The sequence below is a fragment of the Fistularia commersonii genome, chromosome 31, assembly GCF_037954325.1.
Source record: "Fistularia commersonii isolate RoL2024-O1a breed Wild chromosome 31, RoL_Fcom_v1.0, whole genome shotgun sequence".
Classification (NCBI taxonomy): Eukaryota; Metazoa; Chordata; class Actinopteri; order Syngnathiformes; family Fistulariidae; genus Fistularia; species Fistularia commersonii.
The window spans coordinates 3,852,546-3,985,000 of record NC_141314.1 but is presented as its reverse complement, the minus strand read 5'-3'; the positions used below and the strand labels follow the sequence as shown (position 1 = coordinate 3,985,000).

Genomic DNA, 132,455 nt, shown 5'->3' with positions numbered 1-132,455 from the left:
AGCTGTCCCTGGACAACCAGCCAATCACAGGGCCACATATAGAAATGTCCAACCATTCACCCTCTCATTGCACGTCATATAGAGCAGCGGTCAGGAAGCTATGGCTCGCGAGTCATATATGGCTCTTCTGGTGACGGGATATGGCTCACAGACAATTCTGAGTTGGAAAAAAAAATCAGTTTGGAACTGATTTTAAAATACTTGTGATATTTCTTAATAATACTGTGTCACTTTAAAGTAAACAGAAATTAGTTTTGCAGATGAATTTCACGGGTCGCCCGTCTTTCTTGTCAGGAACCGATGGCTTCCGAGCACGTCTGGGTCATTGTAACCTTAAAGAAATTAATTTCATCAGTTATCCAACCAGTTTATCCACGTCAACCCTTGTAACGGAAAAGATGGCAAAAAGAAAAAAAGACGATTATTACCGTGCATGGACAGAGAAATATGCATTTGGGTCTGCGCTATGTCTAATATGCAGTCGTAAAATTGCATCAATGAAACAGTCAATTATAAAGCGGCTCTTCGAACAAATTCATACAGCACCAGAGGTTGCATTAAAAGTAAGACATATTCAATTCATTATACATTATATGGCTCTCAATGAAATATATTCAGAAATATTTGGCTTTTATGGCTCTCCCAGTCAAAAAGATTATAGAGATATAAAGACTCTCTTTCATTTCTACATCATTTATGAACAAACATACAGTCTCTTAGTTCACTACTCAAACAGTTGATTGACAGGTGGCGGTCGACAGGTGATTTGGATCCACCCACTTACCTCGGGGTGTGTGTGTGTGTGTGTGTGGGGGTCAGTGGCTCAACCCCCCCCAGGAGGGCAGTCACATGACCACGCCAATGACCTTGACATTTGACGGGCGGCGCTGTAAATAGACTCTCAAAACCTCCAGGGGCTTTCACGTTGTGACGGGGGGAGGGTAGCGGTCCCTGGTGTATGTGTGTGTACAATGTATGCGTGCACAAACACACACACATTGTACACCAGCTCTTTGTTTGTGGCAAGCAGGGACCGAAATCGCCGCGCGCGGCGCCGTGACCCCGCGCTGCTCTTTTATTCCAACGCCCCCCCCGGCCGGCCTGCTCGCCGTTCTCCGCCTGACGATCTCTTTGAACGGATCAGAAGCTCCGGCGGATAAGACGAACATAGAAAAAGAAAGAAAAGAAGAAAAAAGAAAAAGCACGCGTTTGGGTTGGTGGGAGGGAAGTGGCGAGGGGGCGGGGTTTGTGTTTCCTGGCCACTCTCCTTGCCGCCTGGTTTTGGTTTACCGGGTGGGGGGAAACGTTAAGAAAATCCCAGAGAAATCGTATTTAGCGAGGGATTTACGGCGGGTTCTCTGGAATGAGGGAGGCGGAGGAGTTGAAGACGAGTGTTGAAGCGACAACACTTTTCTCTTCTACCGTCCCACCTGGAAACGATGGAAAAAAACAATCGAACCATGCTGGATTTGAGTCGTTTGGTCTTTTTGGTGAAATATCTAGAGGAGAACCTTGGGATTCACTCCAAGAACGGTTCTTGGTTCTGATCCAGGGTTCTACCGGGTTCTCCCTTTTGTGTGCTCCGGTCCGGTTCTCAGTAATCCTCCCGCAGTTCAAAAATAAATGTTAGCGCCTTGAGCCAACGGTACCAAAGTGTCAGGGTCCTGATCTGATGTTCTGTTCCGGGTTCTCTCTTTATTAGTTCTTCATGTTCTCCTGTATTCGTTTGTTCTGTGCGGGTTCTCCATGTTTACCTGGCTGGGTTCTCTCCTGGTTCTCCGTCTACCTCACACCGTTCAAAACTAATGGTTAGCAGTCTTGGCTAATGGTGAGAAAGTGTTGCGTTGTGCTCCAGGGTTCCACTGGATTCTTCATGTTCTCCTTCCTGGGGTTGTTCTGTATTGTCTCTCCATGTTCTCCTGCATGGGTTCTCTCCAGGTTCCCCATGTTCTCCCCTGGGTATGCTTGGGTTCTCCCACAGTCCAAAAATAATGCAGAGCAGCCTCAGCTTCCAGTAAGAAAGTATCAGGGTCTGATCTGATGTTCAATGAGGTAGTCTCTGTGTGGGTTCTTCATGTTCTCCTGCCTGGGTTCTCTCAAGGTTCTCCGTCTACCTCACACCATTCAAAAGTAATGGTTAGCATCCTTGGCTAATGCTGAAAAAGTGTTGGGTTGTGCTCCTGGGCTCCACTGGACTCTTCATGTCCTTCCTCCTAGGGTTGTTCTGTATGGCCTCTTCATGTTCTCCTGCCTTGGTTCTCTCAAGGTTCTCAAAGTTCCTCCCACAGTCCAAAAAGCGGGGGTTAGCACTCTAGGCTACATCTGAGGTCTTCATTGCCTGGGGTTGAAAATGGCAGTTAGCTTCATGTTGCCAGTTAGCTTCATGTTGCCAGGGTTGTGAAACGTCCACTAGAGGACACCCATTAAACACATGGCTACTGGCGCCATATTGTCTTCTTCTCTGTTGCCTTCATCTGTCGAACTTAAGCATACCGCTCAATCCCAAGAGGATTTCCAATGGCACCACTCCGTTTTCTGCCGTTTGCAGGTTGTCCACAAGGTCCGCGAGAACGTACAAGGTCACACAGGAAATGAATGGAAAGCTCCGCCCATTTTGCCATTTACTCTCCGCTGCCAGAATGTAAACTCCATGTTTTTTTACATCGCGGCGGATGACAACGGAGAAAACGGCGAGGACCCTCGGGGAGCGGCACCCCGCCGCGTCTCTTGGTAAATCTGACTCATCAAGACGTCCCAATCAGACGGCGAGGAAGACGAGGGAGACGTTCTAAATACAGGAATCCGACTTGCCCACCTACACGGCGCAGATGGTGTTTGGCGAAGACGCTCGAGCCGCCAAGATATTTTGCGCTGCGGTCTCGGAGGGAAGCAAAACAACCCTCCTGATGAAGACTTGGGTCGGTTTCTTCGTCCTTTCCACACGTCCAGTCTTTTTTTTTTTTTTTTTCAACTTTTTTTTTTTTTTTTGGAAGAAGTCAGGATGAAGTTCAGCTGCGGGAGCGAAGAAAAGTGGAAGTCTCCTCTTACCGGCAGTCAATCACGTATGAAACCCTGGCCTTCGTCAAACTGCGATGCCCCCCCCCCCTCCTTTTCCCCCCTCCGACGCTCCACGGAGAGAATGATTGCCCCCTAAGTACGAAAATATTTGTGTAACCGTGGGGAGAGCGAGGAAGATGAAATGGCGAGGGGTGTAACCGTAGACGCTTTGAAATAATGAGGTTGGGACGGGGGGGTTGATGGGGTGGGTTGGCGGCGAGACGTCGAGCTGTAACCTCACTAACCCCGCTAACTCCGCTATCGCAGGGGCGACTTTTCCTTCCCCGGTCGGTGCTAACTAAATGGATTTTTGGGATTATACTCGATTGACAGACGGGCTGTTCGCGCGGTCGCCATGGTGATAGACTGAGATGCTTACCCCCCTACCCCCCCCGCACTCCGAGGGCCCACGTTATAAACCAAAGGGATGGCGGTGGATTAATGCGCCTATTAGCTGTCTGGAAGCTAAACAGACGGCCTGTTTGGAGTTCGCTACTAATGCTGTGGCAAAGCTACCGCTATCTTTAGCTACGTCAGCTTCGGTTGGAGGTGAGCCATGTTTTTGGCACTTTACCGTTACTAGCTATGACACTTGACCTCATCCTGACGTCAGTGGCAAAGTCGGCTAAAGTGATTGTAAGCCACGTACAGACAAGAGCAGAGAGCTGGCAGTTTTGGTTGTCAGTTTTGTATTTGCAAGTTCATGTTATCTGTCCATTTTCCTTGCTGGATTCTGGATAACAACTTGTATGTTAGCATGCTTCTGCATTTTGACCGCTAATGTTAGCTTAGAGAATGCAGGATGTGCTAATGGACTTCGCTCCAGTCGGGGCTCTGCACTTGAACTGAGTCAAGTTCTTGCTAACTATTAGAAGCAAAGACCCTTGGTTTTAAACATGAGCGCATGTTAGCATTTCATGATAATCTAGGTGACTATTGCCCTCATCAGCAGTCAACGCAAGTTGCTAAATCCCTTGCCTTCCCCTCGATGGTTCGCCATCGTTATCTGATTTGGAGGTTGGTGGTTCAAGTCCTGCTTCCTTCTGACCATATGATGAAACATCCCTGGGTAAGACACGATGCACTCTGCCTTCCAGGTGGTCCTGCTAGCACCTTGCATGGCAGCTAGCTAGTGGATCTATTAAGTTTAGCTTTTTGGAATCACAAGGTAATTAATGCGCTTTGTAATTCGAAACATTTGTTGTTAGAACTGTTGCTAGAGGTGAGCCAACACACCTAGTTCATTTTTGCTCGATGCCAACAGGCTGCATAACAAGTTTAGCAAACATTCAGTGCCTTAAAAGTGTGTTAGCATGATGGTCTAGCTAAAGATGACTTGTACAAGCCCGGACGCTTTTAGCCAAAGCAGCGCTTCGAACGCGGGGAGCGTAGCGGCGGTGGCGGCGAAGAGCCTGGCTCTGCAGAATCCGAAACGAACAGGAGGGCAGCGGCGGCCGCTCCCTGACGGCGCCGCGCCACGTTGGTTTTTCTAAAGCTGGGAGGGTTGGGGGGGGTGAAGCACGCGTCCGGCAGCTGGAAATGGACGGAAAGAAAAAAAATTGCTGATTCACGCCGCTGTGGTCGCTGACATCATGGCCCGGGAGTTGTTCCTCGCCCTAAACGTACCAGGTACGCCGTTCCCCGGCAGGAAACGTGCGTAACATGAAACCTGTGCAATCCCGCGGCGGATTCACGCGCAGCATCCTCGGTAATTACATGTAATAACAGTGTTGTGTGCGTTGGACAACGAGCAAGCGTATATATATAAAAAAAAAAAAAAAGAACGACGCTCCTAAAGGGCCCACTTTTCATGAGAAAGTAAGAAAGCGTGAGATGTTAAGGTCTCTGAAAAAGCCACAGTTCAACGGGAGTAAAGTCTGAGTGTTATTACAGCGTGTTATTACAGTGTAATAAGGTGTTATTACAGGTAGAAGCCGCTCAATCAGATCCGAGCGTGTTCAGATCGCGTCTTCGTTCACGACTCCGGCGTGTTCTTCGCGGCCTACGCCCTGACCTCTGGCACCCCACACCCCCAGTTGGGGTGCCAGAGATTCAAGCCAAATTGATTGGCCAGCGAGCCGACCAATGGCGGCGGAAGTGAAGCGAAGGAATGCCATTTTTCTTTTGGAAATTCCTTGATAGCGGCGGTGCCACGTGGCGTCCCTCGAGACGCCAGATCCGAACCTTGGCCTGGGAGCAGGTGTCGCATTCCCTAAGGTCGGAAAAAATAAAAAGCTTCCAGACGTTCCGCCGCCTGCTAGAACACGAGATGAACGGAGGAGGAGGACGAGAGAGACAGAGGGAGAGGTGGAGGAAAGGGGGGAGAGAAGAAGAGAGGTGGAGGTGGACCAATGGCTGACCCAATCAAAATAAAGGCTTTGCGTGCTGCAGGGGTTTATCTCTTTATTTGACTTTTTTTGAGGAGGCCGGGTTTCAAACAATAAGTCTTTTTGGGGGGCATGATGGGATATTACTAAATTTCTTTTGATTATTAATTATCTTGTTGCATCCCGTCATCACTTCCTGTTTTATTTTGAAATCCTCTGGAGGCGTGGATGACAGGGTGGATGGTGGGCCTTTGATTGACAGGTGAGCCTTTGATTGACAGGTGAGCCTTTGATTGACGGGTGAGCTTTTGATTGACAGGTGAGCCATTGTTTAGCATGTAAAGGGTTAAATCCAGCCTCATTTGCTGATGTCAGCTGTGATTGGCTGCAGCCCCGAAGGAGCCTATACGTGTGTGTGCGTGTTTGTGTGAGTGCGCGCATGCCTGTGTGAGAGCGCACGAAACTCTCATATTTGTTTTTTTCTTGACATTAACTTGCTTTGGCATAAAAACATAAACAGGAGGTGAAACAGGAAGTTGTTCTTTTCTCATTCACATCTCCCACTTTTGCTTTGAAATCCTTGATTTTACAGTGAAGCCCAATATAAATAGATTTTTTTAATTATTTCTTTTTTATTCATAATATTATTAAAAAAAAAACAGGATTCCGGTATCGGTAACTTACATCCTGTCCTGTCCATTGTCCTGATCACTGCTGATTGATTGTCTGCTTTTATTTTGAAAACAAAACAGAACCCCGATATTTAACAACTTCAAAAATTTTTTGAGCTGGTCCGTATTTCCGATCAGATATCGATCGATCGTTTTGCTTGAATGATAGTTTTGTGTAAAAGGTGCGCCAGCTGCCCTACCGTCTATATCCACTAGGAGACCTTGTACAACACGTCCGTGCACAGGAACCATCCAGCACCCCCTCCAATGTGATGCTAAGCTAGGCTAAGCTGCAACACTTCAGACGGGTTAGAATAAAACCCGGCATCAACGAGAGGGTGACCGTCTCTATATCTGGACCCCAGTGATTGACAGCTGACCCCGTGATTGACAGCAGGCCTGTCCAGGTTAAGCCCCGCCCCCAGCCCCGCCTCCTCCCTCCAGACGTCTGTGACGTTTGTTTCCCCTTAACGCCAAAGGGGTCACAGACATATTTTTTTCGGACCCCTCGGCCCTGCGGTGAGGAGGTTATTGCGCCCTCTAGTGGCGGCAGATGAAAATGACACCGTACTCTGCAGCGTTTTTGCAGAGAATAAACATCTGAGAGAAGAAGCGCAGATGGAAGTACTTTGTAGTATTTTATTAATATGTATCACAGAAGGGAAAACTAATACATCTAAGAAGAGACCATGTTTTTCTGTAAAATAATTTCATTTTTTTGCTGTTCCATTAAAAGCCAAAGATTTAAAAGATAAGATAAGATATGGTTTATTGATCAACATAGGGGAAATTCTTTTGTCACAGCAGTGCAACACTGACAGTATCAATAAATAAGGGTATAAAAAGAGACAATTAAAAGATAGAAGAAAAAATCCACAAATAGACAGCAGAGTGAGCAGCAACAAGGATAAGAATAGACAACAGAATGGGGAAAAAAAAAAAAAGACGGCAAGGTTGAGGATAGACAACCAAAATGACAACAGCAAGGATATGAACAGAAATAGACCACAATAAACCCGATGCAAGTGGGGTGAAACCGAGATGGATAAAAATTAACTAAAAAACACAGACAACGGTGTCAGGGCATTACACACACAGAGTGAGGTCGTGGAAGCAAAGGTGTGCCCAGGCCGGTCAGAGTTGTGTGCCGTCCAGACTGCTGTTGTACAGTCTGATGGTCGTGGGCACAAAGGAGCGTCTGAAGCGTTGGGTTCTGCACCAGGGTGGGATGAACCGTCGGAAGGAGACGCACATCAGCAACAACTTTGAGCGGAAAGGATCGTCCAGGATAGCTCCCGGTTTGTCCTTCACCCTGCCACCGATTGAAGACAGTCCTGGTTCAGTCCCACCACCGAGCGGGCTTTCCTCACTATTATTGAGCCTGTTGACCGCATGGGTCCTGGAAGGTCTTGAGGAGCTACAGATGCTGGACGACCTCAGTCTCCTCAGGAAGAACATCTTGCTCTGACCCTTCCTGTAGAAAGCATCACCTTTGTGTGACCAGTCCAGTTTGTTGTTGTTGTGGAGCCCGAGATACTTGTAGGAGTCCACTATCTTCACCTTGGATGGTGATTGGCACCCGTCTCCTCCGGATCTTCCGGAAATCCACAACCACCTCCTTGGGCTTGGAGATATTGAGTATGAGGTGGTTCTGGTTGCTCCACTCGACAAAAGTCGCGATCAAACCTCTGTACTCGTCGGCATCCTCGATGCAGCCAATGTTGGAAGAGTCATCGGAGAACTTCTGGAGGTGGCAGGTGCTGCAGTTGTACTGGAAGTTGGAGGTGAAGAGGGTGAAGAGGAATGGAGATAGGATGGTACCTTGGGCCACTCCTGTGCTGCACGCCACGGCCTCGGAAACACAATGTCCACCCTGACATGCTGCGCCCGTCCTGTCAGGTTATTTGAGGAAAATGTGTTTTTTATTCACTATTAATTTCTTAACTTCAAAGTGTCAGTAAGTATTTCTTCAGAAATATTTTTTTTTTAAGTTTTAAAAAAATGTTTTTTTTCTTTTCAATTATACGCACCCAATTTTATTGAAATCCTTATTCGTGGGATCTTTTATTTTTAACATGACAGATTATATAATTGTATTGATCAGAATATTGATTATTCTATTGCAAAATTCATGAAACCGATTTACCTAATTATATTGAAAAGAAAATGTATTTATTTAGAATTTTATAGTATTTTTTGTTATTTACTTATTCTATTCTGAAATTGAAGCCGCAGGTTTCTCCTTGACTCCAAATATCAAAACATTAAAATAAAATAAAATAAAATAACACAATATAAAATAAAATAAAATAAAATAGAATGAAAAAAGGAAATAATAAATAGATAAATAAATAAAAATAAAATGAAATAAAGTATGGCAAAATAATATAAAATAAAACCAGTCCCAGTGAACTTGGTTCGATGCTGGTAAATCGTTTATTTTTAGAAACAGGAGCAGCGAAACTGAGCGTCTGGGCCTCGCCCGGTTCAAAATCCACTTAACCTGGGATTCGGACCTCTCCCCTCCTCCTCTTCTTCCTCCCTCCACGGACTGATCAAATCAACCCTCTTTTTTCTCCTTTTTGAGAAGCTTTTAAACGTCTGATGAGGGTCATCGGGCCAAGAAGCGACGTCTGGTCTGGAGCCAGAGACGAAGACTCTTTTACCGCGCTTCTTTGTCTTCTCTCTCTTTCTTCTTCCATCTCGCTCAAATGCTCCTGAAAGGGATATAAATATTTAACAAGACATAATTTATAGATCGGAATATTGACTGATGCACTGTAATTTTACCTATCACACATGTATTACACAGTAATTATAATCCTTAAAAATAGTCAAAATAAAACATTTTTTAGAAAAAATTTTATCACACTGATTTTTTAGGAAATCAGTGTGATATTATTTTGAAAAAAAAATGATGTGATAAAATCAATCTTCTAAAAATTACAAACATGAAATTAAATTAAATTTAATATAATGATAACATTACTTTTGAGAAAAGAGCACGTATGAAATCGAAAGGAGGGATAAGAAGTAAAAGACTGAAAGTTTCCCCCCACGTCAGTGGGAAAAACTTTAATAAAATTATTCAAAAGTCGGTGAGGTGAAAAAAAAAACAACAAAAAAATAATCATCCCCCTCTGAAAAAATTAAAGAAAAAAAAAATTTAAAGAAAAATAAAACTCATCAGAATATTAGCATAATATTGAATAAAAAAAAAAAAACATCGTTAGAAATCCATCGGAGCGGTTTGTGGTCTGAGACCGGGGGCTGACTGGAAACTGACTGTCATGTGTTTTTATCATGGTGTGAGTGTGTATGTGTGTGTGTGTGTGTGTGTGACAGGGGTGGTCGCATCTCATGGCGGGTTCCACGCGGTGTGTGTTGACATTGGTCTGGGTTTTTGCTGTGGGATCCAGAGAACCGCCTCGGAGGAAATTAAAATCCCTCACAGGAAAAGACACACCGGTGGGGGGTCCAAAGTCTCCAGGTGATTTTTTTTTTTTTTTTTCCCCGAAATATCAAATCAATTCCAATATGACGATGACTGGAAATAACGTATTTCCAGTCGCGTTACTTTTTTTTTTTTCTTACTTTTTTTACACTGTGCTCTGGAAAATCAAGAAATAGATTAACAAAACATCGAATGAAATTAATACTCATAAAAAAAATTGGGGGAAAATTTTAATATAAAATGAATGGAAAATGAGGAAAAACAGCCTTTCAAACCATTACCAACTGTGAGAAAAATGCAATAATAAGAAAATGGAAAGTAATCAACAAAAACAAATAAATACAATTACATTAAAAAAAAAAAATGAAAATGTATATAAATTGAGATTTAGAATAAATGTCGTATTGAGAAAATAATGGTCTTTTAACAATCGACTTGTTTTCACAATAAAGGCACAACAATTAAAGTGGTAGAAAAATAACGGTAGTCTAAAGTTACCTGGCCTGGGGCTCGGCTGGGAATCAGCTGAACAGCAACCGCAAATGAAAAAATCATAACAAATTAACTAAATAAAACAAACAAAGCGGTTTGAATCGGGGCGAGAGGGTGCTCAACGGGATCGTTTAATTTTACATTCCTTATTTTATTCCTCCTCGTTCATTTGCGCTTTTTAAATTATTTCCTTTCTTTAACCTCAGTAGCTATTTTATTTTTAGCCCATCTTATTGCATTATATTCAAACAAATTATGTCCAATACAAGTTATTTTTGTAACTTTTTATTTATTTTTATTTTCATTGAACCTCATCATATTTGAGTCATTTTTTGTTTTATTTTCGTTTTGGTTTCATTTTTCAGGCTGTTTCAGCTAAGTTTTTCCCATATTTATATATATATCACATATCACAGTAGATTTAATTTTTCACTGCAATTTTTTTAATTTTTATTTTTTTCATTTTTCAGAAGACCTTTAGTTTTTCTTCTGCAGTCTCTCTTTCTTCCTTTTTTTTTTTTTTTTCCTTTTTCCCCCCTTTGCTTCCCTTCTTTGGCCTCGGCCTCTCGGGCCACTAGCAGGTGCAGGAAAGGAAGAGTTTGGGAGTTTGACCTCAGGAGGAAGGAGGGAGGAAAAAAAAAGAGGAAGATGGATAGAGAGAATGCTGAGGAAGATGGATTGAGGGAGAAACACGCAAGAGAGGTATAGATGGAGGGAAGAGGGGGATGGATGGAGGGATGCTGAGGAAGGTAAGGTGTGGAGTTATAGAGAGAGCGAAGGAAGGAAGGAAGGAAGGAAGGAGAGATGGGCAGGGGGGAGTAAAGAGGATGAGAATGGAGAGAAGCATTGGAGAGAAAGAGGGAATGGAAAGAGAGAGAGAGAGAAGGAGAGAGAGAGAGAAGGAGAGGGAGAGAAAGGGCGGGCGCGGGAGTCCCGGTCCCGGTGCTGGAGTTCCTCAGAGGAGGTTTCTTCTCTCCGGCACCTCTCCTCCTCCTCTTCTTCTTGCCCTTTTCTGCGTGCACGGCAGCTCCCTCCCGGAGGAGCGGGTCTCCTCCTCCTCCTCCTCCTCCTCCTCCTCTCCTCTTTTCCTCCCTCCCTCTCTCTCCTCTCCCTCCGCGCACTCCTGGACGAGGCGCCGCCGAAACGGAGGCGCGTCGATCCGGTCACCCTGTGATCCGGTCACCCGCCGGTGGAGCCCCGCGGACCGGGCGGGGATGTGACGCCTCCTCTCAATTCTACTTTCTATTTCTTTAATTTAATTTTTATTTTATCTTTTTTTTTTTTTTTTTCATTTTGATCTCATTTTCCATCTCGCCGGGATTAAGTCGCCTCGACGCCGCCGCCGACCGGCGCCACCGCCGCGGGAATGGTGAGTGAGACCCACATGCCGGGATCGATATCCTTAATCCCGTAACTCCGCCGGATTAACCCCCCGCTCTCCCCTTCTAACCCCGCATCCCGCAGCCACCCCGCAAAACCCCGCAACCCCCCGCCGGTCCGCAGCGCTCACCCGGTGGAGGGGAGGTAGAGGAGGAGGGTGTCCGTGAACGCAACGCGGACCCGCAGGGCGAGGGAATCCCGCGATAACGCGCGATATTGTTTCGAAAACTTTAAAAATAATAATAATAACAACAATTATAATAATGATAATGTTAATAATAATAATAATAATATCTTTTTATTTATTTTTATTTTCTTTTTAACCGGACACATACGGAAGTCTCGGTCCTTTGACCTGTTCCGGTGCTCGCGTGCGTGAACGTGCCCCTATTGGTAATCTATCAATACCCCCCCCCCCCCCCCCCCACCCTCCCGTCAGATCATTTATCGATCCGGTGCTGATTGACGAGGGGTCGTGACGTCAGGTTTGAAAAGTAAAATGACAATCCCCAATCCCGACGGATTGGGATTATCCCGCGCGCGCGTTTCTGTAATTTCCGTTTATTGATGAGATCGTTCCCGTCCATTGGCGTCTTAGAAAGAATTGATCACTTTTTTTTTTTTTTTTTACTCTGTAATTAATTCATTAATTTCTCCTCTAATCCGCGTGAATTGGTGCAGGTGTTTTTAAAACTCCACTTCCGGCCCCCGCACGTGAGGCTCAAAACTTTATTTAGAAAACAGAAACAAACAAACGTTGGTGATTTTTTTTTTTTTTAAGGAAAAGACTGACTGGTTATGGAAGGTGTGAAGTGATTATCTTTTTAATGAAAGAATGAAGCTGTTACTTTTTCGGAATTCAGATTCAGAAATCGTTATTCGCCAATTACTAGTGTACAGCAGGACAGAAGCGATTACTTTTTAAATGAATGAATAAAGTAATGATATTTTAGGACAGGGACTTTTTGAGACAGGGACAAGGGTGACTTTTTGTGGAAGCGATGAAATGGTGACGTTTTATGGAAAAAATGACGTGGTGACTTTTTATTGATGGACTAAAGTTGTTACGTTTTTATTGCAATGAATGAAGTGGCTATTTTTTTCAGAAAGGAATAAAGTGGTGACTTAATGGAAGGAATGCAGCAGTGATTTTTTTTATTGAAGGGATGAATGAGTGAAATTGAAAAATAAAAATAACATTGTAACTTTTTGTGGAGTGACTGAAGTGGTGACTTATTTATGAAAAGAATACATTGGTGATTTTTTATGACGGGATTGAAGCGATTTTATCATTTTTTATAATTTTTTTTTGAATGGACTGAAGTGCCTTATTTCGCAAAGAGGAATAAAAAAGTGTCTTTATTATGAGAGGAATTAATCAATGTCATAATTGAAGGAATGAGGTGGTGACTTTTTATGGCTGTAAGTGGTTTTGCTTTACAACGATAAGACCTTTAGGACGTTGTGTTTCAGGGTCAAAGCTGCCAGCTTGTATTTTCACAGCGGATTAGATGAAAAAAAACAGTGTATACACACACACACACACACACGCGCGCAAGCAGCAGCCAAAAAACTGTTTTTGTGTTTTGGCCTCCGTTCAGGTCCTAAAAATAAAGCCTTTATTAAACGGGCTTCATGTTATCTTCACAAAACAAAAGAGACACCGGACAGAGGCCGGTGCGGTTCATCTAAGGTGTTCGTGCACAGTTGCGTAACATTTATGGAGCACGCCACCGCCGCATTCTTCTCGGAGGTGCGAGCGGTTGGGTGGGGGGATCGCCGGGTCGTCCACAGTCCAGGTCTCTGCCATCTTGACCCGAGAGACCTGCGAGACAAAGAAGCGCACGGGGGGATGCATGTGTGCACCCACGCATGTGCACGTGATTTTTGATTTTCATGAATCCGACAGCCCTTGTCCTCGTACAAGGACATCAGGGTTTCATTCTACATCTATATACACCTTCATACATACATATGAAATGTATAGTTTTATCCAGATATCCTTGTCTGAGGACAGTCGGACTGTTCCAAATGGCCACCTATGAGCCTTTGTGGGGGATTGGCTGCTTCATTGTGGCTGTCAGGCCGTGATGGATGGCCCTCCATACCTGTATAGGGACACACTTTTTACTCCAAAGATATTTCATTTGTTGATGAAGTAGCATTAGTACCAGTTAAGAGTCGTCTCCCTCACGTCAAGCATGGGAATTCATGATTTTTCTTTTTTTTTTTTTTTTTTTTTTTTTAGACATATTTTTTTCCTTTGTGACATTCCTGGGGTTATTTAGTAGAAGTTTATAAAAAGTTTGCATTTTTTTACACAATGATTCTAGTAATCCAGTTATTCAGTAATTGCTAATTTACAGGCGAGTAAAGTCTTTGTATTTTAATCAATAATGATTTTTTTTTTTTTGGAGGGGGGGTAATTCAAACACAATTACAGTATTTTTCATTTTTTTCGAATTGATTTCTGTCATTTTATCGGTAATTTCTTCCATTTTTTTGCATTTTTTTTTCATCCTCATTAACATGTCTGAGAGAAAAACAATCATTCACCCTGTCACTCCAGTGAACCCCCTCATGTTGTTGGCCTGCGGGACGACGAAGCTCCTTGGGGAGTTCACAATCAGGCGCTCCAGAGGGAAGAGACCCCAGGGAAGGTGGACGTAGACCGGAGCGTCCCGTTTCCCACTGCGCTGTAAATGCCACGCCATCCCCCAGTAAATAGATGAGGAGGACGATGTCTCTTTGCCCCTTGATTGTATTCTTGCCCCGGGGTCGGGATCGGCGGGAGAAAAGCTCATCAAACATGTCAGCGGCGATGAGTTCGTTTATTTCTCATGACCCGAAAAGTTGTTGAAAAACAGAATTTCGATAAGCGGAATTGGAATGAAAAATAAGCATTTATCAGTCATATCGAAATCTTCTTGTTGTGTACAGGAAGATTTTGACAAAAAGTCACAAAACCTCCACACACACGCATTTATTAGAATTTTATCATAAATTTATTTATATATTTTTCACTCATTTTTTTCATATATATTTATATATATATTATTTTTTTATATTTTTATCCATTTCGATATATTTCATTTTTATCTTCATCCTCACCTCAAGTGATTTTTTGTCAAAGTTGTTGATTTTTACTTGATATCAGTATAATATTTTGTTTGTAGAGATAGCCTGAGAATATAAGTGCTTACTGGTATTTGTGTATTTATTCTGCGATTTGTTTTTTTTTTTTGCGGCGTCTGGCGAAATACTTTGAAAGGTGCCGAGGTGTTTTTCTCACGCTTTAGTTTCTTTGCCAGTTCTGAGACAGAACCAACGTCAAGTTTCTTTATCTACTTTTCAAGTCATTTAAAATCAATCAATTGGTCGACTCTGATATCAAATTGAGGATCCCTAATTTAAATTTGATCCCTAATTTTAGGTTGAATGTAGTCCAAGTCAGAAATCTCAGCATGAAGGTTCCCCATGTTTCTTCAGGTTCTTCTGCCTGGGTTCTCCCCGTGTTCTCCCGTTATACTCCTCATGTTCTCGCATCCAGGTTCTGTCCAAGTTCTCCTGCCTGGTTTCTCTCCATGTTCTCCGTCTTCCTCCCATCATCCGTAAAAAGTCAGCGGGTTCTCTGAGGTCTCTGAATTGTCTGTAGATGTGAAGAGAGGGCTCTATGATTGACAGCTGCTTGGGTACTCCATCCCCATTGGTTCGTCAAGATGATTTCTCCCCGTAGGAAGTTTTTATTGGTCCTTCATTCTTGTTTGTGGATGAGTAACACAAATACAATGTGTGTCTGCCGGTGATCAATAACTCCCCCCACCCTAGCTGGCAGTCAATAACCCCCCGATCATGGCTGAGATCAGTACACCTGTCTGTTGCGACGGGGCGATCATTAGTCCGTAATTACTCTACTGGGTCCATCGTGTCATTTGCAATTAGACAATGTTTGTTGTAAGGAGACGGTCGCCGAGACGCCGTCTGGCGCCGCCACTCGGGGGGAAGGAGGGTCGGTACGGCGTCCTGCAGCTGCCAATCAAGCGGTTGCGTCACGGCGCCGATCAGCTGTACCCGCGGTGACGAGTAGGGAGCAGTGCGGTTGGAAACAGTTAGGTTGCGGCGCCCCAAATGTAACTATCACTCCCCGGGGTTTTTATATCGGCCCTGGCAGCATCTTATTTCAGAAGGGGAAACCCCTCGGACCTTCCCCACCACCACACGAGGTTGGAGGTGAACAAGGAGGTCTTCTTCTCACGACTCCCGCTGTGGACCTCTATCGGTTCCCCTTATTCAGATGTTCATTGCTTCGTCAGGAATCTGATTTGTTTTCATAATTCAAATTTTTTTTTTCTATAAATCTCATTAAATTCCGCTGTATTTGTACCTTATTCAGAATGTCCTTCTCCTTTAACAACATTTTTCCTAACGTAATTTTATTTTTCCTGGATTTTCTAAAGAGTGCATTGCCAGGGGGCACAGCTACAATCAATTCCATAGATACAATCAAAATAGATAAATAAATTCATATATAACGTCGCTAAAAATGAACTCGACCGCCGTTCCACAGAAGGAAAAAGCAACATATTATTTTTCTTTCTTAATTCTGATAGTAAGTCTCACACACACACACACACACACAGAATATGCGGTGGCACTGTGTTTCCATAGTTGAATGACAATGAAGGTTTTATCAGCCAAATAAAAAACGGCAAAAATGAAATGTCGTGTGTGTGTGTGTGTGTGTGTGTGTGTGTGTGTTTCATACCCAGGCAAGGATCTCTTCAATCCACTGATTGAAATTTCCCGGAGTCTCACACATTCGCCTGTTGGATTCAACGCCAGGTGGATACTGAACCCACACACGCACACACACACACACACACACACACACACACACACACACACACACACACACACACACACACACACACACACTATGTTTCAGATGATTCCGGGGGTGGCCTGTTTGGGACGGGCAGAAAGAAAAAAAAATAGTGTTTTGTGAAGCAAGAAGAAGTCGTATTTGTGTGTGTGTGTGTGTGTGTGTGTTTGTGTTGCATGAAGAGTAGCGTCTCACTGCCTGCGACGGCAAGTGTCCCAATCTGTTTCGCCAATTCCATTTCCTGACAATCTGGTCAGTTGAAGTTGCTACAGCGACTGGAAACTACCGGCATACGATGGTTGTAATAACGGATTTATTGGCTCTGTGTTTTAAAGTTGTGCACTGATCTACTTATCAATCGGTAAAGTGTCAACCATTAAGCCTGATATTCTTCTTGCTGGACTCATTATCGTCCCGTCTGTCTCGGCTGCTGCCCCCTGTCGCCATCTTTGTTTGGGTCAAACGTCTGAGAGACACCAGTGTTGACGCTCTGGAGGCGTTGGTACCGTTGGAGTCCGATATCTGTGCTAGCAGTTTGGATCGATGCTGACATGGCGTTATGCTAACAGCATGGACTTCTAGTGTTCGACTTCTTTGTCAGAGTTGACGCTGGCTCTGTGGCATTAGCTGTTTGTGCTAGTAGCATGGAGGACCTGTCACTCAGCCTTGATGCTGGCGCCATTGACATTGATGATGCTAGCGGTGCAGGCATTGGCGCTAGTGGCATGGGATGCCTCGCTAGTACTGGGGCATAAATGCTAGCATAAATGCTACCAGCATTGATGTCTGTGCTAATGGGATGGTGGGTGGTGCTGGCGCCATCGGGTGTTGCAGCTGATGGCGTAGCCATTTATGCTAGCGGCACGGACATCTGTGCGAGCAGCGTGGAGGACCATGCTGGTGCTTTGGCATCCGTGCTAACACCATGGGTGTGGATGCTTGTGCCACTGACGTCTGCGCTAGCGGCATGGAGCACCTGGTGCTTTGGTGTCGGTGCTACCCGTGTGACTGTTGATGCTAGCAGCATGGATGTCTATGCAAGGAGCATGGAGAACCTCAATGGCTGCTCGGGCATTGGTGCTAACAGCTTCGACATAGATGCTAGCAGCATGGAAGACCCTTCTTGTGCAGGTGGTGTGGACGTAGATACTAGCAGCATGGATGTCTGTGTTAGTGACCTGAAGTACGGTAGTGGCTCTATTGGGCGTCAGTGCTGGCGCTATGGGCATCGATGTTAGCAACATGGACGTCTGTGCTAGCTCTATGGAGGATCTCACTGCCACTTGGGCATTGGCATGGACGTAGATGGTAGCAGCATGGGCATCTGCGTGAGCGGCATGGATGACGGCACTGGTGCCAATGACTGTCGCTAGGACGGGGGTCTTGGTGCCATTGGGCTTTGGTGCTCGTAGCGTGGAAGTAGGTACTGGCGATGTGGGGGTCGGACCCCACCCTTCCTTCTTGCTCCCCTCCGCTTTCAAAATGTCTGCTAGACTTCTTTTCTAAAAATCCATCAGAATCGGAATTCGAGCTGTCCGATTTCATGGATTTCCCAGTCGCACTCTGTCTCTGCTGGTTGTCCTACAGAAAACCGGGTTTTTATGCCTAAAGTTTATTCTGATTTTGTGACATCATTTCTGTAAGCAAACAGAAGTATGGTATGTTATTATTATTATTATTATTATTATTGTAAAACTTTTTTAATTAAAACAATAAAAGTATAAATGATTGGGAAATCAAAGTGAAATTGGCTTTGTAAATGAATGAATGAATACATATATGAATAAGTAAAAAAGGCCGGACTGGGTATTTGGTCTAAAGAAAATTAAAATGATGCAATTATCAACAAATCAATCCATTATTTTGATGATATTTTCAATGTTGCAGGCTATGAAGGGGCCTCTTGAATTATATTGAAATATGAATATTAATTCATTCATTTGAAATGCTTTTTGAACTTTTCTAATTTTTTTTTTGTTTTCTATGTGGCAGAAAATGTCAGAGGTTGTGGTATAGTCACCAATACATACATTTCAAAAAAGACAATTTAATCAAATTTTTCAAGCGTCTGAACCTAGAATATTTATATTTTTTATAAATTGTATGTTTTTATTTTGCATTACACATCAGTTGTTTTTCATTTATTATTTTGTTAAAAATTTGGCAGATTTTTTTCTATTTGACTATCTATTATTTGTTTGTTTGTTTAGTAATAGATGTATCTATTTTTTTTTTTTGACATTTAAAAACCTTTGCTTGTGCGGACTTTATTATTTCTATTTTTTGATCATTTTGATACAGTTTGTTCCCGTACAACAACCACCCCCTCACGCCCTTATTTAGTTTTGTACTCCCGTCCAGGCTGAGACACGGTGGGGTCCCATCAACGTTCCCCGGTCGCCGATCCATCAGAACGTGGCGAGTCGATTCGGTGATTTAGGATGGAATATCTACGGCTGGGGAGACGCAGGGGTCGTAAATATCCAAAAGGAGGGAACTGTCTGTGTTGGTTGGATCTCGAGGATTGTTTTCCTTGTAGATTTAAACTTTATTATTAGAGACGGGGCCACGGCAGATAAGTGGATTTATTAGGGTTTAGTTGCTGTGTAGCGAAGGAGATGGTGGGAGATGTTGTGGTTGGAAAAAATAAAATAAAATAAATATATGTCCAGATGAACAAGCTCAGGCTTTTGATTTAACCGAGACGACTGTTTTTTTTTTATTTCTATAAAAGTTTTATTTTCAGTCCAAAGAATTTTGATAAAATTGTTACCTTTCAGTGTAAGTATGATAAGAGGTGGAAAAAAATCACAAAACATCCCTAAAAATAAAAAATTAGATACATTCAGGGGGAATTTCTAATCACTTTAGTTTCTAATTTTTTAAGGTTATCTTCAGATGTAGACATATTCATGATATCATAATTCTGTGATATAGTAGTTTTTATAGTTTAGTTTTTAAAGTTTTTATATTATATTTGATCTTATTTTATCTTATCTCATCTGATCTGATCATATCATAATTTATCAATTGCTTGATGAGCCATCAAGACCAAAAATTTTACTTTTAAGTAATGAAAAATATTCAAATACAATCATTTTATCTTTTGGAATTTGGAATTCAAAATTCATTTAATGTGCTATTAATTAATATTAGATGCCCATCAATGGTTTAAAATAAAAAGTAATGCATTTTTGCCCTATTTTCTTTCCTGTTCCTATTTTCTTATCAAAGACATTCCCTACCTTATTTATATATATATATGTTTGTACATATACACACACACACACACACACACACACACACATAAATATGTAAACATATTTTTTGTATTTCAAAATAATTCTATTTTCCGACCTATTTTAAATTGTTATTTCAGATTAAGCAGATGTGTTGATCTTTTGTTGGCTGGTAGTTTTCTTTTTGTTGTTGGCTAACGCTAACATTAGCTCGGCGTGTCATTGGCTAGTGAGGCTCCTCATATTAGTGTTCTAGTCCTCATAGTGGTGGCTCTTGTCCTGTTGACACCCCCTAGTAACTTCCTAAAAAATCAAAAGGTTCCCAAATATCCGCCTTCAAATTGTGGGGATTTTTTATTGTGCTTCGGTCGCTGCTGCTTTGTTCCTCTGCCATGTTGCACCTTGGGGTTTTTTGTTTATTTGGTTGTTTTTTTTTTCCAGATATGGGAAATGCAATCATCAGACTTCTTTTATTTTGAATTTTAAAAAACTGATTGTTTGACTTCGATTCAAATCCTCCGATTAAGCGTCTCGATATATCTTTGAACGATGATTTCCTTCATCTCTTGTTATAATTGGCGTTCAAGTGTCAAGTGTTACCATCGGCAACGGTGCCTGTCGACATCGGAGATGCTCGCCGTCGTGAACAGGACTTCCTGTTTTGAGCACCCATTGCTCCTCCTCCTTTTCTTCCCCTCGTCTTCTTCCCTTAATTTCTCCTCCACCTCTTCCTTGGCTCGGTTTTAAAAACGAGGACGGGCCCGGAGCCGGAGGAGCATGGATTTATGGGTGTTTGGAGGAGAACGTCCCTCCGTCTGTCTCAGATATAAACAACATCTGGATTCACTCCTGAGCACCGAGGCACGCCATTGGTCCTCGAGGGGGAGTGGGGGGGTTACCAGGATGGACCAGGAACTTCCCGCAGGGACGTCGGCGAGCATCCCGAATGTCTCCTGGACTTCCTGGTTCTGACCCAGATCTGTCTGTGTAGAGTCTCCATGTTCTCCTGCCTGGGTCGTCTCCACGTTCTCCTGGATCCTGGCTAGGTTCTGTTCATGTTCTCTTAGTTCCTACTTTGGTATCTCCATGCTCTTCTGGTTCCTGCCTGGGTTTTCACCAAGTTCTCTTGTCTAGATTCCCTGTGTGGAGTCTCCATGTTCTCCTGGATCTTGCCTGGGTTCTCTCCATGTTCTCCGTCTTCCTGCCAAAGTCCAAAACTGGTCAGCAGGTTCATTGAAGACTGAATTGGATGTGTGTTTGTGAACCCTGTGATTGACAGCTGATCTGTCCAGCTTAAACCCCGCCTCCTCCCTAGTAATAAAAGCCAGTGGAATATTTACATAAATCAATATAGCATAAAATCAATAGACAGATAAATGGTGAACTTGCTAATTTTCAGATCCCCTCCTCTTTGGCATTTTTTTTAGCTTTTTTTTTTTTTTTTTTTTATAGAACTATTTCGTTCCCACATTTACTTGCAATATAACAGGAAGTCGATGCGCGCCTGTCCTGGAATAGATGTGGGGTTTTGTAATGACCGTGCCTGTGGCTGATGCAAAATATCCCACGAATCCTCTTCCATTGGGAACTTTCAACGTGGTTTTATTTTATTAGCATTTTTCTCATTTTGTCGCCATGGCAACTTAAAAAAAAGTCACTCCACCCTTGTTCTGGTCCAAACCCATGTTAATATTTATAGATGGCCCTGGTTGGCGCTAAGATGCGGGAATGAGTTCAAATCGTCTTCTCGCTCGTGATTATGGGATTGCTCTTTTTTGCCCCCCCCCCAAACCCCCACCCCCCCATGGGTCGCGCCAATTTTCGTTGCTATGGTGACTTGAAAACTGAAGTCACGCTAAGGAAATGTCAAGGCACGTACATTGCTGTTGGGGTTTCAGTAAAGCTGCGTGACGAGTACCCACTAAATACATTTCATGATACTGTACTATGGGTTGGATGGCAGTGGCTTTGTTGCCATGGTGACATTGAACACCACCAGAAGTCATCGTATATATATGTTCTGTTATGCCTATATATGTAAATATTGCCTTGAAGCTATGGGAGCAGCACAAATCCTCTTGCAGTATATCATGGGATATTTTTTGCGGGAGTTGGCCCTTGTGATTGTTGTCGCCATGGTTGCAGGAAACATTGCACATTATTTGATCTGTGCCAGTCTCGATCGGGAGCCGTGTTTTTCAACATGGCTGACTTCGGGGAAATACTGTGGCAGGAGCAGGCCGCTGATGTTCGGACGGTCACTCTGTTGCTGTGGTTACGTTCATCGCAAAAAACTGCAGCGGGTCCGAAAACTGTTGACTGCCGCTAGTGCAAATGTGAAATATAGATATTTACAGAGATTCATCATGGTATCTGCTTTTATTTTGAAGGGCAAGATTGTTGCATTATAAAGTAATGACACTTGGTTTTTATCTCGCCTCATGTTGAATCCACATTAGCATGCTAATGATGCATGGGAATGAATGCCGGTGTCCGATAAATGAGCGTCGTCTGGTCAAAGTTTGGATACAGTCGATCATTAACCCACCACATTCCGTCCTGAGGAGCTCCTTCCCGACATGAAGAAGGCGGAGAACTTTTTATTTGTTTATTTTTTATGATTTTATTGCTCTGAAATTGTGGCTCAGCGGATTTGTCCAGTGTGAGCAGATAGCACGGGAGCTGTTAACGCCCTCTGGACCCTCAGGTCTTCAGCACGCGGCGTGGCACAAATTTGAACCATGACACAACAGCAAAGAGGTCTAAACATGCACATGTGAATACACACTCAGATCTGTGTTTGATCACGCCACAATAGTTAGCTTACACTTATTGACTGAAGAATTACCGAGAACTATAGCGCTGACTTTGCCTTAAGGGCTACGGCTTCTTATTTAACCCCTTCATGTCCGATTGTTGTGTTGTCTGGGTGACGCTCAAGTTTGCAGACAGGTTATTTCAACTAGAAATTAGCTATTACTTAGTCATTACACTTCCTGAAGAACATAATATAGCTTTGTTTATAAAGCCAACAGCATCAACCGTTTACTGAAGCTAACAACATCAGCCGTGTTGTTAACAACAGCAACCGTGTTACTGAAGCTAACAACCGTGTTTCTAACTCTTACATGGGCCATGTTACTAAAGGTAACATCAACTGTTTCTTCAAAGATAACCACTGTGCCCTGTTTCAGAAGTTAACCGCTTTATTTTTCTCCATGGCTAACCATGTCATCATGTTACTAAAGCTAATCTTACTAACATTGTTTCGAAACCTAACTCAGTTGTTGTTTCGAAAGCTAACCGCGTCACCATATCTCTGAAGCTAACGGTTTCTGAAGATAAATGTCTCTGTTTCTAAAGCTAACCACTTCACCATCTCTTTAAAGCTAACTGCAATACCAGTGTTTCTAAAGCTAACTGCATCATAATTTCTGAAGCTAACACTGTAACCCAGTTCCGAAAGGTAACCACTTTGTTGTGTTTGCGAAGCTAACCACATCAACCATGTTGGGAGCCAACCCCTGTGCTGTGTTTCTAAAGTTAACGTATTTTTTCTTCTGTCGCTAACCATGTCAACATGCTACCGAAGCTAACCATGCTGACAGTATATAGGAGGTGAACTGTATAGTAGGTTCTAAAGCTAATCACGTCTCAGTATATCTGAAGCTAACCGTGTTGTTGTCGATAGTCTCTGTGGCTAACTGCGACAGCATGTTTCAGCAGCTAACTAACCACGACACCATGCTACTGAAGCTAACCATGTTGTGAACTTGTGGTGAAGTTATTTATTTGAGGCACAAATTTCCTGCGGTTCAGAAACCCTGGGGAATATAGTAAATTTTGTACAATGTACTTTTTTTTCCTCAGTAGTACTTGATACTATTAATTTACACCTGTCAAGTCTTTATGGTATTTCATAACAAGGCAGTAAACGGAAGGAGGAGGGAGAAGACGGCGGTGGTATCATAACCAGCTGGTGGCGACGCCACAGCCTTGGACTTTGCTCCGACTTACCAGAAGCGGTGGAGCTGGAACCTGGGTTGGACAATGAGGGAGAACAGGGGGTTCTTTGTCACGGGGAAGTTAAGAACGTTACATAACCACCGTTCCAAACTGTCCAACGGGTTCAGATAAGTTGGAGGTTCCACTAGATGGCGCCACTTCTGTTGAAAGCACAGACTTGATGGGGGTCAAAGTTCAGGCTAGGAACGTCTGCTATTACTATCAATGGCAGCTGTTGTTGTGTATTTCTACAAATTTGAAAAATTAAAATGGATTAAAATCAAAGGAGGAGAAGACAAATTAAATCCCATTTTCAAAATCGTGTGTTAGATAAGCTTGCGAGAGATAATCATTAAATCATTTTTAGGCCTGTCAAAAATGTAAGTTTTATCATGTGACATTAGCATTTTTATTAGTAGTGGTAGTATTATCATCATTATTATCACTCTGAATTTGTCACATCAATCAACATTTATTTCAAATAATTTTTTGCTTCATAATTTTCAGGGAATCATTTTCAGCTCAACAAACTGAAAGAATACATAAATTGATCAATTGATGAATTTATTAATTCAACAGTTTACATGTTCTATTGTGTTTAATCCTATGAGACTCTTGTAAAGTTGACATTTGGGCCTTTAAAAATAATAATAACATAGGGACAGTTTTTGACTCATTCCTATACCTCCCCACCCCAGTGGAAACAGGCTTGCAGTTTGATTGCCGCCATGGGCTCGATGCCGTCGGGCCGGGAAACTTAATTACGTCTGTCAAACATGGCAGACGAACTCGGAGGGAAACCGGAGACGGGGGTCCCTCCAGATGTTTCCCCCTTCGGATGGGGCGGGGAACAAAATGATGAAGGTGGGGGTTAGAAGGCGAGGGTCGCCACTCACTTACCTAAACAAAGTGTTTTGACAGAAAAACGAAACTTTCATACAAGTAATATAGTTTAATGATAATCAATAATTAATATTCGATTTGGATATAGTGTTTTTCTGAGTTCTGCATCCCTGCAGATTCCTGTATTTCTTTGTCTTCTGAGGCTACTTCCTGTTTCCTGACTCCTCTTTTTCACTGGCTGTTGTCGATGTTGATTGACAGCAATCCACTCATACATTGGCAGGTTTGTGTGCCAACCAGTCACGCCCCATAACACAAACTAGTCACGCCTACTGTCCTCAACTAGCCACGCCCAATGACCTCAACTAGCAGAGATAACTTTCCCCAGCTAGCTACAACCACTGGCTCAAGCTAGACTCGCCCATTAAGCCCAACTGGCCTCGCCCAATGACCCCTACGTGCCACCCCAATGACCCGTACTAGCACATTTCCTGATTCCAACTAGCCAGGCCAATGAGCAGAGCTGGCCATGACAACCCAAGTAGTCCCCATGTAGCCACACGCGCTGACCTCTACTAGCCATGACAACTGACTCGAGCAAACCATGCCCACTGTGCCTGACTAGCAACGATGTTAGCAACTCTTTGGCAAATCAGGTCAAACATCCTGTCAGGCCGTGTCCAATTTTTGTAACTCGCCAAGACGACTTTCTCCAAATAGCCCCTCCCATTGCCCCCAACTAGCCAAACTCACTGGCCCCCACCAGCCTCACCCAATGACCTGTACTATTCGCACCTATGTCTCCAGCTAGCCATCACGACTTACCATCACTAGCCATGCCCACTGTGCCCGACTAGCACTGATCGCTGACAACTCTTGGGGAAAACAGAATTTCAATACATCCTCCACTTCCTGGTTCTAGTGTACCCGGGGGCGGTCCTGTTCCCTCATTGGTTGATTGGTCAAGACGAGTCTGGGTTCGGATTCAGAGCAGGAAGACGTCTCCCTCTGGTTTTGATTTTAGAAAGCGCAGAGCCGAGCAATATTCTTGTTAAATGACATGACGCTGGAGTTTGTCCCCGAACTGTTGTTATCCTCCCCCGGACACACACAGACACACACAGACACACACACACACGGCCCACCCACTCTTTGTTCACTGGCAGAGCGAGGTCAAAACATCTCTTTAATTGCTGCAGATCTTTTTTAAAATTATTTCAAAGTCTGTAAACTTTCAGCAGATCTTTGACCTTCTACTCCGATGGGAAGTTTCTTGTGGCTTCTAATTGGCCGAGGCAAAGTGTCACTAGAACACAGTTTGAAACATGGTTATAACACGCCTGTAACAACCCTCCACTTTGAGACTCTACCTCTGTTTTCAGGTCCAGTTACTTTTTTTCTTTATTACAATTAGTAAGGAAATTCTTTTTTAATCAATCATACACAATTTTTTAAATCAAATAAGTAGATATTAAAGATTTATTTATCAGAATAAAACATTTTAGATGTTTATAATTTTTTTTTACATATTTTACAATATAAGATAGATGGTTTATAAATAAACCCGGACTTTGCTTCAACACATTTCTTTTGATATTTAATATTTCACAAAATCCTTCAGATATTGATCTTCAAACAAAAGATATGAGCTTAATTCAATTTGATTAATTTGATAAATTCATAAAATACTTTTGTTTTATTGTATCACGAGAACCGTCAACATACATTTAATTTTATTTTTTCTAAAATGAAAATTCAACTTCCTTCTCAGTGAATATCATATATGACACTATCAAGTGTAATTAATGGTAATTAAGTGGTAATTGCAACATCCCGCTTCATAACCTTTAAGCTATTTTTCTCTTTCTTTATTAAATCTGAGGGGGGCCGGAAATCAGCTTAAAACCAAGGGGACCCTTGAAAAAAATTCAGGGAAATATGTAATTACATCTCAAGTTTCATTTTCTTATTTATGTATTCATTATTTCCAGCACTAGATATGAAATCAGGAGACATAGTTAACATTAACAACAAAAAATAGATATGATATATTATAGCAGCACTTCTCTCCTAAAATATTGGTTTATTTTTTTGACAATATTATTTTTTAAATTTTATTTATGAGTGAAAACCAATGAAGCGACTTCTTGATTATGGTTGTCGAGCTTATTTATGTATTATTATTCCTTTTTTTTCCAGCATTGAATGTAAAATCAGGTAAAACAATTAATATTCTCATTTTCTGAAAAAAATATAGCATCACCTCCCTCCTAAAATATGATTTCATACTTCTGATAATATTTTATTTTATTTATGATTTATGAAAACCAATGGAACAACTTCATGAATGTTTACTGGAAGCTGAGCGTCTTAAATTTTTATTTATTTTTTTCTTAATTGAGGAAGAATGATTTTTTTTTTTTTTAAATAAATGAACTTAAATCAGAATGAATCGTCTGGGATCTTGTGATTTTGTTTGTTTTCCGAACCTGATCCACGCAGAAGTTTAGATTGAAACCTTTTTCCCACCGAGGGGAACCAGCATGGAACTCTGTGTGAACCAGTGCAATACACACACACACACACACACACACACACACACACACACACACACACACACACACACTAAGCTCCTTGTCTTCCTATTAGCTCGTTCAGTAAAAAGATCCGCCTGAAAATGAAGTTGCAATTATGAATCCTGCTTTTTATTTATATGGGCTTGTCGCCAAGTGGAACGTGTGCGTGCGTGCATGCATGCGTGCACGCACATGTGTGTGTGTCGGTGTGTGTGGTCTGTTAATTACTTCCAGTCCTTGAGTCTTAAGTGTGTGTTTGCATGTAGATTCAGTCTAAAACTTCAGGTCACTGAGTGTATTGCACACTCCATATATATATATATTTTTTTTTTCATTATTAAAATTTGTGAATTTCTCTTTAGTTAGCACTAGTTAGTAACATTGTTACAAGCAAGTATCAACTCGTAACATTATATTTTGTAAATTTTTATCCTGTCCTTGCAAGAGTTCTTGCCATAATCAGTTCTCTTGATTAATTACCCAGTAATAATCAGGCTGTTAAAATGAGAAAAAAAATTGAACAACTAATTACAATTTTTTTTAGTCTTAATGATGTGATTTGTAGAGCGATGCATATAAGCCACCCCTGCCTGTGTCTCGTTCTCCTACGGTTTAATGAAGGTGTGTCACCCACCCTGTGGCGTAACCGTGGTAACGCCGGCATGAAAAGACCCCGACACGGACTGGGATCGGCGCCGTCATCCGCCGGTTGTAGTTTGGCCCAATTAACATAGAGATGGAGCGCGGAGAAAGAACCCAGGCAGAACAACCTGGAGAACCCAGAGTGGGATTAGAACCCTCACCTCCACCTCTGCCTCTGACGTGGTGATGAACCTCCTCCCTCCCCTGTGTTTTTAGCGCCGTGGTCTCAGTGGGAACGCCGCGCGTCGCCTGGCAACCACTCGGGCTGGGTTTTCTCCAGCCGTCAAACACCCGACGACAGAATCCCTGCTTTCGGCCACTTCCGCCGGATTTCACGACCGTGTAAGAGTCCATACGTGGGATGGCGGTGGCGTTTTGAGTAACCACGGCAGCAGATACAGCACAAACACATGCCAGAATGCAAATGAATGAATGAGTTAATGAAGGAGTGAATTTCAGCAAACTCCAATCCCTGTGATTTATACCTCATCGGGGGGCACATCCGATGATGCTCTTGGTAACCATGGTAACCACCCCCCCTTCCCATAACAAGAGTGCTAGAAAAGAACAAGTAATGGGTGGGTACTGATCTACTTTCGTGTTCACCTTGAATGCAGATCTACCTTCCCACCCTGACCTTTGGCCACGAGCTGTGGGTAGTGACCGAAAAAACAAGATCGCGGATACAAGCAGCCGAAATGAGGTCGAATTCTCCTTTAGATAGGGTGAGAAGTTTGGCCGTCCGGGATGAGCTCGGAGTAGAGCCGCCGCTCCTCCACATAGAGAGGAGCCAGATGAGGTGGCTCGGGCATCTGGGCAGGATGCCTCCTGAACGCCTCCCGGGGGAGGGATTCCGGGCATGTCCATCTGGGAGGAGACCACAGAGAAGACCCAGGACACGTTGGAGAGACTATGTCTCAAGGCTAGCCTGGGATCACCTTGGGGTCCCCCCAGAAGAGCTAGACCATGTGGCGGAGGAGAGGGAGATCAGGGGCTCTCTGCTCCGGCTGCTGCACCCCTGATCAGACTTCAGATAAGCGGCGAAAGATTGATAGATGGATGGATGGCTATTTTCATTTTACATTGTTGTTGTTGTTGTTAAAAAGCTTCTCCCATTGTTCCCTGAGTTTACACTTGATGTTCATTGTGTGTGAACGTGGAACACCTTACACACAAATGTGCGTGCACACACACACACACACACATGTGAACAGACATGCATTTACCAATGTATGCACGCACCAATACACCTCAGCAGACAGTGACGCACTTGCGTGTGACACACACAAACACTGACTCACACACAGAAGTGCATGCACACACAAGCACAGAAAAGCATATATCAACACATGCATGATCACACACCAACACACACTCAACAGCCAACAGTGACACACATGCCTGTCATACAGACAGACATGTGCACACACACACACACACAAACATACATCAATGCATGCTGCCACACATGCGTCCTTGCATGTACACACATGCACAGAAATGCATATATCAACACATGCTGTTACGTGTGTGCATGCATGCATGATCACACACCAACACACACACACAACAGTGACGTACATGCCTGTGATAAACACAGACATGCACGCACACACAAACAAACATATATCAATGCATGCTGCCACACATGCGTCCGTGCATGGACACACACTTATACACATAAACACCAGACAACAGAGTGATGCACGTGCATGTGACACACATCCGCACACACACACACACACATACACAAGCCTATACCAACGCATGCCGCTGCACATGCGTGCATGCATGCATGAGCACACACCAACACACACACTAGCAGACAGACAAACTCACATGCAGGTGACATACACATGCTCTTAGACGTGCCCGTGTGGCCACACATGCATGCAAGAACACGAACAGATAGAGACACACACACACACACACACACCTGCATGCACACATGCTTGCACGCACATAGAGTGAGCCTCAACGTTTCCAACAGTTCCATTGACCTTTGACCCAGACTAACCTCTTACTCACATTGTCATCAAACTGTAGACCACCTGCTTCCACACACACACACACACACGCACACACAATATATTAATTTTCTCTTTGGATCAGGTCATTAATCCGTTTCTTAATTATCTCCAAAACGACTCAGAGACGCCTAGAAACACAAACAAAACCGCAATGAGGGGGAAAATCGACCTACATCTCCAGAAATTAGCCGCGTCCCTTCCTGCTTGTCTTCTACGATACAAATTCATGCGTCTTTATCTTTGCTAAGGATTTCCAGCCCGGCAACCTCCGGAATCTTGGCATCAAATGAAAAAAAAATTATGTTTTTAACTTTTTTTTTAAAGGACATAAGGGAAATATAAGTGTATCTGTGGTAACGATAGCGTTGCTTGGAGATTAACTTTCATTTTAAAACAGTAAATTATGTTGGCGCCCCGACATCACTCCTGAAATTCTACATCTTCCATCCCATAATCATGTGATGAAGATAGGTATTCCTGTAACGTCATTGTTCTAATAGCATGATTGGCTATATATATTGTACTTGTATATATTGTATAACGGTGCAGCCTTATCAATGCAATGGCCTTTAATCCCATACTCTTGGATTTGTATTCTCAGCCTGTTTGCCAAAATAATTTAGAGTCTGGGAGGAGTGTTAGAAAAAAAAAGGATGACTTTTTATTTTTCCGCCTGGGCCCTGAATGCCTCATTTGAACAAAATGCACGTAATAATAATCTGAGGTTAATTGGAGGGTATCTTATTTCTCTCGAATAAGATGAACTGATGCAAAGAATCACGAGGAAGCCCTTCAGACGGAGTCACGGCGTGTGTGTCTGAGTGTGTGTTTGTGTATGTGTGCCTCTGTGTGAGTGTGTGTATGTGTGAGTATGCGTGCACATGTGTGTGAGATCAAATGCCATCTGCCGGATTGCAAATCCAGTTAGCAGTGATGTAATGTAACTCAATGTTTACATGGTGCCGTGTTTGATTTAGATTTGTGTGTGTGTGTGTGTGTGTGTGTGTGTGTGTGTGTGTGTGTGTGTGTGTGTGTGTGTGTGTGTGTGTGTGTGTGTGTGTGTGTGAGAGAGCGAGAGTGTGTGTGTGCGTGTGTGTGTGTGACAGAATGCATTCAGTATAAGAAGATTACATGTAGCTTTTTTTTTGTTTTTTTTACACAATGTGGGAACTTGATTCTGTTTTTCCCGCGGCACTTCAAGTGAAAAAAAAAACCAAAACACACAGTTGGCAGCCGCCAACGTCCGGACGACGCCCACGGAATCCGTCAGGAAATGCCGAAAAGAATTTCTGGGTTTCCAACAAAAATGCAAGTTTGTTCTACTTACAGTATCTCTGTTACACGAGTGCTTTGGTTGTGATGTGATAATTGCACCAAAACGGCTAATGATGCTAATTTCATTCGAATGTTAGCTAATCATCGTCATCTATGGGCTCAAGTGTCAAAAAATACTTTTTTTTTGTTGCTCTGATAAATATATTCATTAATTAATATTTAGACTTTGTATCACATATAATTTTACCATAAATTCATAAGTAAACAACTTCTGTTTAGCATGTTTAGACCTTCTATCTCGTGTCATTTTAGTGTAGCTACGCCAATGGATATTTTTAGTATTTTTAGCATTTTGTGTATCTCATCCGACTTTACTGTAAATTTGCTAATGGATGATTTGTTTTTAGCATGTTTGGAAATTTTATATCTTCCTGCTTTACTGTAAATACAAAAAAAGATAATTTGTTTTTAGCATGAGTAGACATTGTTTCTCATCTCATTTTACCATCAATACCCTAAACTGGTATTAGCATGTTTGTACATTGTACTGTATCTCGTCTCATTCTACCATAAATTTACTGATAGATGATTCGTTTTTAGCATGTTTGGACACTGATATTGTCTCATATTACTGTAAATACGCTGGATTATTTGTTTTTAGCACTTTTGGACATCGTATCTGGTCTCATTTTACCATAAGCATGCAAATAAATGTTTTGTTTTTAGCACGTTTAGACTTTGTTTCGTTGTTTGTCAGAAGGCTAAAAGATTATTTGTTTTTAGCATGTTTGGAAGTTTCATTGCACTGTAACTTTGCTAACAGATTATTTGTTTTTAGCAGTTTTGGACATTGTATCCATTCAACCTTTATTCTAAATACACCAATAGACAATTTGTTTTTAGCATTCTGAACGTGTATTTTGTTTCATTTACCGTAAATATACCAATAGATGTTTGGTTCTCGGCATGATTAGACTTTTTATCTCCTCTCATTTTATCATAAATAAGCTAATAGATTTTTTTATTTTTAGCATTTTTGGACATTGTAGTGTGTCTCATTTCACCACAAATTTACTAATAGATTACTTGATATTTAACATATTTGGACATTTAATCTTGTCTGATTGCACCTTAACTTTTGGACAGATCAGATATCCCATCTCAGTCCAACCGACTTTGGAAGCTTCCGAATCGATTTTTACATTCTGTTTCCTTTTACTTACCATCTGACATGAGTAATGCGACACACACATTCATACACATCACTTCCTGGTTCAAATGGCGTCCGCTCATGTCACATCCATGGCAAAGGGACATGACTGGAGTGCGATCGTCGCGCCTCGGCGGTCCCACGTCTGTTAGCGCCGAACAGCCGGACGTGCCGTCAAAGGGTTAACGGTTCCCTGCCGCGAAATCGCACGATTCATCACATGACGTCCGTAGGGCTGAATTAAAGGGTTTCCTCCGCCGCCATTCTTGCTCCAAATATTACATGGAATACGGTATATTCAGAACCCACATGACGGAGCAGCTGGCGGTGGAGCGCCCCCTCCTCGCCGTCTGGCTTCCTTCCGTCTGACCCCGGGGAAACTGGCGGTCCGTCAGTTCAGCAGACGGGTCTTGTGAGGATTTGTAATCACTGCGCCTTCAAGCGGTCCGAGTGGATACTGCGATCCAATTGGTTGAGGGGAGGGGGAAGCGGCGGGTGTATAATCCTTCTCGCTCGTGTGGAAGAACTGCGGCGTGAAAAAAATATGGTGTAGAAGTTCAGTCGGCGGAAGGTACTTTGCGTATCCTTCAACAGTTCGACGACAGTCAGCGGTTGTTTGCGGACTCTAAATCACCCTCGGGTGTGAATGAAAGGGTGAATGCTTGGATGTCTCGATCTGGAAAACCCTGTGGTTGACAGGTTAAACCTCAGGAAGATCGGCTCACACCACGATGACGCCTTTCAGTGTGGGTGTTTCCACGTTCTCCCCGTGTCTGCGTGGGGTTCCTCGGGGTTCTCCGGGTTCGCAGCCCGAAACATGCAAGAGGTTCATTGGACGATCTTAATTGTCCAGATTTGTGAATTGTTGTATCTCAATATATGACTTGCGAATGAATGAGTGAGTGGTTGTATGTCTCAATATGTCCTAAATGACACAATGAATTGTTGCATGCTTGTAAATGGCATGAATGAACAAGTGAATTATTGTATTTCACTGTATAACTTGAGAATGAATGAGTGAATAGTTATACTATATGTCTATAGATTACTTGTAAATGAGAGGGTGAATTGTATGTCTAAATGACTTGTGAATAAATGATTGAATGGCTGTACAACCTTATATGAGTTGAGAATGAAAGGGTGAATAGTTGTATATTACTATATGGCATGAGAATGAATAAGTAAATGGTTGTACTATATTTCAACATATAACTTGTGAAAGAGAGGGTGAATGTTTGTTCATCACTACATGGCCGATGGTATAGATAATTAATGAATGAATAATTATAACAATAATAATGCTACACAGACATACACACACATATACATGAGTATATAGGTATATATATGGGTATATATATGTGTATAATATTCTGTTTAATCCCAGATTAGGATCAGACGGGTCGTCCTACTGTAAATGTCAGAGGGAAATTGTCACATTAGCATGAACCCCAGTTCCTCCTCTTCGTCCTTATGCTAATGCCGTGTGCTGAGCCTTGATTGCCCCCCATCTCAGTTAAATGAACAGCTAATGATAATGCGTATGATTGATTAATGGGATAGTTTTTAATTTGTTAATGTTATGTGCCCCCCCCCCCCGCAGGGACGTCGCGCATTGATGGTCACATGAACGCCAGCGCCGCAGGCCAGATGCCGGCGACGGAGGAGCTCTCTGGCGGGAGGTGAGAGACTATTCGCCGAGTCACCGTTCGCGTGGAGCGGCGAGGTCGGGATTGGGGGAATAAAACAAAAATGAGAAAAACTTCAGTTTTAACCCACCAGCTACGCTCCGGACGGCTCAGTCCAACCAGGAGAAATCGCATCAAGCGTAAAAATGTCGGATGTTTGAGTCTGGATATCCCGATATTGGGCCTCGATATTGATTTGATCCGATCACCCGATAATTGCGCATTCCAATCTTGCAATATTTTTAATGACAGGACTTTGAACCAAGAACCTGCTAACTTAGTGGTCAGGGTTTGACATGACAACCTGGACCCGATTTTCTTGGTCTTCTGTCCCAACAAACACCACCGCCATTAGCATAAAAAACCCCTCGTACGTAACAAGCCACCATAACCGAGACCTGCTCAAAACCCTGGCAGTTATATTCAGAAACTTCCCACAGGAACTGAAGAAGTCTCTCGAAAGAGGGCTGAAACGTCTTCAAGTGAAGAAATTCCATTGTAGTTGCCTAGACAAGACGATTTCAACAAGAATTCACCATGACCTGGATGACTGAGAACCTCCACAGACATGCTGCCAATGAAAACCGTCTCGTCCTCGTACAAGGACGATGTATAGAAGTTCTGCTCCCCAGTGCTACAGCTGGGCCCAAAGGGGCATCTGGCTCAGTTGTTACAGTGGTGTTCCTCCAATTGGGTGGTTGGTTGTTCAATTCTTGGCTCCTCCAATCTGTATATAGAAGTGACATCCCTGGGCTGAACTGCTGCAGTTGCTCACAGCCGGAAATGCGGTTCTCACATCTTCAGTCACTTCAGTCCAGTCCAGATCTTTGGATCTGAATACTGAAACAAAGCAAACAAAGCAATATAAAGCAATATAAGAGTTCATATGAGGGCAGCGGGTTAGCGTTAGCACTAGCGCACATGAAGGCTCGGGGTCACTGAAGGTGCAAAGAAACCAAAGAAGAGAATTAAAATGTATGGGGGTCGGGCAGCGGCAGTCGCTGCTGCATTGTTTTATTAACTCCATCTAAATCCCTCCCGGGGGCTGGAGGGTTCGGGTGGAGGTTTAGAACCCGCTGCCCCGTTTCTCCTCACAGGGCGCCAAGCGTCCCAGAAGCAGCAGACAGGAAGTGGGTCCTCCTCCCTGCCCTCAGGCCTGAAGCCGCTGTAGGATCCCTGGCTGTAGTTTTCATTTATTTGTTTTCCAAAATGAAGACGCCTCCTGCAGCCCTAGTCCTCTGGGGGACGTGGTCTTCCTTGTCCTCAGATGAGTGATGTCTTCCTTGTCTTCTTGGACGCTTCATTGCTCCCCTCTTGGTGGCATGGTCTACTTCGTTGCCTCAAGGACATGGGCTCCTCCGTCCTTCCGGGGGCATGGTCTTTCTTGTCACCTTGGGGGCGTCATCATCTTTGTCCTATGGAGGGGTTGGTCTTAATCGACCTTCTGGGGGTTTGGTCTACATTGTCCTCTTTTGGGCGTGGTCTTCCTTGCCCTCTTGGAGTTGTCACGTCTCTCCTTCTCTTGGAGGCGTGGTCAAATTTGTCCTCTGACATGGCGTGGCCCTCTTCTGGTGGTCATCCCTTTCCTTCTATTGGGACCTCCTGAGTCCTCCAGGGGGCATGGCCTCCTTCGTCCTTTGGTAGGTGTGTCCTCCCTCGTCCTCTCACAACCATCCATTCAAACAAGCGGTGTAGTCAGGGGACTCGGGTCAGAGCAGCCGGTGACCCAGTTCCAGGCTATGCTTCTTACACCTCCGTCGACCTCCTGTCAGAAGCCTTCATCCAGCAGATGATTTACAATGCGGCGTTGACGCGGTGCCCTACTTTCTTTCCCTGCTCCCACTCCCGGCATTGATGTTTGATTTTTGGCCTCAGACAGGTGACAGGCATTCACCTCAGAAACTAGCAGTCATGTGTGGCGTTGGTTAGGGACGCCTCAAGAGATGTCTGATAATCAAATTCCGATGATTTCACCGATTTACTCCACTAATCATGTTACGTCTGTTCCAAATTGCAGTGTAGTGCATCATGAGCTTGGGTCCCAAAAAAAAGAACGTTCCCAAAACATCCCAAAATTCAAAAAACAGTGGTTCAACAACAAGCTAGAAGCATGTTTGACCTAGCATCGGGTCATAGCTAACCCGTATTTAGCCTGCTCGGTTTACGTTTGACATGCAGAAATGACGATATGCACCTCAGTGCCTGGAAAGGCTCAGAAATAAGTCATGTAGCTGATAGCCACAAGCTAATTTTTTGTGTACAGGGTAGCCTCTAGCATTAGTATAGATGTCATGTTGCAGTGCACCATGTTCATCAAGCACCTAGGACTTTTGGGACATTTATAGATGAACATGAGGTTTAATATTTTTTTCCAAACACTGAAGCATGGGGCGTGAAAAAACTAGCATCGGGAGCCAAGTCTTGTTTTCCCCACTGATGTAAAAAAAACAACTCTTTTTACAAGGATGAATCCAGTGCTGTTTTTTTCCCCAACTTGATGGTGAAGTCGTTGTGTGCAAGCGCGTCCGCCGGCTGAGTTTCCCACGGCGCCGCCCCTCCCACCCCAGTTGTTTGCTCACCGGTCCTGGCGTTTACTCAGCTCTTTCGCGCCTATTTGCCGTTTGTGACGAACAAACAAGGCCAGCGATGGATGATCAATGGCAGGGGAGGAGGAGGAGAACTCCACGCTAGGGTTGGTGTTTGTGTTCTCAAGACTCCTCCCAGGTCGCACTTCCAAGACGCAGAAGAAACTCAACAGCATCCAATCGGACTTCAGGAAAGAACAACCGCACAATTAGCGTAAACCGCCTAGCAACAAATGATGAATCGCCCGATATTGTTCGGACCTCCTCATGGAGTTCATCCGTTTATCGTGGATACCTGATCCGAAGCCAATCCCAGCTGACGATGGGCGAAAGAGGCGGGGTTTAGCCTTGTCAGCTGCCAATCACAAGGCCTCGTGTAGCCGTTGGCTCGCTCATCAGCACCAACGGACACTTCAGTCATCGATAATTCTACTTGATGTTTCTGGACTGTGGGAGGAAGATGGAGAACCTGGGGAGGATCCAGGCAGAAGAACATTGAGAACCCTGTGTAATACTTCTCAGAGGAAGTATTGTCCTCAAAGGTCCCCTTTTTTTTTTTTCCATCGCTGGCACGAAAAAAAACACAGCTGCCGCACGCACTTGACGCCGAGGCTTCCGTTTCGCCCGGTGGGTTTTTTGATTGACGGGCCGAAGTGAAGACCAACAAGGCTACGTGAAGTATGCCAAACATGATAATCAGTAAGATGAATAAAGCTCTAACTCGGCTCTTGAATTATGAGAAGGAACGACCAAGACATTGGTGATATAAATCAAGGAAAAAATAGATAGATAAATGTAGAATAGTAATTTAATAGATAAATAGAAAATAAATAAACTCAAATAAAGCAACATTGTTTAAAAAATCCAGAAACCTTTGAGCAAAATAATATTACAAAAAAAAAAAGAAATAGCAAAAGTCACCTAATTCATGAAATTGGCACAAATTCATAAAACCCAGTCCAAACTTTCAATTTCTTTTTACAGATTTCCAACAAATATCATAATAAATTCTCTTGAATGAAAAAATAGATAAATAAAAGTTAGTAGAAAAACATACAAGATCTGGAAAATTGAGAAAAATTAAGGGAAAAACTGTTAAAAAAAAAGTATTACAAAAAATAGAAATTTGGAAAAGTTTAAATACAGCACTATAGTTCCTTATTAAGAAAAAAAAAAAAAAAAACTGGAAAAATCCAGGGGAAAAGTATCCAAAAATAGCAAACTTCACCAAATTAATTGAATTTTATGAAATCAATGGGCAAATATGGCAGCATTTCACAAAAATCCAAAACTGTGATTCTAATTTTTTTTTGTTCAAATTTCTAACGAATTTCATCCAAAATTCTCTTGAATTAATAGAGAATAATATATATAAAGAAATAAATATCTTCAAAATTAGCAAAAAAAAAAACCCTGTTAATGACCCAGATCAAAAACGAAAAAAAGTGAGATGGCTAACGTCCTTCCTCGTCGGCTGGAGATCGTCCTCTTCTTCCTCAGCCTCGCCATGTTTCTCTCTGGTGCTGAATTATTCATTCATAAACTGCTTATGTAATCCCTGAAAGACGGATCCCATTCATACTGGAGGAAAGGATGAGGAAGGAAGGAAGGAAGGAAGGAAGGAAGGAAGGAAGGAAGAGGATCTGCTGACGAGGCGAGAGGAGGAGGAAAAAAAAAACAAAACAGGAGAAGCTGCAATCTCAGCTGTCAATCAAAGCTGTCGCAACCCAGGGCGATGCAATGTCTGTCTGTGTGTGTGTGTGTGTGTGTGAGTGTGTGGAGTTAGAACTTTGGCTTCATCACTACAGGGTTCCACAGTCTTTCTTGTCCACCTTTGGGTTCTCCGTTGGTCTCTGTGTTCTCCTACCTGGGCTCTAACTAGGTTCTCCTGTCTGGGTTCTTGGTGATGTCTCCATATATGACCATGTGATTGACAGCTCACCTGTCCAGCTTAAGCCCCGCCTCCCCTCCTAGAGCTTCACCCATCTCTCGCCTGTCAATCTCGCTTTTTAAATTTAACTTTTTCATATTCACACGTCCACCGAGGGCAGGGGAGAATGTAGAATGAAACATTTCTCCTCTTCCTCCTCCTCCACGTCCCCCTTCTGCGCTCCGAGGAGACCCGTGGCCGTCCGTCGTCGGGGCGCCGCTCCAGAACAATTAGCTGATTTGTGCCGACAAGTGGTTTCTGAGCAAAAGTCTGCGGTGTGTTTTCACACAGAGCCCCTCTCTTTGATTCAGGGGGACGAGCCAGGGTGTTCATGAGCTAAGTGACACACACACACACACACACACACCTCCCTTACAGGACGGCAAATCCATAAATCCTGTTTTCACTCAAACATACAGCCCTGCGGTCGCAGCAGAGTGTGTGTTTTAATGATGTAGACACTTTGGCTTGGTGTGTGGGCGTGTGCATGGATGTGTGTGTGTGTGTGTGTGTGTGTGTGTCTCCTCGCTGCTGATTAAAACGGCGGGCAGATGCTCGACGGTTTGGAAGGGATTAAACGGGGACGGGGAAACAGAGGCGTGTGAACAAGCGGCGGCTGCAGGAAACGAACGAGCGATAACGGCGACCGTCGTGTTTGAAAAAAAAAAATCAAATAGATAAATTAAAATAAAATTAAATAAAATTATCTCAAAGAAAAGAAAAAAATAAATGAGATTAAATAAGACCTCTGTGTTGAAATTAACTTAATTAGCGGCTATCCAGGCCGCATGCAGGCTTCCAAAAATGGCGGCCGCCGCCCTTGAAAGATGAATGAAGGGAGGAAAAAAAGTGAAGTGGGTGACGCAATGGTCCAAGTTCCCCCCCCGCCAGACAGGAAGTGAATGAATAAATAAATAAACAACGACGGTAACAGCTTTATCCCAGACCGCGAACCCCCCCCCCCGCCGGAGAAAAAGACAGATTCCATATTCACACTGAAATATTTAATAGAAATGTCCTCAGAACGGGCACATTAACAAATTAAAAATCTTGCCGCAGGAAGAAGGCTTTACAAATATGTCACTTCCTGATTTAACAAGTCAAAAATGAAAATCAACTCAAAGTGTTGATTTTTTTTTCTTTTCATTATTCTTTAACAAATCAGGCACATGGATTTAAAGAATTACAAAATAATGGTTCTATTTTGTTATAATATATTTCAATTTTTTCCGCTTAATAGGTCTTTCATTCATTTATTGTATGATAAGGCCTGCTACTGTATAATATTCTAGTTATTACCCTTTTTTAAACCAACATTATTGTTGTTAATCACTATTATTTTGTTTTTATTTCCCAGAAGCATCAACGTACTGCAAACGATGGCAGCGCAAATGGAAAGTATCAGCTGGAAAAAGCGCCTCCACTGGCTGACCATTCAAAATATATATTTTTTTTTGTTCTGTTTTGAAATAGCTTGTTAATTTGGTTTTATTTCAAAACCCCAGATTGCTCTGCAATCGCTATCGCTAGGCTAGTCGGGAAGTTCAGTGCTGTGGATGTTTGATAGCTGGCCGGTCTGGGATAAGCCCCGCCCCTTTCTGCCTGCCCCCCCAATAATAAAAATACGTTTTATTTTAAGGCACCTTACTCTACAGTCCACCCCAAAGACATGAACACAAAAATCTTGTTTCAAAGTAACAACATAAATAAAAACAATAAAAGTGACACCGTGGTAAAAAAATAAAAATAATTAAGGTAAAAGAACACAATGACATTTAATGAAACCCACTTCTCCGGCGGCTGTCTGGTTTTAAATAAAAAACTCTGTTATTAAGCTTTTATTACACATTTATTACATTTTTATCAGCGAGAGTATATATTTCTCACTTTTTAGGGAAAAACTGGACGTGAAATAAAAAGCCCCTTCAGCTGGAAGAGCTCCAATTAGGGATCTGGATTAGCGCCTCATTCTCGTCGCCGCTCTTCTCGTCTCTTTTTAAAGAGTGAAAAATCCGAACCCGGCTGCTTATTGGCCCCGAAAATGAGCTCTCGTTTTCCAAATCCCTTTAATCATGGCTGCAGCGGGAGGGGAGGTGGGGAGGACCACCGGGACGCATGGGGGAGGGTTAGCGTCGCGTATTAGTGACCGTTTATCACGGAGGCTGGATATCTCCGTCTCGTTTTGCGGACAATCAGGAGCCGGCGGGGAAGAAATGGAGTTTGGAACCGAGCAGGGTCTCGGGTGCAGAGCCGACCGCTCCAACTTGGGTTGGTTTTTGAGAGGATGTTGTCAGAGCCTGATGTTCTTTAGGATCAGGGGTTGGTGAGTCTGGTGCAGATGGAGAAAGGAGCTGTGCTTCATGGAGCCACTTGTGTCCTTCTCCTGGTTTGGTCTGAGAACAACCCTGGGATGGATGGATGGATGGATCAATGATGGATGGATGAATGGATCAATGATGGATGGATGTGTGGATAGTTACGTGGATGGATGGATGGATCGATGATGGATGGATGGATCGATCGATCAATGATGGATAGAGGGATCGATCAATGGTAGATGGATGGATTGATTGATCAATGATGGATGGACGGATTGATGGATGGATCAATGATGGATGGATGATGGATGGATCAATGATGGATGGATGGATGGATTTGATCAATGATGGATGCATCAATAATGGATGGATGGTTGGATCAATGATGGATGGATGTGTGGATAGATATGTGGATGGATGGATGGATGGATGGATGGATGGATGGATGGATGGATCAATGCTGGATAGATAGATGGATGGATGGATGGATTTGATCAATGATGGATGCATCAATAATGGATGGATGGATCAATGATGGATGGATGGATGGATGATGGATGGATGGATTGATCAATGATGGATGGATGGATGAATGCGATCAATGATGGATGCATCAATGATGGATGGATGGATGGATCGATCGATCGATGGATCGATCGATTTGATAAATGATGAATGCATCAATAATGGATTGATGGATCAATGATGTATAGATGGATGGATGGACGGATGGATGGATCCTTTTAGCTCTTGCCTGGGTTCTCTCCACGTTCACCTGGATCCTGTGCTGGTTCTCTTCCTGTCCTCCCTCCTGGGTTCCCCCATCTTCTCCTGGTTCTTGCCTGGCTTCTATCCCCAGTCTCCTGTATACATTTTTTTCAGCTTCTCCTGCCTGGACTCCCTCTGGTTTCTCCTGGTTCCTGTCTATGTTTTTCTCCATGTTCTCCTGCCTGCGAGGTGCCGCCTTTCCAGTTTCTCCTCAGTTGGTTTATTTCCAACCCTAAACTTGCAGAATATTTGTGCATCTCTATAGTTGGCCGTGGGTGAAGAGTCTGTTTTACCCCTCCAACGGTGTGGATTGGCTCAGCTCGCTCAGGATAAGACGCTGGATTGTGGATGGAGGGATGAATGTCGCAGCCAATCAGCTGGGTTCATCAGCCAATCATTTCCGCCCCTTTTGAAGGGGGCGGGGCTTAGCTTTGGACATCGGAAATTTGACGATCCCATCCGGCGTCTTTTTTCCTATGTCAAATGGAAGTTTGTTGCGCGCACACACACACAAACACACACACATGGCCGGCACTCAAACATCGGTTTGGGGTTGCCTAGCAACAGGCCAGTTGGACAATGCGTGAACGGCTTGGCGGGGCCCGCGTGAGTCACGCGCCAAATGTGGTGGCGTGTTTTGCGTTCGCGGCTCTAATTACCCGGCGAGCCGAAGCTTTCACACGGAAACAATTACGGGCGGGTGTCGTCGGTTAATTAATAATCTGTTAATTACTGAGATGGATGTAAACAAGACAGGGACTCTGAAACTTGCCGGGTAGAGGTGGAGGCGTATGATTGGCTTATTCTTTTCTAAATCCAATTTTTGTTTTTTTTTCCATTTACACAAAAAAATATATTATTTAATATATTGATATTTTTATATCTACAATCTTTTTTTTAGTTTATGTTTTCAAATTTAATTTATTTTATAAGGAGTCCCCTTTGAACACCATGGGTTATACACATTATAGTGATTATTGAAAAATGTATCTTCTGTATCATAGTGTGTGTGTGTTTGCGTGTGTGTACGTGCGCGCGCACATGGAGGAGATATTTAACCTTCTACTGCTGCCGAAGCCCATGTGTTGAGGGGGATGATGAAGATGATCAGGAGGAGTGTAGGTTTCACACTCATCGTGCCCAGCACTGTCTTCCCACACACACTTTCTTGTTGATTTTTTAATACTGTTTTAATTCACCTTTTCTTTCTTTTTATTACCCTTCTCCTCCTGCTCCTTCAGGGTAATTGTAGCCAGGAGGACAAATTGATGTGACCTTGAGAATCCATACACCGTATGTAATAACAGTTTGGTAACAGTGTAATAACAGAGGAATAAAAGTGTAATAAAGTAGGCGAAGAGTCCACTGCGCTTTATCTCCCCGCATTTCCAGCTTAAAAAAAGGTCCGATGAAGACTGCCTTGTGTTGGGCTTTGGAGGTCAGTGGGTGAGGCTAGTTGTGGGCAGTGGCCCAGGCTGATAGGGTCAGGGGCTATGGCTAATTGTGGTCAAAAGTCATGTTTCGTTTGGATCAGATCAGGCTAGTTGGTCACAGTAGGCGTGGCTAGTGTAGGAGATTGGCGTGACTAGTTGGGGTCAGTGGGCCTGGCGAGTTTGGGACAGTGAGCGTGGCTCGTAGAGCACATTAGTCACGGCTAGCTGCAGACACTGAGTGAGGGATAGTGGACGTGGCTAGCGGGATATCAGGCATGGCTAGTCGGCACTGAAACCAACTAGCGGGAACTAGTGGGATATCAAAACAGATGTGGCGAGCCGCGCAGGAGAGAGAGGTGCCGATAAGGCCCGGCTGGACTGCAATAATGGAGGACAGAGCAGATAGCATTGCAAACAACTGCGACAGCCGGTTTGTTTACATCTTCACTGCGGCTGTTGTAGACATGGGAACTCTCATGATGCGCTCAGGTGTCTTCAGTTGGTTCGACCAATAATGTCACCTGACCCCTGGTTGTGTGTGTGTGTGTGTGTGTGTGTGTGTGTGTTTGAGGCTCTCTACCTGCAGTCACCTCAGTCAGACGGAACTCCCCCGGCTTCTCAGTGTCAGATTTCCCTTGCCGACGCCGGGCGGACCCAATAACCGGTTGGTAATTAGAGGCAGAACCGTGTGAAGCAATTGGACGAGCCGATATGAGAGGGGGTCATTATGAAGATAATTAGCTGGAAATTACTTTCAGAAAAACTTGAGTTTGGAAAGTAACACATACTGAGGGTCAGACCACTTCCTGAAAACAAATTTTATTTCATTTAACCTTCTTTTATTTATATTTATATTAATATTTGTATTTCTAAGGGGTTAACCCTCATATTATGTTAAGGGTCAATTTGACCCATTTCACCCATTGACCCAATGAGTCAAATTGACCCTCAACATAATATGAGGGTAAAGCAATATATATATATATATATATATATATATATATATATATGAAGGACTGTCTCAGAAAATTAGAATATTGTGATAAAGTTCTTTATCTTCTGTAACGCAATTACAAAAACAAAAATGTCATACATTCTGGATTCATTACAAATCAACTGAAATATTGCAAGCCTTTTATTATTTTAATACTGCTGATTATGGCTTACATCTTAAGAAAACTCAAAAATCCTATCTCAAAATATTAGAACAATATTAGAATATCATAATATCAATATTTTTGTTTTTTTAATTGCATTAGAGAAGAAAAACTTTATCACAATATTCTAATTTTCTGTCATATATACAGTCCTGTATATATATGTATGTAAGAATGAGATATTTTTATTATGACAATAAATGACAAGAGCCTTCATAACAACTCTAGAACCTAAAAATGAATTCTTTCATTTGTCTATGTGTTAATTTAGATTTATGAAAATCGGACAATGAGCTGGAATCCAATTCATTAATCTGTATAAAAAATGACATGCTTGATCGCTGTCTAAGGGTGCTTTTTTTTTTTTTTCCTGTCAATCAACTACCAGTTTGCAGAGATTGGTGTAATTACAGGTTAATTAATTGTGACGAGTTCCTTCCCCCTCACTGAAGTCCTGGTCGGAATGTGGAACCTGATCTGACATTTAACTTCAGTTGCCGTATCGCTCAGGATCCATTATTATCCTGGGTAATAAGGGTAATTATCACCTTAGATATGCAATTAGATTTAATCCGTTTCACGTAAAGCGTATTCCCTGAACCCGGTTGCAGATTCTAAGGATATTGTTGTATTTTGCACATTTTGCATTTTGCATTTTGTATCCTGTGACTTAATATATGCCTATTACTTGGTTAATTTATGATTATTACATATTTACTACACAACGTGGAATTTATCAGCGTACGATCAATACATGACCAAAGAAGAATTGAATACACATTTACACCGGACAGTGAGAGGTCGGCGTGCTCCTCCAAAAAAATTGCCTTTTTTTGGTTTAATGTGTGTGATTTGTCCAAGTCAGAATTAGCAGGTTCCACATGAACTCACACACCTTCTATTCTAAACCATATCCCATGGATACGGTTTGAGGGCAGGTTGTGGGCCCACACACACACACACACACACACACACACACACACTGCACTTGTCTTGCTCCATTAACTGTTCCACCTTGGAGGAGAACCTCCTGAGTTTCTGCACCTTGAAACTGTTTCAGTCTTTAACGCTGCGTTCAAGCGGCACGCGGAAAGACAGCGAACCGTTCTATGTCATTATTGACCGTAAATCGATTCAGTTCACACATGGTTGACTTGAAATATTACTCGCTGTAACAGTTCCAACGTGATATGATCGCTACGTTGCTCTGTCTTTCTGCGATATGCTTAAAATTCCACTTTTTGGCTACTTGGGGAATCTGCAGTAAAAAAAGAAAACGTCCCTATATGAGGACCCGGGGGCATAAAAGACAAGAAAAAAAAATTACGAAGCCAGCTGTGAACGGTAACATAGTGTTAACACACACACACACAAACGCACACACACACACACACACACAGTCTGTATTTTCACCCAAGAGGTTTATTAGCAAGTAGAAGCTGCAGACACAATGAGCTAAATAGGCTGAAATAGGGGTGTCAAACTCAAATATACAGTGGGCCAAAATTCAAAACTAGGACAAAATTGTGGGCAAACATTGATATTTATTGAAGAACATCTTCCTCCAGATATAACAATGAACCTTTTTACATGGACCCAAACAGGTTTTGCTTAATATATACTCAATATATTGCTCATTATATAGTTTTGCTTAATATAAACTCAATATATTGCACACATGCAAAATCCTGTTTTCTGCCTAAGTAGCAGGGTGCCAGTATCAGCACAAAGTTGCTATGACTACTGTACGCAGAGAGGGTGTTTATAGGTCCTGTTGTGATTTTCGTGCCAAAACACCAGCAGAAAATTCTGAGATTTATAGAATTAGCAATACATGTACTGAAAACTACACAGGCGGCCCAGCTTTAATAGTTTTGTGGGCCAAATATAATTACAGTGCAGGCCAAATTTGGCCCGCCGGCAAGAGTTGTTTTTTTTTGTCACTTTGTGAGATTGTCATGAAACATCGCACTCGGTGTGCTTTTATTTCTTAGCATGATTGCTAATGAATTCCAATTAAATGTTTGGATGGATTGGCTGTTGGGATCCCTAATATGACTGCTGAAGGGAAAAGAAAAACAGGACGATGAAGCTAATACATTAGCATGATCGGTTTTGACTTTATTTTGCCAGGTGGCACGGTTACTGTGGCAACGCGGTCTTTGCTTGATTCACATCATTGTTTTTTAATCGTTCGTTCAAACTTGTTGCATCCTGTCGTGTCCATCGCGCGCAGGTTTGTGATTGGTGGAGAGGAGGGAGAAGTCCCGCCCCTTTTTTAAAATCTTTTTGGTGATGCTTGGGTTAGCTAAGCTAATAGCGTGCATTCAGTGAAGGCTACCAATCGCTAGTTTTATCTGTCGATACAGAATGATTGAAACTTACTAAACTTGCAGCTGCCTTTTTAATTCCAGGCCTTGAAGGAAGCTTCGAAAGCACCTGAAGGCATCGCGGCAGAGAAAATAAACTCGCTCTGCCTGCTAATCGGCAAAGCGGGGCGAGGGTGTGGGCAGAGGGGGAGGGCGGAGAGGTGGAAGGATCAAACGCCATGCCAAAAAGCCTTTTGATTGACAGTTTCTCATTCTTTCTATTCTAAATGTTTACCTGGAAGAAGATGGCGAGCAGGTGGCGTTCCCCGTCAGCTCGGAGGAAACACAGATGTTGCAAAGCCGCTGGAGATGCTCGCTTTCCGGCGCCGCCTTCGTACTCCTAATTCAATTTCATTCATTTCGAAAGCTAAGGTGTTTTTTTTTTTGTCTTGGTGGTTTCAGGGGCAGTTGGAAAATCTGTCCGCGCTATTTTTTTATGCTAAATCGACATTTTTCCGACAATGATGGGGTTGAGGTTTCATTTTTTTGCCTTCAAAGTCTGGGATCTCCGTCAAAGAGAGGCACTCACACACACAGACACACATTCACACACACACACACACACGGGTACACACATGAGCACACAGGTATGAACACACACACATACAGTACATATAGAACACACATATGCACTCATATATATATATAGCCAGATCAACAAATGTAGTCACACACACACACAAAAATACAGGTAAGCATACACAAACACATATACAGTCACACATACAAACAGATGCCAAAATGAAAACACACACACACACAGACACACACACACACACACACATACAGTCACATATAAAAACAGACCCACAAATGTAACCACACAGAGAACCACATAGGTAGACACACACACAGATGTACACACACACACACACAAGAAAATCTGTTCGCTCTCACATGTACATAAACACACACTTACACCACTCACACGTGCACACACATACACACAACTACATACACACTAAAGCCATAGAAACACACCAAAGAAATCAATGCAAGTATACATGCACGCAAAGAGATATATGCACACACAGGTATACACACACTAAAGATATACACACCAGCAGACACAGAGCAAAACACAGATTTGCTGTTAAAACACACAGACACACACACCCATACACACACACACACACACACAGATGCTCATACACACACGCTTTTTTTTCACGACTTTAAATCAGTGTCTCTGTGAAAGTCAACTTCCTGGACCCCCACCATGGTCCTGCCTATTTAAAATAATGATATGAAATAAAATGTTTTCCTGCTAGAAATTAAAAAAAAAAAAAAAATTAATTCTTAATTAAGGGGTTTAAATGATCGGTTCCAGTAACCAAGGCCTTTAGCCGTAGGCGCTAGCTGGTTAGTGCAGGTAAACAGTCTCAGTGGGGAAACCTCCAGCATGCCCTCATTAAGAAAAGTAAAACATACACGCACACACTCATACTCACACACACACACACACACACACGGGACATGGATGCGTCCTCCCAGCAGGTGAGAAAAGGCCCGCTGGAGCGTGGATGAAATGGGGCATGGAGCAAGGGTAGAGGACCACACAGGTGTGTGTGTGTCTGTGTGTCTGTGTGTGTGTGTGTGTGTGTGTGTGTGTGTGTGTGTGTGTGTGTGTGTGTGCGATAATGATGTCGAGCCTCTGGGCCAAGGCCAGGCAGTGCCAGCAGGTGTTTGCTTCAACAGAATTTCACAATTTCATCCACCTATATTATTAATCTGCACGAAGGGGCACTCTGGAGGGGATGCGGTTAGCGGGTAGTGGTCAGGGGTTAGCAATTAGCTTAGCTCTGTTGCTACGTTGAATATGGTGACCGGCTGCGATCCACTGCTGGGTTCTCTACATGTTCTTCTGCTTGGGTTCCCTTGAGGTTCTCCGTCCAAAAACAGTCAGTGGGTCCATGAAGACTCTATATTGTCTCTATGGGGCTGTGTGATTGACAGCTGACCCTGTGATTGACAGCCAGGTTTAGCCCCGCCCCCACCTCACTGGCAGCTGTGATTGGCTCCAGCTTTTGTTGTGTTTTTATTTGTCAGACTGACGTGCTGTTCTTGTTGTTGTCGTCTGGTTTCCATAGCGATAGCACACCCAAGCGGATGGCCCTGATCTGCTTCTTGTCCCTGGTGATGCTGATGAGCGTCCTGGGCAACCTGCTGGTGATGGTGGCCGTGTGTAAGGACCGCCAGCTCAGGTACACACACACACACACACACACACACACACACACACACACACAGGAATGCATGTGCAAGTACACACACACAGACACACAGGTATGCATACATAGGTATAAACACATAGGAATACACAGACAAGTATATATACACACACACACAAGCACAGAGCCCTACAGGTATACATGCATAAAAAGAGGTACACACACACACAAGGGTGCGCACACACAGATACACAGGTGCCCACATGCACAAGCATGTACATACATACACATGTACATGCACCTCTTTGGAGTGACACAGCCATGCAAAACCACATAGGTATATATAAACACTCACACATTGGCATGCACACACAGGAAAACATACTCATGCACACACACACACACATATACACACACACATACACACACCGACTTCAGGCCCCACTCCTCCTCCTCTTTGTCTGTTCAGGACACAAAGGTGTGTGAAACTCAACTAAGACATGAAGCGGAATGTGTGTGTGTGTGTGTGTGTGTGTGTGTGTGTGTGTGTGTGCGTGTTTGTGTTGTGTGATTGAAGGCCACAAAGTCACCGCTGCCGTGTCTCAAATCCCCAAGGAGTGAAAGAATGACATGACATTTTTGTTTTTCTTCTCGCCACACACACACACACACACACACACACACACACACACACACACACACACTCACACACACACAAACAGGCATCCCTGGTTTACAACTTTCATCTCGTGTTTTCATCCATGAAATCAGAAATCCTTTATAATCTTTTTTTGTTTGTAGTTTCCAAGTAAAAGTGATTTAGCTATATTTTTTAATTTAGAATTTCATTGATTTTTTTTGTTCCAGTTCCTCTTTTTAAAGTAATTCTGTAATATTTTTTTGTATTTATTTTGTGTGTTCATTTTATTTAGTGAGTAATTTGTAGGTGGTAACTGGCTTATTTCAGGTTGTTACTAATGAGTAATAACAATAGATATTTTCTAATTGTACTTGGGGATTTTCAAACAAATATATGTAAATAAATACATATAAATTAAAAAAAATTACACATATATCTATATATCAATAAAATTTAGACTTGTTTTGATTCTTTTAGAAAATAAATATATTTCTTGTTAATTTGACACCAATTTCATGAAGTTAATTTGTGTATGTTGGAATAATAAGCCATGATATCTTTAAGTGTGTGTGTGTTAGTGTGTGTTTGTGTGTGTGTGTGTGTGTGTGTGTGTGTGTGTGTGTGTGTGTGTGTGTGTGTGTAAGACAGTGACAAAGTCACCACTTTCACATCTCATCTCCCCGAGGAGTAAATCATGACACGCCATTTTGTTTCTTCCCGCCTCATTGTCAGCCTTTACCTTCGGGATACACACACACACACACACACACACACACACACACACACACACACACACACACACACACACGTGGGTGTGCACAAGACAGACTCACGGAAGGAAAAAAAAAACAAAAAAAAGCAATGTAAGTTTGCAAAATGTCATCTGATCCTGGACATGTACCTGTTCTCAGGCACAAGCGGCTTAAAGTTCTCTACGGAACGCAGAGGTCCAGTCTTTCCAGTAGCCGATTGATAGATATCAATCAATCTATAGATAGATAGATAGATATTCCTAATATTCAGGCAGAAGGATGGATATATAGATCAATAGATGTCTCGATGGTTGGAAAGATGGATAGATGAATCGATGGGTGACGGATAGATGGACGAATGAATGGATGGACAGACAGACAAATTAAAGATTAATATTATGGTTAACCTTTATTATTGTTATTGTGTTTGTAGGTAATCAAAGAAAAATATAATAATTATAATTATTTTTATAACAACAATATAAATAATCATGAATATAATGTTAATAATAATAATAATAGGAGAGTTATAGAGATTAGAGAGGCATTTCAGACACATACGCATAAAAACACACTTGCGCACATGCACACACACACACTAATATTTTCACATATAAAAGAATACCTGTGAATATAATATTAAAGTATTAATAGTGTGATAAATTATGCACAAAAAAGACAACAACATTTTATTAATATTTATTTTAATATTTTTACTACTAATATTATTACTATTATTAGTAGTAGTACTAATTATAACAATAACAATTATTATTATGATTTTTTTATTTGTTATTTGCTGTTAAATTGACAATAACTAAATATGCACAATATTGGCTGGAGAGAACTAGCTGGTCCTGCTTGGAAAAAGGAAAGAGCTGCCAGACAAGATTAGAGGTATTTGAGACACACACACGCACGCTCGCACACACACACACACACACACACACACACACACACATACACACACACACCTCTGCAGCGGGAGGTGACTCACTGGCTGCCGACCCTTCGTCAGTAATCGTGGCACAAGCACAAGCTTCCAGACGGCCTTCGCTGCTGTCAGCGTGTCAGGAGGAGTGTGTGTGAAGAGCAACCGCACACACACACACACACACACACACACACACACACACAGTTGTGTGTTGGTTGACGTTGTTCCTTTGTTCTAACCCACGTTTGCTGACGATACTCTTAAATATCTCCCTAATCTCCTCCGTGATTTTCACCCCCGATCCAGGAAAATCAAGACCAACTACTTCATCGTGTCACTTGCGTTCGCCGACCTGCTGGTCTCGGTGCTGGTGATGCCCTTCGGCGCCATCGAGTTGGTCCACCAGCATTGGATCTATGGCCAGACCTTCTGTCTGGTCCGGACCTCGCTGGACGTCCTCCTGACCACGGCCTCCATTCTACACCTGTGCTGCATCGCCCTGGACAGGTGTGTGTGTGTGTGTTGCCTGACAGGGATTTACCCAAAAAAATTCAAAATCATGATAGGTAGATTTTTATTCGATTGACAGTATGTCTCCATGGCAACAACCCCGCAGGAGTGTTTATCACACATTTTTTGGTGACGGTTGCCTCTTTGGTCTGGGTGGATGTGATTTTCGTTGCCATGGCTATGCCGAACTTTTCCGCGGAGACATCATCCTCATTTCCAAAAGCGGTACTACGCCTGTCCAAAAACGGGGATTGCTTTTTTGTTTTTGAACACAATCCAACATTCCTACTGGACCTTTGTTTTTTTTTGTTGTGGGGAGGGGGTTAAATCCAGGGTTGCTATGGTAACCAGAAGCACTGTACAATGTCGGTCCCCTCGTCCCTTACGAGGTCGCCATCATCGGGGTGAGGAGCCTCTGCTGCCCGGCTGGCAGGCCCTCTGTTATAGAAACGGTCATCTAAAAAACTGGGGAAGATATGGGATGAGTCAGTGGTTGCCAGGGCAACGGCGAGACAGCGATGACGAAAGGCAACCTCTCTAGGCGGTGATCGCTAATCCGTTAACCCTCCCAGGGTAGTTCAAAGATACCACATCCATCGGTTGAATCTTCACAATGGCGGATTTTTATTCTCAAATCATCCTTTAAGTTACTTATCTTATAATAAATGTATGTTCATCATCACAATGAACATAATGAATGGATGAATATAAAAATTTAAAATATAAATCAAAAAATAAATGATGGATAAACAAGCAAATAATTCCATCACACAAATATGTTCGATAAATACAAATCAACACATAAATAAAATAAATCTAAACAAATAAAGGAAATCATAAACAAACAAGCAAAAAAGCACAAAAATCTATAAATGAATGATTGAAGAAATTAATTAATAGATAATCCACCAAGCAAAGAAATACTAGGATATATAAAATAAATGTATAACAAAAGACATAACTCGTACATACAAATAAACTGTCAAATTCATCCATAAACAGACTAACAACTACAGCACAAATAAAATCAATAGATAAATAAATATCTTTAAAATATAAGATTTTAAATAATACTAATAAATTATTGAATAGCAAGATTGCGTAAATAATCATGCAAAAAAGAAACAAACACAAAAATATTTGGATAATATATTATATTATATGGAAAAAAAAGGCATCTGTGTGCCTCTGCTTCTATTCTATGCCGCTAAAACTTGAGGACAGGAAAAAGTGGAGGAAGGGGGGTTAAGAAAACAGAGAGAGGAAAAGAAAGGAGAACAAGAGAGAAGATCGTAGAAGATAGAAGAAGAGAACATCTGCCGGAGAGAAGCGTGCCATTCAGTTCCTGCCTGAAAGGAAAACCAGGAAGTGAATTCACGACAGAAGCACAAAGAGGAGGCGAAGGGGAAGCAGCCGCACAAAGAGCCGCTGCCACCAAGAGTTGCATGGAGGAGGCACTTTAGGGGGTGGGAGGGGTCAGCCATTCGATTACCCGATCACTCGTCAATTCTTGAATACATCGGTTTTATTTATAAATAATTACGTATTCATTTTCATTATAGTCAAATACGTTTATTTTTATTTATTTATTTATTTATTTTTCTTATAAATGATTTTTTTATTTAGTTTATTGTGTTCATTTATTTATTTCTAGTGACATTATCATTATGATAAATAAACAAATTATTATTATTGCTATTGTTATTATTATTGTTTATTTAATTATGTGTATTTACTTGTCTATTTATCTTTCTTTGTTTACTATATGATATGATATAATATGATATATTATTTTGAGTATGTAGGTGCTTCCTAATATTATTATTTTATTATGTTTATTATTTTATCTATATTTTTTATTTAAAGTTTATATTATTATCATTATAACTATATAAATCATTATTATTATTGTTTTTGGTTAATTATGTTTGTTTATTCATTTTTTCTTACCAATTTTAGTTTTATTATTGATAATCATCATAATTGTTATTAATTTTATTTAGTTTATTATCTTTATTTATATTTAGTTTTAATATTACTACTATATTTAGTAGTAATACAAGTAACAACAGTAGTAGTAAGAGTATTAGTAATAGAAATTGCTCATTATGATTTAACATCATGTTATCCTCTCCATCACACGTTCCCTTGGAAACCAAGATTCCAGCTTATAGAAAGTGGGTTGCGGCTCTGTTTGAACTTTGACCTTTGGCGTGACATTGTTCTACTAAAACAAGGCACTTGGAAGTTTTGATATGTTGGAGTTGGAAAGTAACAAGGGTGTCTGTGTGTGTGCAGGGATGGCGTGCACACTTGAGCCATATGCACCGACACACACACACACACACACACACACTCTTTCAGGTCCACACTTTAAGAATCAATCAGTAGCCTTTCAAAACTGCTATTTTGGGAATTCAAATAGAAAATGGGTCTCTTGACCTTTCTGAATGCCACAATGCTCACAGAACAAGCGCACACACACAAACACACACACACACACACACACACACACACACACACACACACACACACACACACACTTATGAACACATATATACACACTCTTGTTTCTTGTGCTGTTAAATGCCAGGTCCTGTTAATGTGTAATGAGACTGGATCGCGGTAGTGGCGACCACTATCGAGCGGATAAACTGGATTATGATCAAAATGTTGCCACAAAGACGATCAGGATGGTGGTGTGTGTGTGTGTGCGATGGGGCGATAGTTTTGAATTTGCCCGCCATGTGTGATCGCCAACGGCAGTCCGGAACGATTCCCAGACGATGTGCACCAATCGGTCTCAAGTCAACGCAAAGAAAGGTCATGTTGTCAAAGATGGACGCCTGGGTCTCGGCACAGGTCAGGTGGAAAACTCAGCGGTCGTAGATCAGAAGGGCAAATCCAGAAAAATCAGGGCAGACAATGGTAGGATCCAAAAGGTCAAAGGTCAAATACAAGATTCTTGGAATTGGAAGAGCGTGAGAGGTCCTGAGGGTATACGAACAGCATGTGCTGCTGGGCGGCGTTTGTGATTGGCCAATTAGGAAGGCAGTAAGAAAGCACTCTCATAAGGACGCCTCGAATGATGCTCAAAGGTTCATAGTGCACATGTTCTTGTGCACGTGCGATGATTCCATTTCTGATTCCAGACATGTTTCCATGTGTACAGCATCACATGTTGGCCAACCCCCACCAACCCTTCCTGCACTGGTCACTGTACTTTGTGACCCTGCCAAAGAGTACAAACCAATACGGCCGACAGGTTGGCAACAGGGGTAAACAAATGATTAATACCTTTAATTTCAAAATAAAAACTGGAGTCCTTGTCAAAGGTCATAGTGTCATCAAAACCTTTGACCCCACCCACAATGAGAAAAACCTTTTTAAATAAATGATCTTTCTAAATGTCATATTGGCACCTGAAAGCATCACAGCTCTTTGGACCAACAAGTCTTTTTTTTTTTTTTATCTTTTTTATAAAGGTGTCCCGCCTTCCTATCTCCATGAAAATGCCAACGAGATGCGGCAGGGCAACCAGATAAACCCCATTCCCTCCAACGAGGCAATGGCGAGCAGTGATTGGCTGCCGACCCAAGGGAGTGGAGGTGGGGATGGGTGGGGGGCGGCGGCGGTGCTTTAAGAGTAATCCCCAAAAAGGTGACGGGTTTCAGAAAGTAATAAACAGGTGCAAATTAAAGAGGGAGTTGTCCGGGGGGATTATGGACAAGAACGGGAATTAGGGTCATCTTGAAAACAGCATCAGAGGAAGGGCCGGAGTGTTGGGTGGGAGGGAGATGGAGGTCAGTGAGGCTTGAGGACGGAGTAGGAGAAAGAATTTTAATTGTTCGACTGTTTCTTTATGGACAGCTTTATGGAGGAGCTAGTCTACCATGTAAAGAAGCCCAATTAGAGTCTCCGGTATTCTTGGAAAAACCAACAAAACACGTTAAATGTACTTCAAATATGAACGGAAAGTCTTTTCTGAACTTCTGTCCCCATGTGAGGACATGACAAAGTTGTTTTGGAGTAGAGGGGGGGGGCTACGATACACTGTATCCGTTCCTCAGGAAAATCAGCCCTTGGTTTTACACCAAGTCCTACGCCTACAAAGTGTCCTTTTTGGATCATCAAGGTAACATATTTGTAGCCAAGACGATGTTGTACCCCAAACGACCGCGATTGTTTGCCAAACGTGTATTCGGAGAAATGGTGGTATCACAGCTCTACGTGGAACAATCTCGCGGTGATACCGGTACCGCCGGCGGTATTCAGTGATTGGCTGACGGCGCTCTCATCCCACAGGTACTATGCCATCTGCTGCCAGCCACTGGTCTACAGGAACAAGATGACGCCGATGCGTGTGGCCCTGATGATTGGCGGGTGTTGGGTCATCCCCACCTTCATTTCCTTCCTGCCCATCATGCAGGGGTGGAACAGCATCGGCATCGATGACGTGGTGAGTACGGCGGTGGTTAGGAGAAGGGGCGGAGCTACAAGGTAAGGGTTTTAGAGAGTCCAATGTGGTCGGGGGAGGGGGGGCAAGCCAAGCAAGATCTTTGTGAGCAACAGATTCAAATCCTGGAGGAGCTTGTTTACATGATGGGAATGTCGTCAACGAGGCCGCAAACAAGGTCAAATTTTTCGTTTATTTTTTTCCGTGAGTCTCCTTGTGGATGCAGAGTGATAAAACAAGGGAAGGAGCTTTGGCGGTCATGATCTTAAAATGTAAATAAAGATTGCTCAGGGTGGGAGGGTTGGCATCCAGGAGAATCAGGACGATTGCATTTGTAAGAAATAGAAAAAAAATGTATGTATTTACTCTGAGACCGCCAGGTTTCACAGTACAACCAACACTTTAAGCCATCCGGGTCAAATGTACCAGCCACGAGAATGCAATGGAGTCCATCTGTCTGTATCATTTTGAGGAGACTTTGAGGAGGCTCTAGATCTCCTCCAGATGGTTCATAACGTGAATCACGCCAGGAGACGTCGACAAGTCCGGAGAGCGTCCATCGTTCCGCCTCCATCGGGCTCTCCTTGGTTCATTCAGTGGAATTAGCGAATGCCTGACTTTCATTGCCAGCATCGCCTCCTTCGCAGTGGAGCTTATGATTTATGGAGCAGCTCTTTCACCAATAGTAGTAGAAAAAAACAAAAATGTGCTGCTCTGGCAACAGACAGTGTTTCAATCTGTAATCTTGAAACTACCGTATTTTCACGACCATAAGGCGCACCGTATTAAAAGGCGCAGTCTCAGTTATGTGTGCCATTACTGTATATAACACACACATAAGGCGCACCTGATTATAGGGCACGCGTTTTATATACAATCCACACCCACACTTCCCTCTTTAACGTTCTCATGGTGTCCTCTACTACGTCCACCTTACACAAGAACACACACACACAAACATACAAGTGTGTGTAATTAAAGATAGAGCAGGAGCTAAACTGAGTTTGGTATTCACATTTTTTCACCGGTAATCATCATCAATTAAACCTATGGAAGTCCTCATCCTCCGTTTCTGATTTTATCAGCTGCGCTTAATCTCCATCCAACATGCCAGGTTCACTTTCTTTACTGTTAGTCACTTTCCGTGCCGCGCGGCTCCTCGGAAAGGATGCCGGCTTTTGCGAAAGCTCCAACAACAGTGCCGGCAGACACGTTAGCCAAGCATCTACAATCCATTCGCAAATTGTGGCGTAACTCGCCCAGCGTTGCCTTCCACTCTTAGAGAAACTGTGGTCTCCTAGAGGACTTCTCGTACCCTGTTGTGCGTATCAGTACCGTGCTGGTCCCCTTCTTCTCCACAGTGTGGGATGTCCAAAGTGAGCGGCACCTCGTCCGTGTTGGTGATGTGGCTGGGCTGGTTGTGTCTGACAGCCATGTTGTCAGTGTTGTTGAAACAACGATGTTCTGCATAACGCACATACCCGTTCTTTTATAAACAATCAACGCCGACACTTCCCCCTTTAGCGCTCTAATGGTGTTCTCTACTACGTTCGTCTTATAACAACAACACACACACAGGGGGCACTGCGCTATAGGGCGCACTGCACACTTTGAAGAAAAGCTAAGACTTTTATGTGCGCCTTATAGTCGTGAAATTTCGGTAATTGTCCAAAAGTTACTATTTATCTCTATGCGGGTATATTGTACCTTCTGGTGCTTTTAGGTAAAAAATATCCTTCTCCTCATGGGCTTTATCTCCAATTGGGCGGCTTCCCTTATTCAAAGAGGCTATGGATCTCCTTGAGATGTGACAGAATGTCAATCACCCGGAGATGTTTTGTGCAAAAGGAGCTTGTTGTGCTCCACGTCTTATGCTAGTGCTAATATATGCTAGTGTTAAATGTGGCCTTTTTCTTCTCTGAAGATGGTGAGAATAAGCCTTAATATGTTCCTTAAGGTAATTGTAATTTAACGATGTTAATAGTTAGAAACATCTATTTAATTGTAACGATTCATTCAAACATTACTTTTAACTTTTTTTTTTTTTTTATTGAGTCTTTTTTTCCAAGATCATACAGCCTAAACAAGGCTTGATTTTTTTTTCCCACTGAACTCTTGTATTTGAAAAAATTGATAAGTAGAGAAATTGCAGTGTACATGTCTTTGGTTTGACCTGCATCAGAGACAAGGCTGTAAGTTAGATTTATGATATGGTTTTCTTTTTTTTTTTTTTTTTTTTTTTTAAGGTTACAGCCCGGGAGGGTTGAGAACACAAATGGACTCTAATTCCGTCAGATTCTGCTGAAGCGGCGTCTCGTTATCCACACCGATGGGAAGGTTTAACTATTATTGATCACCCTGCAATATCAAACCATGTTATAAATATTTATTACATTTTTGGGTGCGGGAAATTAGCCATTTTCCACTAAATACATTTAAAAACATCAAATAAGTAACAAATAAACAGATAGATCATTAAAAAATAAACAAATAAGCGTGAACAATTCATGATAACTAATGTGCCGTACCTTGGACGAAAAGCAACTTCTCTGATTGGAGGATTTCAAACTCGCCCGCAAGGGTCAGCCTATCGTCTGGGCTACTAGCAAACAAAAGGGCTGTACAATTGGACACTCTTTGAACACTTTTTGTCTGGTTGGTCTTATTTTTATGTTTGTTTTTTTTAACCTGAAAGGACATTAGAAAAATCAAATCTGGAAAAAAAAAAAAAAGAAGGTGGAAGAGAAGGCGGGGGGAAGGGCAAGTTTGACAGCAGGGTAAAGGAGGAGAGAGAGAGAGAGAGACTCCTCAGTCATCACGAACCTCACTCGCCCCTGTCTGCCTTTGTCTGAACGCCAAGTTACCTTTGAACCAGCTGTCAACATCAGGACCAAGTGGCTCATTTTTGGCAACACACACACACACCAACCCACAGGTTTCCAGCAGTGTGAGGTGGCAGCTCCTCTCTGCGGGTCCAATTAGCGCTCTTGAATATTCCCAACACCTCATCGTCATTTCTGGCCTCCAAAAAAAAAAAACTGCTGGCAAAACTTTCTGCACGAACACGGCCGCGCCAGCAGCAGGTACAACACCTCTTAACGTTCCCCAACTGCAACCTAGAGTTTCGTTGGACTGGGTGGATTTTTCGTTGACATCACTAGCAGACAGTTCAGTTCACTGCAGAACATTAACACCTAATAATTTCGAGATTCACCAGCCGTCCTCACTTGCTAAGATGCCAATGCAGTGGATGCTAGCCAGCTATCAATCACAGAAAATGGCTTGCTTTCCATGTTAGCATCAAATGGCTTGCTTGGTCTTGTGTGCTGGACCTGATAGCATCATAGATACCGGCCAATGAAGTACATTTGTTTTCTATGACATTTGATGCTAAGCTAGTTCGCCAGAATGACTTTTTATTCTGAAAACCAATTAACGAAAAAGACTGTTCAGCACGCCCCTAGTGGTCACATCCCAACGGTACACTATTACAGTTCCAAAAAAATCGAGGCCCCCCCATATACAGTTTTTATTGGAAACATATGTTTGTATTCATAGTTTTATTCACCGGATCCTGAATAGATGTAATATAAACGACAAAGAACCTACTTTCCGAAAGCATCCCCTCCTGCTCAGTAGTACATATGAAAGTATAAGTTAATGTTCTGTGAGATCTCCCAGTACTTTGATTTCTGGATTGAGTTCAACATTCCCACGGCTTCTCCGTTGACTCTCCAATTATACTTGTTGCGTAAATGTTTTTCAGTTTATTTCCCCAACAAAACAAGAACGGCATCCCTTCCCGGTTCCTCAAGTGCGGAAAATCTCGTCAGTGGTGGAGAATCATTAAAACAACCCATCGGGTTTTAAAGATTTTAAAATTTCTCATTACCCCATCAGTGGGTCAGACATTCCCACTGTTAAGACAACCGGCCCAGAAAAAAAAAAGGGAATTCGCCCTCCGGGCCAAGACCTCTTCACAATCCTGGCGTAAACCCCAACCTGATGTGCTTGCATTCCTGTTTGCGAGCGGGTTCTAAACAAAGCGCGTGACGATAAGTCACAATCCGAAGTGCTCGCAGGCAAATATTTCAAAGTTTAGAGGGGCGGCAAGCGGAGCGGGGGTTTAGCGCCTCGGCCGCTCTTCCTCATCTAAACAGTTTGATAGTTGTCTCTTGCTCCTTGGGTTGGGTGCAGAACGTAAGGGACAAATCGTTGCTCTTCGTTGGAAACTGGCAGGAACCCAGATGAGTTCCCTTAAACTGGAGATGAGCCACTTGGGCTTCTTCCTGGAGATTTGTTTGCTTTTCACTGTGTTTGAATCACGGTAGTTTTGGTAAACCGCAGCTTTGCACGAGGCCAATCGAAATCTGGGATCTTTTTGGTCAATTTTTTTGCCCAATGCCTTAAAATCAGGAAGAATACTGCATAGCATTGGTGCAGGTCACCTTTGGTTCACAAATTCCTGGACAATTCTCTGCGGTGGGTAAGGAACCAATTAAAGTATTGAAGTTTGCACGGGTGCCGCACAACCGCTAGGAAAAGAGCCAGGCGACAAAACGCTTTCTTTTGTCTTTTGCAGTGAATGAAACCTCCAGGGTTTGCAGTAGCATTGGCCAGTCTTGTAGCGTAATTAGTGCCAGGTTGGCTTGTGACACTGAATTCGACCGGATGTTTTCGGACAGATTGAGGGGAACCGGTTCATGTGGTTGCCATGCAACATGATTGTAGTCAATATCAGGGCTTAAGCAGGTGGATAAAAGTAGCTCTGTTTGTTTACCAGATCGAGGCGAGACGCTACAACGAAGGCAGCAACTCCACTTCCTGCGTCTTCATGGTCAATAAACCCTATGCCCTCACCTGCTCGGTGGTGGCCTTCTACATCCCCCTGGTCCTCATGGTGCTGGCCTACCAGAGGATCTACATCACGGCCCGGGCGCACGCCCTGCAGATCAGCATGCTGCAGCGGGCGGGCGGGGCCACCTCCGGGGTCGGCGCCGGCGCCCCTGCGGACTCCGCCGACCACCAGCGGAATCACCGCATGCGGACGGAAACGAAGGCGGCGAAGACACTGTGCATCATTATGGGGTGCTTCTGCCTCTGCTGGGCGCCGTTCTTCATCACCAATGTGGTGGACCCGTTCATAGACTACTCAGTGCCAGAAGAGCTGTGGGCCGCCTGCCTGTGGCTCGGCTACATCAACTCCATGCTCAACCCCATCCTCTACGCCTTCCTCAACAAGTCCTTCCGCCGTGCCTTCCTCATCATCCTGTGCTGCGGGAGGAGGAGGTACCGCCGGCCGTCCATCCTGGGCTCCGGCGCCCCCTGCACGGCCACGCAGATCAACGGCTCCACGCACGTGCTCAAGTAAGTGCTCGCTGTCATTCGACTCTTGGGTTGAGCCAAAGTCGACGCTCTGAGGGGATGTCATTGGGGATTGGGTTGACGGTGTAGTACCGTTCTAGTACCGTTCCAGTTCTAGTCTAGTTCTAGAACTTCACACACGACCATCGACAAGAATCTCACCTACAATTTTCCAGTCTGGTTTATCCAACCACAATGTCCATTTTGATTTCTTGGGAAAAAATTCAAGCTTTGCTTGGTCGCGTCCACACTAGCGCTGTTTGGTCACCTTGAATGGAACTCCACTTCTTTCTGTGATGGTACAATCCAGCGGGGTTGGTAGTTAGCACTCGGACAGATAAAGATTGATCTTGGTTGGCTTCCTATCGAACTCTGGTGCGGTTGGTTTGAGGGCAGAAGGTGCCAAAGAGTGGGTTCTAATGGCATGGTTGACGCGTTCACTCTTTGAATACGCTGGGGAGTGGTTTTCACTTCCTGGTTGTGGCCAACAGACCAATGGTTCTCTTCCTCATTATCTTCTTCTCTGGTGTTTATTGACGGGAGGTGATCCAACCAGAGGTGCATTCTCAGCCTTACAGGCCAGCGATTGGCCCAAAGGAGAGTCCAACAATCTTGCCCCACCCACCTACACCTACCAGTTCCATGGACTATGAGTCATGGAAACAGCTTCTGCACGGCTCAAAGGACTTCAGCTTTTGGGTCCAAACTCGAGTTCTCCAACGCAACAGAACGCGCAAAACCCTTCATCATCACCACCATGCTATCGTGTTTTGACGACTCCAGTTTGAACACCAGGTCGGGTTCAGGAATGCTAGCGCCACCCTGTGGAGTTAATCAATGACTAATTGCAGTCTTTTATTTAAATGCTAAGGTGGGGTCTGAACCACCAACCAAACCATCTGGAAACTCTTGTAACTTCAATAAAAAGGGGTCCAAATGCGACATCATGAATCTTTACCCATAAAGTGACGGTTCCCTTTTGCTTTCTTTGCCACATGACCCAAACCACCTTCCCTCGCCTCGTCACAGCACTCATCTCCCCCAACTCTTAGCCCCGACGCCCAGTTCCCCGCCGAATCATCACCGTAGGCACTCGGCGAACAATGAAATAAGAAGAGCAGACAAGAAGCGGGGTCTCAACGTCGCAGCTCGATAAGGGTGATTTATTTCCAAGCGAGCTGGAGATTATTCCCCCTCCTCAGAACCCCGCCCATTCACAACCCCGCCCGTCGCTCTCGGCTCGGAGGCTGCGGTTTATTCCTCTCCTGACCCCGCCATGTTTCTAAACATAGAACACGTGTTTGTCGCTGATAAGAGCACGACATTGCTGAACGTGAATGTTTATCCTCAGCCCCTCTTACTTCACCCGCTCCTTCGCGCGTCTTCCGACCCCCACCCGGACCGGCGCGCCGTTATCTGTGGCGGAGATGAACGATGGAAAAGCGGTTCATTTTTCCGTGAGCCTTTGTCACGGCGGAGAAGGTCGAGGTCGCCCTCCATAAGCCGCGGGAGCCGGAGACGAAGGGGGTTAGCGGTTGGAATCCATTATAATCGAAGCCTTCCGCTGCGTGTGTGTGTGTGTGTGTTGGGTGGGGGGGGGGGGGGGGGGGGGGGGGGTAGCTCAAGCGCTAAATTGTCTCACAGTTCAAAACTTTGGAATATTGCAACGGGCCTGAGAAACATGAAGCGAACTGCGTTAATGTGTTGTCAATGTGTTTCCGTGGCAACCGTGTTTCTTTGCCGTGGAGCAAACGTCGGTCTAGAAAAGGGTCACGAAAACAACGGGACGGGACGACATCGTCCAACAAGCTAGCTTCCGAGGAGGCGGGTCCAGTTTTATCCCTTCTTTGATTGGCAGCTGTGAAGTGCTGCACTTCCACAGTTTGACCTCCGGGCAAAACTATAAGAATAAATAAATAAATGAAATAAATGAAAGAAAACTTCAGAAGTACCATCCCCCTACTCAGGTCCCTGAGCCGGAGCCCAGGTGGCGAGCGAAGGCGTGCAAAAAAACCCAGGATTCCCCCCTGTTTGTTTTGCTCTCCGTTTCTTTATTTGGACATCGAACCCGCGGCGAAAAACAACGCCGACTCCCTCCAAGTAGGTCAGAGCGCCACTTCCAGCATCGGACGCTCCTGTCGCCGCGCGGTGGGGGAGTGACGGGGGCTGAAGGCGGCGGGAGCTGAAGGCATCCGTGGCAAAATGTATTTATTCATTTCAAAGTTAAATAAATCCACCTACATTATGAAAAATAGGCATTGGTCCAAATGGCATGCTCTTATTTTAAAGTAATAGTTTAAATAGAAGGTATCTATAATCAGTAATCTACAGGGCTGTCTCAGAAAATTTGAATATTGTGATAAAGTTCTTCATCTTCTGTAATGCAATTACAAAAACAAAAATGTCACCTACATTATGAAAAATAGGCATTGGTCCAAATGGCATGCTCTTATTTTAAAGTAATAGTTTAAATAGAAGGTATCTATAATCAGTAATCTACAGGGCTGTCTCAGAAAATTTGAATATTGTGATAAAGTTCTTCATCTTCTGTAATGCAATTACAAAAACAAAAATGTCATATATTCTGGATTCATTACAGATCAACTGAAATATTGCAAGCCTTTTAATATTTTAATATTGCTGATTATGACTTACATCTTAAGAAAACTCAAAAATCCTATCTCAAAATATGAGAATATCATGAAAAAGTAATTTTTGTGTTATTAATTGCATTACAGAGGATAAAGAACTTTATCACAATATTCAAATTTTCTGAGACAGTCCTGTATAATCAGCCAAAAATAAAAATAAATACAAAACGTATTCATTCATTTCAAAGTGAAATAAATGTGCAGATATTATGAAACATACAGTAGTTTTTGGTCCAAATGACATGCTCTTATTTTGAAGTAACAGTTAAAATAGAAGCATTTGATTTACATCTATAATCAATAATAATAATAATAAAGAGGGAATCAGCCAAAAATAAAAATGAGTGCAAAAATATGCATTAATTCACTTAAAAAGGGACATAAACATACAGACGTTACGAAATGTTGCTTTTTGGACGGAAATGATTGTTCTTATTTTGAAGTAACAATTAGTAGATACAATTGATTGACATTTATGATCAATAATGATAGTGATCATGAAGAAATCACGCAAAAAACAATATAGAAAACATATTGATCCATCTCAAAGTTAAATAAAAGTAAATATTTTGAAAAGAAGGTTTTTGGTCCAAATGGTAGGCTTATATTTTACATTAACATCAATAATCAATAATGAGTATAATCATGAGGGAAATCAGCTATAAATACAAAATGTATTGATTCATTTCTGGGTTAAATAAACGTACTGATGTCATGGAATGTTACTTTTTGGCTGGAATCTCATTCTTTTATTTTGAAGTAACAGTTAAAATAGCTACTTTTGATTGATAAAATCAATAATGATAGTGATTGTGGAGGCAAAATTAGCAAAATATTGCGAGAAATTATTCAAAATTGCCACCATAAAAGTCATCATTAAAAAAGGTACATTCAAGCTGCCCCTCCCCCCCATACACACACACACACACACACACACACACACACTCAGGCACCCGATTGCATTTCATGACCCCTAACCCCTCCTCCGGGTTGTTGGAGAAAACACAAACAAAGCCAGGTTTAATCCGATAATGTTGTGTTTTCATCGGATTCTTCCTCCTCATCCTCGCAGCGGCGGGGATGATTTAAGTCGGAGCCCCTTCGGCAGTCAAACTTTGGAAAAACACAAGGTGTTCATTCAGGTTCATCCATTTGACTTTCAAAGCATTATTTTTTTTTCTGAATCTCACATTGATTTTGTAATTTAAGATTGCATTTTTGTTTTTTAACATTCGGTCCATTTTTGATCACCCAGATATTAAGTGAATTCCTGCCGTCTAATGTTTGATTAAGTTAGTTTTCATTCATTCATCCAATCATTCTCTACAATGCTCATTTTGCAGTAAGGTTAGCAGCCAATCACGGGGCCTCATATAGACATACAACCAGATTTGTTTAATTTTTTTTTGTTTGTGTGTATTATTTAGTTTTCTTTTTAAAATTTCAGTCAGTAGGGCAATTTTCCTCACACTGTTTTAAAAAACAAAAATTATAAAAATTGTGTATACATATTATTTACGGTTGTTTTTTTTCTTGTATTCATTAATGTGGGAATCTTTTTTATGATACATTTTTCACATTTTCAGACAATTTCTCACCCCCTCCCATGGGAGCTGGAGGTGAGGCAGGCCGATGATGAGGGGGAACAAACCAATTCCCGCGTGGCGGGGTGTGTGTGTGTGTGTGTGTGTGTGTGTGTGTGTGTGTGTCTGTGTGTGTGTGTGTGTGTGTGTGTGTGTGTGTGTGTGTGTGTGGAAATGTTGCCACTCCCAGCGGGTCCAGGACAGAGGCTCTCCAGCTGACAATATTAGCTTTGACTGAAAACATTCACATACATAAACACACACACACACATATACACACACACTCTCAGGAGGACGCCGTCGCAGAGGTGATAATGGCTTCACCTCTGGGGCTAATAAGCCAAACAGAAGTCTGAATGACTAAACACACACACACACACGCACAAACACACACACACACACACGTTTCAGAATTCCTGTCTTGTCTGAAGGCATACTAACATTCTTTTCCCTTTTTCTCCTCCTTCCTTCCCTCCCTTCCTTCCTTTCTTGGCCTTATCTCCTCCTCCCTTTCCTTCATTCACCTTCCCTCTTTTCCCATACTCCTCCTTCCTTCCTTCCTCGCCTCCTTCCCTCCTTTCCTCTCCTCCTCCTCATTGTCTCCCGCATCGTTCCTCCACTTCTGCTCTATTTGTTTTTTATCGCCTCTTCGATTTTCTTCCTCCCGCCTCATTTCACTCTTCCTCGTCTCTCATCTCTTTTCTTCTTCTTCTACATCCCTTTCTTTTTTTCCATTCCGTCACCGTCGACCTCTCCTTCCTCCCCGTGTTTTTTCCCCTCCTCCTCCTCCTCCTCCTCTTCCCTCCGTCCCTCCAGCGGCTGCTCCTCTGCCTCCAAGCTGCTGCTTTGGTTCTGCAACACCAGGCCAGTGCCTGTCTGAGTGCAGGCTCCTGCAAGTGAGTCTGCAGGATGGTGCGCACACACACACACACACACACACACACACACACACACGCATAGGCGTGCATGTGCGCAAACATACAGGTACCTAGAAGAAAACACAAACACACACTGATGGAAAGATGTGTAAGTACAGATTCAGAAATACATGCACACATAGAGAAGGAAACACAACCACACTGCTGGACACACAAACACATGCAAACACACACTCACACTGACGAACATGTACACGCATACTCTCACACACACACGCGCAATCATATGCACACACACACACATATGAGGACAAATATCTACACGCATACTCGCACACACACAGATGCGCACACACACTCACACTGACGAACATGAACACACATACTCTTTCACTCACACACACACACACACACACACACACACACAGGCATGCATGCACGCGAACATGCAGGTACCCAGAAGAAAACACAAACACACACTGATGGAAAGATGTGTCAGTACAGATTCAGAAATACACTCACGCAGAGATAGAAACACAACCACACTGCTGGACACACAAACACATGCAAACACACACTCACACTGACGAACATGTACAAGCATACTCTCTCTCACACACACACGCACAAACATACACCCACACACACATAGTGACAAATATGTACATGCAAACTTGCACACACACAGACAGACACACTCGCAATTACATACATGCACACACACAAAAGGTAACACAAACTAACTGCTGGACACACAAACACATGCGCACACACATACTGACAAACATGTACACACGTACTCCCGCACACACTGACAGAAACACACACAGGTATATACATACACACACACTCACAACCACGCACATGCGCACGCATACTCGCACACACACAAACACATACACACGGGTACACACATACCGACAAATATGTCCACACACACACACACACACACACACACAGAAGGAAACACAAACATACTGTTGGACACACAATCAGGTGCACACACACACATACACACACATGCTGATGAACAAGTGCACGCATACTCACACACACATAGACACACATGCAGGTACACACAGAAGAAAACACAAACACACACATGCAGTTGCACACACACATTTATGCAGACACACTCACACTTATAGACACACTCAGAAGACGACACAAACACACACTGACAAACACACGTGCACAAACACATGCACAGAGGTACATGTGCATGTATCCTCACACACACATATAGACATGCACACACAGAGGAAAACACTAAAACACACACACATACAGTAACATACACACACACACACAGAAGAAAACAAATGCACAATGATGGACACACATACACACTCACAAAAATGCACACACATCCAGACAGACACACACACACGCAGACCAACACACACACAGACGCACACAAAGTGACACTGACAGATACATACATATCCTCACACACCCAACCATATACACACACAAACATGCATGCGTGTACACACACTCACAGAACACTCACATGCATACAGACACACATGCAAATACATGCATGCAGAACAAATACACACATACACAGACTCATAATGACACTCATGCAGACACACACACACACAGACATTCAGATCGAAACACACACACACACACACAAGCAGACAGGTGGATTTATATTCACACAACCACAGACATGAGCATACAAACAATAGTACTCACGCATAAACACAAACATACAGACACATAAATGGTACACACACGCACACACACATGCAGGTTCACGCATATAGGTACTCCCATGTACACACAAACCCACACATATGCAGGTGCAGATACACTCACACACACATTGAGAATGTGTGGACACAAATAGGTACACACTCACACAGATGAACACACACTCATCAAGACACACAAACACAGAGAGACACACATATATGCACGAGGACAGGCACACACACACTGACTCTAACACACACAGAACACATTCAGAGACACACACTCACGCAACCACGTGAACATACAAACAAAAACACACAAACACATTTAAATATAGACACATACATACACACACAGATGGACACACACGCTCATGTTTATGGTGAAAAGCCCAGCAGAGGACAGGCGGGGCGGAGGTCAAAGGTCAACGGCATTAAGCTTAAGCTAGGGGGACCTTAAAAACAATAAAATACAAAAAAAGCATCGAGCGATGTATCTTACAGCTCCATGTGGGGCAGTATATCCCGACACGTGCGTGTGTGTGTGTGTGTGTGTGCGTGCATTGTGCTCGTGTGTGTGTGTGTGTGTGTGTGTGGTGTGTGCGTCTGAAGGACACTCATGCTCTTTTAATCAATCAGGCCGCTGATGAGGAACGTCAGAAGGAAATCTGAGATGATGATACCCCTGAAGCAGCAGTGTGTGTGTGAGTGTGTGTGTGTGTCTGTGTGTGTGCACATGTGCACAAGTGCGTATGTGAGTGTACTTGCTCCTTACAAGTGTTGCTACTATATCTTTCCTGTTTACTTGTTTTCCTAATTCATCATTCTGTCAGTGTTCAGGCGCTCTCATGCATGCATGCGTGCGTATGTGTGCATGCATGCGTGAGTGTGTGTGTGTGTGTGTGTGTGTGTGTGTGTGTGTGTTTGTGTATGTGCGTGTATAAAACAAAGCATTGTTTTTTTTTCTTCAGTTCAGTCTTTTTGTTCATCGAAACTTGCTGGTCAGAGATATTACATACACACACGTAAGTTATTTCATTAATTATAATAATGGATAATTTATTTAATATTTTTTATGGCTGTTATATAAAGTACGTCAAATTATATAGTACGTTATATAAAATACGTCAAATTACTAAGTCAATGAAATTATCATCATAAGTAAATATGCCTATTTAAAAATACTTGAGTAAGAAAATGAATTTGATATTACCTGTGATAATACTTGCACTTTTTGATCATTTCTTATATTTAATTTTTTTCCCTATTTTTCCAGGATAGGTGTCACATATAGCGATTTTTATGGAAAATGCTTATAGTTTGCCTGCTAAGTTTTAGCTTGCTTAGCAATAGCTCCAGGCTGTTCAACAACGTAGCAGCCATTTTAACCCATCTTCAACCCCCCCCAAAAGCGACTGCTTGCAACATTTGTGTTTTGAATGACATAATCATTTGCTAATTGTCGCAAAATTTGCTTCTGCTAATTCACTGCTCTGTTGATTGCCCGAACGGGACGTCAGGTGTTGATTATCTTCAGGGTTGATGCTAAGCTAACAGTTTGCCAGCTAGGGTTGTCGTTGCTCAGCTGTCACTACATGAGTGATGCCATTGCATAACTGAGTCTCCAGTGAGCTTTCATCGGGTTGTTCTTTCAATCTTCACAATAACGGTCTCAACGGTGAGTCTCTAAGCTTCTACTTAGCCTTTTTCACACCTCTCTGTTATCTGGGGTTCTACCACAAATGTTCTACCTCCTCTGCTTGCTGATAGAACGTTCCACGTCAGAGAACCTGACGGGAACCTGGTACGTCAACCTGAGAACCGACCGCCGCATGGAATAACCTTCACCCGGTCCGACCCAAACGCTGAGAGCAAAGTTGGTCGAAGTCCCAAAGTGCTCTTGACAGAAAAATGTAGCGCACACACACGTACGCATGCCTACACACACACACGGTCTTTAAAACGAGACTGTAAAACAACCAATAAAAAAGCCTGGGCTTTTAGTTTCTTCACTCGAGTCAGTAAAACCAGGATTTATATACACACACACATTTTATAGAAATATATATATATATATATATATATATATATATATACATATATACATATATACACACACATACACACACACACACATCATATACGTATAAATATATATATTTACTCTGCCAATTTCACGCAGGTTGCTTTAACATTCATTCATTCATTCATTTATTCATTCATTCATTCCTTCATTGGAAGGACAGGGTTTTAACTCTGGACCGTTTATCATTCAATCACATTTATTCCATACATTTAGTAATTTTGTAGAGACTTAAAGCCATTCACTCATTCATTCACCTGCCATATAGGACTCACAACTATTCACTATCTCATTTACACAACATGTAGACATATAATCATTCACTCTCTCATTAACTCCATTAACCATTCACTCATTCATTCACTGATAATATCGCGATAAACAGACATATGACCTTTCATCCTCTCACTCACATATCATACGGAGACATACAACCATTCACACTTTATATAAAGAAATATAATCATTCACTTATTCGTTCAAAGGCCACAAAGAGGTATGTAGCCATTCACATGGAGACATACAAGCATTCACTCATTCATTCATTATATGCGATATAGAGACATACGGTCATTAGGAGGTTCTGGTTCTGATAGGAAGTTGACTTCCTGAACAGAACTGTGCACGGCATAAATGTTTGCAAATCTGTCGTCTGCGGTAATTTTGTCAGATGTTTGTTTTGTTTGTTTTTCAACCCCCCCACCGAGCTCTGGACTTGGTTTCTTCCAGACCTGGATCCAAGCCTTTCTTACAGGACCTCCACGAAGGTGACAGACCGTGCGTGTGCGTGTGTGAGTGTGTGTGTATGAATGAGTACATGCGTGTACTTGTGCACATGCACGTGCACGGATCCCTCCAGCCGGCCGACCCCTTGCTGCAGGACGCAGCGCCATTTTCAGAGCTATAAGTGATTTAATGGCATCATAGCTCTTTAAATGGTACTGCCGCCTGCTGACAGTTGACCACCGCACAGGAAGCCGTTTTCCACGGCCGCCGCTCATCTTCTGACTCAGCAGTCATGATTGCATGTGTGTGTGTGTGCGTGTGTGTGTGTGTTTGTGTGCACGCGGTCCTCTTCTTCGTTTTGACCTCCTCAGTCGATGGTTGCTGATCTGAGGAAGAGATTGTTTTTCGACGTGCAAAATCTAAAATCTCAAAAAAAAAAATCATTCATTCATTGGATTACTAATCCGTAACGTGGTGTGGAGCCAATCCCAGCTGTCAATCAAAGGGCTATATAAAGAGATACCAAACTGTTTGGCTCTCGTTCGCGTCTGCCAAAAATCTGGAGTCTTCGATGAATCCGCTGAACGAAACCAGGCAGGAGAACGTTAGGAACATGACGGTTCCACCCAGAACTTGCTTAGAGTCTGGAACCTTCTCGTGAGGTGACGATATTTCACAGTTCTACCACAGATCCGACCTGCAACCCCCCCCCACACGCTTACACACACACACACACACACACATACACACACACACACACACATGACCGGCCTCTTTGTGCTCCATTTACTTCCTGTTTCCACCTGCTGCATGGAACCACAACAAACAAACGAGCGGCGGGAGGGATCCACTCTCTGTGTGGGCCGCCGCCGCCGCCGTCGCCATCGCCATTGTTGCCCCCCCATCTGTGACAGGGTGAGTCGGCCGGCCCGGATGAAACGCGGCGGTCAGCGTAAACATGGCGGGACGCATGTGGCGAACATCTGCACACATGAAACATGGCCGATCTCAACGTAAACAAAGCCAGCGTCTCACAGCTGCTGCCGAAATCTGGAAGACGTCTTGGTGGAGCTAATCTCTTGATTCCCAGGCAAACAAGTGTGTGTGTGTGTGTGTGTGGGGGGGGGGGTTTGTGGCCTTAAACAGAATCTATTTTTATCCTCTGCGTTCAGCAAAATCCCTTTTATCCTTTTAAAGTCCAACCCTTTTTTAACGGTTCCTCGGATACATTGTTTTGTTATTTCGTGGCCTTTGTTTCACTGCGACCTTCCGCATCGTCATGACGATGGCAATCACGTTTTCCCGCCGATCCATCTATCGCACACCTTCTGCAAGGGTACAAGGTGATGTCTTTGACACGCAAAAACAAAACAAAAAAACACAAACCGAGAAGTTCGTTCGCCGGTGAATGACTTCCAACGTACCCGTCGTCGGGGTTACGTAATCGGGGTCATGTGACTGAGGTCACGTGACCTATCAGCTGGTTCTGCATTTTCCCCATGCAGGTGGAAATGCGATATTCACCGTTCAGGAACCTGCAGCAGCAATGGGAGAATCGCCTCTTGTCGGAAAACACAACATTTGAGAGAAAGAAAATATCAACCGGTTACTCTGAGCTCCCTGTTTGATCAGACGCTGACCTCTGACTCTGTTGTCATGGCAACCCTCCTCGTGTCACACGGAGTTTGTCAAGTTTAATTTGGTTTTCACGGGGCAGCGGCAGTGCGGAGCGGTATTGTGGGAATGTGCGTGGTGGCTCCGTCCAGGTGACTTGTGAAGTTGAAACCGAGCGATGTGTGTGTTGCCGGGGGAGACACCGGCGGCGTGCTGGGCGGGCGCGAAGCGGCAGATAACGAGTGTCACGTCGGGTCGTGTCAAAGTAGTTTGACATTTTTTTTTTGTGCTTTCTGAACATGGGCTAGATCTCACACACACACACACACACATACTGTTCATGAGCTGATAATTCCTCTGCTTTCTAGGTGAAAATATCAGGAAGGGAAAGGAAGAGATAGTGTGAAGGGAGTGATGGAGGAGGAAGAGAGAGGGGGAGGGAGAGAGTGAGAGATGGTGAGAAGGAGGAAAAGGGAGAGAGAGAGAACGAGAGAACGAGATAGAGGACGGGGGAAGAGGGGGAGGAAAGGAAAGAGAGGAAAAAGAGGAGGAGATGGAGGAAGAAGAGAGAGAGTGAATGAATTGCAGGCTCCCTGCTGGGATGGAGGGATATTTGTAACTCTTATCTGGTGTGTTTAGATGTTTGAATGTGTGTGTGTGTGTGTGTGTGTATGTGTGTGTGTGTGTGTGTGTGTGTGTGTGTGTGTGTGTGTGTGTGTTCAGGAGAATAATCTTGCTATCAATACAAAACAAACACATCTAAAGAGGTCGCTGCCTCTGAATGGAGTCGCTCATTTCTGCTAACGCGGCTAATCCAGAGTCCAATCCTGGATTAGATCGCTGGTGATATAATCCCTGGCACCGGGGTTGGGTTGCTGACTGGTTGATGACGGCCAGAAATAAATTACAAATTACAGATTCTGAGCAGGTGTGGCCAGAGGAGGCAAGTAATCTGAATACCCAAACACTCGCAGGTGATTGACAGTTGACCCTTTGATTGACAGGTGCCCCATCCAGTCTAAGCCCCGCCTCCAGCTGCTGGAATTGTCCCCAATGACATTTTTTTCTTCCCTCGCCTGGATGATAGGAAGTGCATATTTTCAAAATAAAAGTCTGACTCAGATATATAGTAGCCAGATTTAAAAAGAAAAAAAAAAAGATAAAAATCCAGATATTTGTGTTAAAAAGTCCACATGGAAACAGATACTTACAGTGCTTGTTTGAGGTATTGCAATGCAGTATCTTCACCGTGCTTGTCCATCAAGAAGATCTCATTCATCCCGAACGGCAGCTTTGTGAAAAAAACGAGGTTCTACTCCCTTTTTTTCCATTTTTGGGGGAAAATGTGTTTCCACCCGGGGGGGAAAAACACTGTTTCGGACACAAACAACTTTTGCGCATTAGGTCGTTTACTCTTTCATTCCTCCAAAACACGTTTCTCATCGCTTCATAACCTAATAATTTCCCTCTGCGTGTATTTTTAGTGACTTCTGAAGCTCTTTGGCTCTTTTATTTTCTCTCTGCGTACACGCCGGGCGCAGCTTTATGCACGAGACGGGAAACCATTATCGACGTGTAGCAGCCGGTCGACCCCCCCTGCCCCCCGTCCCTCGACCCCCCCGGCAGCCTTTCACAACTCCATTGTATTTCATTTTTAAAGAATGAGCAATTCCGGGGATTTGCCGTTCACATCAGTTCCTTCTTGGACTCCTTTCAGGTCCGGACTGCCAAAATCAAAGCTCCGGACACACATCACCTCCCATATCCTCCCAGCAATTTCTTTTATAATCATATCCGAATTCTGTTTATAATGTCAAATATAATGCGATGCTGTCTGCTCTTATTTATTTGTAATTTATTTATTCATTATTAATTATTATTGTTATAGTTTCTGGTTCTTTCATCACGTTTACTATTACGCTTTACAGCTCCAACACCATTTGTGGAATTGATAGATGTCAATCGACTCTAATATAGCTCAATGTAATCTAATTTTTTCTGATCTGTTCTAATCCCAATCCCAAGAATTTAATTGAAATGTATTTAATCCAATCCAATCTAATCTAATATAATATAATCTAATATAATATAATGTAATATATTGTGTAATAATGTCATCTTATGCAATAATTATCTACTTTAATCTAATGTAAACTAACCCAGTCTAATCTAATTTTTGATTTTATCTGATCTAATCTAATCATATTTTACTCTAATCTAATTTTATCTGATTTTTTTCTCATCCTAATCTAATCCATTCTAATGTAATTTAATGTAATCTAATGTAATTCGATCCAGTCTAATCTGATATGATCTAATTTTATCTGATCTAATATAATCCAGTCAAATCCAATCAGATTTGATCTAATCTAATCTTATTGATTCTAACCTAATGTAATCTAATTCACAGATAATGTTATTAAAAGAATATAAGTTTTCCAGGCTATACTAGGCATAGAGCGACTACAAATAGATAAATACAGCTTTTATTTTTGAAGCACCAGAACAGATTAATCCATTTCACGTTACTTTTTTGGAGGGAAACGTCTTGTTCACCAACATTTATCGTCACCAACATCGACATTTTGGCGCATATTATTTTCGTAAGGGCATGACCACTATAATTTAATCCTGCAAATTGTACGGTTTCCTTGCCATCTTTATCCATTATCTCCTTGTGTTTATCTTATTACATTTTTTTTTGTTTCATTACATTTAATTTTCTTTTTTCAATTTTATTCCACTTTATTTCATTTTACTGTGTTTGTTCCACTTTCATCCAATTAATTGAATTTAATCGAATTAGATTGAATTTAATCGAATTTAATCAAATGTAATTGAATTTTAAAACCTTGTGTACAATGCTAATGTCATTATGCACCTTCAAATAACCCAACCTGTGTTATCTTGCTAAATATTTTTCACAAATATTTGAAGTAGATCGTCGATTCAAAGTACTTCTGTGCGACCAGACTTAACAGGAAGCAGTAAATGCAGTAAAACCGATGGAGTACCACAAAATGATACCAAGACTTTGAACCGGAAACGGGGAGCGGACGGACTTCCCCGGGGTCCTCGGGGTCGCTGTCCCTAAAAGGAACACGTAGGCGTAAACACATACACACACACACACACACACACGTGCGCGCGCCATTGGGATTTCCAGTCATGAAAGCAATTAGGCGAGGAGTGATGGGCGCCAGTCAGCCAGAAATAATCAGCCCTCTGATCTGCGGCGACTCCTTCCCCGAGAACTTCACTCAGTCGGGCCCGACACTCTCCTCAGAAGGTCGACCACTCAAATTGGTCCTGAAAGTCAGACGCACATACGCACGAGCGCGCGTGTACACGTACAAGCGCACACAAGGAGAGGATTTCTACCCATTCCGGTCATGAAAGCAATTAGGTGAGGAATGGTGCGTTGCGGGCCTCAGTCATCCAGAAATAATCAAACCTCTGATCTACTGAGATGCAGTTGTATGCTGATCTCGACTCACACACACACACACACACACACACACACACACACACACACACACAAACACCTGAATTTACAGTCCATTCCACGACTATCTTTAGGAGCGTGTCGCCTGCCTGCTTCCTTGTCCTATGCAGTGTACACACACAAACACACACACTCATGTACACACACACACACCTGAAAGTATCCACACTCGGTTTTCATAGTTGTATCTTCAGATCTCTTCCTGATAGATAGGTGTGTTCTCAGTACGATATAATATATTATTCGCAAACACACACACATGCATAAATAAATAAATGCCAAGCCCACTCTATGTGAGTCATCAACTCACCCATGGTACCATGTTCCATGTTTGTGAAATGTGTCTGACACACACACACACATACACACACACACACACACAACGTCAAGGTGTGGACAGCTTTCATTCAGTAAAGACATGGGTGTAGGTGTGCGTAGCTGCAACGTCTTTCCCAGTTGAGCGAAGACACCCAAGCCCAAATGATGTCATAAGCGTTTCCATGGTAACGTTGCACTTTTTTTATCCGAAGCCCCGTTGTCTTCTCGAAAAATGTTCCATAGGTGCAAATAGTGGCCCCTTGATTGACAGGTGTCCCCCCCAGTGATTGACAAGTGACCCATCTGGGTGAAGCCCCGCCTCCCCGCCCCCGTCAGCCGATCCGACCCGCGCCAGTTGCGTCATCGTCGCGTCCATTCGACGTTAATTTTAACGGGAAGTCTGAGCTTTCGGAACTTTTGGAGCTTCTGTTGCCATGGTTACCGCAAAACTCTGCCAAAAAAATTAAATAAACCGCGGGGTTCATACAATTTTATAGTTCCTGAAAGGCCTCTTATTCACTTTTATGGGACGCCCCTTGGCATGGTCGATGTGGATTTGTGTCGCCATGGTTACGCCAGCCGTCCCGCTCGAGTTGCACTCCCGTCGCTGTGGTTACCGGAAACTTGGACTTGTCGGGGGCTCTTTGCGGACAGGTGTTACTGTTCCTCAGCCACGGGACAACGTCCACCTCCATCTGCGATCCACACCTGGATTAGTGGGATTACGATAATCCGACGTGTGAAGTGATACAGGCAGGGGCTTCTAATCTCCATTTTTGCAGAGACAGGAAGTGGCTGACTTTTACCACAATGGCATAAGGGTGGAAAAAAATGTTGGGATTCAGTGATCGGATAATCTGTTTCTGATGCGATTAAAAATGCAAATTAACAGTTTGTCCAGGTCTTGAACACCCATAATCTCTGGCTTCTTTACCAGATTAAGGATTTGTCAAGAAGAGGTCATTATTATTATTTTCTTTCTGAAGTGATTCAGTGAATGATCTAGATTTGGATTTACACAAGCACTGTTTGTGAGGCTTGACGCCCCCAAATCTTTCCATGATGGTACAGTCAAGTGAGCGCTAAAATGGACTCCGGAGCCTGAAATGACGGGTCTCGGTCGGTTTCCGATCGAACGCCGGTCGGTTTGATGGGGCCGGTCTGGACCGAAGTGCATCATGGGAACCAGGAAGTAGCAAAACGATTAGCAACAGCGGGTTGAAATGGCGCGGTCCATCGGGAAACAAATCCGACAACGGTCCGACGCATCTCTTCCTGGTTGTCTTCTTCACTGGCGTTTAGTTGTTTATTGACAAATCGTGGTGAGAAAGCGTAACAAACCCAAGGAGCGGTTGAGCGAACATGAGACCCAGTTCCATTTTCCGCCAGTGGAGGCGACACTGAGGGGTTTATGAGTCACCGCCACTCATAGGAATGCCGAGTCAGACCCCCGGTACAGCGGAATAGCCGCCTAATCCCGCCTGTCACTCCGTTGCCGTGGGGATTTCAGTCAGGCCCTTCTAATCACATTTACTATATATATATATTAAACCAAACTTCAATTTCTTACGTCGTTCCGCTTTATATGTATATGTGTGCGTGTGTGGAATGACGAGGCGTTCATGGTCCTCCTTCACGGAGGAAATTGCAGTCACATTCTTTTTTTTTTTTTTTGTTATCGGCCCCGGCTGATAATCTGCCGCCTCGCCTTAATGCTTCCTGACGGGCCCCCGGCCCTCACCGAGGACGATGGTGTGGGGGTGTTGCCCCCCCCCCCCCCCCCCCCAACCCTGACATCTAATCCCATGGAGGCCGAGGTTCTCGTTCCGTGGGCGTCAGCAGTCTCGCAACTTTTTTTTTTTCAAGTTTGGGAGTCCTCATTCTGTCTGTCAGATGTTTCATTTATTTCTTTGAAACCCCCTTCACTCCACGGCCTCACAGCGAGAAGGCCAATGGTCGGATTCCCCTGTTCCTGGGTCTGCATGGGGTTCCGCTGGGTTCCTCACACAGCCCAAAAACACACAGGAGGTCGACTGGAGACCCTTCTTCAGGGGTGGGCAAACTACGGTCCGCGGGCCATATCTGGCTCGTTGCTGTTTTTAATCCAGCCCGCAAAAAATCGGTACAGAATTCATACTTGGTTGAATGATTGGAGCTCAAACACGAGATTATTTCATTTTCGGAGCTACTTGAGAACGCTTGAGAATTTTCCTGAGCTGGAAGACACAGATTAGCTTTGTGATTTAGCCTTTACTGTGGACATACCAACACACATGAATGAGCTGGACGTGAAGCTACTAGGGAAGAAATGGTTTGTTCTTGAAATGCAAACAAACATCTGAGCCTTCAATACCGAGCTCAGACAAATGTTCAGACAAATGTCGGATGAGTCCGATATTTACTGTTAACAACTGCGTTTTTTTTTTTTGTTTTTTTTTTTTACATATATCGTATCTTGTGGTCCATGCGGTCCCTGAGCCAAAAAGTTTGCCCACCCCTGCCCTGCTTTGAACAGATGCGTGAATAACAGTGTAAAAGGTTTTATGCGTCCAAATGGCACGGAAATGAGCGAATGAATGCTTGTCGGGCGGCATCTTCGGAACTGAACACTGATTCCCGGCTCCTCCTAGTGTGTCGAAGTGTCGTCGAGCAAGATGCCGATCCTCTAACTGCTCCCCTGGCAGGCTACTGCTCATGGTTGATCACAGACAACTAATTTCCCCATGGGGGTTTATAAAGGACAAATAATTTGTGAATTAATTAATCAAATTAACTTCATTTGTTTTTTTCAAGTCTTCTTTCCTTTTTCCTCCAACGCTCGGCCCCCACATCGTCATTAAATGAGCTTGTATGCCTTTACCGTTGCGTCGTCGGTCTTTTTTTTTTTTTTATTTCCTGCATTTTGCTTCTCCAGCAGGTGACCCGTCCTCTCAGTCCTCTGGGGCTGCGGTCTGTTCCCCTCATTCACCTCTTTTACCTCCTCAAGAGGTAATGGAGGCGGCCATGCACACACACACACACACATACACAGACACACACACACACACACTCACACGCGTCAGCAGATTAGTTTCCCAGAAAGCTGAGTCCATTATCTAGGCATTTCCGGGGTGAAGGTACTTCTTGCACAGTCCTGGAAGCGTCCCGGTTCCCTACCGAGTCAACCGGGGTGTTGCCACGACAACCCAGCCGAAGCCGCCATATTTGCAAAACATGGAAACATTTAGGCTCATTTAAAAGCCAATTTGTCTGCCTGCAGGGCCCATAACACGCCTCAAGGGGCCAGTAGTTGGAAGGGCACGGTCGATGACATTACATGTTCCCCTTTTCATTGATTTGTTTTTTATCTCATTTTCATTCAAACTCTCGCGGATCATTTCTTTCTCTCACATCTCAGCTTGCCTCCTCATCCTCCTCCCCCCCCCCGTCCTTCATCAGTGAGTTTCGACCCCTCCCGTCGTGCTGGCCAACGATAATGATGGTGCCCTCCGTTGTCAGGATGAAAATTTTGGGGAAAAGGAAATGGCGGGGGGGTGAGGAGGAAGAGGACTCGTGTTGATTGGGACGATTATTGTTCCTCTGAGCCGGACCGTCATCAGATGGAGATGAAGGAGAAGTGGTGACACGGAGAGAACTAGTGTGTGATTATAGGAAGGGAGAGATGAGTGGGTTATCAGTCACTCTACGGGGGGGATGAAGAGGAGGAGAAGGAGGGATTGCTGGGATGTGAAGCATATTAGTCATTCAAGATTTTTTCTTTTTAGTTTTTATGTTAATAATGTAGTAATAGTTGTATTAGTAGTATATTATTAACATATTGTCAGTATTGGTATTAGTATTGTGTTCATTATTATTATTATTATTATTATTATTATTAGTGGTAGTAGTAGTATAAGTCATACGATAATTCAAACAATGTTGTAATTTTATTATTATTATTGTTATTATTGTCATCATCATCATCATCATTATGATTGTTGTTGTTGTTTTGTTAATACCGTTAATACTGCTTGTGTTATTATTATTATCATTATCACTATTATCATTATTATTTATTTATTTATTTTTTTTAATCATATTTATTATTATTGCGACACTACGAGCTGCGGTACACTGCAGTACACTATCAACACAATGCTAATGCCACAAAGCTACAAAAGCATTGCTAATGCTATGCTAGCAATACCCCACTAGCAATGCTTATAATCATCATTAGCGCTCTGGGTTCTTGTTTGCGTTAGTTAATCCTCTCCTTGTTGAAAGTAACTACGCTAATGTCTCTGGGACTCGCCTCTGTTTGCATGTATAGTGTGTGTGCCTGTGTGTGAGTGTTTGTGCGTGTGTCAAATGTCCAATTAACTAGCTGTTTGCTAGTTGACCATATTGTTCTCTATGGGGTCATTTGGGGTCATTTCTATGTTACTATGAAGCACTCGACCAATATGCGTGTGTGTGTGTCGGTGTGTGTGTGTGAGGGGTGTTTGCCACATCACCGTCTGGAGCATGAAGAAATGTTTTGTCTGAGCGCGATCCAGGCCCTCTGTCCCCAGACTCATTAAACAGATCTCCATTCGGCTGTAACAGCACAAAAAAAAAAAAAAAAAAAAAAACTAAAACAACAACCCCGAGCTGTAAACAGGGATCAATTCCCACTCCATCCTAGGAAAAACACACCCAAGCCCTAGGTGATGTTTGGAATCAACTCATTCCCTCCCAACTGTAATTTAGACCGTGATTATTTATCACCCCAGTGCCAATTCAGTGGATTAGGATTATGCTCAGTGAAGATTTCTGGCTATAGCTGGAAGACTCACGCGCCAGATGATCTCAAGTATTGATCATCTGATCAGATAAGTCGGAATTAGCTGAACAGCATGTTTGTTTCAACATTTTTCTTGTAGTGTTTATTCAAGGTCAGATTCAGATTCAATTCTTTTTTCAGATTTTGGGTTTTGTGTTAGACTATGTATATTTTTTCTCATTTCTTACATTTTTAAAGATATAAAATATGAGTTCTAGGTAAAAATGATGCGTTCGACGAGTCATTTTGGAGGCTTATTTTTGCCAAATTCATTGATTTCACTAAAAGTTGACTCTTGAGCAATTTGAGACTTGCATAGTATGCGCACACTTACACACGCACACACACACACACACACACACACACACACACACACACAAACACACAGTTTTGATTTCATCCAGCATTTCTAGATAAAGACGCCTGACTATGAGACAGCCAATCACAGTATCTGTTGTTGGACCGTCGGCTTTTCCCCGAGCATCCATCGTGTTTTTTTGTGAACATTGCTAGGTCAGGTAAAAGAACACCTCCTCTACAGCTTATTTACACTGGCTTGTAAAAAAGCATAGCATGTGTCACACACACACACACACACACACACACACACACACATGCATGCACTCACCAACACACACACACACACACGCAAGCAATGTTCTCTCTCTCTGCTGGGAATCCAACGCTCCTTCGGGGCTATAAGGTAAATTTCACGGCCAGTTTGGCAGCAGGAAGAGCTGTTTGTCGGGTGTTTGTGTAAACAGTTTGTAACAATTTCAGCCCCCGGCGATGCATCTGTACTGTGCGCGTGCACGTGCACACACACACGCTGTGCCAGGATTTCTGGTTGTTATAGCAACCACAAAAAACAATGCAGACTGACCTCCTTTGAGGACTTTATAATTCAAAATAAATTCATTTGACCTGTTTTGAGTTAGAATAATGAATTTTCCTGTCAAACTAATTTATTCCGTGAAGCGGTTTATTTATTTATCTATTTTTTGACATAGTTAATGTCATTGTTCTCATTTGTTTCATAAAATTCGATGCAGTTTATTCTTTATTTATTCAACAATGACTTGTTTTATTTCATTCAATCAAAAGAGATTTTCTTCAAATTGATGAATTATTAATAATATCATTATAACGGTATCAGTATTATTATCATGATAATTATTGTAATTATCGTTGATGTAAGTCTTGATGATAACAAGGGATTGATAACAGGATTGATAACAAAAATTGAAACATAGGGTCAGAGTGGGGCAGACTGGGGTCATATGAGGTCAAGTAGGTGTCAGACGGGGGTCCGAGTGTGTCTTACATCAATGCAGTAAATCATCAGTTGAGGTGTTAATTAGAGAGTGTATGATTGGATGATTGACAGCTGACCCTGATGATTGACAGCTGACCTGACATCAGTATGACGGTATCAACACCAAATGCTGTAATTCAATAAACTCCTTTTTTTACAACTAAAACTCAACTTGAGGTTGACGTTCGCTCTTGCTGTCGTCTTCTTTAGCCCGAGAAAACTAATGGCGGAAAAAACACCATTACATTTCAACAAATGACCCCAGCTGCTTTTTTTAGCTACATCAACAGCAGCCGGTAACCGACCAGAGTGAAGGAGCGCCTGATCGTCCAATCGCAAAGCGGAGATACCGACGGCACTTGTCTTCATAACTGACCCCGTCTTCTGTCTGTCGTCCCCACAGGTATTCCGTCCTCCACAATGGGAACCACACAGAGCAGGAGAAAAAGTCACTGCACACTGAAATAGAGTCACTGGAGTCGTGCTTGTGACCAACCGCCCGTCCCCGGTCACGCCCTGGTCACGCCCCGGCTCGCCGCCGCCGCCACCGATGCCTTCGCAGGTCTGTGGACGCCCCCCTGCCCCCAGGAGGGACTCCAGGACAAAGACTCTGCAGTCTTAAAACTGTTTTCGTAAAGAAAGCGTGGAACTGACGGGATGCCTGAACTGAGCCAGGACACGGCTGTGACCCTGGGGCGCCCCCACGCCACGGAACGGGACTATTTTCGCAGCGGGGGGGGGGCGGGGGCGGGGGCGGGGTCTACTGGGGAATCATGTTGCCAAAGCCATTTGATATTAAAGAGTGGACTGAGTATCTGAAGCCCCGCTGTTATTTTCTAGGAACCTCAGGAATATCAGTCAAACTTTGGGGGGGGTTGTTTTGTACCCGATGGTATGCTCCATCTCCTTTTCCTTTTACCCGATTGGCAAACTGATCCGAATCTAAGTTCCATCCGTCTTAAATCATTCGGTCCCCATCGATGGCACCGCAATGGTTTGGTCCAAAAAACAGGAAGTGGAAGGTGAAAAAAAAAATTTTTTAGATCAGGCCAAATAACAAATTAGCAAATTATATATATATCGCCCATATCCGTGAATGGTTCTATATATGAATTTATATTATTTATTTATTTGTTTGTTTGTTATTTTCTCATAATTTCTAATTTACATAATCCTGATGTCATCTACATCCCGAAAACCACGTTTGACCAACCCCTGTGATGGAGTTTGCTCCAAATATCAGCAGTGGCAGTAGCTCCAAACGTGACCGCAGACCTGCTCCGATGACCTTTGACGACCTTCTGGGCCGCGACTGGTGAAATCTAACACATCACGCCAGCGCTGCGGCAAAGGTGACCTGGAGGAGAGACAAAGTTCCACAGGTGAAAACGTCTGAGAAGAAATCACTTCCTGTTTCCAAACAGGATGTTTCCGTTCAGAAGTTTTGGATTTTTTTTTAATTTCAATAACAGGTTTGGTCATCGGTTCTGGATCGGTTCAGATTTAATTTCCCCCCATCATTAATTTCTTTCACCTCTCCGACAGGTGCGTAGGATGAAGACGACTGAATCCAAGGCAGAAATAAAAAAATTAATCCCCCACACGCCCTCTGTGTTTTACATCAGCTCATTACTTTCCAAAGTTTCAAGCAGCAGATTTTACTTCATCGCCTATGAGGAAAAAAGGTCATTTATTTATTCATTATTTCATTCATTCTCAGCACCGCTTACCCTTTCACAGGTATCTTTAACCAGCGCATATTTAGGCCGGAGACAGTCTTTATACCTTAAATGGTCACCTGTCAATCACAGCTCCACCTGTCATTTTAGAGGTTCATCTGTCAGTCAAAAGATCCACAAATAGAGACATTCACCGGAATTAGCCTTCAATAATGCTAATGACTGTTTTTGGATAACAGGAGGAGGATGGAGAACCTGAGGAGAACCAAGGAAAACATGGGGAGACGGTGATTTCTAACAACGAGGGGGCTAAATCCCAAAAGGCTAATGGTCTCAGTCAAGGTCTGTCGTTGTTTATGTAACAAAATATGTAGTATATTACTATATTGTATATATATTAGCATCAAACATCTGTTTGATGTTTTTCCTTCCTCCGCCCAAGCTTCTCCACTCCACCGTCAAACAGCCGCCCACTTTCACGGCAGCCGTTTCCATGACATCTGTGGAAGCTCATGTCAGTGTGTGTGTCTGTGTGTGTGAACGTGTGTGTGTGGGAGGCTGTTAGCCCATCTAAAATTAGGAAAAATCCAGCTCTGCTGCCTCCGTGACAATTAGTGAGGCTAAAAAGTTTTTTTTTTACTTCTGCTTCGTCTCTCAGAGTTAAAGGTCACAGACACTCTCTCTTTCTCACACACACACACACACACACACACACACACACAAGAAGCCTTCGTAAAAGCTCTAAACTTTCCCCGCTCGCCTCTTCAAAGACTTGACCCTGGCAATTTGGCAATTTTGGATCCATCCTTTGCTATGTCGGGAGCTGGAGGGGGGTGGGGGGTGCTAGAAAGCTTGGGGTTCCAGGATAAGATTATTTTCATTATTATTATTATTATTATTATTATTATTATTATTATTATTATTATTATTATGCCCCGCCTCTCATGGCTGTGGCAGCTTGGATAGGTTCAAGCATCCCCTGCCACTCTAAATGTCGGCTAGTGATGGACTATCATTATTATTGTAATTATTATGTTTATGTTTGTGTTTTTGTTATCATCATTATTATTATTATCATTATCGTCATCATCACCTTTGTTATTATCATTACTATTATTAGTAGTACTATTATTGGTTGTTGATGACTTTGTAATTATTATAATCACTTAACAGTAATAATACATTATCAATTTATCAAGTTCAAAGGAACAATGAAACAGGTCAAATTATTTATTCATTAATTTCTTCTTTTTTTTTTTCAGAGCAAGTTGCATAAAATGAGATAAAAACAAGGCTCAGGGCCGAATAGATTGCATCAAGCTGGAGCGCATGAATGAAAGAGGAGTGAAAGGCGGCATAAAATATAAATAATGATAATAATTATCGTACTAATAATGGTAATTATAATAAGAAAAACTCCTAAGTGTTTACTGTAAGGCTGCCACGGCCTGGCCCTCCCTGGGAGGAAGGGCAGGGATGTCTGTTGCTAAGTGACAGTTTCCATTGAGGCCAATTAAAGAAGAAACAGATGATCCCGATGTTCCCAGCTTTTTGTTTATTTATTCGATTTGTGTTTTTTCCCCCTGAACTTGTCGCTAGCTGGAGCGTCGTCGAGGCACTCGGCCCGCCCACAACAAGGCAGATGTTGGACTGGACGAGAGATGGCCTAGGATGGCGTGGGATTGCAGGGAAACAATTTTATTATTATTTTATTTTTCCAAACTAGCAGAAAACAATGGATTAGTTATTTTTGGTAAATCACCCAATAATCTTTAATAATTTCGGACCGGGCAGCTGGGAAGCCAGTGGTCCAAAGGTGTGGCCTCTCTTCAGAGAGGTTCCTAATTAAATTAAATTAAATCAAATTAAATTAAATCTAATTTATTTGACTGTATTTTATTTTATTTTATTCTATTTTATTTTATCAATCTCCTTTATTTTGTGGGATTAATTATCATTTTGTGAGGTTACTGAAACCATCCAACTGAATTCTCTTAAAATAATCTGCTCTGTTCAACTTGCAACTTTTCACAATAACACTAATTTCATGTAAATCAAGAAAACGCAGCAGTGTGACACCGACAGACTCGGTAAACGAACGAAAAAAAAACGATAATTGTCTCTGTGAGTTTCAGATGACGGTGTTTTGGACCTTCAAACCACTGGCAGGAGACAGTTTAATCCCCGATACCAGATACTTTAATCCCTGTTTGTTAGGATTATTTTGTTTATTTGTTTTTGGTCGATTGCATGTCCGCGTCTCCACGGCAAGGGAAAAGAAAACTTCGTGAGGTGAAAGAAGAAAGAGGGAAGTGATGAAGGGCGGCGAAGGCGAGACAGGGCGGAGCCAGGCGGCCCGCCGGCTCACACGGCGGCCCCTGATTGGATTAGCAAGGAGACGTTCCGTCCTGGATGTGAGTTTAATGTGGTTAAAGATGGAGGACGGCGGTCCTGGCGGGAAGCTCGAAGGTCATGTTTGTTTGTTTGTTTGTTTTAAATATGGAGACTTATTTTAGAAGGATGCGTGGAAATATGGCGATTACGTTGGAATTCCGTTCCTACGACACGATTTTCACCATGAGTTGGAGCAGGCGTACGGTGGAGTATAGAAGTAACTATGTTTACAACCGGCGAATGTAAACAAAGCCGTCTCCCTTGTATACGCTGCATGACGGTGTACTGACTAGCGAGTAAATTTGTTTTAATGTTGCAAGAAGCATACATCTGAATGGTTGAATGAGACTTTCTCAATAAATTTTATTAATTGCATCATAACTGTGAGACGCCATAGGTGGAGGACATGGCAAACCAAGGACTTCCTGTATAGTGTATATACTGTAAGTATGTAGGGCAAGAAGGTACTTGCTTCTAATCCGGTGTCTGTCTTTGTCGGGTTCTCAACGTTCTCCTACTGGGTTCCCATCGGGTTTTCCTTCCTGGGTTCTCCCCAGTTTTTCCCACTTCCCAACAGACAGTCCAAAAATTGTCAGTAGGTTTTTTGAAGACTGTTAATCATCTAAATGAGAGGGTGAATACTTGGATATTTCAATATGTAGCTTGTGTGATTGACAGCTGACCTGTCCGAGTTAAGCCCCGCCTCTCAGCCTATTGACAGCCCAATGTCCCCTGTTATTGTGCTAAGCTCTATAGACAATGAATGAACGCCAAAAATACGTGCTTTGGAGAAAACGTTGTGACTTGGCTAAATTTTGAAGCAGTTAGCAATGTTAGCTTCTTATTAGCGATACCAACCTCCCCCCCAAAGAGGGGAAGCTAATCCGTTCATGAACCTTTGACTTCCCCTTGAACTTTTCTCCCCCTTGACCCTGTCGGACGACCATTTCGGGTGCGACACCACCCGGCGGCGGCCGTTAGCCTGTCGACGGCGTTCCACCGCAGAGACCCGCGCCAGTCAGTGTTTCCGTTCTTGTTGTTTTTTCCTCCCTCTGCTTTTTCTGAACGGGGCCCAGTCAACATCCCATTGCAGGTTTTTTCCATCGGATCAACCCGTAACGAGGCCTGACACCCTCCGGGAGCATCGAGGCTCTTCCCCGTCTTCGCCCTCGCCCTCTTTCCACCCCTTGATTTTGAAGTTGGCTCATCCGAACCCCTCCCAGCACCATCACTACCTCCGTCACCTCGTCTTCTTGAAGGTGTCATCTTCTTATTGGAACCGACTTTCTCAGGGTGCGAGTCCCCGGGCCTCGTCCGGGACCTGAACCCCTGACCTCCATGGGGTTTGAGGTGGAGTGAACCAAGGGTAACAAGAGAAGGGTCCTACAGGGGGCGCCATTTCCGTCAAAGGTAACATCTTGCTTAGAACCTCTCCTGGTTCCTCCAATGTCCAGTTGCCACAGACGACCTGATTGGACAAAGTTCAGTCTTCGATGACTCAGCATCCACCATTTTTTGGCAAGTGTCCTTCTAAATTGGTGCCTGACCCCCTGCCCTTTTTCAAACTGACAAGGCTTCAGAAAAGCATCTCCTTCTGAAGTGAAGCAAGAACTCACAAGAGCCAAGTATTTCACCAATGGCATCATGGAAACAGCCATGCTTCGTTCCTGGCAGCCATGTTGGTCTGGTTTCTGACAGATAGATCTGTTGGAAACCAAGCTTAATATTTGCATCTGCTACAACAAACCCCTCCATCTCAACTCAAGGCAAAGACTGGAAGTGGTGCCATATTTGTAGTTTTTGATCTGTCCAGGGATAATTTCTAAGGATCAGCGTGCTTATGTTCCCCCTTTCTCCTCCGTTGTGTGGGGGCAACATCCAAACAAGACAGGACACCATGCAAGGCAGCCATTAGCATCTTCACCATCACTATCGCCACTGCTGGTTGATGTCTGCCCGGCCTCATGGATCTGACAGATGAAGGAACGCGGTGACAGCAGCTGGTCCAGGATTGAGGATCACTTTGCTTGGATGAATCCGATAACGCCTCGGCTTGATTTGTGCCCGTTTCATCCCGGGGGTTGTCGGCAGAGCAGCCTGGATGGATTCTGACGGCCACCGCCTCCTGACAGATGTGACAGATCCCGCTTGAAATTTCATTCATCTCCTCCAGCAAAGTGTCCCCATCTGATAAACCTTTACCTCAGAGCTCATCTGTTCCCAACACGCCCGTCATCGATTAATCTCTCCCTGTAGTATCATCGACCTGAGGCTGGCGTTCATCTCGAAGATACCATACCATACCGTACCGTACCGTACCGTACCGTACCGTACCGTACCATACCGTACCATACCATACCATACCATACTATACCATAACATAACATAACATAACATAACATAACATAACATAACATAACATACCATACCATACCATACCATACCATACCATGCTGTAAGATAAGCGTAGATAAGATAAGATACTGTACCTTTCCATATTTTACTTACCACACCATGACATATCATGTGTTGACTTACAATAGCATACCGTACCAATCTCATATGGTAAGAAAAGAGAAGAGAAGAGAAGAGAAGAGAAGAGAAGAGAAGAGAAGAGAAGAGAAGAGAAGAGAAGAGAAGAGAAGGGAAGGGAAGGGAAGGGAAGGGAAGGGAAGGGAAGGGAAGGGAAGGGAAGGGAAGAGAAGGGAAGATACCATACCACATGATACTGTACCATGCCATAAGATAAGATAAGATAAGATAAGATAAGATAAGATAAGATAAGATAAGATAAGATAAGATAAGATAAGATAAACAGAATCAAACAAGGGGAACAATTAATGAGAGGCAGAAATGGATTAAGGGAAGAATGAGTATGTAAGGAGGAGGAAAAGGAGGAGGACAAAAAAAAAACGTTCTGGGATAGATAAGGGGAGAACAAACATGACAATATAAACTGTAAGACATAAAGATAAAGTGTAAACACAGGCAGGGCAGGAAGTTACTGTGCTACGTTGGAATGTACATTTCACAGTCAGTGGTCCTTGAACTCACCACAACCCCTGACATTCTCAGCGTTTCCATTGGTCGATTGACAGCCTGAATAGGAACCCTATCTCGCCGCTTTGAATCACTTAACCTTTGTGCCCGGTGTCACTCTCTCCTCCCTTCCCAGGTGGCATGACCATCGGAGTCGATGCTGTCTTGACTTTATTTCCCCGTTCCTCATCGGTCAACGGCTTCTTTTCTGCCTCCGGAAAATGCATTTTATGTTTTTCCGGCATCATTTAGGCGAAGCTCTGGTTACATAAAAGCTCCCGGTCCCGGTTGGATAAACACGTCCCTGGAAGACGACATGGACACCTGCTTCCCGCCGGAAAGTTCATTTCGGGAGGTGAAAACACCCGCTGGGATGTTTCGCCAACAGCCATTAAAGTCAGAAGAAGTTAGCATTTCACCGTCCGCTAACATCGTGACTCATGCGGCGCCGGCTAATCGACCAACAAGCGGACATTTGTCCTCCCTCTCCAGCTCCTGGCATCCCGACATCATCAGTGTCCTTTCACTGAGTCTTCGTCACCTAGTAGATGCACCAAACCCAGCAAAGTCCAATCTATTCCCTTAGTTGAAGGACAATTATCGCACCTTCTCCTGCCTTGGTTCTCTCCACATTCTCCTAACCGGGTCCCTTCCAGGTAGAGGGTCCTCATCCTTCTCCTGTGGTCCCAAAACATTCGGCGGGCTCATCGGAGACTCTAAAATCGTTGGATGTGCATGAAATGTCCCTGTGATTGACAGCTGACGTTTCATGTTAAGCCCCAACCTCACTGCAACCCTGTATACAAACAATGAATGAATGAATGAATGGATGAATAATATGTAAATGTTCTGTGCTCTTTTATGTTAAAAAAATGTCAAACTCTTGGCTGTGATACCCAGGACAAAATCTGATTATTATTTTGTTACAGGGCTCAACAAATGAACAAACGAATGAATGAATGAATGAATGAATGAATGAATGAATGAATGAATGAATGAATGAATGTGGCTTATTTTTGCTCGGGAGTTCCACTCCCTTGCACTCTAACCCTAACCCTTAAAGACCGAAAGGTTGTTTGTATCTGATCCACATATAAACGAATGGGAGAATGGTTGATATCTCTATATGACATAAATGAGAGAATTCATGGTTTTAGAGAATTCATGGTTGGACATTTGAATGAGAGAGTGAATGATTCTATCGCTTTACGTGACATGTTAATGAGAGACTGAATGGTTTTCTCTAAATGACCTTAATGAATGAGTAAATGATTACATGCATCTATATAACGTGAATGAATGCGTTAACAGTGGATGTATCAAAATGACATTTAAATGAATGGGTGAATGAAAGGGTGAACAAATGAATGAACTTGTTTAAAGAGAGACCCAGTGGTTGTTTGTCTCTTTATGACATGTGAATGAATGAGTGAATGGTTGTAAATCTCTATTTGATGCATGAATGAGAGGGTGAATGGTTGGAGGTCTATATATGGCCCTGCGATCGACTGGCTACTGGTATTTAAAAGCAGGTGTGGGTCAATTTGATCCGCTGGTGCTTAAAGGGAAAAAAAACAACGGCTGAAACTACTCTGCTGACATCACTTCCTGTGTCTGCAGACATGGGACCGCAGGTCAAACCAAGGCGAATTCGATTGTGGGGGTTATTATCACCGTCTGGGCCGAAGGCCCGTTCACAGGTTTGCGTAGAAGGAATCGGATTACAAGCCTATTATTCCAGGATCGGGGCCGGACAGACGTGTGCGGCAGAGGCGATGGCAGCGGCGGCGGCCTGTGATGGGCTGGATTTGCCCAATTAGATCGCGGCTGTGAGACCTAATAAAAAGCAGAATTCATAACGTGTGTGAGACGGGTGCTCGGAGTCTCGGAGCAAGATTGCTATCGATTTTTGTATTCCCCTCTCGCTGCGCCGGTGCTGTTTTTTTGTTGGTTGTTTGTTCCATCCTACAACATCTGCTGTCTTTCGGGCTGTTTGAGAGAAGAAACATCTCCGGTCCATGAAGTCTCCCTGGACAGAAGTCTGGAACATATCAAGCCTCATGATTATCCCAGAGATGAGATATGGACCAGGGAAGAAACTTGTTGTCTTGGAAAAAACAAACAACAAAATAAATTATATATATATATATATATATTTTTTTTTTTTTAATATATTTTTTTTTGTTGTTTGTTTGTTTTTTGTTTTTATTTCAGTTTTTTTCATATATATATCAACATGTTTATTCATATAGTATGTTTATACAGGACTGTCTCAGAAAATTAGAATATTGTGATAAAGTTCTTTATCTTCTGTAATGTAATAAAAAAAAACAAAAATCATGATATTCTTATATTTTGAGATAGGATTTTTGAGTTTTCTCAAGATGTAAGCCATAATCAGCAATATTAAAATAATAAAAGGCTTGCAATATTTCAGTTGATTTGTAATGAATCCAGAATGTGCGACATTTTTGTTTTTATAATTGCATTACAGAAGATAAAGAACTTTATCACAATATTCTAATTTTCTGAGACAGTCCTGAATATAAGTAATGAAGAAAAAATCTAGACATATAAGATATAATTTTTTTCATCTATTTTTCCTTTTTTCCATATGTTTTAGTATAATTCATATTATATGATTAAATAATGAACCCCACCTCAGGCCCCTGCTATCAGCCGGGATCAGCTGTTGAACGGTTTAGAAACATGAAGATGATAGAAGTAACAACAAGTCAGCAAAAATTAGTTAAATATTCTTCTTTTCCTTTTGGCTTTTCCCTTCAGGGATCGCCACAGCGAATCAACCTACTTAATCTATTCCCTATTCACTGTATCCTCCTCTCTCACACCAACTACCTTCATATCCTTTGTCAGTACATCCATGAATCTTCTTGAGACCTCCTGCCTGGCAGCTTCAATTCCAGCATCCGTCTAACAATATATTCACTATCCCTCCTCTGTACATGACCCAACCATCTCAGTATGGCTTCTCTGACCTTCTCTCCAAAACGTCTAACATGTGCTGTTCCTCTGATAGACTCATTCCTGATCCTATCCATCGTGGTCACCTCCAAAGAGAGCCTTAGCATCTTCATCTCTGTGACCTCTGCCTCTGCCCCCTGTCTTTTCGTTATTTTTACTGTTCCTTGGCCATACAGCATCTCTGGTCTCACCACTGTCTTGTACACCTTTCCTTTCATTCTAGCTGATAGTCTTCTATCACATAGTACCCCTGGCACTTTTCTGCACCCGTTCCAATCTGCTTGAACCCGTTTCTTTACCTCTTTTCCACACTCTGACCCCAGGACTGTTGACCCCAAGTATCTGAAATCCTCCAACTTCTTGGTCTCCACTCCCTGTAGTGTCACCGTTCAACCCGGGTTCCTCTCTCACACATATATATTCTGTCTTGCCACGACTAAGCTTCATTCCTCTCCTTTCCAGAGCATACCTCCAACTTTCTTGATGTTCCTCAACCTGTTCTCTGCTCTCACTACAGATAATAATGTCATCTGCAAACATTATGGTCCATGGAGATTCGTGTCTAACCTCATCTGTCAGCCTGTCCATCACCACTGCAAACAAGTAGGGGCTCAGAGCTGATCCCTGGTTGAGTCCCACCTCCACCTTGAATGTTTCCGTTACACCTACAGAGCACCTCACCATTGTCTCACAGCTGGCATACATGTCCCGCACCAGTCTAACATACTTCTCTGCCACTCCAGACTTCCTCATACAGTACCAGAGTTTCTCTCTTGGCACCCTGCCCTGTGCTGCTCTAGGTCTACAAAAAACAATGCAGCTCCCTCTGGCCTTCTCAGTACTTCTGTATTAGCATTCTCAAAGCAAACACTGCATCTGGAATACTCTTTCTAGGCATGAAGCCTTACTGCTGCTCACAAATGTTGACTTCTGCTCTCAGTCTAGTTTCCACTACTCTTTCCCATAACTTCATTGTATGGCTCATCAACTTTATCCCTCTATAGTTGCCGCAATTCTGCACATCCCCCTTATTCTCAAAAATGGGCACCGTCACACTTTTTCTCCATCCCTCAGGCATCTTCTCATTCACTATAATTGAATAATCTACCCAGAAACTCTTCCGCTGCCTCTCTCAGACACTTCCACACCCCAGAAGGATATATCATCAGGACCAACTGCCTTTCCACTCTTCATCCTCTTCAATGCCTTCCTCACTTCACCTTTACTAGTCTCTACTACTTTGTGGTCTACAATAGTCACCTCTTCAACCCTTGCCTCTCTTTCATTTTCCAAATTCATTAGCTCTTCAAAGTACTCTTTCCATCTTCCCATCACTCTTCTAGCATCTGTCAATACATTTCCCTCTCTATCCTTAATCACCCTGACCTGTTGTACAGCCTGTCCATCAATATCCCTCTGTTTTGCCAACCTGTATCAATCACTCTCTCCCTCCTTACTGTCCAACCGCGCATACAAGTCATCATATTCCCTTAGTTTTGCCTTTGCTACCTGTATCTTGACCTTATGCTGTATCCCCCTGTACTCCTGTCTGTTCTGTTCAGTTCTCTCAGTGTCTCAGTTCTTTTTTAACCGCTCTCTCTGGATATACTCCCGCACTTCCTCATTCCACCACCAAGTCTCCTTTTGTACTTTCCTTTCAGACAATACACCAACTACTCTCCTTCCTGTCTCCCTGATCACATTAGCTCTAGTTGTCCAGTCATCTGGAAGCTCTCCCTGACCACCCAGAGCCTTTCACAACTCCTCTCTGGAAACCATACAAAACCTCCCTTTTCAGCTTCCACCACTTTGTCCTTTGGTCTGCCTTTGTCCTCTTCATCTTCCTTGTCACCAGAGTCATCCTACAAACCACCATCCTATGCTGTCCGGCTACACTCTCACCTACTACTACTTTGCAGTCACTGATCTCTTTCAGGTTACCTCGTCTATACAAGATGTAGTCTATGTGTGTGCTCCTACCTCCACTCTCATAGGTTACCCAATAATCCTGTCTTTTCTGAAAAAAAATGTTCCCTACAGCCACTTCCATCCTTTTTCCAAAATATACCACCATCTGTCCCACTGCATTCCTATCCTGTATACCAAATCTGCCCATCACTTCTTCATCCCTTCTACTGCCTACACCAACATGTCCATTGAAGTCTTCACCACTGACCACTCTCTCATCTCTGGGGATATTCTGTATCACTTCATCTAACTCATTCGGGAACTTCGAACTTCTCCTCCTTAAGCTCACATCCCATCTGCGGGGCTTACAACATTGAGCATCTCACCTTCAATTTCCAGTTTTAGACTCATAAGCATATCTGAAATCTTTCCAGCCCCAGAGAGTTCCTAACAAACTCCCACTTCAAGATAATTCCTACTCCATTTCTCCTCTTGACAGTACCATGATAGTACAACTCAAAGGCTGTTCCTAAGCTTCTAGCCTTTCTACCTTTCCACCTGGTCTCCTGGACACACAGTATATCCACCTTCCATCTCTTCATCATGTCGACCAACTCTTTACCTTTTCCTGTCATTGTCCCGATATTCAAAGTCACTTTGCTCAGTCCCAGACTCTTAACTTTATATAAATATATATACATTTGATGTCAAGTAAAAGTTTAGGATTTAAAGATCATTGGATGTAAAAGTTTGATTCAGCTGAGCGGATTCACCCTCAACCGAATCCCTTTTCCTGGAAAATGTCTGTTAGCCGTTAGCGTGTAGCCTCAGCCATCCTCCCCCTCCTCCTCCCTCCCGACCTGCCGACACCGACTTCCTGACGACTTCATCCTCAAATCCACCCCGAATCCTCTCTTACCCTCCCCCCCACCGCCGCCGGTGATAAAAAAATCAGAAAAGAAAAGTGGCGGCCCGGTCACCATGGAAACGGGGTTGGGGGGGTTGGATGGATCCACCTTTGGGAAGCGGGGAGAAATTAATAACAGATACGAAAGAAAAAAAGGGAAAAAATAAGGGGAGAGCGAGGCTTTTGTTCTCCGGCCACCACGTCTGACACGGGAGGCTCCGAGTGGCGGCGGAGCCAGACAAAGGTGGGTTGGCGCCGGCGACACATTGACGAATCGAAAAAAATATGGGAGAAAGTGATAGACCAAAGCCGCGGTGTCTCCGCCTGTCATTTCCCGCAGCCGACACACTTTGAGCGGCGGCCCCATTAAGGCGGGGATTTAAAGCTCGGACTGGAAGCGGCGCCGCAGATCACATTTGTTTGGTCACGGCGACACCAACGTTGGTGACCGCCGCCAGGCGCATCTTTCAGATGCTCTGTCTGTTCCAGTCTGAGGAAAGCAATATCTCAGAAAACGCCCGCAGGGACATTCTTCGGCCCTGGCAGCGAGTTCCACAGTTCTGCCAAGCAGACCTGAGGAAGCGATCAGAGGTTTGAAACCAAAAAAATGTAGAAATACGGAGGAAATGAAACGAAGAAAGAAGTCTTGATTTTATCCGTTTTGAATAGCAGGTGACTGTGGTACGCGGTTGTACCTCACAGCCTGAAGGTCCACCTTCTCCTGCAGGTTCCTCCTGCAGTCCAAAAACACACAGGAGGTACATCAGATACCCTGAATCACCCACACATGTGACCGAGTGGCTCCCTGGTTGCATGTCTCCACATGATGTGCGAATCTTTGTGTCTATATGATGCGCAAATGAGAGAGTGAATGGTTTTCCGTCTCAATAGGATGCGTGAATGAATGAATGACTAAATGGCTGCTTGTTTTCTACATGATGTGAATGAGAGAATGAATAGTTGAATAACTCGAACGGCATTTGAATGAATCGTTGAATGGTTGTAAGTCTCTATACGTGGCTCGTGAAATAAATCACGTTTATTTTCTCCAGCCATGAAAATAAATCATAATAACAGCTCAGCATGGAGACGCGTCTCAAACCGCTACCGTTATTTAAGCCTCAAAGTAACTGAAAATAAAACAACAAGAGCACATGAATATAATTTCTAAATTATACTGTGTGGAGTTTGTACGTTCTCCCCCCTGTATGCTTGGGTTTCCTCCGGGATTCTCCATTTTCCTCCTACAGTGCAAAAACATGAAGCAGGTTAATGGGGAAAATATTGAGAAAAGTGACCTGAGTCAGTGAATGAATGGTTGTTTGTCTATATATGTCGCCCAATGACAGCTGAGATAGGCTCCAGCATGCGTATGTATATTCATAGATATACAGGATAGGAACGCAGTGGGACAGATGGTGGTATATTTTGCAAAAAGGATGGAAAGGGCTGTAGTGTACACTTTTTTTCAGAAGAGGCAGGAACTTAGGGTACCTTATAAGAACGGAGGCAGGAGCACGCAGGTAGACAACATCTTGTACAGACGAGGTAACCTGAAAGAGATCAGTGACTGCAAAGTAGGATGTTGGTTTGTAGAACGACTCTGGTAACAAGAGAGATCAATGAAGATCAAGAGGACAAAGGCAGAGCAGAGGAGAAAGTGGTGGAAGCTGAAAAGGGAGTGTTGTATGGTTTTCAGAGAGGAGTTAAGAAAGGCTCTGGGTGGTCAGCGAGAGCTCCCAGATGACTGGACAACTAGAGCTAATGTGATCAAGGAGACAGGTAGGAGAGTAGTTGGTGTATTGTCTGGAAGGAAAGTACAAAAGGAGACTTGGTGGTGGAATGAGGAAGTGCGGGAGTATATACAGAGAAAGCGGTTAGCAAAGAAGAAGTGGGACACCGGGAGGACTGAAGCAGACAGGCAGGAGTACGGGGAGATACAACGTAAGGTAAAGATACAAGCGGCAAAGGCAAAACCAAGGGCGTACGATGACTTGTTTGCTCGGTTGGACAGACAGGAGGGAGAGAATGATTTATATAGGTTGACAAAACAGAGACATGGAGATGGAAAGGATGTACAGTGAGTCTGGGTGATTGAGAATAGAGAGGGAAATGTATTGAACGATTGACAGAAGAGTGATGGCAAGATGGAGAGAATACTTTGAAGAGCTGATGAATGAGGAAGTGAAAGAGAGGCAAGGGTAGACGAGGTGACTATTGGAGACCATGAAGTAGCAGAGATTAGTAAAGGTGAAGTGAGGAAGGCATTGAAGAGAATGAAGAGTGGAAAGACAGTTGGTCCTGATGATATACCTATGGAGGTGTGGAAATGTCTAGGAGAGGCAGCAGTAGAGTTTCTGTCTATATTATTCAGCTGAAACTTAGAGAGTGACAAAATGCCTGAGGGATGGAGAAAAAGTGTGATGGTGCCCATTTTTAAGAATAAGGGGGATGTGCAGAATTGCGGTAACTATAGAGGGATAAAGTTGATGAGCCATACAATGAAGTTATGGGAAAGAGTAGTGGAAACTAGGTGAGAGCAGAAGTCAGCATTTGTGCGCAGCAGCATGGCTTCATGCCAAGAAAGAGAACTACAGATGGAGTATTTGCTTTAAGAATACTAATGTAGAAGAACAGAGAAGGCCAGAGGGAGCTGCATTGTTTTTTGTAGACCGAGAAAAAGCACAGGGCAGGGTGCCGAGAGAGGCCCTCTGGTACTATATAAGGAAGTCTGGAGTGGCAGAGAAGTATGCTCGACTGGTGCAGGACATGTATGCTAGCTGTGAGACAATGGTGAGGTATGATGTAGGTTTACATCAGGTTGTCCTGCTATAGGTTGTCCAAACCTACAGCAGTGTGCTGTAGGTCTCCATTCAAGATGGAGATAGGACTCCATCAGGGATCAGCTCTGAGCACCTTCTTGTTTGCAGTGGTGATGGACAGGCTTACAGATGAGGTTTGACACGAATCTCCATGGACCATGATGTTTGCAGATGACACTGTGATCTGTAGTGAGAGCAGAGAACAGGTTGAGGAGCATCCAGAGAGCTCTGCTGGAAAGGAGAGGAATGAAGGTTAGTCATGGCAAGACAGAATGTATGTCTGTGAATGAGAAGAACGCGGGTTGAACAGTGAGGCTACAGGGAGTGGAGACCAAGAAGTTGAAGGATTTCAGGTACTCGGGGTCAACATTCCAGAGCAACGGAAAGTGTGGAAAAGAGGTAAAGAAAAGGGTTCAAGCAGGTTGGAATGGGTGGAGAAAAGTGTCAGGGGTACTATGTGATAGAAGACTATCGGCCAGAATTAAAGGAAAGGTGTACAAGACAGTGGTGAGAACAGCGATGCTGTATGGACTAGAAACTGTTCCAATGACCAAAAGACAGGAGGCAGAACTAGAGGTTGCAAAGATGAAGATTTTGAGGTTCTCTTTAGGAGTGACCAGGATGGATAGGATCAGGAATGAGTCTATCAGAGGAACAACATATTTCAGATGTTTTGGAGAGAAGGTCAGAGAATGGTTCGGTCATGTACAGAGGAGGGATAGTGATTATGTTGGTAGATGGATGCTGGAATTAGAACTGCCAGGCAGAAGGTCTCGAGGAAGACCAAAGAGAAGATTTATGAATCAACTAATTAATGGTTCCTCAAACCTACTTAAACAAAGGGTTAGCTGTTGTTTCATTGGTGAAGAAACATTCATCCCGTCTGGGGGATTGGATGAATTCCCTCCCGCGTCACTGGGCCCAGGAATGCGGCGTGAGACGGTGATTCGGCCTCCCGGCAGCGCTTTAAACACCAGACAGGCGTTTTACACGATCAATCAAAAACCTTCAAGTGGAGTCGGAGGTCAGAGTCTTTTAAGGGATCAATGCTTGTCAGAGCAGCTCAGCTATTATGAGCAGCACTGGAAAGACATTCGCCCCACCAAAAGAAGCATCAAGCTGAGTCAAACACACACCACAACCCCGGCTGTCGGATAAGCGTCAGGGATAACAAATGAATGAATATGTATTCAGGGATTCAATATATATACAGTATTTATAGGAAGTTATATTTTAACAGAATTAAGTATAACAGCATTTGTATTCAGATTGCAGGTCATGAACTTCTATTACGATCTTACTTTGCTTCCATGTATTGATATGTAAGTCGTTCCCTTTTTTTATTGCTTTTATAGCTTTAGAGTTCATTTTTCATATCACCCTGTGCTTTAATTGCATATGTGTGTGCATGTATAGCAGATGTGCCCAATACGTCGATCTATTGGTCGATCGCAAAGGTAGTGTGGGTTGATCGAATGGCATTAAAACATAAGACGTCACTATGAAATTTGTCACTTGACTGACCTTTTCTGACACAGGCGTCACTGCGCATGTGCACATAACGGCACATTCTAGCAAGTTAGCGAGTTAGCCTCCAATTTATGTCTTCTAAACTTATGGGTACAAAAATGAATAGGGAAACCTGGACCAAGTAAAAAGGCTAAATGTATCACTTCCATACAGAACGGGAGGTGGAATTTTTTTTTTTTACTATGTCATTTTCAAATTGCGTTTGCCTCATCTGCCGATCTGCCATCGCTATATCGAAAAAAAAAAAAGCGGCACGGCATAGATTATGTACCGAGGTATATTAACTGAAGTTGTGTTTAAAAGTTGCTTTTTTTCCACATACATGATCATGTTAAGCGCTCCGAGCCAGTTGCGATGTCTGGCTCAGAGCAATTAATATATGAACAATGCTAAATATGTTGTTGTTTTTATTTTAAATTATTCTTTTCATAATACTGAAGTATATAGTACATTTTGCATTCTGTACATGATGGATAACACATCAGTATTCAGGCCAAGCAGGGTGATGGGAAGGGGCATGAGGATATTAATCTCAGAATAATCGCTTTGTATTTCGGTTTGGATTATTTGGATTTAAAGCATGTGTGTATAAATATTTATACATATACGTATCCATATATACATAAATCCATATATGCACTTGCATATACAAATATGTGCACGCACATATATATGGGTGTGTGTGTATATATACACAGTTGTATATACACGTATGTACAGGACTGTCTCAGAAAATTAGAATATTGTGATAAAGTTCTTTATCTTCTGTAATGCAATTAAAAAAACAAAAATTACTTTTTCATCATATTCTAATATTTTGAGATAGGATTTTTGAGTTTTCTAAGATGTAAGCCATAATCAGCAATATCAAAATAATGAAAGGCTTGTAATATTTCAGTTGATTTGTAATGAATCCAGAATGTATCACCTTTTTTTTTGTAATTGCATTAAAGAAGATAAAGAACTTTATCACAACATTCTAATTTTCTGAAACAGTCCTGTATACACACATAGTGGATGCATACTATGTATATACACCCACTAATATGTATATTTGTGTATACGCGTTAATATATACTGTATATGTACACGTATAAATATATTCATACACATACAGCTGGCACAGATATATTTGGACAGTGGTACAAGTTTTGTTATTTTAGCTGTTTACAAAAACATATTCACGATACAACAATATAATCAATATGGGCTTAAAGTGCAGACTCTCAGCTGTTATTTGAGAATATTCACATCCAAATTGGAGCAAGGCTTTAGGAATGACAGCTCTTTAATACGCCGCCGCCTCTCTTTCAAAGGACCAAAAGTGATTCAGAAGGCTGCAAAACAAATAACAAGTCTGCACGGAATCTTCTCTCGGTAACCTGTCATCAATGAAGCAGTTAAAAGGTCTGGAGTTGATACCAGGTGTGGTGTTTGCATTTGGAAGCTGTTGCTGTGAACAAACTGCATGCGGTCACAACAGACCATCCTGAGGCTGAAAGAAAAGAAGAAATCCTTCAGAGAGATAGCAGGGATGCTAGGAGTGGCCAAATCAACAGTTTGGTACATTTTGAGAAAGAAATGAGTGCACTGGTGAACTTGGGAACTCAAAAAGGAAGACAACAGTGGTGCATGATCGCATAATCCTTTCCATGGTGAAGAAAAAACCCTTCACAACATCCACTCAAGGGAAGAACCAGGAAGTAGGTGTATCAGTATCTGAGTCTAGCACTAAGAGAAGACTTTATCAGAGTAAATACAAAGGATTCACCAAAAGGTGCAACCCATTGATCGGCCTCAAAAATAGAAAGGCCAAAATTGACTTTGGCAAATAACACCTGAAGAAGCAGCCCAGTTCTGAGACAGCATCCTTTAGACAGATGAGACAAAGATCAACCTGTTCCAGAATGATGGGAAGAAGAAAGTTTGGAGAAGAATTGGAACAGCTCGTGATCCAAAGCACCACATCTTCTGGAAAACATGGTGTAGGCAGTGTGATGGCACAGGCATGCATGGCTTCCAATGGCACTGGATCGCTTGTGTTTACCGATGATGTGACAGATGACAGAAGCAACCGGATGAATTCTAAACTTTCTGCTCAGATTCAGCCAAATGCAGCAAAGTTAATGGACGGCGCTTCACGGTACAGATGGACAATGATCCAAAACATGCAGCAACACAGTTTATATAAAGCAAGGAAGTGTAAATCCTGCGATGACCGAGTAAATCACCAGATCTGAACCCAATGGAACATGCATTTCACTCGCTCAAGACAAACAAGCAACAACTGAAGACGGCAGCAGTAAAGGCCTGGCAAAACATCACAAAGGAGGAAAGCCGGCGTCTGGTGACGTCCATGGGTTCCAGATTCCAGCCAGTCATGGCCTGCAAAGGATTCTCAACAAAATATTGAAAAATAACAGTATACTTTTGGGTTATGTTTATTTGTCCAATTGCTTTTGAGCCCCTAAAATGAGGAGCATTTGAATAAAAATAGCTGCAATTCCTACGTGTTAAATCATATATTTTTGTTCAACCCCTTTTGTATTAAACCTTAAAGTCTGCACTTCAATTCCGTTATAGTTGTTACTGTACATAAGTGTGTGTGTATGTGTTTGAGTGTGTGTGTATCTCTATCTATTTAGTTATTTATACACATATGTGCGCATACACACAGTGTACATATTTATTGTTTTGGTTGTGTTTGATTTTTCCTCTTTTATTTTGGTAACGTTACTCCGCTGGTGCTTCACCTGTTAGGTGTCTCCATGCTATTGGTTCTGGAGTCAGTACGGCGCCGCCTCGTCCTCCTGTCCTCAACCAATCATCTCACTCCCTCCCCTTCTGCCCCCCCTCCCTCTGTCTGGCATTGTGTAATTAGTGGTAAGTATATTTTACTTCATTTTTGCTCTTTTTGGGGCTGTTTCCGTGCCGTTGCCACAGTGTTCTGTTGCTCAGATGTGAAGTTTGTTCTCTTTTGGGAACCACGGTTGGTTTCCGCCGCCCAAGAATCCCTTTGTTTTGTTTCATATATCATAAACAACAACCTCCAATTCCCGCCGGCCCACCGTTTGCTGCGATTATGCCTTCATCCTGCCACGACACCAACAGAAAAGGTGAACCAAACACAATATGTGGAAATTAGGGATGTGCGAGTTGTGAACGAACTGCTCAAAACGCAAATGTAATTTTATTGACTCATGAGTCATGATTCCCTACAAGACAACAAGTCACAATTGTACGATGACTATTAGAAATACGTTCATATAAACTTATCATGTAAATCTTTGTATTAGCCCTGTGCGAAGAGCAGGAGTTCAGGTATATCGTTTCAACTCATGCCCTCCTCCATGCCGTTCACTCGGTCACTCAGCAAACGAATCATTTTTTTTCACTCAGAGTATGATCGATTCGTTGACTCAAATGACCCAAAATCCCATTCTTTTTGGTCAGTGACTCAGATACACTCGAGTCGGCCAAAAGAATCGAGTTATTGGACATACAGTTATTATCTCATTGTCTCATTCAATCTAAGTTTTTGAACCTCTCGCTATTGACTGCCTCTATCGACCAACAGAAGCGCACCAGGTTCAAGTCGCTCCAAATTCACGTTTCCCTCATTTTTTGCAGCCATTTTCCTTTTCCAAGCAACATTCCTCATGCTCTTGACATGAAATCATATCAAACAATCTTGCTCTTCAGCGTCATGCCTGAGAGCTCATTAAGAGTAAACACCGATTCTTGTGCTTATCACCAGACGAATGCACATGTAGGCAATTTCTGCAGCCGCCAAGCCCGAGGCTTTACATTCTTTTGAGGTTGGAGGAAGATTAAAAAAAATATAAAGCGTGAAGGACGAAAAGGAGGAAGGGCAACCTGAAGATGTGGACAGATAGAAATATAACGTGCTTTAGAGAAAACAGTAAAATGTCCAGTGCCGTAATGTTTGTCTTCAGAGATCATATTTTCGAGGCTCGCCACTTAAGATCACCCCTAAAGCCGCGGAGGACGGGCCGACTTTGCTGCGTGTCTGAGTTTGTTATGATTCCTTTTGAAACAACCCGGGGCTTGTAAAAGAAACTCCAAACGTTAAAGTTTGTTTATAGCGCAAAGCTTTGTTCACCTGGTCACCTTCCAGGTTTGAGGCGGACGAAAGGAAATAGAATAAATGAGAGTCGTGGTTCATTTTTCACTAAGCATTACAAATCCTTTTCTTTCACCGAGTTTATACAAAAAAAAAAAAAAATAATAAAAAATGTCAGGGTGGCCTGGAACGATATCAACAGTCTTGGATTATTTTCACTGTCAGACGAAGATTAATTAAAAAATGTGTCTCCTCGCAGTGACTGGACAAAGTCAGAGAGAAAAGTAAGAGCGCTGAATAGATGTTATCACTTTGTGTCTCTGTCTTATGAAAAAGTGAAAATGAAGGTGGGAAATGGGTGTAAAACTTTTCATTTTCTGTTTTTGCATGAAAAAGATTCATAAGCTCTGTGCAATTCCATAAAATGTGCATTGTCTGGCCACTTGCTCCACTATGCTTTTATTTTGAATTCGACTGTCTGGTGAAAAAAAAAAAATCAATGTGACTAACGGCTACTTGACAGGGTAAAAAAAAAGGACCCCAAAAAACATCTTAAATTGCAAAAAACAGTGGTGGGCCGTCAGGGCCTGCAAGGCCTTCTCTGCTGGCCTAAAAAATATCAGAATCACAGACTGATTTTAACAATATTTTGTCCATGAATAGTTCCAAATTCCAAATGGTGTGTCCATTTCCTGCCAAAGCCTTTTCCCTGACTGTGCTGCTACCAAACATGTATTTTCATATTAAACCATTTAACCAATAACACTTCAGCCAGTATTTGTTGCCAGGCAGGGTCAAAGTCAAAGAAATCTGCCCGGAGACCTGCAGATTCAGATTCATATACGCTCTAGCAAAAAATAAGTGTTGATGAAACTGTTCGACACCAAGGCCTTCTAGAAGGCTCCAATAAAGTCAGTGTGTCACGTGCCCTTTGATTGGATAGTCAGAGAGTGTACAAGCCAGAGCAAGCATGGCCCCATCAGTAGCAAGCTGCAGGAACACCAGTATAGTTGTGATGATATAATAGCTAATTTGTCAACCCATGATGGCTGAACAAAGAGAAGAAATTGATGTGGTCACAGATTTATTGCCAAAGTCATTATCAAGACAGACTTTTCAAGAAACACTGGACATCATTAAGAAAGGTCAGGCAATTCGGAAGTTAGCGGGCCTGATACAGCAAGGAAAAGGATTTGTGCGTGACTTTCAGTCCACCAACTTTTAGAGGTACCCCGGGCTCACAGGCTCCGAGGAACACTGCATATTGTATTGCTTATTTGCCCCTGTTTGAAATGGTGTTTGAAGCCACACTGGGTTTGTAAATTTGACCTGCCTTGCCAAGGCAGCAATAACACACATTTCTGCATAATAAGATGTTTTTTATCGCCAGTTATCAATGGGTGGATTGATGAAAAGAGACCTTCTGAAGGCCCAGGTGTGAAATGCATGGCCCGCCACCGCCAAATACGGACACTCTGGATCCCCTTGCAAAGACAGAAAGTGAGTTTTGATGTAGATTTCATATATTGTTGGGCCCTGTTTTGAATAATTTTTGAGTGCAATCGCTAATTAACTAAATATTTGTCTATTGGTTTGTTCGAATTAGCTTAGCGGGCGTCATTAGCCTGCGGTGCTTTGCCTGAAGTGATTTGCTCATGGAAATTAGCCAGCAGAAAACAGCTTGCGAATGTTTGGTCATGTAAATTTCACTGTAGTTTTGAGTTGTCACAACTTGTTTTTATAGTTTTGTCCGTTTGCTTTGGTGCTTTTATTTGGTTGTTCTATTAATGAATTTGTTGATTTTAAATGTAACAATTCTAAGAAGCTAAACTTAGATGTGAGATCATCCGGTTTAACCAACAGGTTTGAGCACCCTTGACCCTGACAAACGCCCGGTCCATTTTAAAATGAACTGGAATCGAATTAATATATGACATAAAAATTGATCAACAACTAACCAAGTAGATCAAATAACTCATTAGCAATCAATTGCTTAAAATCCGTGATTTTTTTTTTTTTGCGTAAAAACCATTCATAAAAAAATATATATACATTTTTTATCATTTTTATTTTCCATTTGTTTTGTTTAATATTTTGTTTTGATTGTTCTACTGTTGCTTATTTTCTAATTTCCAGCAAAACAATTGAACCCTCACTTTAAGCACTGACATCCAAGCGATTTAAATACTTTTTATTTATTTATTCATGTGTTCTGTTTTAATGTATTCAGGTTCTTATCTTTCCAAAGTAATTACATAATAAATTTTTTTTCAGACTTTTCAGACCAAATATACACATGCTTATTCTCACGAAATATGAAATGTCACAGCCATTTCTTGTCCTGGAAGCAGGAACGAATTTCTCGACACTTGTTAAGAGACTAATGTGGTGAAATTTTAGAAAACTAAGTGCATAAAATGATCATAAAAAAACAATCACCAGAGCAGTATTGGCAGCACAGACGGTAATTGTTGGCTGTACGGATGAATGGGAACGGCGAAGGACGTCCAGATCAGTTTGGAGCTTCCAGAAAGAGGAGCGGACGGCGGAGCCGTGGGTAGAACAGCCCAGCTTGGGCGACGTCAAATCTCCAACGAATGGAAGGAAAAGCGATGGAGTGAAATAGCAGAGGCTCTGCAAATACCTGGGAAAACATTGCATGGTGGGTAAAAATTGCTGAAAAAATCTAGTTGTAGTCTTGTAAATAGTGACCCCGGGAGAGTCACAGTCTTTGTAAAATCTCAGGCTGAGACTGGGTTGAGACTAAAAACTCTATGATTACATTTACATTATGTTACAGTCATTTGGCAGACGCTTTTATCCAAAGCGACTCACAAGAACTGCAATTCAGTCACAGAATATCCGAAGTACCAGTAGTCGGACGTCAAAAGTGACCACTCAACCAAATAGCCATCTCAGAACCATAAACATACATACATTCATTTCTTTGTTGTTTTTTTTTTTTGTTTGTTTTTCGGGGGTGTTGGGGGCTATATGCGATAAGAAGGGTAGTGCTTGGTGAAGAGGTACGTTTTCAGCTCACGGCAAAAGATGGGCAGCGACCCCGTTGTTCTGACCTTTTCGTGAGTTCGTTCCACCACTGAGGAGCCGAGACCGAGAAGAGCCGAGACCCCATGGCTCTGAGCGATGGGGTGGACGGTCGCCGAGAGGTGGCAGATCGGAGGGGACGGGTAGGGACATGTGGTTTGACCATATCCTGGAGATCAGACGGGGTTGTCCCATTCACCGCCCGGTAGGCGAGCACCAGGGTCTTGAACTTGATGCGGGCAGCTACCAGGAGCCAGTGTAGGGACATAAGAAGGGGAGTTTTGTGGGAGAATTGGGACGTTTGAACACCAGACGGGCTGCCGCTTTCTGAATAAGATCCAGAGGCCTGATAGTCACCACCGGGGCACCAGCAAGGAGGGAGTTGCTGTAGTGCAGTAGAGATAACTAGAGCCCGGATGAGTATCTGCAGTGTATCCTCCGTGAGGAATCTGCGGATCCTCCTTGTAGAGGAGGAATCTGCAGGAGCGTGCGACTGCTGCGACGTTCACTGAGATTGACAGTTGGTTGTCTTGGACCGCAACCAGGTTTCTCGCAGTTGGGGTCGGCCTTACCACGGTGTTGTCGATGGCGATGGCCAGGTTTCTGTGCGGACAACCTTTCCCCGGGAGAAAGAGCAGCTCAGTCTTGTCTAGGTTTTGTGTAGGTGATAGTTTTCCATGAGTTTTTTACAAATCTTTTCAGTCTTTTGTGGGTAGCTGAGTACTCATCTGCCGAACTTGGGTCTTCATTTCTTCATTTCTTCTTCGGCGGACACAACAACCAATGATGTGCTTAATATGAAATCACACTTAAGACATGGGGTTAGTTTCGGGACCCGGCGGTGAGGAGACTTTCAGGAGGTTCATCGGACTTCTGGTTCTTTTGTAAATGTGTCCGCATGTGAGGCGTCGATCACGAAGAACATGTACAATCAAAAGCGAAAAGGGAGACTCGTCCGAATTGACGGTGTGGCGTGATTCGTCTCCCGCTCGAGGGCAGAATGTAAACCTACGATGAGGTTTTGCATGATTTACACGCGTGACTGTGTGACCGCCGTCGCAGAAAAGCAACTGCACCGTTTGCACGGAGAATATTGACCACATCTGTCTTCTTTTTATCGTCGTCCTCCTCCTCCCAAGTTCTACGCCAAATACAAACTGCCCGGGAAACGCAGCAAAACAGTCTAATGTTTCCCAAATGCCGCAATCTAAACCTGGACACGACATTAATCTTTAATCTCCGCATAATCTCAAAACTTCAGAAGCCGGCTGGAATGTAAATGATGTGCTTTGGACACAAACAAATAAGGGTTTAAATTCGAGACAAACATACAGCGAAACACGACAGGAATATGGGAAGAAAAATAAAGATTAATGCTGTAATTTTGGTTAAAGAGAAAAAAGAAGGAAGAACTTGTCCTGGATCAGGAATATCTTCATGGTTTATAAGATTTACTGAACCCTGCTCTCACCTCCTAATGTTCCTCCTCTCCATTTGTTTTTGTCTCCCCGATAATAACATTTAAATGATCAGGATCCTGCCAAAGCCAGCGGTGTAATGACACGCGGATCCAAATCCATCTCATGATCAATAAGTCAACTGAACAGGAAAGAAATAAAAAAAAAAAAAAAAAAGATTTTAAATATGCAGATGGATGTAGTAGAATGATAAAGAGATCAAGACAATCAGAATAAAAAGAAATAAGCCGGGGGATATGAATTTTCTGCAGCGAGTCCCGGAGAGATAATTGCATTTTTACTGTCCGAGGAAAATGGGATTCACTTGAATATGAAGAATTTATAAATAACTAATTTCTCAGGTAAATAATAATAACCCTCAACTGATCCTCGATTTTGATCATTTCCAAACCCACTTGTTAATTCCCGTAGGATTTTCATGGCACAACTTTGGGGGATTTTTGTTGCCATGGTTACCCAAAAGGTTACCCGAATTCATCACTTGTCCTGATTGAGGCGCGTTTTTTGGAGTCAGATGAAAACCAGTGAGGAAAATAATGGCAAGAGCCAGCTGATCGCAGGTGAAGGTACAGAGTAAAAGACACTTTTATTTTGAAATTCACTTGCGTGAAAACACAAATGTGTTTTTTTTTACTTTTCTCATCTCTTACTGTCGGTCAAAGGCTCCTTAAGTGGATCAAATTCAAATCGGCTAATATCCAGATAATCAATATAGTATTAAGACGAAGCCTATGATTAACGCCCTTCTCCAGCTACTTCCAAAAATTATACAAATAAATATTTTGTATTTTGTTTCTCTGTCAAATGCACTTCTTTACAAATTGTCCGCCCCGCTGTTTCATCGCATCGCGGGACGGCGAAGGGAAAACGGGAGTTTGGAGCGAAATGACGCGTGAGGTGATGAACACGGAGAGACCGATTATGTATTCTGCTGTTTGTCTGGAAACTGCGGGGGAGAGCGAACATCTGGTTTGTTGTTTTTCTTCGACGAACATGAGAAAGTCCCACAGTGGAAACGGAGGCATGGATGACCTTCAAGGTTGGGGTTTCACAATAATAACTAGGGCACGCATCGTTTTGAAAACGGCTCCCTGTCAAACTTTCTCACCGGCAAAATGAAAGTAGAAAATATAAATCAAATATTTGCTTGACTTTTTTTTCCACATTAAGTTTCCCTTTTTTTTTCTCAATTTTTCAGATTTTTTTTTTTTTTTTTTTTGACAAGTAATTTTGAGGCTATTTAAATACCTGTCGGCTATTTCTCACCCTCTTACCTGCAGAGGATTGTTTTAGATCAGTGGTCCCCAAACTACGGCTTGGGGGCCAGATTTTGCACCAGAGATGCATTATGACGTTTTTTTTTATTTTGTTCACGTAATCGTGACTTGTACATACATAGAACGTACCATTCTATTCCACCCTTCTGCAGTCTGTGCCTTATCTGAAACCTGTCCCTCAAAAAAAAAAAAAAAAAACCTGGACACACCCTTGTCAAATAACATAAAAAAGTGGCGAAAAGATTAAGCAGAGAAAAAAAGATTCAGAATGCAGCCTATTTATCCTGCAGGGGACAAGCGATTACTTTTTTGTTCAATTGAAAAAAAAAAGAAAAGGCTGTTTGTCTCATCTGTCAAGAGATGAGACAAACACATTATTCATTAATAATGTGATCATTTATTTTCTGACTTTTTTTCCTGTCATGATCCCAGGAAGGATTAATTTTTGTTCATGTGTGGCTTTCCGGAAAACAATAAGCGTTTACATCTGCGATCGTCACACTTTTTGTTACAAACTGGCCCAACCCCCCTGTCAGAGAAGGGAAAAGTTATTTGGCCCTCGCAGGAAAAAGTTTGGGGGCCCCTGATTTAGATGATGATAGCCAGTCACGTAAATGACCTTTTTTTTTAAGTGTAAAGTACGACGACGGCCAATCGACCCCATCGCACACCGTACCTGTTAATAGATGTATTCGGGCAAACAGTTAAAAACAACTTTTCCTTTTATTTGCTGTTATATATCTTGGCGTCTTCCACCTCCCTACATTCAAATTGAACCACATTATCCCGACCAGCTCCGAAAGCCACAATATGTTTTCATCCGGTAATGCGCGACAACCGCTTTTCGCGTTCATCTTGGATTCTCTCTCCGGTGTTGTTGCCCGAACCCCCTGCGTCAGACGGTTAAATCCCCTCAAGTCGATAGTTTCTCATGTGTTTGAGGAAAGAGAGACCCGAGCCCCGTCCAAACGGAGGATTGTTTATTTGAAATGTTGATTGGCGCTCCACTGATCTCACCGAACGGCCACGCATGCAAGATTCTCCTCCGTCTATATTGAGGATACTCACAAGTACATATTATAGCAGGTCATCAATCTCAGTTAAAATACACGTATTGTTTCTTGTCATTTTTCGTTTTGTCGAGTACTTTTGGTCGAAAGGGTACCCGGGTCTCATTTTTCACATGAGATTTTACATGGTAAAATAAATCTACCGTCCCCATGTGAACCAGTAATGATGTTCCCACCGTTTGTTTTTTGTTTTTTTCTTTAAATCATAATTACATTTTAATGATCCAAAACAGTGACCTGTAATGAAGTGCATGTTAAAGGAAAAAGGTCTAATCTCCAGTGTGTGTGTGTGTGTGTGTGTACGTGTCTCTGCCCATGAACATCATCTTTAATTCTGATTCGGAGCCAGTTTTAGAATTCAGATTTCATTCATTTTGCTCAGTCCTCCCCATAACCTTTAAATTGTACGCTGGAACCGGCAGCGACATATTCATTCTGTTTAAAAATATATAGATATTTTATTTTTCTCGCTCGGACTTTCTAAAAGTCTTTGTCACGTGTCCTCCGGTTCACCCGGCGACTCGGAGCGCACGTTTTTTTTTTTTTTTCTGTCCGAGAGACTTTAACTCAATTACTGTAACAATAGAAAGCCCCCTTGACCGCCGCTAATGCGCTCATGAAGTACAATGAAGGTTGTGGGAGAAAATCCAGCCTCACGGAGTTTCTCAGCCCCAAATTTGAAATTGAAATATGATCACTTTTTTTTTTCATCTTCAAGTACTCATCTTTATTACTTTTTTGATTGATAATCCCGATTCGGTCTCAACAAATACCGCGTGAGAACCATCCTGATTCCTAAATATATTTGCGCTCCGGCTTTTTTCTGTGTTGAGCTTCGGTCGTTCGTAATTCAACAGTATCGCGTTCAAAAGACAAATACGGCGTCTTTGATTCGTACATCAAACCGGAAGCTTTAATTAAATGGGGGAACAAGGTGGATCTTTGTGTTTCCAGGCTGATTGTCGCAGAGGCTGAGCGACGGGGCGCCGCCGATGCAAATATTAAACCAGAAGCAGCTGCTTCTCTGATTAATCTTTCCAGCGAAGCCCACCGGCTCCGCGGTGACTGACAGCCGGTTATTACCAGTATTTACCGAATACATTTCAACGTCGAGAGGTGGTTTAATTACTTCACCCGCGGCGCGTCGCTAGGGCTACTCCAGCTGTGTGATCCTCCGGTATCCTGGTAAACACAAAGCGGGAAGAAAAATAACATCAGATGCAAATCGAAGCTAGTCATCTGTGACAGTCGCTCTTTCGAGATGCTTTTTTTTTTTAACGCGCTAACCAACACAACTCCCGCGCCACCTTGGATGTTACTAATTTGTGATGTATCCATTAAAAAATAGTTAATGAGTCAATTAGTATTCTAAAAAATGCAACCCTTTTTATTTGTAGAAGCATCAGATTTGTTTATTGTTCGTAACTCACAGACAGCGGTTAGCGCTTTTGGCTAACGGCGAGAGGATCCTTTTGGCTAACGTTTGATCGTGTCCGTTGGCTTGGGGTTTCACAATAATAACTAGGGCACGCATTATTTTTAAAACAGCTCCCTGTAAAACTTTCTCACCGGCAAAATGAAAATTCACTCGCGTTTAAAGTATAATTGAAATATTTGGTTGTTTTTTCCTTTTTCTTTTCTCAATTTTTTCAGATTTTTTAATTTTTTTTTTTGCCAAGTCATTTTTTAAATATTTCTTTAAAATACCTGGTAGCCCTTTCTAACCCTCTGAACTACAGAGGATTATTTTAGATGATGATAACCAGTCACGTAACTGAACTTTTCTTTTTATTGTAAAGTACGGCGACGGACACTCGACCCCGCAACCAATGCACACCGTGCCTTTTAATAGATTTATTCGGGCAAACGGTTGAAAAAAACTTTTTCTTTGGTTTGCTGTGATATATCCTGGCGTCTCCACACGGATCCTGTCCATGATGGTTTTGTGCAGCCTCTACGGATGATGATTTCATAAAGTTTGATGCCTGTGTGTCCTCGATGGTGGGGACGATTTGCGGATGCGTCAGGCGCCTTGGTGTCGCCGCGTCGTTAGTTGATGTAAATTAGCAGGACCGGAGATCCGGTCCCTGCGGAAGCCTGCAGTCTTGGCTTTCAAGCAGCTGTCAAGGTGCCCACCAGCGGTCAGCGATGTGATTTCTATTTGCATTTTTTATCCCAGGTAGCTGAGGAAAATCCTAATGTATAAACAGTGCAGTCGGTTCATACAACGGCCTAAAAACCACATGGTCTAAAAGACACTTGGAGGATGAGCAGTTTGTCATTGCAAGAAGGCATCTTAAATTTAATCAAAAGCATTCAGTATTTGTTAAGTTTCCAAAGATGATGACCAGAGGGCAGCAAGTAGAAGCGTCTCTATGGTCACTATTCCAATGACGACAACAGCGCTAGCTAGCGACATGGACATCAATGAATTTAGAGGCCGTCCTTCTTGGTGCTTTCGTTTAATGAATCGCTTTGAACTGTGATAAATGGAGTTGGAAATACATTGTTTTCAACAAAGGCGCCACAAATACCGGTAAGAGCTACCGGTACGTACGGTACCGTATTGTGAATGCACTAACTTTAGGGAGTGAATGGAGTTGTCAGAACATTGGTTTGTATTCTAGTATTGACTTATCTGACTGTTTTGTTGACTTTCCCTTTAGCGCCAGCTACTACTGTACCTTCTATTATATGCGCCTTATAATGCAGTGCGCCTTATATATAATTTTTTTTAAAAATAGGCCATTCATTGAAGGTGCGCCTTATAATCCAGTGCGCCTTATAGTGCGGAAAATACGGTACTTGAAGTTACTTTGGAACTTTGCTAAAGAGCCCTCTGAAGCCCCCTGTCCATCACTTTGAGGGGGCGTCCTTTACCTCCTAGTAATAATCTGCTGAAAAAATCTTCTGAGTGTGAAATGAAAAATATCAGGATCAGCGATGCTGCACATTTCTGCCGTCAAAATGCAATAGTTTGGTGTTTAAGTGGCTCTCTCAAGCTCCCCAAAAGTGTGTGTGGGAGTCTCACACTGGCCCTTTAGCTCAACATGCATTTGGATTCTAAACGTCTCCATCGCTTCCGCTGCATTTAAAGTAGCCACCGTGTGCATTAGGATGTGCGTGAACAACATCCCACCTGTGACCCAGCGCCGCGAGGTTCTCGAGGGCCGCACAGAATTATTATTAAAAAATTATTATTATAAATAATAATTATGTCCTCATTATCTATTATCCAAGTCTGAACAATGTTGAAAAATTCTCTCCTTTCCATCCGTCTACTTTTGACGCGTGTCGAGATGCGTGTCTCGGTCACATGATACATTTAACGTTAATATTAAACCTACAAGCTAGCAAAAGGAGTAAAAAAACAGACATCTTTGGAAAGTTTCTTTGCAGAACAGCACTAAAAAAAACAAAGCTGCATTCAACAGAAAATACCAGGACACCTGCTTCATATCTGGATTTATGGAGACAGGGGATTCCTGCTCTCTGATGAGGCAATGAAGGCTTCAAAACTGAAAAAAAATGATAAAAAAAAAATCAATAAACCTTTGGGGTATGCTGAAAGAAAAAAAACGTGAGTATTTTTATATGAATATTAATATGTATTTATCTGCCACACTTTATCGTGACAATATTATCTGACATTAAACCATTCTGTTCAGATTCAAAATTTTGGCTCCTTCTGGACCATTTTCAGGGTTTTTTTCTTTTTTTTTGCTCATCATAAACGATGTGCTGGTGTCAACCAACCATTTTCATTGGTGTTGGCATTTTGTGTTGATCTTCGATAGCATCCTTTGAATGACGCACACAATTGCAGCCCTCGGGACAATATTTTGTGGCCCCTGTCTGAAATCAAATCTTTGTGTTAGTGCGGCCCATGCGTTTTTTTCTCATATGCATCTGGGGATTTTACACACTGTGGGTTTAAAAAAAATAGGCAAGGAAAAAAAAGAAAAAGTAACTTTGCACTGTATTTTTTGCTTCAAAATTTGAAAACAAAATGATTTTTTGACGAAAGAACATCTAGAGATAGTGTTAAAATGATCTTCTTTTTATTTCTATGAAAAACACAAAAAACGATAGCAAAAAAAAAACAAAAACGGCCAAATTAAAAAGACTGATTTAATAACCAGAATAGCCACTATTAGTAAACATTAAACCTCCTCTTATACATGCTAACAATCAATTTTCTAATAAAGTCTAGTAACAAGATTTTCTCTTTAAAGTCAACAATATTTTTAGGGAGTCATTTCATCAATTTTTTTTTTAATATCAATTTGTCATGTATTTTTTTTAGAGGAGCAGTTCATTACATGTAGAGATTTTTATAATTCACGTTTTTTACCTCCTTTACATACAAACAAAGGAAAATTTGGACTTAGTGCGACTTCTCGGTAATGATTATACTTGTCCGGCCCTTTGACATCAAATTAGGCCGTATGTGGCCCCCGGACCAAAATGAGTTTGATTTAGAGGCACCAGTGCACACATGAGGGGATTAGCACTACTTGTGAGTCCACCCAGATGGTATGAAGAAGAATATCTTAGCAACTACTTGTAACTCATTAATTACTACAACTTTTAAAAGGCGCTCGGTGCATTTTGATTGGACTATTACAACATTTTCCTGTGCGGTAATATTTTCTATTAAAAATATTTTCAAGTCAAATTAAATATTTAATTGTTGTCAAATAAATATTTGAAATATAAATATTTTTAAATTACAAATATTTGTAATATTTTTAATATTTCATTGACAAATAAAATGCTAATTTATTGCTGATTATTCACAGGCCCGGATAGAATATGAGAATCATTTCACGTAAAAAGCAGAAAAACGCAAACGTTCATACTGATTCATCCAAATATGTGAATAATAGAGTTTCCCTGCAGGAGTCAGACCTGCACTCCTCCTCCTTTTTACCTTCATGCACTTGTGCTTTTTATAATTCTAATTATTTACTACCCTGTCTCGTTTTTGGAACTTACCCTCGTAGAAGGGGGTACAGCAAATCTAATCTAAAATAGCAAACACCGGGAAAAAAAAAAAGAAAAAAGAACTGCGGGTTTCGAAGGTGAAAACACAGCAATAGAACTCGGGAAGGAGCCTGTTCAAATAAAATGGAAAAATGAGCCAAGGCTCACCGGGAGCAAAACTTTTCAGCTTTGCAATTACAATTTTTGATGTCCGCTTGAGTCTGACACCGGAAAATTAAGGCCGTACATATAAACCGCGAAGATGTGTCAACGGTTCACTGGAAACGGCGAAAAACTGAATTAAGTTGGTAAATTAACCCCGCGTCTCTCTCACCTGGTTGGCAAACTCCCCCTCAAGTCCTCGGGCTTTCACTCCATCATGAGTTATCTGAACCAAATGAGCCTCGCTTTCTGCCCTCAGCACTTTTCCGCACATTAATCACAGAATGCCGGGAGTGTATTTTTATTGCTCTCTGATTCTTTCTCAATGTCAACACGCGACCGCTCGTCTTGGTGCCCACCAGCGGCCGTTTGTTCTCGTCGACGTCCCTCCGCGAAGCCGCTTCTTGTCATTTGAGCTGCCGCGGTCGTCTGGAAATCCAAGAATCTGTCCCTCCGAGCGCTGAAGAATGCGTACGACGGTGTCGATTTAAGAAAATTTGGCTCCTCTGCCATGTAAATGCCACTGAAGAAACACATTATCCGATGAAACTATGTAATTGTAGTTTAATCCTGCAAATTCTTTCGGTCTTTAGCACTGCTGGTTTCTGGCAGGGACGATAACCAGCCTTGTTTCATTTTACGTGGCAAATGTATCGTGACACATGGGCCACAATTTTTCTTATTATGGTTTTGCAACGGGGAGGGTAATTTAACTGTGTTCTCGCTGTCATTTGACAAAAACCATGTGTTTTATCGAAATGACAAAACAAACAAATGGACAAAACCTCAATCCTGAGAGTAACCAAACAACTTTTAGATAGAACACAGCTGCTGAATCGCTGTCTTCGACACGATCAGAAGAAGCGATACAATTCATACAGAGCTGGATTTTTCTTTTTCTCACACATTGCTTTATCTATTATGTTTTTAAGACTTGTTAGTGCAAGGGGTGGAGAACAGAAAGCACGGCATCATTCATAACATATCATAAGATAATATATTCGTAAACATATCAGACACTACAATTGAACTGACACTATTGATCATTTAGGTAACGTGAGATCAATGTTCCCTCAAAGCTGCGCAACTGCGCAATTGGAAGAAAACCTATCCAGCACAATGAGCACACTGCAAATGAATTATGTATATATAAAACTTTTTTTTTCTATATCATTTTGCTTTGTAACTACGTGAGTGACAGGTGTCCAGCCAATCATACGATACAACGCCATTACGCTACGCAGCCAATCACGGCATTGATTGTACTCGCGCAGCAGTGACGTACAGTCAGTAGAGGCTGGGCCTCACCTGTCATCATGGAAAGAAAAAAATGCAAAATGAAAAAAATAAATTAAATGGTTGTATTTAGTACTTTAACGTTATTTTCCACGTAGCTTCATCATTTTCAGTTATTTTTTTTCAAAATCACTAAAAAACATTCACATTTACCATTCGAATATGAAGAAGAGAACCGCGGTGACGCAGCGACCAGCTGATCCTACTTAGGATTGCGCAATGATTCGGCTGACTGTGCTAGCATGCTATGCACTGAGACCCGATTGCTGTCTCTGTGGATGTCACTATTGAAATAACACTTTGAATATCTGAACTAAATTTCCACAGTGTAGCTGATGTGTCTAATGTTTTACGTCAACAACTGCAACGTGTTTCTCGTGTTTCTCATAATCATAAAACGACTGCGAAGAGACATTAAGTGAGACACGCAGTAGCAAGCTACGGTAAACAGTTAGCAAGTCAAGTGCAGCAATCCAACTATTTTTTTACCGATCTCATCGGGCTCTATAGTTCACAAACGGTGAGGGATGAATGTTAATCTCCTGGGCAGTTTGTCAACTTTTTGGCCCAGACGGATCTAATTCTAACTGTTCCTGAGTTGACAAAGTTGCTCCGGCCGGTGGTCAGCGTCCCGGCTACGACAGCATCGGCGGAGAGCTCATTCTCTGCAGCGAAAAGACTCAAAACATCCAGTCGGAACAGGACCGATCAAGGACGACCGCCGTCACTGGCAGTGATTTCGATTGCGACAGAGAGACTTTTAAAACTGAAGAAAGAAACGGAAGACGTCTTCAAGCAAGTTATCGATGCTTCAGAAGGAGGGGCGCATGGACTTCATTTATAACGAGGTACGAGATAATAAGGTTTTTTTTTTACATGTTTTTTTTCTATGCTACAGTTTGCATATGTTAAGAATGCTGATAAGATACTTTAAACAAAACACATCAAACGCTCCCAATAAAGCTACTTTGTAGGGTTCATTTATTTGTAAATCTGACTGTGATGACGTCAGTGCCTCACCAGCCATGAACCTCAGCGCACGTCACTGTGGCGCACGTGCTGTGCCCATACACGCTACGTAACAATAACAGTGTGGCGGAGTTAAGTGAAGCTAATGCTAACATGCTAACAAACGAGCGGGCATTGAGCGTCATCGCCCACTCACCAAACCAAAGTAAAACAGAAATACGGTTCTTTTAAGTCAGAATGGCGGTCGGATTACGTGCAAATAGAAGAACAAGCTGTGAAACTGGGTAAGATTTTTACTTTTTCAAGTGAGAAAGGTCTGTTCTGCAAAACATGAAGCGAAGCTACAAAAGTAGTAAGCTAGTTTTCTGATGGAAAAATATGGACTGAATGGAAGCTAAAATCCCAGCTGTGTGGCCACAGCATGCACGTCTAATTTTGCTCATCAGGGCATACAGGTTGTCTGTATGCCCAGACATATGAAAATTAGAGGGAACATTGCGTGCGATAAAATTATCGACCGTTAAAGAGTTGGTACTTACGAACTAGCTAGTTAAAGTAGTATAATATTCCAGTCTATGCAGATGACACTGTTGTCTACCTCAGTGGAGATACCACTCAGTTCTCTATCAAGGCTTTGATTACGTTTGTGTCCTATCTTGGTCTTTTGTTCCACTCCTCTTTCTTCGATGCTTCTCTTTTTATTATGCTTTCTTGACTTATATTGATTTTTTTTTTGAATCTCATGCCTTTCTCTGTTCAATCCATCCTTCATTATGATAAGATTTTTATTTGTTTCATTTGTTTTCTTGCATCTTTAGTTTCTACCTCGCTTTCATTTTAGTTTAGCCCTTAGGCTAACACTGGAGACTCTTGTGCCAGATCCTGGAAGAAAATAAATTAAAAAGAACAAGTGTGGCCATTCTTCATTGGATAAACACTGCCAAATTTATTGAGCGTGAAAAGTCAGTTAAAGCAAATGTTTTGTTTTCTTTTGTTTTGTTTTCTTTTGTTTTGTCCTGACTCTTAAAGTTCACCAGGTAGATTCTGCACTCCAAGCTTAAAGAAGCAATTTTGCGCCTTAAGGGTTTTGTTTAAAATTTACAAACACCTGCCCAAGTCATTCGTAACAGTGACTGAGCAAAAACATCATCATAAAACGTCCGTCTCTGGGTAATCACCGTTCCTCTGCTGCTGCTCGCATCTCCATTCCTGCCAAATCAGCTCCCTTGGTTTTGTGCTCACTGTGTTTTTTTCCAATCAGGCTTATGAAAGGTAAATTTAGTTATCATGTCAAAATTCCTCATTAGTCAGTGTTTTTTTTTCCCCCTCTATAATCCTCATGAAAGTAAAATCTGCCAGCTCACACAATAACTATGGAACACGATATTTACTGGGAATAAAATGAAACACAACTTAGTGCCATGTATATATGGTTACGCCCAACCCCTACATGCCCCAGTTTTTTATTTTGTTTAATCCCATGTTTATTCGACTTCAGTCATCATTTGGTAGCAGAATGTTTTCCACCTCACTAAGTCCTTCACTCTAATTGGTCGCTGGTCCAACCTTCGGTTGAAGTGAACGCCCAATGGAAATGCGAAGAGAATAAAGGGAAAGCGCAATATGTCGCCTGGGTGTTTGGTGTCCAGTGTAGACGAGGGTCTCACTGGTACTCCCTAAATTTTCCGTTCAATCAGAATGGTTGTTTTATTTGCATAAATAAAAGTTTGATTAGTTCAGTGGAGAACTTTTCTTTAAGAAAATGACTGTAAATGATGGATAAACGTTCCTGACACTTGGTCTAAAATGTACAACATGTTGATTAAAAAAAGGACAGAAAATTATGTGAAGGAATACGAGAATGGGGTTTCTGCGCAAGGTCGTGTTATGTATGTTTAAAACACTTTTCAGTTTCTTTATCTACCCAGTTGCTTGTGGGATGAAATTATCCACTTGTTTCTTAGTATTCCTTAAAGCGCCAAACATAAAGCAACAGAAAATGAATTTTCAACTGCGACCTGTGTGTGTGTGTGTGTGTGTGTGTGTGTGTGTGTGTGTGTGTGTGTGTGTGTGTGTGTGTGTGTGTGTGTGTGTGTTCCTGATTGATTTCTAAATGCTAAAACACAAAAGACCTCCCTTTCCACTCACCTGAAAGGCCTTAGTTACTCTGCTCTTTCATGGAGAAAATCTTCTCCATCCCTGCTGCCAAGATGAGATGAGATGCATTTTAATGATCCCATGCTTGGGAAATTGCTAGCTGAAAATACAATTAAAAAATAAAGAAAGAAATAACCTCTGAAGTGTAAAAGTGTAATCTATAAAAAAAAAGTCTCTCCATATTTACCAATAGACAGGAATAAATAATAAGCTAAGTGTCAAACTGTAAGAGTGAGTGATTGTGTAGGGTTTCAGTTTCTGAAATCTGTCCATTTACAAATAGTTTCGTTACGATCAGCAGAAAATTTCCCATCCGATGGCGGCGGAGAAACATCGGAGTTCATTGAATGAAATTCACAGACATTTGAAAAGAAAGTATTAGAATCTGGAAGGCTCTTTGTACAGAAAGACATTTAGAATTAAATAAACTGACACTCAATGGTACAAAATTTACTGACATTGAATCAAACTCTGTTTTATTTGCAGAAACCCACGTGCACTTGCTCATATACTGTTTGCTTTTTGAGGTGTGCTCATGTATTAATTTGAAAAAAAGGAAAACCTTGAGAAAAAAGCATTTATGATTGAGTTCAATCATTTTTTCTCGAACATAAGAGAGGGCCATAGGTTTCTCTCCGCAACCCAACTGAAGAGCTTCCCTTCACTCTCCTCAATATCACATCAAAGTTAAAAAAAAAATGGACTGTAATATAAAACCAGAAAATTTGCCATTTTTTGATCATTCCAGAAAAAAAAAGAAACTGAAAATAATGTAGAGAAATTACTGAAATAATTTCAAAAGGATAATAAGAAAATAGAAAAAAAATGACAAAATGAAATGAAAATGGCATGGGAATGACCAAAAAAAAAAAAAGGAAATAGATAATTTTAGATAAAAATATTTCAAAGTGAAAAAATAATCCATTAAAAGACAGGAAAATTCAATAAACTGAAGAGGTTAATTTTTGATAACATATTCAAAAAGTTAGTCCGGACTTAGTTTCCAAACAATACATATGTAAAATGAGATAACAAGACGGAGTGGACTGTACCATTACACCCCAGAGGGGGGACCAATCTGTCATTGAGTTTATGAATTCACAATAAAACACCAATTCAGAGTTGAAACAGTTGAATGGAGAAAAGGATGTTTGCAGTGACGTCTAGCATGGCGCTGAACGCCGGCGGGCGTCTGGAACACACTTGCCGTTTGGCACAAAGCGACATTTTGACTTTTTCCAGTGTAATCGAATGACTCATGTCGTCGTGGAAACGGGAAGAAGTTAAGTGTCTCAGCGATTAAATAACACAACACATTCCCTGGCTGTTGATCTTGTTTTTGCAGTAAATGAAGTTCGCAGCCCCCCCGCTGCCCTCTGAATGTTGTCCCTCGGGCGCACATTATACACACACACACACACACACACACACACACACACACACACACACTGCCCATCTGACAGCCGGGCTTCAGCTGTAGGGTGGTTTGACCCTCCATTTGTCCAGTGTGTGTGTGTGTGTGTGTGTGTGTGTGTGTGTGTGTGTGTGTGTGTGTGTGTGTGTGTGTGTGTGTGTGTGTGTGTGTGTGTGTGTGTGTGTGTGTGTGTGTGTGTGTGTCCAAGCCCCAGTATATCCACTGATCCATTAATTTTTAATCAGTAGATGAAGATTGTTTGTTTTGGCGGTGAGCAGCTCAGAAGGGTCATCATGCATGTGACACAGTGTATGTGTATGTGTGTGTGTGTGTGTGTGTGTGTGTGTGTGTGACCACGCTCACACTGCATGCCCACCAGTGTGGCCTCGGCCTCGGCCTCTCTCCATGCCATCTGCTCCCTGCAGCCCCCTGTAGACCACTTTACCCGTCCAGGCGTGGCCTGGACTGAATGCGTTTTGGGGGATGCACACCAACCAGAGGCTAATCACTCGTGTCGCCGTGACGATCGACTCACTGAATATCAGGACGACACAATCTGAATCAATCTTTAATATTTCCATTTGGGCTGATATTTGTGTAGTTTTTTTTTTTTTTTCCGCCATGCCTTGAAAACAGTTCGTTTTGAATACTTTCCCGCACGTAATTTCCGTTTTCTGACTTCGACGGACGGGACGAATGTCCATGACTGACTAATCCTCCTCCTGCCTTCGGCGCCCTTGGGAAGGAGCTGAAGCTGCAGAACAAACCAACCGTTGACGCAGACGCCACACTACATAAAACCACGGTGAACAAGTGAACCTGGAGCTCATCGTGGAAGCTTTAAACGTCCAAATTTAAAGATTTGGAAAAGATCAACGTAAAAATGTCATCTCACGCCACTCCACTTGTTTTTCAAGTTTTAAGTTTCACCCTAGTCTGAGACTCCACTGAGGTTTTACGAAACCTGGTTATCTTACATCTAAAGACTTTGAAAAGATTTGAAAAACTACAACTTGATTCTTTCAGCAACTTTTTCCAACCATGCAATGTTTTCGTCAGAGTCGATATCCACCGTCCGCTCCTCTTTCTAGACGCTCCACACTGATTGGGACGTCCTTCGCCGTTCCCGTTTATTCATACCGCCAACAAATACCGTCTCTTCTGATTGTTCGTCCAGCAGGTTCCCTTTTTTCTGGTTTTGTTGAAGCTCATTCATTGGTTGTAGATTGTATCACATCACCATAAAGACCGAAAGACTCGCAACGATATTCTTCGACATTGTCATAAACCGTCTTAGATTACCGTCTTATTGTTCACGACTTAGACGACAGGAGCACGCTGCGACTCCAGTAAGACTCGAGATTTCCTTCCGACTTTCAGTTTTAAGTCTGCGACCTCAAAAATCATAAGGTGGAGTCCCACCATTAGTGAACGCTGATTCCCGAGTGATCGAACCCTGATCCGTCCAAGGCCTCACATGGGAACTCTACATGTTACACTCAAAATCTTCTTCGGTTCACGGCGAGAAGATTTTGACGAGAATTCACCGCGACCTGGATGGCTGAGAACCTCCATCTGCATGTTCGAATTCTCAGGCCTCACCTTTCTAGACCGTTTTGACAGTTCATGCTAACAACAATGGCGGCAGAGGCGGACATGCTAACGCCATGCTAACGCCATGCTAACCCCGCCATCAGGAGCAGTTAGGGGTTTAATGTCTCAACACTTAAACACGCGGCAATACTGAGGGGGAAACAAGATAAATCATCCTGAATGTTATACGTAGTTCTGTCACTCAACGCTGTCGGATTCCCTCGAGGTTAAACCTAGATCTGTCCGCCGCCGTGGGAAAGAATTGATCTTAAGGAGAAGCGGAGTGGAGCTGATGGCGCGCCATAGTGATGAAAGGGTTTTCTGACAGCAAACATAAAAATTTCTGCCGGCATCCCGCGTGGAAACCCTCCTCCTCCAGATCCGTTTTTCAGTTGTGACAGGCAGGGACGAAATCCCACCAGATGACGGGCGTTTCCGTTCCGACTCCACGAGACGCCGATGGACTCGGTGACGTCCAGGAATAACGTTAGATTCATCGAACACGTTCCAGTCCCGCCGAGATTTGTACCCAACAGCCGCACGTTAAACCTTCCTCCTGTGTTAGTTTTCTGGTAGCATCACCGGTTTTAAATGTCTTAAATCAGCTTTAGAATACAGTATACCCTCGTTTTTCACGGGGGTAACGTTCCAAAAAGAACCCGTGATAGGCAAAATCCGTGAAGTAGCAACCTTTATCTTTTTTTTATAATTATTATACAATTAAATACTCTATTATACATTGAAAATAAAGAAAAAAACATTTTACAGGCTCAATCAATTTCACAAATAAAAGTACTGTACTTTAGAAACGTTTTTTTCAACAAGTAACTTCTGCACTGTACTGTCAAATAATAAGTTTAATCATCAATGTGAACAGAAGGCTTTAAATTGCGGAGATTAGCACCGCCCATCGCGACCTTATTGCTGCTGTCGTCCTTATGGTTTTTTTCTTCCTTCTTTATGGAACGAACGGAAGATTAATTAATTCCATAATGCCGACCTACAGCCGCATAGCTTTTACCTTCCCATAGCAACTTTATTTGTGATAGATAGCATCTTCCGCTGCCTTTTGGGCCCTGCCGCAGGTGCTTTTGTCGGTCCAGAGCGTTTTGTCAACATTATGGGTTTTAGAGAAACTCGAAATTGCAAGAGAATTTGCACGTACGTAATGTAAATTCGGCAAGCTGTTTTACGTACGTGTACATATTACACTGCAACGTTATTGACGCACAGGTAGAGAAGAAGCGGAGTGACTTTTTAGCCAATCAGAATGCAGAACACAACGCACGATGCAAATCCGTGAAGTAGCGAAACCGTGAAAAGTAAACCGCGTTATAGCGAGGGATCACTGCACACTAAAAATAAAAACTTAAATTCCATTTTTTTTTTTCAAATCTCTTGGTTACCTTGTGAGGCTTCGTTATCCATGAAAATGTTGGATTTAAAATTTTTGTTGTGGTTCTCTGGGCCGTTTTATTGTTATTAGTATACCTCTCGATCTCAATAAAAAAAAGAAAAATTAACCTAAAGAGAATAGAATAAATAAATTAAAGGATGTTGGTAAGGGGTATAGAACACATCTTTGAAATGAATTAGTTGATTTATTTTTTCATTTTAAAATTAATAACTATAGTAACATCTATGGTGTAATGGGTCATTTTTGACCCATATATATTTTCTTCAAAAAAATGCAAAAAAACAAAAAATGTCAGCAATAGCACTTTAAAGGGGAATGAGAAAGATTGGAGGGGCAAAATGGGAAATGGGAAAATTCAAATGCAAATACCTGAATGCCGTCTTAAAACTATAATCCCAATCATGATTGCCAACAGTGTACAGTGAATTTGTAGTCCTGCATAAATAACTCTAGCTCTATTAAATAATAAAAAACACGAGATATTGTTCCCATTTCTGGTATTTACAGTAACGTTAAGAGTTATTCCCAGTCAGGTTCCTTGTAGTCATTCTTTAAAGGAATGAGAAACAAATCAAATATTACATGTGTTTGTATGCGTAATAAGGAGTTTCTAAATCGAATTAAAGGTTCTGGGTTTCGAATATAAACTAAAGACGAGGTTCGAAATCGCTAGTTTTCTCTTTTCGGGTCATTTCTTTCTCTAAGGACTTGGAATCTTCTGAGAAACATCTTTATGTTCACGTTAATAATCGTCTAAATGTAATTTGGACTGATGCTGCCAGTTTTCTGTCCAATACTGCTCTCTGGTGGTCATCTTGTGTGGCCTCTCGCCTTCGTGACGTAAAACCAGTTGAGTTTTGCGCCGCTGATGAGGAAGACGTGGAAAGTCTGTCCAAGAAAGTCAAAATAATGAGACGAGGTGTTAATCTGCGAGAATACCGCTCTCATTTTGAGATTAAGATCTGCTTCTCTTGCCTGAGTATGTTGTGAATCTGATATTCGGCTTTGTTTCATCGACCAATGAACAAAGCTTTTGCTCATGCATTCTCAGAGTCCATCAGGACGGCAGCACGTGTTTGACGGTCTGGAGATGAAATCAGACTGAGATGGTTTTTAAGTGTGAAGTCTCCCTTATGGTTTCATCCTCTTCCCCGATAGTCCGATATCGACGACCGTTCCCCTGCCTTGAACGTTGTTTCTCCTCCTTTGTCACGTAACGGGAGTCATTACAGGAGGCGGAAAAAATTGAAACCGAAATGAAACATGGAGGTGCTCAACCTGAAACATTTGGACATGAGAGGTCCAACGGTAGCCCGTATCTTTTCAGTTTTTTTTTCAGTCACACTTCAATCCCCCGCCACCTGAACCTTGTATTTGGAAAAAGGAAAAAGTTCAGCAAATTAAAACAGGCAGCTGGTCATTTTCAGGTTTGAGATTGTTGCACGATGTAGGAAAATGACAGTAAAGTGGTTCCTCGTCTTTGTATCCTGGGCTCTGATTGGCTCAGCGACCGTAGCATCTTCCTCTGCATCTCCTGCATAAAGCAGCATCTCACCCTGTCCATTTGTAGGGTTACTTTGCGCTCCAGTGTTTGCGTGAATTATCCATGAACTTTTTCAATTTTTTAGACCCCTATGATGATGCCCAAACGTTCTTCACCTATAAAGGTAAGCTAAGCGGCAGGGAAAGATGCTAAACATCGTAGAAAAAGTGCAACTTCTCGACGCACTTAAGCTTCGCTGCTGTAAAACGCTACTTCACGGATTTTCATTTAGAGCCTTCGTCTTAGAATGGATTTTTTTTTTTTTTTTTTTGTCTCATAATTAAAAATGAAAATTGGGACTCCCAAGTTTTGTTTTTGTCAAACCAGGCGAAAAGTGTCACTTACTGGCAATTTAATTTCTGAAAATGCTGATAGGTTTATTTGCCGCTAATGATAAGGTGAAGTATAAATGTCAATTCAATAATCCATTATTTAGCATTCTGGCCGGTTTTAAAGCTGAAATGAGAACTAAACAAACACCCAAAACTAAGTTCTGCACTTTGTTCAGGATAATAAACAGCAATAAAAGATCAGTGCAAACCTTTTTAACATCATTTTATTTGTTTTCATTTTGCATAGTTCAGTTTATCTTCTTCCAACAAGTGCCTTTTTTTTTTAGTTAAATAAAGTTATCAGTAAATAGACACAAACAAAGGCGGTAACTCACTTTGGCAGCCATTTCTCTTCGTTGTGCGAAAGAGAAAAATACAAGCAAATCTTCTTCTTCTTCAATTTTCTTTTTTAAATCTTTTTTAATTTTTAAATTTTCTCAGAATGAACTCGATATATTATTTCAACCAAAGATTAACATCACATTATAATTCATATGATGTTTAATTAAACATGTTTAGTAAAACATGCATACAAAAATTCATATATTTTCAAAATATAAATTCTATCTTGTATAAATTATAAATGTATTAATTTATCTAATTACCTTCATATATCCTTTTTAAAAGAGTGAATGCTAAACATTTTTTTGTTTTTCTATTAAGCTCATTGATACAAAATCCTACAAAAACAGCTATGGGGAAATATATCTAGACTAAGCTAAACTAACCAGAAAATATGTAACAAACTACATAAAAATCAGCTATAAATTAAAGAATGAGTAAAAAGCACTTTCATCAAACTGAGGTTTCAAAGCGCTTTACACCGGATTCACACACACACACACACACACACACACACACACACCACTAGCTGCAGTGCTGCCGTGCAAAACAACTGTTTCATAATAATTATAATAATTATTTTATTCTATTATTTACTTGTATAATTTTAACCTAATAATTATTTGACGGATAAAACTGTAATCGAAAAGAGAGGAAGGATACGTTTAAAAGTTCGGCATTATTTAAATGGTACATTCAAAGATCAGCTGGATATGAGGCATCAGTAACGTGCACAGTGTCACTTTAAATACAGATAAACGAAACTAAATTCATTTCTTCCACCACTCCGCGGCCCAAAAAATAAGTTGTGGAAAGTTCCAGCTCTGATCTGTTGTCTCCTGAGAGCTTCATCACCGTATGGCTGTTCTTTTCTCTAAAAAAAAAAAAAAATCTCACACGGCATGTCTCATCCATCCAGCCCTCCCAGATTTCTTCTCCCCCCGCTGGAGGCTCTGTATATATTGTCATTGTATTCTCCAAAAATTACCAAAATATTAGATTTTTATAAATTGAGTAATAAAAATATTCCCAGAAAAATCAGCAAGAACTTAAAATCACTATAAATTCCATAAAAATTATTGCTCTTGTGTCATAAAATGTCTTATAAAATGAATTACAGAAAAAGTATTAAATCATTTTTAAAAAAGTGATAAATGCCTTATAGAGGGCCTTAAATTGGATTCTGATGTCTTTGGACTTTTGGTTGCCATCCGGGATTGGATTATATCTTTAACTTCATATTTTGTTATTATTTTTTTTTCCCAATCCCCCCCACAACCAATCTCTTTGAGCAAAACAAAACAGCGCTATATTTTCATCCACCTTCATTTCGTAATCTACGGAGATAAATAAATACAAGCGAAGCCTGAGGCGACAATAATTGTCCGACAGACTGAACCGACTGCCTTTTTTCAGAGGTATTTCAGAAGAAGCGTGTTTCTCTCGACCCTTCTTCACCCAGGTCATTGTCATCGCGTGATATCTTGTTGATCTTGACTAATTGATTGTTTGATTGGTTCCTTAGTTGTAAAACGTCCAAGGTGACGCCCTCACAGGGAGTCGTCGAGGACGTTGGCGGATAATCGACAACCCTTTTACATTTGAGTCGCTTTTGTTTCTTCTTTTGAAGCGCCGATTTGAAAGCGAAAATCCTTTGATTAATGGCCAGAGAAGTTCTTTCGCTGTTGAACCAAAGCCTGCTTTTTGACTTTCACTTTTAAACACCTGTCGAGTTGAGGGCAAAGCTAAGCTTAGGGTAAATAAAATTTGACCTCAGATATCAAAACAGTTTGAAGCTCTTAGCTTTTAGATTTGTTTCGAGAGTCGTCGTCGCGCAACCGCAATGTTAACATGGCTTCTGGAAAAAGATCTTTGGCAGTTAAAAAATTTCTGATAGCAGCGAATCAACAGTTCGGGCTGATTCCGAGAAGAACCGTTGAACATCAGTAACAAGGATTCGGGTGTGTGCAAATACGATCGAGGAAACCTGAAGGTCTTAGGTTTCCTACTTTGGCTTAATTTCACGGGGCGAGTATTTAATGGACGTTGAACTTCATCAGTGTAAACAGATGTGATTGGACGGGATGGCTCAGCATCTGCTGCCGTGATCCCCGTTGGGCACGGAAAGGCTTTGGGCGTAGCGGACGGCGTCGCTGATGGTGAAGAAGATGGCGTCCTCCCCCCCTTCGCCCGCCCTTCGGTAGCCCCCCCTTTCCAAGGCGTCCAGCACAGAGGTGTTACACTGGGCCAGGACCAGCCGGACCCCCTGCTCCCCGTAGTCCTTCCGCACCTCCTTCAGGGCGTTCACGCCGGCGGTGTCCAGGAACAATACGGCGCTGCAGTCCATCACCACGCCATGTATCCGGCGCGATTTCATCTCCAGCACCAGGTCACAGTCTTTACCACCGTCCGTGACCTCCGTCTGCTGCGGCGCGCCGCTCTTCTTTTGGAACTTCACGCGGCGCGTTCGCTCCTTCACGGGATCCAGGCCCGCCATCTTGTACAGAGACTTCTTGAACAAGCTCTGGTTGGCGTAATAAATGGGCGCCTGATAGCGGAAGACGGCTACGCCGGGCTGTGTGTGAAGGCCCCGGTACGAGGACGCGTCCTCGTAGTGCTCCCTGCCGGCGGCCCGGCCCAGCTCCAGCACGGCGGCCCGCTGGGTCCGGGCCAGGACGGCGAAGGCCGACGCCAGCACCCCGACGAGGAGACCCAGCTCCGTGTTGACCAGCGCCGACGTCGCCATGGTGATCAGCCAGATGATGGCGTCGATGCGGTTGGCGCGCCACATTTGGGGAACCTCTGTGAACTTCCTCAGTGCCCCTCGGAGGTTCACCAGGATGATGACGGCTAACACACACCTGGGGGGGGGGGGGACAGGGTGTCACTCAGAAAGAAAACAGTTGTTTCTCTCACATCAACTACCTTCATATCTTCTCTCACTACGTCCATAAATCTTCCCTTTGGTCGTCCTAGAGACCTCCTGCCTGGCAGCTCCAATTCCAGAGTCGGTCTACCAACATATTCGCTATCCCTCCATGAGAGAACCATCTCAGTCCGGCTTCTCTCTTACCTTCTCTTACCTTTGCATATTTGGTTTTAACACCTGAAAAAGTTTGACGCCGGTTGTCTTTCCTGACGCAACCCTCTGCATTTATTCCGGCTTGGGGCCGGCTCAGGGAGACACCGGCCAATACCCCCATTAGGCCGCATTCGTTTCTCTTAAGAGCCAAATGTTTAAAAACTGATATAATTATCAGTTTATTCAAAGGTAGTTTTTAAATGTCCATTTGCAGGAACGTACCTGATTTGATTTGACATATTGGTCGATTTAGATGGAAAGTGTTTCTTTAGCTCATATATCAAAATATTTTTTAAGATGATTTATTCGTTTAAAATTAATTATTTCTTACAAGTTTATTTTGAATTGAATTTATGTATCTATGATGACCCTCTGCTCAGGGAGAGGGAGGTTAAGGTGGAAAATTATTTAGATTTTTTTCTAACTGATACAGCCCTAAACAACGAATATGTGTTTCATTTTGCTTCCCCTCCCCGGTCACCCAGAGGATAATGACCTCGTTTGAGGTGACACTCGCCCCCCCACCAACCCGAAAATCCTCCCCCTGTTGGTGTTTGTCCGCCCTTTAAACCTCCACCGGCAAACAGGACAAGGCGTCCAGATTCCTGAACACTCGGGAGTTAATCGCTTTATTTTGTTATATATTTACTTGTCTCGCTGACTTATTGTAGTTATTATTCCAAAACTTCTTCCATGTAGTGTGCTCAATATACTTGAAATGATCGACGATGCTGAGAACAAAACTGATGAGCAAATTTGAGAAAACTGGTTATAAATTACTGTCTGTGCCAGTCTGCTGTGTTAAATATATATATATATATATATATATATTTTTTTTTTTTTTTTTTTTTTTTTTTTTTGGCATACACGTGCTAGTGTCCAATTCCAACGATGACTCATCTCTGAGGAAGCGAACTGGCTCGTCAATAAATATCCAAACACGTTTAGGAAACCGGTCGAACTGGAAGACCTGGGCTGGTCCAGCAGGCCGAAGTCTGAACTATTTTTAGGAGCCACCTCCTGCTTTCACATAATCTTTAAACATCGGGCCATCAAATGCGTCCTGCCGGCTGCGTATTTTATCTCCATCGTGCCCCAGACAACTTTTCCATCATATTATCATTGACAGGAGGCCGTTAAAGGAAACACACCTGCTCCAAACACTTTCTGGTCAAAGGTGGCGCTAACATTGAACACTGGCAAGTGGAGACATAAGGTTATTCACAAGTTACTGCCGTTCACCCTCTCATTCACACGTCAAAAAGAGACAGACAACCATTCACCCTCGGAATCCAATCAGGGGCCTCCTTGTTGTGAGGTGGTGGCCCTAACCGCCACTTAATGTATGTTCATAACATTACTTCAAATTTTCCAGAATTAAAAAACAAAATATCCCTGCTTAAACGGCAGTTGGTGGAGATCTTACTTCTGCAGGGAGTAGAAGAGCGGGGCGATGACCAGCAGCACCAGCAGCAGGACCACGGCGGTGACCAGCCCCGACACCTGCGTCTGGCAGCCCGTCGACTCCTTGACCAGGGTCTTGGTGAGCGCCGCGCTGGTGGTGAAACAGCGGAAGAAGGACGGCAGGATGTTGCAGAATCCGATAGCGTACATCTCCTGGTTGGCGTCCACCTCGTAGCCGTGCTTCTTGGCGAACATTTCCGACAGCGACACGGTGATGGCGAACCCCACGATGGCGATGGAGAAGGCGTCCAACGCCACGTTGGGGACGAGGGACCACGCGGGGAGCTGCGGGGGAAGGAAACCCGTGGGGATTTCCCCCGCCACGTCCGAGTGATAGGCCGTCTCGAAATTGCCGAAATGTGACGCCAGCGTGGCAATGATGACCACGAAGAGCTCGAACGGGATCGGAGCCTGAGGAGGAAAAAGAAAACGGTTTTACTCTGAAATTCACATTTGCTACGAATCTGACTTTATTTTGTTTAAATGCGCTTTTGTTTATATCACAGAGTTTTCAGGTTGTTTTTTTTTTTTTATTCTTTAAATCAACCACTTGTTTCATTTGTATTTGATTTTTAAAACGTCACTCTGGGTCGATCCACATCTTTTCTTTTCTTGGAAAGAACAAGGAGCGTCAAAAGTCGCTACGCTACGGTGACATTTCCCTCGACTGATTCACTTGACACTGGCGACAAAAAAATTAACCACTTTTACAAGGTTTTTCTGGTTGCACTGGATTTTCCGCCAATGTATTATCTGGAGATCCCTCCATGATTCTTGCCCTTCATTATCATTCGCTGTTTTTTTTTTGTTTGTTTTTTGTTTTTTGTTTTTTTTCAAAAAAAGCAGAGGACGTTCCTTGTCAGCAGTTTTGACAATAACAACAACAATAATACATTTGTTTTCAAGATGCCCTAAAAACATATACAAAAATAGATTTCAAAGAAAAAATGAAATAAAAACAATAAAAGTGCCAAAAATTATTTAAAAAAATTCCAATATTTTCCCCGCAATTGTATGGGCATTTCCATGGCGACAGCAAGTGTTTTTTTTGTTTTTGTTTAGAGTCAGTCAATCAAAGCTAAATCCATGAGGATCAGATAGAACGAACCATTGATCCGGCTCAGACTCACAGGGAGAGGAGG

At 42.5% G+C, this 132,455-nt stretch overlaps 2 protein-coding genes across 4 annotated transcripts in view; one reads left to right on the top strand and one right to left on the bottom strand.

Moving 5' to 3' along the window:
• Window positions 1-11,062: 11,062 nt before the first annotated feature.
• On the top strand, window positions 11,063-83,147 carry htr4 (5-hydroxytryptamine receptor 4). Of its 2 annotated transcripts, XM_086178822.1 has the most exons (8): window positions 11,063-11,370; window positions 33,687-33,765; window positions 48,422-48,535; window positions 51,135-51,335; window positions 55,644-55,797; window positions 60,578-61,161; window positions 66,209-66,288; window positions 82,739-83,147. In XM_086178822.1, the coding sequence occupies exons 2-7, from the start codon at window positions 33,710-33,712 to the stop codon at window positions 66,270-66,272; spliced, it is 1,173 nt and encodes a 390-aa protein (XP_086034948.1). In that variant the 5' UTR covers window positions 11,063-11,370; window positions 33,687-33,709; the 3' UTR covers window positions 66,273-66,288; window positions 82,739-83,147. The 2 variants fall into 2 exon arrangements, with proteins under 2 accessions (XP_086034948.1, XP_086034947.1); XM_086178821.1 differs by lacking the exon at window positions 66,209-66,288.
• A 43,469-nt stretch (window positions 83,148-126,616) lies between these two features.
• slc26a2 (solute carrier family 26 member 2) overlaps window positions 126,617-132,455 on the bottom strand; it is a 9,987-nt gene continuing 4,148 nt past the window's right edge. For both annotated transcript variants that reach the window (XM_086139268.1, XM_086139269.1), the window contains exons 4-5: window positions 131,276-131,724; window positions 126,617-129,628 (exon numbers count right to left, since the gene is read on the bottom strand). In XM_086139268.1, the coding sequence (XP_085995394.1) occupies window positions 128,857-129,628; window positions 131,276-131,724 (1,221 nt within the window). In that variant the 3' untranslated portion in view covers window positions 126,617-128,856. The remainder of the gene's footprint in view (window positions 129,629-131,275; window positions 131,725-132,455) is intronic.

Excerpts from the sequence above, each read along its gene's own strand:
- htr4 (XM_086178821.1), top strand. The coding sequence starts at position 33,710 with ATGAACGCCAGCGCCGCAGGCCAGATGCCGGCGACGGAGGAGCTCTCT. Across the intron at positions 33,766-48,421 it reads GAGGAGCTCTCTGGCGGGAG|CGATAGCACACCCAAGCGGA; the intron begins GTGAGAGACTAT and ends TGGTTTCCATAG. Across the intron at positions 55,798-60,577 it reads GCATCGGCATCGATGACGTG|ATCGAGGCGAGACGCTACAA; the intron begins GTGAGTACGGCG and ends TTTGTTTACCAG.